Here is a 144,179-nt window from a genome sequence, read left to right on the forward strand (position 1 = left end):
TAACGGCGAAAGACTGAACTAGCCGGAGGAGACTGGTCTCTCTCATGCCGGCATATCGTGTGGCTACCTTGCGGATGAGTTGCATGGCCGTGGTGATTTTGGCGTTGAGGCGCTGTAACGTGTGTCCGTTGTGGCGGAGTGCGTCAATGTACATGCCGAGTCCGTATGGACTTGACTTCCGGGATGGGGGTGCCGTCCTTCGTCTTCAGCTTGATGTTAGGGGGTGCTTCACGATTGTTGCGCGTACCAGGGGGTGGTAGGTTGAGCAGTTCGGACTTTGCCGGGGAGCACCGGAGTCCCGTACCTTGGAGTTGCTCTTCCACGGTGTCAATAGCTTGCTGCAGCGTGATTTCGATTTGTCTGTCGCTGCCACCGGCCTTCCATATGGTGATATCATCCGCGGAAATGGTGTGTTTGACGTCTGGGAGGCTGCCCAGTCTGCGGGCAACTCCTATCATGACTAGGTTAAACAATAGGGGGGATATCACTGATCCTTGGGGTGTGCCGGTGCTACCCAGGGTCTTCTCTGGGAGCTCGATGTCGTCGGCCACGATTTGTGTCGTGCGGTTAGCGAGGAAGTCTTTGACATATGCAAAAGTGCGATGTCCCATGTTGAGGTGCGAGACCTGCGCGAGGATTGCTGAGTGGTGCACCTTATCAAAGGCGCTATGAAGATCCAGGCCCAGTAGAGCGTAGTTGTCGAGGGATCCGGCGGGGGGGTTCAGGATCTCGTGTTGAATGAGGAGCATTGCGTCTTGTGTGCTGAGCTTAGTCCGAAAGCCCAGCAGTGTCGGGGTACAGGTCGGCTTCTTCGAGGTACGTCTGCCAGCGATTGAGGAGAACGTGCTCCAGCAGCTTACCGAGGCAGGATGTAAGGGAAATCGGTCGGAGGTGATCGATGTATGGAGGCTTGCCCAGTTTGGGGATGAGCGTTGTGCGCGCTTTCTTCCATTGTGGGGGTAGCTTGCCCGATTGCCAGCACTTGTTGTAGTAGGCTGTGAGCGCCGAGATTGCGCCGTCGGTCTTTTTCGCAGGGCTTTGTTGGTGACCTTGTCCGGTCCAGCTGCCGATCTGCAGTTGAGCTTCTGGAGTGCCGCCCGCACCTCCCATTCCTCGATGTCCGCGTCGACGCCCTGGTTAGGTGCCCCCACGTAGTCCGGAAGGGGGTCTGGGGGCGTGGCTGGGAGATATTTGTCGTCGAGGCGTTTACGGACCACTGAGTCGCCGAGCTCACGCAGCGCTTTGTGGAGGGTGCGGGCGAGGACATGCCGTTGCGTGCTCTTGGTCTTGCTCTCATCGAGGAGATGTCGAAGTAATTGCCATGTGCGGCTTTTGTGCATCTGGCCATCGGCCTCTTCGCAAATGGCGTGCCAATGTTGGCGGCAGAGGGTTGCACTGTGAGCCTCTATCTCGCGGTTGAGCTGCGCCAGACGTTTGCGGAGACTTCGGTTGTGTCTTTGGCGTTTCCAGCGGGCTCGTATAGATGCTCTGGCTTCTGTGAGATGAGCGAGGCGGCTGTCGGCGAGCGGGGCGTCTGCGTCGATGGGGATCAGTGCAGTGGCCTCGTGGGTGGCAGAATGCAGAGCGCGTGTCCAGTCGTCAATGTCCTCTATGGTAGGCGGAAGGCTGGCATCGAGGTGGCGGCGATATTGCTGCCAGTCCGTGAGTTGTTGCGCTCTCGGGGTTGGTAGGCGATCCTTCAGCGGGACAAGAACTTCGAGGATGCAGTGATCGCTGCCGAGCGTTTCCCCGGTATTCCGCCATGTGGCTCTCGTGCGGTCCTTGGGGGCTTTGTAGAACGTAAGGTCGGGGTTAGTGTCGCGTTGGACGGACATCCCATGCCGGATGTGGATGGCCGGGTCGTTGAGGAGTGTATCCCGCCTCCGTCGTTTCGTCAAAGAGGCTGTGGCCCTTTGCTGTGGTCTTGGGATAGCCCCAGGCGGTGTGGGGGGCGTTCAAGTCGCCGCACAGCCGGATTGCTTCCTCTTGAGCCAGATGGTCGGCCCGGTGTAGGAGAGTGCGGAATCGCTGTTGATATTGCTTCGGGTTGCTATAGATGTTGATTATGTAGAGACTGGCCTTAGCTTTCTTGCGACCGGTGACGATTTCTACGGCCGTATGTTCTATAGCACTGTTCAGGCTGAGTTCATGCTCGATGTAAGTCAGGCCTTTGCGCACTAAGGTACACACGCCTTGGGCAGCGCCTTTGCCGGCGGTTAGGGCGCTGGGCAGGCTGGTATGTGTGCGGTAGCCGGGGAGTGTGAAGGGGGTTTCACTGTGTGTTTCCTGGACGAGAATGACGTCTGGGCTTTTTTGGGGGTCTTGGTTTAAGTACTGCTGTAGTGTAGCTCTCTTGCTATGGACTCCGTTAGCGTTCCACTGCCACACCGTAAGATGGCGCGGTGGACCACTGTCGCCGGGCGTTCTTAGACGTGGGCGTGATGAGCTGGGGCTGCGGGCCATGGGCGGGTGCGTATGGTGGCTGTTGGTCCGGTTGTATCATCGGCGGTGGCGGAGGTGGCGGTGCATTTTCGGGTTGCAGTTGGGCGCGAATTGGAAGCACCATAGATTGGATGTTCTGCATGGTGTGCATCATTTGTTGACACGTGTTCTCCAGCGCCGTGAGGCGGTCGGCATGTGACTTTACGGCATCTTCGAGTCTGTCCTGTCGATCTTGTTGGTGGTCGAGACGCGCGAGAAGTCTTCTTTCTTTGGTGTTCTCTCGCGCGCGGCGCTTGGGTTGTGGTTCGATGGCCTTGTTCGCGGTGTTGTTGCGGTCGGACTGGGGCCTTTCGGTTTCGCTGTCCTCGTGGATGGGTTCCGAGGTGTCTTCGGGTTTGGGCAGGGGTAGAAATTGGCCACCGTCGCCAAGGGCTCGGTGTATAAAATCACTGACCGCGGCGTGAGCCGCTTCATTACTGGGGGTAGCGGCATGTCCAGAAGCCCACATGATGCGGATGTTAGGGGTCGTCGAGAAGGTTTTGAGGATAAGTGGGGCTGATAGAGAGATGCGGCCAATCTGGTAGTTTCGGCGGGCTGTCTGCCAATCGTTGCAATAGTGACTGTTTAAGGGCGGGAAGTGGCGGCCAGGGCAATAGCTATTCCTTGAGCTTAGTGATTGTTTCTTGCAGTTCTTCCCACTTGTTGTGAACTCCAAAAGCGAATAGTTTTTGGGTCGCAGTGGCAATGGGGAGGCCAAGCGCAGTTCTGTACGCTAGGCGAATCATACTGTTGACCCGAGCCTTGTCTGTTGTTTTGAGAGTGAGGTATGGGATTCCATAGGTAATGCGGTTAATAAGCAAAGCTTGCACTATTCCGAGGGTATCTTGTTCTTTTAGACATCGACGGCGGTGCGATATGCGCTGCATAAATTGATTGATTGTACGCAACGCAGGCGATGAGGCACGCCGTAGTGGAGGGCTCCGGATTAATTTTGTCCACCTGGGGATCTTTAACGTGTGCTGAAATCTCGACAACACGGGCGTTTTTGCTGAGATGCTCTGCAGAAGGTGCATCAGTTGCGATAGGGTTTTATGTACTGGGGAAACTGTGTGCAGTCCAGAGCCGTTTTGGGTATCGTGACTGGCATCCCTGCATTGGGGACTGGCTGCCCTGCAATGGTCAACTGAGGTTCAGGTAGGTCTTGCGCAGGTTTGTGAGGAGACTTGGAGTGGAGCATCAGCAAAGCCGATTTTAACGGGTCCGCACTGCAGAGGCCTTGTGTCTGGCGGTAGTGAACGGTAATGGTAACCCCTTGCTGCAAGACGCCTTGCTGCTCTCCAATAAAACCAGTAGGCGTCCAGACGGGGAGGTCATCCGCGTATAACGCGGGTTTAATACGTGGAATCGACTGCAACTTCGGTGGGAAGTCCTTCATGGCGAGGTTAAATAGCAGTGGTGAGATGACAGAGCTTTGCGGGGTACCTTCCGCTTGAATTGTGAAAGTGGACAAAGATGCGGTCTCAGAGAAGCGGTTTCTAGTCCTGTGGCGGCGGCTGAAACGAATGTCATATTTTGGAGCACTGATAGACAATGCGCTGAGGGCTTAACATGTCAGTTAACTCCCGTTAAATGCAATTCCCCAGTTTTTCAAGTCATGTTATTAACGCTTTTCTTGCAGTCTTTCAACACTTGTTAAATTTAAACTATTTGCTGTGAATGACTTAAGCTTAAGTAATAAATGACAATGGTTTCAGGTTTTGAAGGTCTACAACATCTCTTTTACCCTTCCATTGTGTGAATGACAATGAAAGACATTGTGGTTTAAACTTGCTGCAGCAAGTTGAGACCGTAATGGAAGAACCCCTCACATCCCAGCAGAACATCCCAGCAGAGCGCATAGAGCGCACTAAACTTGTGCTTATATTTCAATTAAGAAATGTCATTCACATTTTTGGTTCTTCCATGACGTCTCGGATCAGAAGTATGTGTCATTTTCGCAACTTTTAGAACATGGCAACTGGGAAAGTAATTTCTGGGATCCAGTGAAAAGCGAAAGAAAAAACCTGGACAGCAGATGGCTTCCAAATCTTATAAAAAAATAATAAGAAAAAGAACGGACACAGAAATACGGCATCCCAGATATATATAAAGATCCAAAAGGAAATGTCGAAACGGAAGCGCAATCGGAAATAGGGGCAGGACGCGACAAGATTTTCTTTTCCGGTGTTCCACATAAGTTTCAAAAATATCTGAAAAATAAAGGAATGCGCGGAAACTGCCAGCAGAACGCACGGCAGCAGGGTCTCTCAAAACGGAGGGCCAGCGCAAGAAGTCGCGAAGAAGCAAGCTGGGACGGAGGCGGCCGCAAATCAGCGCGCGTCGCTCGTTGCCCTGTACGTACGTCCCGCCCCCCTCAGTCGTCGCCCGTAGCGGCCGCGGCAGAGAAGCTCCCCCGCGCGGTGGAGGAGGCCTTCGGAGCGCATCGCTCCTCTCGGGCTTCGTCGTCGTTCGCCGCCGAGAGATGCGGACTCGTGCCCTCCTCCGGCACGGGCTGGGCCCGTTGCTCTGCTTGTTGTTGGTGCCGCGGACGTGCCCGCCGGCATGGGCGTTCAACGTGGACCTGCCTTCGGCGCTCGTGCACCGGGGACCGGACGGCTCCATGTTCGGATTTGCCGTCACCGTGCACAGGGACCGTGGATTCAACTGGTGAGTCGCTCCCGCCAAGCCGCTGTCACCCGCTCGGGAAGCGAGGTCTGGCTTGGAAGGCCGCCCGGAACGAATGCGAGCTCCTATGCGACAGGACAAATTGTGCGGAGACATCGCCTCGGTTTGTCTGGAGTTGATCGCATCGGCAGGGGATCTTCGGTGTGTGACGAGCAATGAACGTAGTTTGGAGGAAGAGTTTTATTTTCACCATGCGCACCATTTTTGTTAAGAAACATAATTGCCAGGATCGTTTGTTGTATAGGATTTTGTGGTGTCGAAGAAATGTGGGTTAAATAAGTTAGAATTTTTCAAGCATTTCGCGCACTACTTCGACATAAAAAATAGCTGCTCTGTGGGAAGAAAGATCGTGTCGCGTACTCAGACCTAGCATGATTAATGCAGTCCTAACGGACACATTGTTTTTTGAGTTATAATTAAAAACGAGTCTTGTTAGGTAACCCCCTACTCGTAAAATGTTTGGTATATTGGCAAACGAATTGCTTTTCTTTACGAATGAATCTGTGTTAATAAATGAGAAATTTACTAAGGGATTTCCAACGCCCGATAGCATAGACGGTTGACGGCACCCCACTATGCTGTACGCCAACAAACTAAGGGGAGGAACTCACTATGAACTCCCAGCTTCCGGTAGCTACTGTCCTGTCACTCTGTCAAAAAGGTTTATCGCGAAGAAGAGTATACGAAGCCATCATCCAGATGAAACTTTAAATTAAACTTGCGCGAGCAAAAAAAGAAAAGAAAAGGCCGTTTCTCAACTCGTGTGTACTCGCACAGAACAAAATACAAAACGCGCGCCAATGCATTGTCTCCTGCGGAACAAGCAGGCCTCTTTCGTCATGGTCCCAAGGGGTACAGGCACTTCCTTGAGTGATGCCATGAGTGGCTGTGCTTCGACGAAGTCTTGAATGGGCTCTGCGGTGCGCCCCGTGTGTACAGCGTGAGTGGGGGAGAGGAGTGCATCGTCGACGAGCGATATGAAGCGTCTGGCGGGAGAAACCCGACCCGTTCGGGGCCCCGCTCTTGCCGCAACTACTCCGCAACCCCGAGGCGGCAGCGTCTTCGTCCCTCAAGCAGCCGCCGTCGTTGCCTTGTAAAGCATCGCAGGGTCTGGATCGAGAGGGGAGAGCCCGCGTCGCAACCTTCCTTTCATACATCGTTTCAGTCGAGACATGTGTGTGTATATACGCGGCGTGTACACGCAGTGTCGAATGTGCGGCGATATTTTACGGTGGAAGCGGCAGATAACAACAAACAACTCGACAGGGCCCACAACTTGAGCCCTTCATTGAGCGCGACGCGGCTGATACAGCGGCTTTGATGTAAGTTCGTGTATGGGCGTCCGAGGAAGAGCATGGGATAGGAAGATCGTTACCGAAAGAGGGAGCGCTCGGAAGGGGGGGGGGGGGGGGCAGGTTCCAACTTAGTAAGGAGCTTTTCAACTCGGTTTCTCAACTTGTTTTTCAACTTGTTCGCTCGTCGTCATATGGTACGTTGTGAGGCGCCTTTGTCTGCTCTCAGATCGTCACTTCAATATTCAAAGATAAACAGACGCGGCGTTATTTGTGTACTGTTCTATCGGAAAACACATGGTCTCTTCATATGCCTTCAAGTCTTGTTTCTGCAGCCCTCTATTTTCAGAAAATTGTGGGGTCCACAGATGCAATGGAACACAGGCACCCCGTTGCGCCACGAACCGGTAAACGAGGAAGTAAAGCTCGTAAAAGTTCGCATCGGACCCTTCTTTAAACTTTGCCCACTAATTTGTGACCTTTGTGACTTTATACGGTCCGTTATTATTTATGTCTAGCTATAACTGGGCCGTAGTTTACAAATTCTGGATTTATATTTTAACGCTCGAAGTATTACAAGAGTGGTTTCCAGCGACATATGGGCTCAAAGCTCTAATCCAGGCACTGGCTTAAAATTTTCCACCGGCAGAATTTTTTCCTAAACTGCAGGCATTGCAAGCACACCACTATTTGACAGCAGCCATCGATAACGCAGATTTCCGACCGGCAGAGAACGCTTGTTTGGATTCCACAACGAAGGCTGTCTCAATAGGACTTTCTTTCGCATAATTTCTCGCATCAAGAAAGTAAATGCTTGGCAGTAAAACCAACTTTATAGCGAAATAAACTTGCGTACAAGGCCGATTGCATGCCCCAGCCGCGTGTCTGGAACACACATGTCCTTGTCCTTGCGTCCGTAACAAATTTACGTGTCGCTTATTCTTTGCTGCCTTCTCTTTTATCCCCGGAACCCCACTCCCCTAGTGCAGGGTAGCAAACCGAGCTCTATATACACCTGGTTAACCTCCCGGCCTTTCCGTTCTTTTTACTCCTCCTTCTCCTGCACCTGTAAGAAAGCTATTCGTAATGGTGATTCAGAAATAAAACGAAAGATTTAAGGATTGGCAAGTTTTGAAGCCTGTTTTCGTACATTATTCTAATTGCAAAAACGTAGGTCAATTACCGTTAAAACGTACAGGGCATACCAATAAAACATTCGAAAGCAGGAACGTAGCTAGCGGAAGAGGAGGATGGGATAATTCTAACCTTTCCACCCAAATTTGTTTTTCCAGGCTGTCCGTAAGCTCATCCCTCCCCAAAGCCTATCCCCAATCGCTGTTCACAATGTGGCATCTTGTCACTGCCGCTGCATGTACTGAATCCCCTTACAAAAGAAAGAGCACAGGTAAATAAAGGAGGGGGGAGGCACTACAAGCTATGACCTGAGGCCTAACCAAATTGAAGGTTTTTCGGTTCCTCTGCGCTGAGATTTTTCGATCTTTGTCATTTATATTTAAGCATTTGCATGCGACTGACCCCCCCCCCCACCAACTAACGATTTAATTTTATCTTACGGTTCTACGTCAAGGTTGATAGTTGTTATAGACAGACACATACATACATACATACATACATACATACATACATACATACATACATACATACATACATACATACATACATACATGGATACATGCATACATGCATGCAGGCTTGCATACATACATACATACATACATACATACATACATACATACATACATACATACATACATACATACATACATACATACATACGAGGTGAAGACAGAGATGACATTGTGAAAGAAAGAACGTTGGAACCATGCGCTGTCTTGAGAATGTTGGGTCACGAAATGTTTGAGGAAGATGATGCGGGGTGGAGATGCTGATGAAAGGGGCCAAAGGGAAGGAGATAGGGATAAGAGTTAACCGACAACTTTTGTGAACCTATAACGTTTCTTAACTGTTATGGGCCTAGAATTACATGACGGGCAATCTTGACTGAACCGGCTGTTCATTGGCGGATCCAGAGGGGGGGTCCAGACGTCCCGAACCCCGCTCCCCTCGATTTTGGAATTTATACCCCCAAGAAGATGACCTCTCAGGTCTAGTTGATGGTTTTGTTTCTATTTATTGTATTAATGGTTTTCGAAAAATTCAGTGAATAAAACACGCTACTATTTCCTCCTCCTTATCAATATCGTCATCATCATCATAACCGATAGAAGCTTTGAAAAAAAAAACCTGGATCCGCCCCTGCGGCTGTTTCTAAATATGGGGAGGTGCAGGTGTAGTCTATCATGGAGTGCAGAAAGTTGAGAGGCCGACCTGAACGCTCTCTGCAGAAGCGCTGAGCGTATCGTCCAAATGTGATTTCGGCAAACATTGCGAACAGCCTCGCACCAGAGGCAGGCTGCAGCCGCCTGAGAGCCGGCTCCGATCAAACAACGCGGCGGTACGGTGGCCTGTTGGGCGTAACTCACGCGGTGAATTGTTTGCATAACCGCGATGTTCGCGGGAGGTCTGCCAAATGACGCGCCTGTTGGGCCAAAAAAGTAAACGCCCCGCCCTCCTCTGAACTACTTCCGGTATTCCGCTAAGCTACTCGCAAGGCCGTGTTTTCTTTCGCGCGAGTTACGGCCTCGGAATTCGCTTATTTCTCCATCAAATGCGACGTCTTCATTGGGCGTGCGGTGAGAGGGCCCACTCGCATAACATCCACCCCCACCCATTTGCGCAATCGGCCGCTATAGTGTAAGCGGTAATAAAAAAAAAAAACAAAAAAAAAACGCGCGCGCGCGCGCGAGAGAGAGAGAGAGAGAGAGAGAGAGAGAGAGAGAGAGAGAGAGAGAGAGAGAGAGAGAGAGAGAGAGAGAGAGAGAGAGAGAGAAAATGCGAGGGTATCCATCCAAATCTACATGAAGGGAATATTGGGCTTCCAGAAGCCCTAGGCTTTAAGGGTATCAGAGAGGAAGTTAACTTCAAGGCTGTCGAGGGGACGAAAAGAAGATTAGAATGCTGGTGGACGAAAAGCAGGGAGGGTAATATTGCCTAGGACAGTTACCACCTGTAACAGGGGAAAAAAAGTATTTCGGGCCTAATAAGCTGTAGTGCCTGCCCTAAGCAGCGCTAGTATTAAACCAAGAGTGTAAAACATGGTTATATTAGTTCTTTTTGGTAAGATGACATGTCATCACCCCGCTTCAAAGGGGAAACCAATAGCAATCATCATCATCAATCATCATAATCAGATCAGACTTTTGCGTAGTTTAGACTCCTTTTGTGTCATGCTTTGATACTGAATCTGCCATTGTAATTATTGCCTATACTTGCTGCGAGCTCCAATATGTCACTATTTCAGCTGAGAGACAAAGGAAGAGGCTATGCTTTTTAGCAAAGGCCAAACGAGTTGTGATCGCAACTTATGGAAACCCAATTTCTCGACAGTCTATCATGTACTTTCGTAGATTAAGGAATGCCCAAGGAGTCGTTGTGGGTCCGTGACTTGGTTGCTTAAAATCCCAAGATAACCGATAGTGCTGAGGAGATTCACGGGCGACATCGTCTTGCAAGGCCGGGAAGTCCTGCAAAGTAAAGTGCGCGAACTGCATTCGGAAAGCTGAACGGTACGTTTAAATACAAGTTTGATGCAGTGAAAGGTAATGCCAGACATCCAAGTGGGGAGGAATACTAGAAGTGGACGAATATAATTACCTTGGCCAAATTATTCAAACCAAGCAAAAAAAAAAAAAAAAAAATCTGGCTCTAAACTAGTAAGCGATGGGTGCATTCAGTAACCATACTCAAGTAATGAACATTACTTGAACTCGTCTCATAAAAAGGAAGGTCAATGCATACTTCCGATGATGACTTACGAGACACAAACTTGGAGCCTTCCTAACCAGAAAACTGAGGTCAGCTCAAGAGGTCATGGAAACGGTGATGACAGGCGTCACGGCTATGGCTACAGAACACACTGGCGTACGAGACAACTATATTCAAAGTAGGATAAAAGCGTGGCCAGGAAATGCAGCACACAAGACAAACAAGTCGACCGCGTGAGTAACGGCGCGTACAGAGGCACCCTAAACTGAATGCCTGCCAGAGGATGAGATCGAAAGTGGGGAGAGTATACTGAATCTGCCATTGTAACTATTGCCTATACTTGCTGCGAGCTCCAATATGTCACTATTTCAGCTGAGAGACAAGGGAAGAGGCTATGCTTTTTAGCAAAGGCCAAACGAGTTGTGATCGCAACTTATGGAAACCCAATTTCTCGACAATCTATCATGTACTTTCGTAGATTAAGTCATCATCGGATGATGTGAAGAGGTCGAAATTCCTGAACGCAAATTGAGGATTTGGATGGCGGATAATAGGAGCGGTTCGACGTGTAGTGTGCAACTGCAGGCGGATGACGACGATGATGGTGGTGGCAGTGGTGGGATGATTATGATGATGATGATGATGATGAGTACGACAACGATTATCATGATTACTGGAGAGGCGGATGTGTGTGGGTGTTGCGCAGACGCAGCCGACCCTAGTTCTTGGTAACGTCGGGTTGAATGGCACTGCACAAAGCGTGCTCCTTGAAAGCGCGCCCGCGCCTTCGGCCGGCGCATGCATGCGGCACGCGCGCACGGGGGCGAGGGCGGCACGTGCGGCCCAGCTGGTTCCCTCGCTCGTCGCCCGACCAGGAGGGGTTCACGAGGCGCCGGTCCGACGAGGTCCGCTTTACGACCCCGAGGGAGCCCCCTCGGCTAACCGCGGCCCTCTGAGGACGGGCTCGACCGATCGGACCATCGGACCAACAGCCGATCAGGCCAACAATGCCCCCCCCCCCCCCCCCTCCCTCTTTTTTTTTTTCTTTTTTTCGCTCGGAAATAGAGGAAACACCACAGGCGGTCCTCTTTGAAGAGTTCGAGACGAAGAGCGTGAAAGTTTCCGCTGCTGTTCGCCCTACGCGTTTACTGCGCGCCACATATTCGGCGCACGTGCGAGATGCGGCTGGAACTCATCAAAAGCCCCAAGGACACGTTTCTTCCGTCTCGGGACTCGGACCGGAAAAAAGCTGGACGGCGGAAATGGCCCTGAGAACGGCCGCCAGCGATGGAACTGCCCTCGGCTCCGCCCGTACGCTTCGGGAAGGATACACCTGCTGTCCCTGACGTTTATAGTCACGGCTCATTAGCTTTCCCACAATAGGTGAAGGTGCACCGACAATCGCGGAGGTGCCCTTTCGGTCACTCTTCGGCCGTGGTGGGTGCCCACGCGCAAGAATAGGGTTGAAAGAAAACACCTTGGTTTGACCCAGTAAACGTCTTAAAGTGGGATAGGACTCTTTTGGTCGCCACACGCCGCTATGGTCGCATCTGTGTACTCCGCCGCATGCAGGGCGAAGCGTTGGTGCGTGGAGGATTTGTGAAAATATCCTGCTCCACGTTCACATGTTTGATGCACGAGGGGCATCTCACCGTCATACGAAAACATTGCACATGACACTATGTGTTGCACTCTTGTGGTGTTTTAACAGATTAAATGAGTGATTTCTCAAGAGAAACAGAGAAAATGACACTGAAGGTGGTTATTATTAGTTTGACCTCAAATGAAGATCGAGGGAGGGTGTAATATACTCATGAAGCACATATTTTTTTTTTAGCGGCGCTGGTGTGCTTGCTTACGGTTGCTTGTCTATTTTATATCGATGTCGGAATACAAACTGGGAGCGGCTCAGACAGCACAATATATGTTTCGCCGTAATATTGTCTTTGCCTGGCTTCTCAAAGAAGGTAGTATACGTCACGCCAGCGTCGTCGTATAGGCTATTCGAAACTGACCAACTTTATTTAGTTTTCAGCGTCATCTTGCTGCGTTATATTATCAAAAAATATTCGTCAGTCTTCTCGATGATGCATGGCTGCATGTAGACTTCTCCCACAATATTTGATAAAATGTCCATGTTATCAAGATGCTGTCATGTAGCGAAAAGCAGTAGGTTGCAAGGCTTGCAAATAATTCGTTTTGGCAGGCCAATTCAGCATGAAAAGATCGAACAGAATTTATATTTACAGGCAACAAAACAACAAGTACGTCAGGCACATTATGTTTTGAGCCGGTGCTGAATATTTACACCCCCAAAATAGTTATATAATTTTACTGAAAAAAAAAATGACAACACACTTTGTTGAAATGCGATCCAGCGATGTCCCACAAACTACGGTTGTATTAATTGGTAACCTTTTTTGGCAGACCTTTATAAATATTGTTGCGTCTTAGTAGACGGAGGTGCAGACAGCTGCAGGATGGCGATGTACCTATTTATTAGGCGTAGCGCTACACCGAAGAGTACAGGCAGCAGGGCGAGTCTCAGCGAAGATGGCTGAATCGTTCTGGCCCGCGAGCGGTGGACCCACACACTTGCGTCGTCGTCTTCGAACACCTGGCTGGCAAGGAGAGGGAACGTAACACTCGCTGGGGATTAAACACTGCACGGCGATCACGCCACTCTTACACCATGGATCACGCACACCGCAAGAAGGGGATCGCTGCTTGATAAATATCCACGTGACAATATGACTACATCATTTCCGACAAACGTCTGATCGAAAAGTACAACACTAATATGGACTGGGGACAACGCAAATACGCAGGCGAGTGGCACTGGCAACTATACAGCTCGCCGCTTTGCCCCGCTGCCTAGCCCGAATTAGCTCCATCCTCCCGGCATGCTTGGGGGAGGATGCTCTCCCAGCTGAAGATTTTTTCGTCTACCCTTCTCTCTCTGTTCACGCGTATCTCCTTCAAGTCTGCAACGTGAGCCGGTGGACGTTTCGAGATTTCGCGCTCTCTCTATTTCAAGTTCAAGGCGCCCTGTCTCTCTACTGACGAAGCGAGCAGAAGCCAAAACGTGAAACGGTACGTAACAGGAAAGGAGGGGAACGGGGAGGTCAGTAAATAGACAGACATGCAGAGAAGAATGTGGAAGAAGCGAACGAGGAAGAGGAGGCAGGCGGCGTGGACGGACGAAGCGCGGGCGCCATCTCCTCCTCCGGACAATGACCGCAGTCGAGTTCGATGCGCTCAGCACATCGGGTACGTCGTATAGAAGGGAGACCGCCTCCCCCCCCCCTCCCCTTTTGAAATTTTTATTGATAGATGTTTCCTTCTCTTCCTTTGAAGGAAACGTATAAAATATACTGTTGACTTCCTAGAACTCTCTCTCTCTCTCTCTCTCTCTCTCTCTCTCTCTCTATATATATATATATATATATATATATATATATATATATATATATATATATATATATATATATATATATATATACAGTATATATATATGTGTGTGTGTGTGTATAGCTGTTTCATGAAGTCTAAAATGACCTACCATACTTTCCCCTTTGCTTTCCTTGGCTTTCTTGATTGCCAACGAGCCCCTCATTTACCATTCTGATTCGCTACCTCCTGGGACCCGAAACATGGAACAGTAAAAAACAGTTAATTTTTCTAAATAATAGAATTTATTAGAGTACAGAGATAATACTGATGTCATTCTTTATTTGCTATGGCGTCTCGCTGAAAAGTTATCAGATGTGCAATATATTGCACACAGGGGCTAAGTTGTGAAAAAACCATGAAACATGATGTCATAGACAGTGTGTGTGCGTGTTGTGTGTGTTGTGTGTGTTGGGTTGTGTGTACGTGTTGTGTGTGTAGGTTATGTAGTGTGTTTTGTATGGGTGTGTGCTGTGTTTGTTGTGTTGTGTGTGTGTGTTATGTGTGTTCGTGTGTTTGTTGTATGTGTGTTGTGTCGTGTGCGTTGTGTGTGTGTGTGTGTGTGTGTGTTGTATTGTGTGTGTGCGTGTGTGTGTGTGTGTGTGCCTCGCTGTTTACGATGAAGGTAAAGAGGACGATCGACAATGGAAAGTCCGCTCTCTCCTTGAGATCACTAGAAACGCTTGCTTCACTCTGCCGTGCTCACCAAACAACTGCGTTCACGAGCAAATTATTCCCTTCACCGGTAAGTGCCCAATTAAGCAGTTCGTTCCTGGGAAGTCGCACTGGACAGGCCTGAAGAACTTTACCTTGGCAAGCCCTTAAGGCATTGATTTAGATTTTGAAATCTTTCAGGGGAAAGGAAGCCTTGCACAAAAGAAACAACAACGTGCTATCGGTGCTGCTTGTCCCCATTTGCCGCAATCCACTAAATAATTTCGAGGGCAGAGGCGTCAGGGGCATCTCAAGAGATTGTTTATTATTTATTAGCAATAAAAAAATCCCGGGCCGTCTCCCCTAACGTGAAACCTGGGGAGGGGTGAAGCATGCAGTGTGGCGGCTTGGCGTTCTTGCGAACAAAGATAAAACCGTTGGAGGTAGAGGTATACAGCTTCGCTGTAAACGTCTCTTGTCTTCGAAGCACGAAGCTCACTAGCGCGAGGAGTAAACGAGTGTTCCCGTGTTTTTTTAGTTCGCGTTACGAAGCGCTTCAGCGCGAGGCGTAAACAAGTGTACCGATTTTGTTGTAGTACGCGTTACGTTCCAGCGCGAGGCGTAAACGAGTTTCCCGGTGTTTTAGTACCGTGACTACACGAGACGACGATTGCAATGACGACAGCAGGAGACGCCAACAGCCCCAGCCCCTAAAGGCTTCGCCCGTATAGACCCCTAATTTCAATAGAAAGAAAGAGGAAGTTGAAATAATGTGTTCTGCCAAAATACAGTGTACTAGAATAGCCAAATGTAGTCACAAAGGTTCAACATTGTCCTGACGTGCAATGCGTGCAACCTGTTGCACATCGAATGTACGAGTTAAATAAAGAAGAAAACAGAAAAGTCAAGGCAGAAATAACGGTGGCGAATGATAACTTAGTCTTTCATAAACTCGTAAAGCGAAAATCAAAGTGTCACAGCTCTTTTTAAACACATGAAAATGATTTGCTTTGGTGGCGTCGATCGACCAAAAAGCGCCATTTTCGTTATTAGTTTTTTTTCTTCCTCCATGTATGAGCGCAATCTAGCACCTGCAGTTGCATGAAACACCGGCAGATTGCACCACCAGTCTCTACTCTAGCTTTGAGAGACTGTTTTGGTTTCGCTTTCAGCCAATTTTGCATACGGAGAGCTCAAATCTGAATGTGCAATATGTAGCGAGGGTCTCTGTTCTGGCATTCCTGGTGCCATAGGTAGCTTAAGAGGGTTCAATGCTGGTCGACCGCTCCCGACATGTCGTAAACACTCGAGTCACGGCCCGGGGTTTGAAAAGAAGGTCCTCTTCACCCCGAGTAGTCCGAGTGTCGCTGGCTACCACCCCCAAGTGCAGGAAACAAAAATACCTTAATATAAATGCCCCAGAAAGTGGAGGGGAAAATAGCCCCGCCGGTAGCGTAGTGGTCATCGCACCAGACGCGTATTCTGGAGGTCGTGGGTTCGGAACCCACCCGGCGGGCATTTTTTCTCCACTTTATTTCTGTTTTTTTTTCAAATTCCTTGTCTGTTTCGATGACCTATTCCATCCTTCCCCTTGCTTTCCGAGGTATATTTCTTGACTGCCAATCCTTGTTAGATGCGGATCATCTCATGCTCGGGGCTGTGTCCCTCCCTCCCTTGTCCGCCGTCAGCACTCTACTGCGCATGAGCGTCTCTTCAGCCCCGTCAGCGTTTGGACTGACGTCAGCGCAGTCCACTATAAAAATAAATAGTTAGGCGGCGCCCGGTTTCGATCCCACGACTGTCTGGCCGCGAAACGGGAGGTACGTGGCGCTCTTCCCACTGCGCTACAAACCGAGACGGAAGCATGTGCTACGAACGCGCCTTATGTCCTTCACTCATTCAAACTACGTCAAGAAGCTACTGATACAACGAAGGCACGCGATGCTGAACGTCAACGGAACCGACGAACTGAAAACTAATGGGAACTTCAGTCGACCCCATGGCTGCTTCGCAAACCACCCAGGGTTCCCCTACGGGAAGACGGTGTAATTGTTTTCTGTCTTCATTCAACGAGCCCCTCATTTCTCATTCTGATTCGCTACATGCATAGCGAGGGCCTCTGTTCTGGTAGTCTTGGTGCCATAGGGAGCTTATGAGGGTTCAATGCTGGTCGACCACTCTCGACATGTCGTAGACACTCGAGTCACGGCCCGGGGGTTAAAAAGAAGGTCCCCTTTACCCCGAGTAGTCCGAGTGGCACTGGCTACCACCCCCAAGCGCAGGAAACAAAAATACCTTAACATAAATACCCCAGAAAGTGGAGGGGAAATAAACCCCGCTGGTAGCGTAGTGGTCATCGCAATAGAAGCGTATTCTGGAGGTCGTGGGTTCGGATCCTACCTGGCGGGCATTTTTTCTCCACTTTCTTTCTTTCTTTCCAAATTCTTTATCTGTTTCAATTACCTATTACATCCTGCCCTTTGCTTTCCGAAGTTTTTTTGACTGCCAACCCTTATTTCTGTCTTATTTCAACGAGCCCCTCATTTTCTATTCTGATTCGCTATATATATAATCACATTAGGGTGGAGGCACAACCTCCCATCCCCATTTTCTGATGGAGGCGAAAAGCAAAAACGCCCGTGTTTACGAGATTTCAGCGCTCGTTAAAGATCCCCAGGCGGTCAAAATTAATCCGGAGCCCTGCACTACGGCGCGCCTCATCGCCTGCGTTGCGTCGGCGCGTTAAACCCTACAATCAATCAATCATCAATCAACAACCCCACCCCGAAGAATTACCTTTCAGGCTACGCCACCGGAAGGGACCCGGGCACTGGCGTCCGGCTGGGCTGCTCAGGCAAAAAAGACGAAATTCACGCCGTTCGCCGTACCTCAATTTGGTATTGGAAGCTGGAGGTGGTTTTGCGGCTATCGAAAAAGCCGCGCTAATGTCGCGGCCGCTGGATGACAGCGCACGCATCCAGCGGCCGTGGTACTTTCCTGTAGCCTTAGAATTCTCGAGCTGTTGAAGTGCGATTCTCGGCTTACGCATGTAGCCGATAACGTAGCGAGAAAATTTTCGCTCGCACCGTTAGGTACTTTCAAGGGTAATGGGAATGTACTTGTAAATAGTTCATAATTTATGTAGACACGTTCTTACGGCTTGCTTTTCTTTTCTTTTCGCCACGGCTGGCGGATCTAACCACACTCATCCACAGATCACACAGCACATCATCGTGTGCGCGCCTTTGTTTTCATTGGGAAAACATTGGAGGACTCTGTTCGGCGGTATTTGCGCTGTGGAAGGCCCGGCAGAACAGCACGTGGGAAAGGACGTGGTGCGGCCGGTGGCGGATGTTTTTGTTTGATCGACAAACCGATCTCGTCGACGGAGGGCGCAACGAAGTGCTTGCCGTCGGAATGACGAAACACTTTCCCAACGGGTTGCTTTACCGGAAGCATTTCTTTCCCTTTCCCAAACCGGTTGTAAGCCCTAACCATTAGACGAACGCTTCATGTGTCGCGGAATATTTGCGTACGTGCGTGACCTACTGCAGGCGGCACAGGCATGTCACGTCCCTTCCGTAAACCGCGAGACTCGCATGTCGCAAGTGTAACGCGTACGGCAAATCTTACGAGTTTACCAAGTGTCGTGTCGCTGGTGCACCAGCTTCGGGGTGACTTATGAATGGACATTTATCCGTCCTCTAGCCTACATCGTACACACGCTGAGTCTGCACGTCCCAGAAGGAGCGATGCACGCTGTGGTGTGCGCATCTGGATGGTCAATGGGGTTCTAGTGAGCGGTGTGGATGGTGAAACGAGGTCTGTATAGACCCAACCCAGTTGCATGCACCCTGCAACACTTTTTTCAACTTTTTTTTTTTAAATCTAAATGCTTGGAGAACGTAGTCACCCAACACACCAAGTACTTAGATTAGGGGGTCGCAAAGTACCTCAGCCGAAAATTACTGCTCTATGCCCACCAGATAAATTGGAAACTCGCTCGAAAGATTTTTGTCTCTTTCCCGATCTCGACGTTCTTCGACGGCTCCAATTGCGTCACTGAGGCCATGTAGCGGCTGTTGGCCGGTTTTCCTTCAGTTGCAGCAATGAACGCTTTTCGATAGCGACTTAAAAAAAAAAAAGCCACAAAAACGAAGCCGAAATGGAAGGCGTATCTGGTGCGACGAGCAAATCACGCAGTGCCGCTTCGTGCTGGCAATAACTACAGCTTTCGCAGTGGTTCCAGACGCGAAGGAAAAAGTGAAATCGCTTATCGAAAGTGTTTCAGGGTCCCTTTAAGTGGGAGGGCCGAGCGCGCACGCCCTGAAATAGCGACCTCGATTTTTCACCGTGATAGCGCACCAAGTAACTCGCTCACGGCTGCAAGTGAGGGAATCGAATAAAAACAAAAGGTACTCTCTTCCCCGCGCACAGCACGCCGTCTGTGTGTGGCGCACACTGCGATGGACTACTCACGAGTCCATCGCCCTGTGCGCGCGTCGCCAGTATCATGGCGCATGCGCTGCTGAGCATATCTAAAAAAAAAAAAAAAAAAACTTTGGGGCATCAAACCGAGACGCGTCTACTTCTGATGTGGGGCTCTTGTAACCCCTCGGCCTGGAGTTGGCGCAGTTTCGAACATACATAAATCGTGTGCTGCATAATTAATTAAGAACAAGGTTTACTGCAAAAAACAAAAAAGAAACAACAATCACACTGATGCGCACAATTGCAATTATTCTATTCAAAGTGTTCATCGCTTATAGATACGTTCGGTGTGGAGCATGACATAAAATCAAGAGGGACAGCGACACTTCGCGCCCGGCCCTTTCCTGAACTGTGCGATTCTTTGAGCATCGCGATTTTCTCGTCCGTTGGTGCGATTGTCGGAACGCTGACGTATTCGCCACGGGTCAATTAAGAGAGCATGTTAAAAGCCTCACTGACCTCACACCGTCTGGCTATTTGATCACGCCAGCACAACTGCTTGCTGTGCCAGCAACAGTTTTTTAATCAGTCTTATTTTCTATTATTTCTCTTTGATAGAGTCTAAAGTCCAAACAATGGAATGTTCAAAGATCCTTGCTTTCGTTGCTGCAACCTCTTTTCAAAACCGAGTAGTGAGGAATCTTCAATGGCGAATTTTTTTTTTCTTTTCCTCCGTAACCATAAGTCACTTCACGAAAACGTTCGCAAAGGCCCTCGAAAAAAAGAAAGGGAGGAGGGGGTCAAACCTTTTGCGACTACAGTCCCTCGTTGATGGTGTAAACATTTGTATTCTTTCCAAAGGGTGCACTCAGATAACAAGTCAAGATTGCGGTTTCGTGTTCAGGCTCTGTGGCCTGTTTCCTGGCCTAGGAGGCAAAATTGAAATATCTATGTCTTGTAGATTTTGGTTTAATTGGAAATAGGAACTCTAGAAATGCACGCCATTGCTACCTTGCCCCGCTCCCGTGACAGATGTTCACACGAAGAATAGACCAAAAATGGCAACGAAAACTTTCATGCTCTACACCAATCGGAAAGGGGGGAATAGGAGGAGGTTCCGCGTCAAAGCTATGCGACTACTCAACTTATCGCCCGTAATATTGTCCTTGGAGTAATCTTATAGCTGTAATATCAAAGCTTTACGTGGCATCACCTTGAGGTAATCGTCTGCATTTTTTTTCGGTACCACCGCGGGAAGTCTCTTTGTATGCGATGTCGCGAAGATAAGCCCCGGCGCACGCAACGAATAAATAAAAAAAATATATCAACTCAGTGTAAAAGCTGTCGGAAGTGCAGAACAGTTTCGCCATAACGGGCTGTAGCGCCGTTATCCGCTCACTGCTACCACCCAATGCAATTCAAATTTCCCACCTTCGCAGTGCTTCCGCGTCCCCTGCCTGAAACTGCGCCAGCGGGAGTTCTGTTGCCTTTGTGCTTGCTTTTCCTTCCGCACGTGCCGGCGCTGTACTGCCACTTTTTTCGCTTACTATGGTAAAAACCAACCCAACGAGCGTTCCTAACTAAATGAACGCGGGCGCTTCCGGTTAATTACGTATATTTTGCCTCAAATGTACCTGCAGTTTTTTTTTTTTTGCGCTAAACAACGGGGAGATGTATGCCAAGCGCCAGTGATTCACGAGTTTAGAACACTCATGACTATCTAAACCGCTTGGCTTTCGAAGCCTCTGGGTTACGCCGCGACGACAGCCGCTACGACAGAACGCCGTGTTGGGCCCAGCGAGCGAGCTACGACGACAAGGCGAGCCCCTACAGTGCTCTGCACTTAAAAGCACAAAAATTTGCGGTTAGCTCCTCACTTTAGGAAATTCAGAACATAATGTGATGGCAGGGAAGGGGTGTAGTCTCCCACACGCACGCACAAACGCACGCATGCACGCACACTGCCTTTCAATTCCTTTTTCATTGACGCAAGAAGTGCGTCGTGGCTCGTCGTCGTTCTTATTACGGCAAGGGGCCAGGGTCCCGCTTCTCAATTTGGGGCGTGACACATCACCGCATAGAAACGAAATTCTGTTTCACGGAGGAACTGCAACTCTCCCTCACTCAAAGCTGGACGCGGTCCGCGGACGCGTTCCACTCATCACTCCACTCATCCGTTCAACTCCCCTTCTCAGCTCCTCTCGTTTACTTGCAAGCGCCTCAGCGATGATATCGCCGTGTCAGGAAGCAGCGAAATGCAACCGCAATTCTAGCAGTGGTCGACAGGTGAGCGCTGGCTCTCGAGATGCTGCGTGCATGCTTCCGAAGCTTGTCGCTTGTTTGTCACGGTGTGGGAGACTGATAACGTCCGTAGCGCAGTACGCGTCTTCCTCGCGATTTTCTGTTTGCACGCATTCTTTCGTTCTGAGATGTAACTGCCGTCTTGTGCACGTGGTTGGTGATCCTCAGCTGCGATTGTACGCTCGCGCTGTTCCGCTTTCCCGATAAAGGCCCGTTCATACTTGCGACTGGAGTGGCCAAAAGCTCAGAAGCGACGCGATTTCTGTCGCTCTTGTGGCGTGCAAATGTGAACACCGTGTGTAGCGGTCGCTCCAGTCGCATCGCTCGCTTTTGTCGCTCCCGTCGCATGTGTGAGCTGCGACGTCGCTTAGCTGCCTTGAGTATGCGGCGAAAAACGTCAAAAAACGTCCTTTTTTCGTTTCTGGGATTGGCACAGGAAATATTCGTCTATTAGGCAGACGTTCCTATAGGGTAAATTCGTGCTGTCCTTGTACGCCTGCAATCTTGTCTGAGAAATAATTGCAGTTTCTAAGCGGGAGATAACTGTACCGGAATATCAGCTACGTCGATGACATGCCAACGCATTCTCATAGTTATAACCCCGCAGTTATCTCAGCAACGAACTTTTGACGAAATCACCGGTACATAGTCTTGTGCCCTGATTATGAAGCTTGGCTTTCAATATAGACGCCCAATAGAACTTCTCAGTGAGCAGACACTGTGTACAGGAAGGTCTTGACATTTCCAGATGGATGTGATATGATGTCACCCAAACTGTTTCAGGGGTTACACTCTATAGCTAACGTGTAGGGTTGTCCTGAATATCAGTTGAAACATTCCGTCGAATGTTTTCTCTTATTTGATTGGAGGATATGGAGGTGCACAATTCTGTTTATTTTATCACGGCTCGACCATCCGCCGTACAGTAATTATCCGGCATGGCGCAAAGAAGTAAAAGTGTCAAGTTCGAAGTAAACTTGTTTTTTAGCACGCCCATATTGTTGATTTATTGACAGTAAGCTATTGTCACCAGAGTAAGCTATCGTCCGTTTCTATTCAAGACTCAATTATCTTTCATGTAGGACCCAAAATACACATCGAATTTTGTGGCCTTTGAATAAAATAGGCAAGTGTAAAAAAGTAATTCTTCTCATCTCCCAATACATTGCTGCCGACGATATTCTCAGACTGTTCGCCCTTAATCTGGGAATAAGGTGTAGCGAAAATTGTGCCAAGCGTGCTGTCGTAGTGATGGTGAGAAAACCGGCGTTAGAGGATAAATAAATATTGTTTTCGTACCGTTTTATTTTGGGAGAGTTGATGTAGCAAGGTTGAGTAGGGTTATCGTTTAATTTCTGAAAATAAATCTGCTCTAAATTGCTTTCAAAACTTCTCTTTAAAGCTCGTTTAAAATCGGTTTTCCGAACGCCGTACGGCCGCACTTACGGCTGCGAAAGCAGCGGCGTAGGACATTCGTTTTAAAACGGCGATTGGCGAATTATATATAGTAGTGCATGAGGTGAGCGTCGGTTTGGCTATAAAATTTTTGAGTGGTCAGATGTGCTGTAATTTACTGCAAACTTAGCATGTAATAACACGGGTGACAGCCGTTCTTTGGGACCATACACCTTCCTTTAGAGAGAGAGAGAGAGAGAGAGAGAGAGAGAGAGAGAGAGAGAGAGAGAGAGAGAGAGAGAGAGAGAGACCATTTTATCGAACTTTTGCCTTCGAAAGTGCGGAGAGGAGCGAACACATGATTTTTTGTAACTATAGCGTGCACTAATTACTTGTAATAAAGATGTGATACCTGGCGTGGTTAGGCCTTTTAAACGAACAAAAAAAGTTCTTTTTTTTTCGTTTTAGGACAGAAGTAACAGCCGTTCTTCGGGACCTTATAATCCTACAATATGTTCAAGCAACGTTACATTTCTCTCGCTTATATGCTTTACACCTCTGTAATTCCTTCAAAGTGTACGTCACGCAACTTTCGCTCTGAAAATACGAATTCACTAGATGAAAGGAAGTGCAGGAAGACAAAGAACAGGGCTGATACTCTTGCGCGGCGCCACTTTAGCGCACATTCGGGCAGCCAGTCGGTTTTGCGAGACCTCGGTAATAAATTAAAAAAAAATGCCGCAAAAGCTTTTGTAACGAGCAAGGTTAAAAACTGAGTGACCTTAAATTCTGTTGTTCCCTCTTTGTTTTAAGTTCTTCCTCCTTTTTTTAAAGCAGATGAACATGGGATATCGAACTGTACAATAGAACCCAATTATATAAATATGTTTGCCTCTGTTCTAAATTTGCTATATCTGAGCACTCCTGTAACCCCATTGTTATATACGGCCAAGGCCGCGAATTGCGTGCTAGGAGGGACCCCCTACCGCAACGAGAAGCAGCTTCCCGCTGGGAGCCAGCCTCCGCTCTCGTCTGTGTAAACATCGGTTCCAGACGCGTCTGTAGCGCTCGTTTCGAGCTCAGTTATCGTAGCGGGAAACTGACAGCCACCGCTAAAACGATCAGGACGTCGCAACGCGCGACGCACTGCGTGACGCAATTCCGGAAATTATCGGGAGCTCCCCTAGCTCACTTTATTTTTGGTGCCAGACAGGCGCTTCTTGTACCAAACCGCTTCCTTCCTGCCTTAACTTCTTTCCTTACAAGATCATTAGAAATTTACGCGCATTTTTCCAGTAAAACGGAGGAAGCGCGCGCGCGCGGGTGCCCTAGTTCGACCTGGTGGGGCTATTTTCGCTTTAATAAGGCGCGCCCATCAATCAAATCCCGCGCGCGGGGCGACGAGAGCTGGAACAAGCGAAAGAAAGAGCGGCTTGTTTCGGGCGTGACACTGAGAAATAAGAGGGAGAGGAGGAGGAGGGCGCTCCAGGGAGCAGGAACGCGGGCGCGGAGGGGAAGGGCAGCGAGAGGTCCGCATTGCTGGCCCATAGGCCGCGCGCTTCGATGACGGCCAAAACCCACGCATCTCGCCTTTGCTCAGGCACCCCGGGAATGTGACAGAGTCCGTAACAAAGTAACAAGTTCCTAAGCTGTAACGTCGCTTGAATTTTCGTTGATTGATTGATTGATTGTAGGGTTTAACGCACCCACGCAACGCAGGCGGTGAGGCGCGCAGTAGTGGAGGGCTCCGGATTAATTTCGACCACCTGGGGATCTTTAACGTGCACCGAAATCTCGTACACACGGGCGTTTTTGCGTTTCGCCTCCATCAGAAAAGCGGCCGGGAAACGAACCCGCGACCTCGTGCTCAGCAGCGCAACGTTTGAATTTTCGTTGCATGCAGCTACATAAGGGTGCAGCAAAACGCCAGATCTCTTGTTCGCTGAAAACACGTTTTTGGAAAATAAATGGCTGAGAACGCTATATTGCAAGATAAATTGACTTATCAGTGGGTGCGGCACTCGAACACACCTACCCCCAATGAGGAACAAAGAACAGTCTACAGCAATGACGTTAGGGAGACATGGCAGAGCGGGAAACCGGGGCCGGTGCCGTTCACGCTGCTCTACCGGTGCGGTTGCACGTGCACATGCAGGATCGAAACCAGCTGTGCGCATCCCGGGTGCCGCACCGGGACTCGTTCTACGCGCTGCTATTACTCTCCATTAACGGCCCCCGGAGAATACGGCGTGCGTGCATTCAGTGCGGGGAAACACGGTACACCGGCGCAGGCCGGCAGGATGCACGGCTGTGCGCGCACTGCCAACGGGGCCGCCGGTTCCTGAGCCGGCTGCGGGGGTCTCGGAGAGCCGGCGGCAGGTCTGAGCCCCGCGGCAGGACTTGGCAGGCGGGGCCAGCCTGGAAACCCGAGCCGTCGGTCGGCGGCGAGCCGCTATTTGGGGCCGGTGGCAGAAGGCCAGGCTGTTTTTAGGCCGGAAGTGACTTGCTGCGGCCGCCGACTGCGACGCCCCCGCGGTGCCGCCGCCGCGGGCTGTCTTCCACTCGGACCTCTTCTTCTTGGGGTCCCACACGTGTCGCACGTGCAGCCCATGCGGCACAGGCAGGCCCTCTCGCCCGCCCTCTGTACTCCTTACCTCGTAGCCTGACCGGCGAGTCCAAGAAGAAGAAACCGCGACCCGAGTGCAGACAGGAGAGAAATCAAAACGGCAGGGGCGTTCGGAGAAGAAGGGAGTAGCGCCAAGGTCAGCCAGGCGTCTTGGCCTACGAGTATCGGTCGTTTTTACTACAGGGCGGAAGACACCTTGTTGCAGGACTGCAGACTTTCTTTTCTTTCTTTGCATGCTGTCTCATTCCCGAAATTCTTGCTCCTAAAAACAACTCGACGAAGCTTGTTTCCAAGTTACACGTCAATGACCGCGCCCATAAGAAATATTCCTACACGCGGGGTTATCTCACACGGAGCAGTGCTCTCTGCGGTCCCCCACAGATCTTGTCAATCAATAATGAAAATTGGACATACAGAGAAAGGAAGACAAACAATGCGCAACTCACAACTATGTCCAGTTAGCGCATATTTCGTTATTCATAATGCACCAATTAGCCCAACGACACATTTTACTTGTCAATCAATTTGTTACGATAAGCGGACATTATTTTTGCGCCGGCGTGAACCTGCAGCCTTGACGTTCGTTTTATTGTAGCCCGACGTTTTGTTGATAAACGCTGCCACCTCTGACGAAATTAAAGACGGATGGATTAAAAGAAAAAAAAACAAAGGTCAAAATATAGCAGAAATCATCCAATACGAAGGTACCCTGTGATAAACTGAAATGAATAATCGCCATGCGGTGTGGCAGACAAACATGAAAATGCTATTGCATTTTATTCAGCCCATTATGGGGGAGAAGAAAACGGACTGAAACAATGGAACATCATTTGCTCGTTTCTGCACTTGTAGTATGCTGTGGGCTCGACAGGCCTCACTGGAATATTTTGGCAAAGGGACCTACAAATTAACAATACGGCCAAGCGACCTTTGCCCAGGCCTAAGCTTCGAACTTCATTTGTCAATCTCACTTCATCTTGGTTGCCGCACCTCGGCGACTATAGACTCATCCGCACTCAAACTCAACACCGTATCAGAAGCTGTTTGTTTGGTCTTCAGGGTAAGAATAATTTTGGCGAAGTCGCCTCTTTTTTCCAGCACCTATATGCGACAATTATATGCGATGCCTGCACAAACACTATCGTGAGCGATTAATGTCAGTGGTGTTGCGCTCTTTTCCTAAATAGATTTTTACCCCCGATAGGCTGCTTGATGCGCTCAGCAGTGAGTCACCCTCAAATGAGATACTTTTGCGTTGATATATATATATATATTTTTTCATTGTTGGGAAGAGTGAGAGGAAGCCTGTCTGGTTCTCTTGGACAGCATTAAAAATTGTGTGTTCGTATAACGGAGCTAAGGGCGTCAGCGCTTGGCACCCTCAACTTGGAACCCTTAGTAGTTAACAATAACAGGAAACCACCAGAGTTTCGTGACGTCCGCCATGCGGACTGAAAACATTCACATTTTAAACTTGTCTGTAAATGATGCTTCACTGTAAGCGTATTCTTAACGTGGAATAGACAACTTCATGACACGTCTTCCGTTGTTCACGTTGCATCGCGAATAAGGAGGACAAGGTGGAAAAAACACACAACACGCCGCACCCGTGTGTGTGTGTGTTTTACTGTGTCCACATTATCCCCACTGTTTTCTTCTAAGAAGTCATGAACCAACATGTTCAAGATCGTACCTTGCTTCATGACACGTCAGTGCTTGTGAAGGATGCTTCACTGCAAGCAAACATTTAGTGAAGGAAAGCCAACTTTATGACACGTCTTCCGTTGTTCGCGTTGCATCGCTAATGAGGACGAGATGGAAGAAACATGCAACCAGCCGTGCTCATGTTGGGTGTTTTTTTTTTTACTTTTTCTCCGTTATTCGCGATGTTTTATTCCGAGAAGTCATGAGCCGACGGGCCCAAACTTGTACCTTGCTTCATGACACTTCAATGTTTGTGAAGGATGCTTCACTGCAAGCGTACATATACTGAAGGAAAGCTAACTTCATAACTTTGTGTTACTTGAGCGCAGACTAAGGACCAATGACTGCAACAAACAGATCAACTTCGTCGGATTTACTGATTTATTAATTTATTTACTCAGTGGTTGCACCACCATCACAGGGCAATATTGTAGGAAGGAGTGGGTGCAGAAATGTAAAGTTGAAGATAACAAAAAGTTATCATTGCATTATGGCGTCGCACTGCGATGTATGTCGAATATATGCTCGGTTAGTAAAAGTATGGTCTATAGGCGGAATCTATAAACTAATTTCCCCGAATTCTTATGGGTTGTGCCTGTAGGCTGGTCTTTCAAACAAATTGTCGCTAAGCAGGCCTGCAATGCCTTATTGGAGGAACGATTCTGAAATCGCGCGTGCTCGTTCTGCATCCAAGCCTTTCCAGACTTCGCGAAGCAGCGCCTCCACAGGCTCGACATCCTGCATGACGCAACGTGGTGACGTGCGGTTGGTGCGCGTCTATTTACACTGGCGTGAATCAGGCGACGTCGACACAAACTGACTTCCTGCCCATGATGAGAGTGCCCCGCGCGGACACGTCTCTTCCCCTGTTCACCGTGTTTCTAAAAGCGTCAACAAAAAGTTGCCTGCTGGGATGCTCGTGTCTTGCTGACGCCAAGGGGACCCGCCTAAATCGATATTCTGTTCTTAGGGTTTCTTGGTTTTGGGTCAGCGTTGTATTTATTTTCCAGGCGTCAATGATGTCACTGCTGGGAAAACAAGACAATATATTTCTGTGCCCAGAAGCGAGACTGATTGGTCTTATTCATATGAAATAAAAAGAAAAAAAAACAGCAAGAATGTTGGTTAAAGGGTAATATGCGCATTGCAAACTTATTATTTTGCAAACAGCGTAACAGCCTACGTGAGAATGTACCACCAACACGGGTACGTTAATTTAGCGCTTTTTCAAAATGTGCCACCTGCAGAAGATATGGGAGAAAAAGACTCAGTTTCTGTTTATTTTGAGCACAAGCGCTGTTTCAGTTCTAAAAAGAATCGATGCTGTTACACAACATTTTACATTTTTGTTATTAATACGCCCCCACAAGGGTCACGGCGAAAGCAAAACGAGAAAAATCTACACCTGAGGCGTTCTCGGGACTTGCCTTGGGAGATAAAACGATGCGTTAAATCCGATGCATTGTTCTTAGCTCGTGAGTAAATAAAATTATTCTACTATAAAACTTGTTTTTAATGCTCAATAAAAAATAAAGGTCTCGCCTCCTTTTATTTTCGCAAGTTTTCAATACCGTATATGCATGCCACAACTACAGATGTGGAAAACCATTTTTTTGTACATTCCGAAGGCGTGAACTACTATGTCTAACAATTGCTCTCTGTGAAGTTTGTACTAATTTCCATTACTTACTGTAAAATATTTTGTTGGTAGCACGTTTTAATTGTTTTAATTCATTTATACCATGTTAGGGGTGCGTGCATCTTGCACTGATTTCCCGAAACTACGTATTGCGCACAGCGAATAGCGGAACCGACATGTGCAGAAATATCTTCCAACATAAATTCAGATAAGCCCTATTTCACCCGCACCCCTTTTTTGTGCGTGTGTGGCTGTCGTTTTAACATCGAAGCTGTTTAGCAAATCGTAATTTTTCGTTTCAAATCAAATCAAATCAAATCAAATCATCTTTATTTTTCCAAAGAACATTTGGAAGCAGGTCCGAACAATAAGTGGAGGCTGGTCCGCTTGACAAGGGTTCGGGCCCCCCTTTACAAGGCACAGCGAGAATAAAATCGAGTAAAAATAACAAGTAAAAAAAAAAGTACAGCGAGTAAAAAATCAACAAGCAAACATACGGCAAAGTCAAGTGCACAGAGCAAGATAGCAGGCACAACAGCGGAATCAATTACACAGAGCAAAATGATAACTTATTCACGATAACACTGCCATACAAATAGGAAGAAAACATTGCATCAACATATGAATAAATTCAAAATTACTCTCAAGATATCATTCAGCGTGTACAAAAATGTGCGCAGTTTTGCTTTACTAGTATTTTCTATCGTTATTGTCTGTTTGTGCAGGTAATTTATGAGCGTAGGTAGAGAACAGCTAAGCATTTCTTCCCCATAGGAAGTTCTCGAAAAAGGTATTAGGCAAGGTTCTGTGTTACGGGTTTTGTATATGGGCATCCGGTTTGTCAGATCTGCAAGGGACGCTAATAAATTTTCAGGGTTATTAATGCTTTGTTTGTATCTCACCGCTAGATGATATAAGTAAAGATTGCGAGTAGAAACTAAATTAAAACGGTGGGAAAGCGGTTTAGTGTGCGCGTGATATGCCGAAGAGCTTTCTTTTGGAGTGCGAGTAGGCGATTTAAGTTCGTTATCGTGGTTTTCCCCCAAACAAGGACATAGTAATTAATATGAGAGAGGAAAAGGGCATTGTAAATTTTTAGTTTGACCTGACGCTGTAAAAAGAAACGAAACTTTGCTAAAATGCCAACATACCTTGCAATACGGGAAATAACATGATTGATATGTAGATCCCATGACATGTTTTTATGAAAATGGACACCAAGAGCTTTAACGGAGTCAACTACTTCTACAATGTTGTTACCGAGGAGAAGACTTCCTTCTAACAGCTCATAATTATTTGGGTGAAAATAGAATTGTCTTCGTTTTGTTAACATTTATCTACAATGAATTTAACTTGCTCCATGAGTGCAATTTGTCAAGACAATCGTGTATTTCGAGGTGAAGTGTCGTTATGCTAGAACTTCGGAACAGTATTGTCGTGTCATCCGCATATATACAAATGTTGGTTTCGCACTAATCTTGATTATGCCATTGATGTAAAAGTTAAACAGGAGGGGGCCAAGCATGCTACCTTGGGGAACACCAGCATTCACACTTTTAAATGAAGAGAGGGAATCACCTATCACCACGGCTTGTTTACGAAAGTTTAGGTAGGTGCTGAGAAGCTGAAGGGGTATACCCCGTATTCCATACAGCTCTAGTTTTTTTATCAACGTTATGTGATTCAGGCGATCGAATGCCTTTGAAAAATCCACGTATACACCACCTATAAATTATTTTTCTTCAAAAGCTTTTAAAATTATTATTTTTTGGTTTAATAAGGCAAGTTCAGCTGATCTACCTTTACGGAAGCCGTACTGAGCACTAGTTATTAGAGTGAATTTAGAGGCGAAGTTTTCAATTCTACCATGTGTAATTTTTTCTAAGGCTTTTGAGAACACAGGAAGAATGGAAATGGGGCGATAGTTAGAAAAATTGTTTTGATCACCACCTTTGTGAAGGACAATTACCTTAGAGAGCTGCATCCGGTGCTGCAATTATATCGAGTGTGTACTTAACGGGTTCTAATTGTATGTCGTCCACGTCACAGATGTTACCATTCTTAAGTAGGTTAAACGTCGTTATAACTTCATTTTCACTCGTAGGGTTCGAGTAAATACTATTTTTAAAACTCTGGATTAGATGAACAGCCTCGAGATGAAGCGAAGTGTTCGCAAGGTTAACAAACAAATCATTGAAAGCTTCTGCTAATTAACTGCCCTTCAGGAGAATATCATTTACAGTTGTCTCAACTACATTGTGAGCAATACCAAGAAATTGCCAAGCGTACGCAGTTGCCGACCGCTCAGCAGTTGCCGACCGCCCGCGCGGCAGTTAACAAAACCACCAAAATGCCGAGCGTTCTTGTGTGTGTGCCGAACGGAACCGCCCAGCGTCCCCGGTGGACGCTCGTCAAGCCAAGCATACCCACTTAGGGATTTTGGCCAAGATTGGCCAAAAAAACTCCAGCGTTCGTCGTAATTGTGGCAACACTTCTCGGAACGAGAAAGTCACGTCATAGCGTACGCCGCTCCAAGGTGATCTTCCAAAAAAATTAGAGAAGCTCACACTTATAGCAGCAATAATAGAGCAAAGGTCGTTGCGGCAGCGAAGAAGAAGCAAATATGCTGCAATCGGGGACTTATAAACCTTTGTGATGGTCGTGAAGGTTGTGTGCAGCTTCGCTACCTTCAAGTCTTACACGTTAGTGTGAGCTTCCTTCGTTTTTTTAGATCTGGAGCAGTTCCCCGGATGGGCGTGTAAGCCGTCGTGGATTCCGCGCGCCTAGAGCTCCTTGAGCTCCTCTCGAGCTCCTCGATTCGTTAAAATGATGACTTGATACTTGCTCTCTTCCTGTCATCGGTTTTCTTATATACAACTTGCACTATATAGGTACTGTGGGCGCGCATTTGCAGCTTGCACTCGCTATGCACATTGGCTCGTCCACTTTCAGCGATTCGCAAGCGAAGGCGCTGACAATAAAGCAAATGCCTTGAAGCCCCTGAACTCGTCCTCCATTGATTGACTTCGGCACGTTCTTGCCTGCAGCCACGCCTACTGATAGATCGGAAAGGAGAGATCTTGGCAACCCTGCCCGTGGGGCTGATTCATCCAACACGTCCTGCGCTTTGTATGCGGATGAAGTATTGGCGGCCGCCAGACACTTATTTCCTTTTCTGTCCCGGTTATTTCAAAAGGAATCACATTGCTGTAGTCACTCTAGCGCACAGAGAACAAAATCAAAACTGCTAGTTTTGGGGGGAATTGCCCTTCAAGGGTGAATTTTTTGATATACATCACCATTGTAGCGTTTTAGAGGAGCCGGACGCTACAAAGAATAAAAAGCTCTATCTAGTGAACACGAAATTATGACGTTGAGGCTAAAAGAACCCGAGGCCCTAGTTGTATCACCAGGCTTGTAAATCTGTAAACATTTGCACTGCGGAGTTTATCTTTTGCTTGTAGGCACATGTGGTCATAGAATTTCGGAAAACAGGGAATTTTTTTCCGCTCAAAATAACATTTTTAATTGCCAGATGTCTTCAATCATTGGCCTCATAATTACTTGCACTACCAGCTCTATTTTTCGTTCATGGGCTTAGGGGAGCCATAGAATTTAGTAGAACACAGAGAAAACATTTTTGTGCCTGAAAAAAAAAAAAAAAAAGTCGGGACCAGGGTGTCAGAACGAAATGTTTTCAAAGATAGTCTTTGTTGGGCTACTTGAGCGGGGAACTTTTTGTCTGTCTGTCTGTATGTCTGTCTGTCAATCGATTTAGCCAGCTGGCCAAAGTAAAATAGATGCTGTGCAATAGTCGTTTATACCCACAGCCAAATCTAAACGCCTAAGTCCGGTGGCAATGTTCATACTTGTCAACGTTGTTGAACAAGACATTACGCAAATATGAGGCATCAAATCAGTGCAGAAGAGATTTTTGCAGTGTTCATTTATGAATGCTTGATTTTTGCGATAGCGAATGAAACACTATGTCCACTGCAGAAAAAAAAAACTCACTCCGACGACTGCTGTCGACCGCATCACTATAACTTTTGGCGGCATTTTAAGAAATCAAACGGAAACAGTTACGAAAGGTTTCACTAGATAGGTTCCACGTTCCGCTTGGAACGCACGTGAAGTAAGAAAATGTGGTTCTATACTTGTTGAATTACAAAGCGGCTCTATCCACGCGCGACTCCGCCGTATACGGCACGCTGGCATAGAGGCACCCGGCCTGGAGCACTAGAACGCGGTAAATTTAAATTGACTTGAGCCAGCCTCTAGCGTGTTTATCTCGGGAGGAGTGCGACGGGAGAGGAACAGCATAAGAGGTGAGCGAAAAAGCGAAGGGACGCATCTACTTGGCAATTGTCGACGAAATACTATCGTCTTTTGTCGACATTTGCAACGAAAGGAGCACATACGCGGCCAATTTTTTGTTCCGGTTTCTGTTTCGTTCCGTAAATAATCGTTCCGTTACGGTTCAGTTCCGGAAAGAACGGTTCGTAACGGCACATAGCGGTTCGTACTAGCCTGCAAGAAAAATTGAGAATTGAGTTAATTGCTGCGCTCTGGCGGCGCTTGCGTACAAGCGTAGCGTGTCTTGTAGCTGATTTTATTGAGTGCGCCGCATTAATCTGCTATTTTCGCTGTAATACGTGTATGATGCTCTTCTAAAGCCAAGCATTGCATTTTTTATAGTGCAGATCACTTTAGGGGCTCGCAGCTCGCTAGCTGGACCCAAGTAGAGCCACATGTGCACGGCGTTCCGTCGTATACCGGCTGTCGTCGCGGCGTAATCTAGAGGCTTCGAAAGCCAAGTGGTTCATAGAGCCACAAGCGTTCGAAACTCGTGAACCACTGACGCTTGTCATACATCTACCCATTGTTTAGCGCAAAGAAATATGTATGTACATTTGAGGCAAAATATACGTTATTAACCGGCAGCGCCCGCGTTCATTTAGTTGGGAACGCTCGTTGGTTTGGTTTTTGCGATAGTAAGCGAAAAAAAGTCACAGTGCAATGCCGGCGTGCGGAAGGAAAAGCAAGCAAGAAAAATTCCCCGCATTTCCCCGAGGGGAAGAATGTGAAAGTGCGAATGCACGAGTTGATTTTGCGCGGTTCGGTAATGTTCGTGAAAGAGAGATCACACACACACACACAACTGCAAAGAAAGAAAGATGCATTTATTCACAGACACCTAGTTGTGTTGTCGTTGTACTTGATTGCTAGAGCGGATCTCAGCTTTGAAATTTCGTGTCAGTACTCCTTTAAGCGGGTGCATTAGCCCTTCTCACGCCCGATTCTTGGCCAATCCCCCACGTGGGTATGTGCTATGTCAGCGGCCAGGCAGCGCGCGCCCATCTCCCCCCTTTGCCAAGGAAGACGAGGAGATTCCTGGCCAATCCCCCACGTGGGTATGTGCCATGTCAGCGGCGCATTCGCACAAGCGCGGACATCGCCGGTGGACGCAGGTTCAGGGTCGCTTAAGAAGTGCATTCGCACTTAAAAAAACAGAACTCCCGCTGGAGCAGTTTCAGCAGGGGTGCGCGAGCATTGCGAAGGCGGGAAATTCATTGGGTGGCATCAGTGAGCGGATAACGATGCTACAGCCCATTATGGTGAATACTTCCGACAGCTTTCACATTGAGTGGAAAGGCTATAATTTTTCGTTATTATTATGCCGGGTTTCGGAATGTTTGTGCTTATTCATGTACAGCACCCCCTTACAACAATGACTTAGGATAATGTAGGCATGTAAACAAACACACAAACAAACAAAATAAATAAATAAATAAATAAATAAATAAATAAATAAATAAATAAATAAATAAATAAATAAATAAATAAATAAATAAACCAGAAACGTATTTTTTGGTTTAGTTCGGGAACGAAATAATAAATAACGTTTCGGTTACGTATCAACCCTGCAAGTTCTCCTTTCCTGCCACCTTTCTATGGCGTCGTAATCTTCGGTTCTCTTAATAGGTTACACGCCGTCTACTTGTAGATTGAGCTGACCCTTCGGCGCCCATCTCATCCTGTTGTCGCAATCAGGCCGGAGAAGCCCGTATCTATATTCGTGCTGCCAGGAGGCGGAGGAGGAATAAACGTATATACGGAGCAGTTAGCCTCGGTGAAGAGTACTTATCCCAAGATCTTTTTGAGACCGTCCGGTTTTTAGGCTCTCTTCACAAGCCAATGCTGGTTGTCAGGATCCGCGCTGGACAGTGCTCTCTCCCAGTGCTCATATGGTAGGTATGGGTTCTGATTACAACCCCATGCGTGAACGCTTCGCAACCGCAGTTATGGTCTGCCATATTCTTCTGACGGAACCGAAGCCGTGGTCGCGTGATCTCGTAGTGACGTCATGCGAACATTACCTTTAGATAACAAGAAAGCCTCATAGCCGAGTCGCCACCATTGCGCTGATGTAAATGGTAAGTATAGAGTAAATGGCAGGCCTTTGTATCTCTCTAAGAAATACCGAACTTGAACCTGGCAAAGTTTAACCCTATAGGATATCTGTCAAATGAAGGTATTCGCTGGACTTTCAGGTAGATGATTTTCTAGGCATTTCATGGGACATCGTAGGGCTCCGCGAGGCTGGGATCTGAGAGTTTTGAGGTGTTGAATACCTGGCATAGTTTTACTTACCGAGAGGATCCGAAAAGTAGGGCACTGGGAGCAGGATTCTTGATCCACAAAGCGATAGCAGGGAATATGGGAGAATTTTACAATACTAGCGGCCGATGGGACCAAGCTAAACAGGGGACACAAGTTAAAGGTACTCGTTGTACTATTACGCGCCAACGTCTTATTGCTAGGATGGTGCTGTTGACAATTTTTACGAGTACGTAAAATCAACAGGGAATAAGTACAAGCGCAGCACTCGATCCCCACAGAAGCCTTTGGCTGGCACAAACGTACGAGAGAAGCTAGAAGGCGAACCTGTAGTGGGAAACGTTAGAATAATTAATTGCAATTGTCAAGGAGACACAATCATTGAATTTACGGAGAGAAATAACTTGATAATGATTAGTACCTTTTTCCTGAAATAGAAGAACAAGAAATTTACATGCAAATGCGCCCGACAGGGTACGATGATGATAAAAAAACTTTTATTCAGTATCAATCAATGGTTAAAAAAAAAAAAAAAAACCTTGCTATAGGAGCCGGCCAGGCCGACCTCATTCTGATAGCTAGTTCAGGTGTTGCGCAGTATCTTGAGGCGCTACGGATTGTCGCGGACAGGATGGCGAGAAGAATTAGTGCAGCCAGTGTACCATCAAATTTATTGACCCGGCCACACTGTGCATGTAGTCAATCCGCGTAGCCATAGTGCAAGCTAAAAGAAATAGCCCAGTTAGTTATAGATATATACTCTTAATTGTGAGGAACGTAAACTTAATCGTGTTCATCATTCGGAACACAAACGTAAGTATCGGTAAGCAGCGGGCAAATGAGCCACTGCTAGCACGGCAGCAAGAATAAGACGGCAGGCGTAGGGTGTGGAGCTTTTTTATCTAGGCGGTGTTTACCTGACTCTGGTTTCTTCATTGATAAAACGTGGGAAGAGATTTTCACACCATGCCTGCGCCTCGGTAGGCAGGCGTTCCCGGTGCCCGCCAAGGGCCTGGATAGAACTGAGGAGCGCCATCTTCGCCGGCTGCCGACGGGCTCATTCTACAGCCCCGCAAGGCTCAAACACATCAACCCGTTCTTCTGGGGTTCGTGCAATTTCTGCGGTCAGTGGGCAGATACATATCATATGGTATAATCCAGGGATATAATCCAGGGATAATAGGCAAAGGGAAGCCAACGAGGGAGGGCTGGGAGGCGGCCCTGTCCCGCTGCTCGGACCTGGAGTCTCAGCAGGCTCTCGTCCAGCGGGCACGGGCGGCGGCCTCGACCATTGGGATCCCGGACTGAGGAACACCACCCACGCTATAGAGGCTTAACCGACTGTCCCTCCCTTTGACTCTGTCCTGTACATTAATAAAGTTTTTCCTCCTCCTCCTCCTCCTCGCGTTGCCTGTACAGGACCCTGGGCTCTGTACGAGGCAAGATAGTCCTGGATTACACTGTTTCAACGCGCTGGAGGTATTCGCAGCTGGGCAGCGAGGAGCTTGGTCGTTGATGGGTACGGAATAATTTAGGCTGCCTGCGGTTCCTGTACCTGGGTTGCAATCTGTACACACATAGTTACTTTGTTTGTTGCCTCCGTCGAAGAGCTGCACCCGCGGCCGGGAATCGAACCCGCAAGCTTATGCTCAGCTCCACGCTAAGCGCTCCAGTATCCAAGCTATCTATTCCAGATGCTGTTCGCATTTCTTCGCTGCTCTCTTCATACATTTTTTTCCGGACGATTTTATATGACAAGGGTCTTTCTTTCCCTAGGTGGTGACGGCGTATACAACGTAGAGCCGCAGAAACGCAGCGGCCCTAACATTGTTCATTCATACATCCCGGACCGGAACTCGGCTCGGTGTGGCCCAGCCTGCGAAAACGGGGCTAACGAGACCCCGTGGCGCGCGTGCAGTAACTCACTGACAACATCGGCAGCGGCGGCTGGCAGCGGAGACCGATCCCCCAAAAAGCTGAGGTCAGCCAGCATTGCGTTTCCGGCCAGGGTTCTTGGCAGGGCCCGTCGGTTGGCGGCGGCAGAGACCGTTATCGCACGCCGGGAGGTGGTGGCGTGGCTCCCAGGTTGCTGCCCCGCCACCGCCGACAACAGCGCAGGAGGACTTCCAGGCCCGTCTGGAGGCGCCGGAGGTGTCTAGAACGGCCGCGATATGCCGTCATCTCGCGCGCACGCTCTGAAGGCGCGCTCTCGGTGACGTTGCAACTGGCGAGGGATATACGACAGCAACCAGAGTGACGGCTGCGTGCGCAATTTGGAGGGCGTGGGATCTCTTTTTCCGGGCTTCTTGTCTATTTTACGCCCTTTCGAAGTGCGCAGCTGGTTTCTACGTTACAAAGACACGAAGTGAGACGGAAAATATCCTCCGTTATCACGCGCTTTTTTTTTTTTTTTGCAGATTGAGGATTGAGATGCACGCACAACACCGCCCTTACATGGGCCAGTGGATGTTTCACGCTTCGCGTCTTAATTTTCCAGAAGAGGTCGTGAATTCTGGCGCTTTGCGCTGAAACGACAAGAATGGTTTCATATCTTCCCCAGACACGTACTCGTCTTACATATCAAGATCATGATTTCCTTGAAGCACTAAGCTATGGTAAAAGCAGTGTCCTCGTGAAATTAGTTTAGTCCGTCATTGACTACCCATCCGGGAAAGAGCTTCAGCACTATGGACATTAAATTGTCTGACAAATATCTTTAATTTGACTTTGGCTGCCTTCCTATCCCTTCGCTTCCCATGCACGACCTCCGGGTTTGCAATAAATGCTTGCGTCAGTCAATCAATCGGGCTTTCAACGCACCATTGTACTGTTGTGAACGTGCTGTTAGAACAAATTGAGAAATAACAAAAATAACACACACAAAAAAAAACGGCAGTTGATCGCAGTGCACTAATTTCTTTCTTTCTTTCTATTCTGACAGTTTCTCCGTCCGCCCGATTGATTATGTCGTATGATCATTCTTTTCTAGCGGAAAAGCGCAAGAAACGCATTTATCTGAGGATTACAAATTATGCCGTATACGCCGAAATGCTTAGCCCATGGGGAAGATTTTCGATGCCTGTACCGCTATGACATTGTGCATGCACATGCGTACGAATATTTACGCGCGAGTGCGCATGTTACGACACGTGTTTGTACAACTTCGCGCGTGTGTGTGTGTGTGCGTGCGTGCGTGCGCGCGCGCGCACGTGTGTGAGTGTGTTTTCAGCCCTGTGCGCGTATGTTGTCCGGCAAGTGCATGCGGATGTTGCCTACCCTGCATGAGCATGTCACGGGAATGAGAAATGAAATTTTAACGCGGTTGGCATGTAGAGTTAGTCGTTTTTAAAAACCTGGTGTTTTAGGGTTTGTAGTTTGTAAATGGTTATTTTAATTAGAGGTTTGCGGCCACATTTAGCGAATGACAGTTTTGACAAGCTGGTTCTGGCTACGAAAATCTGGGGCACGGCTTTTCCCACCAGCTGAGCAAGTGGGTGATTCCCACGAATTGAACATCAGCTGGATATTATATATAGCTGTTCACTGGCAGGAGGACGTCTAGCATTTTCTCCGTGCTCTCTCGGCCATTCTGTTTGAACATGCGCTGTCGAAACTTACTCCAAAGTTAGCGTCTTTTCAGACCGCCATTGCAGCAAAAATAAATTCTAATGACGAAATTAATCACATCGACGACATGTGTGGCCTTGCCAGGAATCGACACTCAGTGTTACGGAACATAATTACATACGGTTACCTTCAGGAAAAAATGCCAACCATTTTATATTAAGGTTTTACTCGAGCTAAAGGGCACAAATGTTGTGCAGTAACTGGGCTTAAAATCACACGCGGTGGCTCATAGGCTAGGCCTTGTGCTAGTGGGTTGCGGATACGGTCACGGCCGCAGCGGCCATTTTTCTAGTGGAGGTGAAAAATGAGAATGTCCGCGCGTCGAAATTTTCGGCACGCGTTAAATGTCCTCAGGTAGTCAAAATTAATTCGTAGCCCGGCCTCATAGCCGAGGTGTAGCTTCGGTGAGTGAAATCGCCAAATTAAATTTTTCTGGAAAACGAGTGCAAATTTAGGGTAGTGTGGCTTGCGTAAAACCACTGCAGCATCAACAGGTTTACTTTTTTATTCTTTTTTTAACCGCTCTTACAGCCATGCGATGGAAAATGCTGGTTGTTAAATAATACTGACATGAGACAAATTTGAGCAGCAGAGAAGCTACGGATAACAAAAAAAGGGGTACAAATTACATTTCCCCTTACCCGTTCTCCCCCTCCCTATGCACGCCCACACACTTAGGAGACTATAATGCGAACAGCTATAGTGATCGCGCTCTTTTAAACGACTGGAATGCGGAAGCCCGGGGCCCTGATCCTGGCACTAATGTGCAGTGCCGAACGTCGTCAATTAAAGCATCTCTCCGGCCCCTTTAGGGAGGCCTCCTCTCCTGCCCCGAGAATCGCGCAATTACCCTCAACGAATCAAACAATTGGCAAACGTCCTTGATAAAAACAGAGTGCCCCTCTTCTCCGCGGAACAAACATACGTCCGCGACCCGTCGGAGCCGGTAGCACAATGGGCCCGTCCTTTTGATCGCGGTGGCAGCGCCGTTGTCAGCGCTCGTTCATTACGAGCGCTGGCGTCATTGGGCATTCATTAGCGCTACAGCGGCATTCATTACTCCTGACGGCTCGCTGGCGCCGCGACACATGCATTTGTTATCGTCAATGGGTGGATGTCGCCTTTAGAGTTCTCTGCGTACGAGCGTCCCCTGACCGCCAGCTCGGGTTGTGTACAAAGCTCTTTCGCAATCTTAAGTCGCCTACACGTTTGAATTTTAGTTCTTAGCATTTTTTTGCGAAGTACACCCATAACCAGGACCGTGTAATTAACGACCTGCATTTCCACAAACATGCAGGTTTCGCAAAAGTTTAATCTTTAATCGCTTTAACAGCGTAAATGCAGATAATTGGTCGGACAGAATTAAAAAAAAACAATAAATTGGCTGTAAAGAACTCACACTAGACAAGCGGCATTAGACTGTTAGTGGACAATTCTCTGAATTTCTGCAAATTTTTAGATGCTCACCCGCACGCGGTATAACTTTGCACTCGATTGTTTTTGATCAACGTTGGCTTTTTCTCACAGTTGACTCGGCCAACCAAACCAACTTTACTGCTACTCCACACACATCGCTTTGCGGGAAAACCGATCCGCGGGGTTTTTCTCATGGACGAGTGTGCCGGGAACCCCTTGCGATGGCGAACCTCACAACGAACTTTTCTAATCCGTGTCATAATGTAGAACACTTTGCGCTCGCAGTAAAATCGCCCACGTGTTTATTAGATGATTGTCGTTTGTGTCTGACTTTTTGATGTTCCGTGCGAAATTTTCACACAATCTGCTCTTGCAGATAAAAGTCCCCGAACACATATATATGCTGCCTTTTTGTGTGTCTGGCTTTTTCGCATACCTCGCGTGCTGTGCAAAAAGCCAACATTAAAGCCTGCGCTACGCACAAGTCATGCAGCAAAACCACCTTTTTGCATGGTTAACAAGGTTTGATAAAACGGAGAAAAGAATGGACGGGAGGAAGAGCTTTGTGGCGTGCTTCGCGGATTTCCTGGAGTTTGAAAACCACTGCTGTAGCGATTTTTATTTTAAATGCAAAGCATTCAAAATACGCGTTCTTCGTCAAGTTTCTTCGTCATTGAGTTCGGCCTTCATGGCTGTTGAAAACAAATTTCAAGGGGTACGAGCCTGCCGCTGACAGAAGCGAACTCGTGCCCAACGCGCGGCTGGCAGTAGCTGGGCTACCAGAGGAACGATCTCGCACGTCATGCGGAAGACACTAAAGAAACGTCAAACAGTATACTCCAACCCTTAGTAATAAATTAAGTACTATACGGCAAACAGTTCGAATCGCTTGCGCAAACGTTGACTCGAAACTGCGACGCTCTGGTTAAGTTAGGCTTAACGTCATGCACGTCAACCTGTACGTGCTAACAAAGAGTGTGCTTTGCTTGCCATGTCGCTAACACACTACCGCGGTGATGTATTCAACGGCGCTTTGTAAGCAGGACGATAGACTGTGGTTGGCGATGCAAACTGTACGGTGTTTTTTTTGGCTAGAACCAAATTCTGCAAACTCGATTCGGCAGACATTTACCGTTTTTTAGTTTAAACCGGAGACACTGAACCCTACTTTACAGTAACCACGGTTTTATTTTGTGGTTCTCAGGGAATTTTTTCGTAATGTCCCTGGCAAGTAATGACCTGCGTAAGTAATTTTTTGTAATGACCTTCACCTATCCCTCCGTGCCTGTACGTGTTCTCCTGTAAGCGCGTGTGCGGCCGTGCATGTGCGCAGGCTCCTGGTGGGCGCTCCCGATGCCCAGACGCAGCAGCCCAACGTGGACAGAGGCGGTGCCGTGTTTCGTTGTAGCACCGAGGTGGCCGGAAGCTGTCAGGCGCTGCCCTTCGACCAGCTCGGTACGTGTATGTATACCTATATGCGAGTGCCTACATCAACGGCCGCCCAATCTGTCATCCCGTGCCTGAGAAGTCATCATGGAGGCTCAAATGGCAGCCACCCTTGTCGTGGTAAACTGAAATTAATCTGTTCATATCGAAAAATGACCAAAAGCGTCGAAACGCTGGTGCTCAGGTATTTATTTGCATCTCGCTGGTCGTCCCTGCCGAATTCTCGTGTGTTCGGTGGTTTTGATGGCTTGAAAACTTCTTACAGAGCGTACCCAAGGCGCATGCCCCAGTTGCATTTTATTGGTTCGCCAGTTCACGAGAAGACATTAACCTATTGCTTGTTTTATGCCTCTCTCGTACCACCTCTACCTCTCTTTCTTCTGGCAATTTTCGCTCACGTACGTTCTATTTTACTTACGCATGTCTCCCACCTGTTCTCCCGTCAGGCACAGGTCAAGCACTCACCACCCGGGCAGGTACAGTTCCCTCGCGGTTGATTACGCTTCACACTTCGCCTGCTTTGAATAGCTCGTTACCCTTTTATGGGAGCCGCCATAAACTTGCGTTAACCTACAGCACGAATTGTGCATAGAACAGGCTCTCATATTTGTTGTATGTACTCTTAAGGAACTGATCTTCCTGAAGTCGCCCGAAAAAAAAAATGAGATGAAATGAGTAGTGAGGGGAGGAGATCGACTATGGGGGCCCCAAGGGGGGGGGGGGGGGGGGGGGGCGTTTCAGGTCACTGGGGATTTTTTTTATTTTATAGATCCACATCAAAGTATGGCAATAAAAAACAGCAAAATTCGAGACCTGGTCGTAATCGATTAATGTGTGTAATACGTCCGCAACCGGGTAGATGATAGAGCTGAGCTGCAAGAATTACACACTAAACTTTTTTTACGCTTTCATCGAACAGTAAGAGTGTAAATATGTTGTCCAATTGGAGAACCTTTTGAAGGTGTTTGGACAGGAAAGAGTGTTGCAGGGCACTCAAGGCAAAATTTTAGAGTGCCGTATACACATCCTAATTATGAATGTGTGGTAGCACAGATAAGGGCACAGATGCACGCATACATTAAACATGCACAAACACTAACCACGTGACAGGTGAGCAAGCATGTCGACATAATAGGGGGGTATGACAGAGTAGATACCCACCTTTGATATGTGTCCTTACGGAATCCCTCGTCGCGTACGTCTCTGTTCTACAATCTGACTCTATGCATGTACAGGTCAGCATGCAGCGTGACGGATACATTAAATAGTAATGCGCAGTTTGAAAAGCACGGCAATTTTTATGATTAATACGTCGTGACCCTAATCTTAACTATTAAATAGTACCAATTCCACACTTTTCAAACGCACAAAAAAAATGTGTGCAGTGCATCGCCACCCTTCCTCTACCCAGAGGTCGGTAAAAGGGTGTTAACACTACCCCAAAAATAGGTGTAATCACCTTGAGACACTTTAATGACGCCCGTTTCACACCTTTATAGGAGGGCTAGGATGTCAAGAAATTTACATGGTTGTAAGGGAGCAGGAGTCTGTGAGGGAGCGGGTGGAAGAAGTGGCGCTCATTGTTTATTTTAAAATTTTTCGCACTCTATCTTCCTGCTGTTTCGATCGACTGCCAGCACGTAACGGCGAACGTGAACTGAGGCCGAATGGCCTCATCCCCCGGGTGCAGGGCCAACCGAGGTGCCGGTACGTGGGGGCCTGGAGAGGACGGACGACAAGTCCGGGCAGTGGTTTGGTGCCACACTGCACAGCTCCGGTGAAAATGGACACATTGTGGTTGGTGATCACGCTCTTTGCCACATTGCTAATTGGTGTAGTTGAACCGTGGGAGTTACTTATGCTGAAAGGCATTACCGCTTGGCATGAATAAATCTGCAAACAGGAATAAATGAAGTTAATTATATTGTGGCGCGTCATGCACAACATCAATCGGAATATTTCGCATCATTCGTACGTATGATGCTCGTGAAATAAGCAGCAGGACTTTTAGGTCATGGTGTAGGCTTTACACAGCTTGTACAAAAATTAAGGGCCCCATAAAGATCGCTCGGCGCTTTACGAGGGACAGCTCCAGAAATAAATGAGTCTACTCCTCCTAAGTTGCGTAAGTAAATCCCAGTTCCTGCATCCTGAAAGCATCTTTTTTCATTAACCCTCAGATAGCTCTGTCAACTATGCAACGAAAGCTACAGTGTGGTGAAGCGCGCAACATTTTCTCCCTGCTTGGCGGCAAATACGAAGAGTCTCAATCACACGAATGCTTTGCCTGCCGCTCATACTATCGTAAAAAGACAAAGAAAACGTTTTTAGGCACCGGGAGCAACGTTCCTTGGGGTCTGACTGCCGAAAGAACTGAGTGCATTGTACCACTTGTTCATAGAGGAGATGAAATTTCGGACACGCGTGGTTCTTCTTCCCTCCGCGCGTATAGGCATGCGCCCCCCGCTACGTGTACTTCTCGGTGAACCACCGGCGACGCGAGCCCGTGGGCACGTGCTTCGTGTCGCAGAGCTCCTTCACGGGCTTTCAAGAGTACTCGCCCTGCAAGACCTGTGAGTCGAGGCGGCCCCCACCCACCGGACTTTCCCTTTAACGCTAAACCCTCTTACCTCTGCTGCAGCCGCCTGGGGTTATCACAGGCAGGGCTCCTGCCAAGCCGGCTTCTCCGCAGCCATTTCAAAGGTAATGATTGCGTCAGACGCAGCGAAGACTGCATTCTTGCTTTCTTGTTGTTTTCTTGCACAACTTTCTGCGTATTCATAGGAACCAAGGGTGTTCATCCTTTCCACTTCACCTTGCACCTTTTACTTTGTGCATTTGAGTGTTAATTAAAAATAAATTAATATTGAGCAAAATAAACTAGTTTAAGCATGAACTTTGCTACGCAAAGTTTAGCGCGCGGCAGTAAAAATAATGGTTCAGGCACATAAATCAAATGCTACAGGACCGGGGCCGTGGCCTTGTGCTTGTGACGTCACCGCTCGGTATTCATCACGTCCCCAGTGTTATGCAAAAGAGCGCACGTTCACCCCTAATCCTCAAAGTTTAACATTCGTTTGATCAGGGATCAATGTGAACATTTTTTTTCTTGTTCCGTTGACCAGAAGACCTCTCGCGTAACTGATCGAACCATAAACTTGTCTTGCAACGCATACGTATTTGCTTCAACCTTCGGCCTACGAATAAATCTTCAGATTAGTTTGACAAGAGATCAACGGGCACAATTTTTGTTCGTTTTGTTTATCAGAAGGTAACGCTAGTTATGTATGTTTCATAAGCTTGTCTTGCAAGCGCAAACTGGCTATATTGGCTTCACCGCCGACCGCCAAAGAAATCCCTTCGATTAAGTGAAGTTGGAGTCAGGCTTCTCCTGATCCGTTGCGCCAAAACACGCGCGTGTTTGCGGCCAAACCGATACGCACGTTCGCCGCGGATACGTCCTTTCCGGCAGCAACGGAAGCTTCGGAGGATATAGATAACTAAATCAAGACGTTGGCGGAGAGCACCGGGTGTGGAGGCCGCAACTTGTGTATGTATACGACAAAGCTGGGAGAAACATTATCGAGGACTTTTACGTAAAGTAAGCTACAAATAAATGCGCGATCGGGCCGTCGTGCGAAATTTTCAATAAGAAATTTGAGTTGTTTTCTGTAACCTGCGTCTAAAACAACACGTGTTCATTCTTTAAAGCCTCGCTATTCGTTTTTTAGAGTTATTTTTGCCTTTGTAAGCGAGTTTTGGAGCTACAAGCAGTGGGAATGTCTACTTCCCCCTCCGGGGTCAATGAATTCTAGCCCTGATTCTTTAGTTACCTCGAAAAGTGGTGCGCCCATCCGGAACCGAAGGCGCGTGCTAATTACATCAGTAAAGGACCGTGGGCCATCATATTTTGATACAAAACTGATTAAAGTGCTTCTGAAAACACCTGTTCTCAGCAATGCTTTTGCGCATAAACGGAAGCCGGCTTTAAAAGGCTTTTGTGTGTAGCTATCTGTATTGTGCTGGATGATACGACGACAAAAAGACGAAACGTGGACGCGAGGAGTCGTCTCATCCCCAGTAATCTCATCCTTTTGTCAAAAAATTCTGACCAAATATTAGTTAGTTATTTTTGAACCCAGGGCGATGAGAGCCACAGAGCCACAGCGCAAGAATTTTTTTCCATTCAAATTGTATACGCTTGCTAGGCCTTGTCGTTCATCTTTCCAAGTTGTCTTGATTGCGGACTGAGTGATATCTGCGAATAGCGTTCGTGATGATAACGATCCACCTGCGAAAATTTGCAGGACAATCACCGCCTCTTTATTGGAGCCCCTGGAAGCTGGTACTGGCAAGGTGCGTTCCGCCATGATTCTGCCCATCGTTTGGCTCTAGTACTTTTAACAGCGGAGCTGTTCTAGGGCTGGTCCTAATGACAGTATCGGCTGGTATCGTGTCACGCTATCTATGGAGCAGGTTTCTCCGCCACGCAAAAACCGATTATCAGCACAGAAAAAAATCATTAAAAATAAACAGATGGCGCTAGGGAGACGGCTTGTAGTGCCACTGAACAAGTCTCCTCCCAGCGATGCATTTGTGTTTTGAGGTGAAGCCGACTTTTAAAAATCATTGTAAGCTTAGTTTTTTAAGTTGGCTTTTTCACATTGCATGTTGTGCAGCGAAGCATTCCCATCCACGGAGTGGGAACGATTACAGAAAACAGTTCCAACTCTTGTGTTATCGAATGTATCTCGAAACAAATTACATGACAATTATATAGCCGCCAAGGCGACTGTAACCTTACGCCGGCCTTAGAGAAAATGGTAGCTGGTCCCAGCTGGTTTATGGCCAAATTCCCAGCTGGGCGCTGCTGGTCCCAGCAGCGCCCAGCTGGGAATTTGGCCATAAATCAGCTGGGACCAGCTACCAGAAGGATGACTGGTCATTCTTCAGATAACGCATGGGCACTGAAGTTTTTTGCTATTATATTAAAAGTTAATTTATTTATTTAAAGGTTGTACTCAACTGCGAGATAGGCACATAAATAATTCGCAGTGCAGTGAATGCGCAAATGGTAACATTCCGCGGCCCGGTTCTGCTGTCGTCCGCGGTGGCAGGCCAGGTATTCTCGCAGGACCTGGTGGACGTGAACAACCAGTACAACACTTCCGAGTCGCCGTCATCAGATGACGACAGCTTCTTGGGTGAGCGCCTCTTGAGTTTTTATTATCCCGCGCAGAAAGGTGTTCCCAAGCCCCATAAGCACTTTCTACGCAAGCGAAATTTGTACAGCACGGACATCTGTAAAGGTATCATAAAGAGGAAATGCAACCGTGTTTTTTTTAAAGAACTAGCCTTTCCTAACTCACTGAATTTTATTTTGGAAATAAAAAAAGTAGCTATCAAAAACTTTAAAATTCCGTGGCACAGAATGCCAATAGCCACTAATAAAGGATACATAAAAACAGAATTATCAACCAATTAACTCCATTTTATGATCAGAAGAAAAACGACAGGGTGCCCAGTACAATTGCCGCCAACCAACTAATCGTGCGAACACGATGTGGCAGGAGGGCTGGATGAAGCGGCTGATAAAGTGCCGCTACTCGATCTGTTTTCCTTATTATCTAAGTTAATTGTTTGAAGTTTGTATTAACGTTGGCATCATTGTTATTGGACCATTTGAATAAACCACACTTGTATTTGGTCTTTGTGTTTGCCTTAAGAGTGTTTTGCAGTTACGTTCATGCATGGTTAGAGAAGCAGTCAACAAGGCACACAGTAAGTTTAGTGTGAAGTGACAAACATAGATCTTGCCATACAGGACAAAATATGAGGATTTAATTGTGTTAGACGAATTATTTTGGACATGCATTGTGTTGTTTCTCTTTTTTTTGTTGCAGAATATTTTTTTCTTGTTCTCAAAATAGAAAGTTTCCACTTTCTATTCATTGTTTTCAAATGCCATCGTTTGACGCGATGCAGGTTACTCTGTTGCTGTGGGCAAGTTTTCAGGAGGCAATGAATTCGACGTGGCCGTCGGCATGCCACGTGGCGAGAGCCTTTTTGGCAAGGCAAGTGGTGCCATCTTTATGATGAAAGAACTATTAAATAATAAAAATGGTACAACGTGAATATTAAATGTCAATATTAAATGAAACCTAATTAAGCAACCATTAGTCAGTGACAACAAAGCCCTAAAACAACTAATAAACATTTAGCTCTTAATCAGATACTCAGCAAACCATGACACAGGAATATTGAATGATTTTTGCATGATTATTAGACAGATAACTATTGAAATAGCAGTAAAATATTTAACAAAGTTACAGTGAAAATAGCAGGGCATTTTGTCTCACCCTACCAATTCATTTCCACTTGGAGTCAAATGTGCATTTGTTGTATAGTCGCATTTACGTTTAAGTTGATTAAACTGAAGCCTGAACAGAAACTTTTCCAGTGACAGCTCTGAACTATGCCAAGCAGTATTGTTGTCTGTATAATGTACTTTTTGTGTACACAAGTTGCCGCACGACATATTAAAGGGGGGATAAGGAACTTCATGGTCGACTAAAAATCTGCTGCACAAAGAATACACAGCAGAAGGTCATAAAAGGCCATACCGTAAACCTCAAAGGAAATAAGTCTCAGTTTCTGTCGTTCTTGCTTTCGCACCGTGGTGATGATGCTTTATTAGCGACAATGGTACATTACTGCATAATACGAGGATCTGGGTCCTAGTTTTGAAAGATCAAGGAAGTACACCACGCACCTTCTTTTGATGGGCAATGCGTAACAGCTAGATAATGGAAAAAAAATAAATAATCTTAATAAAAGTTTTTTTTTGTCTACATATACTTCGTCCGCAGGCTCGTTATAATAGAAGATGCATAGGTGGTACTAGTTATTTTCACAGTGTGAAAAAGCATGGGTCGAAATTTGGTTTCAAATACCCCAGCTTACAGAATGCTATGCATTGCCATAAAACTGTGTGGTGTTTTCTTTTTTTCCTCCTTCTGCTATTATTGTCGAACAGGTGGCCCTGTACAACACTCGCCTGCAGTCGCTGTCTAACATCACTGGAGACCAGATGGGTGCCTACTTTGGTTACTCTCTCGCAACAGTGGACCTCAACGGAGACGGGTATGACACATGGCTTCTCAGAGAGCGCCTTGATGTGCACACACTTGGCTCAAGATTATAACAATTGAGTGTTGCGCAGCAACAGAAACAAACTTGCACAAACTGCACACAAAGTTCTTTGGCATGCTTGAACACACATGTGGAAGTTTTGGAGCCAGAAAAAGCTAGCAGATGATGGCGCCAACATTGCCCACTCCCTGGTGCACAAGACCATTCCCTTTGCCATTCCCTTTGCGACTGTTTATTATGGTCTGCAAATCATATCAAAGTGGCATACTCATCCGGCAAGAAGGAAGCTGACAGTTTGGGTGGTACCTATTGTAGCTGTATCATGTCTAACCATGCCTTTTCCTGCTCACAGGCTGGATGACCTGGTGATTGGCGCCCCTCTGTACACGGAGGAGGGGCTCAAGGATGGCAGCTACGAGAGGGGCCGCGTACACATCTACCTGCAGAGGGCACCTTCGGTGAGTGGCACTTGCTCTGCACGAGGGAAAGCCAATCAGCGCAGAACAATGTCACCCTTTTTAGTGACATTTTTAAAACACCTAACGCTCGTGCTGATCGTCCCAGGACCGTGTCATGAAGGAAAAAATAAATTAATTAGCTCTTCTTGGTACATTAAAATTGATTCAGAGCTGCTCATTAATTAAGAAGACTGCATTTTGGCAAAGCCTGGCTGATGTCAAGCCCATGCAGAAAAGATAAGGCATTTCCCACATGCCTATGCCAGCCTAATAAGACCCTAACCTATCTGTACTCACAAGAAAAAATCAGTTCAAGTTTAGGTTCTATGGGTGCAGAAGATAAGACACGTTTACTATTAAGTAGCCTTTCGTTAAGTACCGAGCTGCTCTTTAGACGATTAAGTAGTATTGATGATTAAATAGCTGCTACATTGCAGGAGCGTGGCACTCGTATTAAAAGATCAATGCCATAAGCATGCCGTGGTTCTTTCCTTTACCGCTGCAGAGGAAACTCGAACGTGCGACAGCCCTTGATGGAGACCAGACGAAGGGACGCTTTGGCATGTCACTTTGCTCCCTTGGAGATCTGGACCGTGATGGCTACCAAGGTGAGTGACTTCTAGTTGCTCCAGCTCCACAGATATTTTGAGGTCACTGATGACTGGAACAACATCAGGCGGTTGAAACAAAGGGGAGCTTGGTTACAAGGCCGGAAATATTGCAGCCTGCAGTAAGTTTCTGGAGAAAGTTCTGGAGAAATACTTCTGGAGAAGTACCAGACAGATAAGTGGGATTAGTATCACATGAGGACAAGAATCTGTGTGCGAACAAGTTAACTCATTGACACCCAGCGCACGATAACGTGTAACCCTTGTTACAGACTTCGCAGTGGGCTCGCCGTATGCTGGACCAGACTCCAGAGGCACGGTGTCTATTTTCCTGGGCAACCCCCACGGAAAACCGTCTGCCCCTGCACAAGTCATTGAGGCTGAGCAGGTCGGCCGAGGTCTCAGCACTTTCGGGTTCTCGCTGGCCGGTGGACTGGACCTGGATGGCAACGAATATCCAGGTACTGTGGTTCCTCCTCAGAAAAGTGTAAACTAGACATAGCAGATCACGTTGGTGGTGCTTTTAGCTCTGAAGCATTTCTTGGCTAGGTTGGCGAAAAGGCGCACCTGGCTGGTGTCTACAAAATGTGTTTTCAAAGGCCATATGCATTACGTAGCACGTACGTCAGAAAAAATAAATAAAACGCAAAGAAAAGGAATGATGAGTGCAATAGCGTCTGCATCAGGAAGGCCTTGGGCATCTGGTGGAGGCAGTGTCACAGCAGCACAATCAGTGATTCACAACAAGTGACTGCAGTGAATCGGCATTGGTTAGGTTGGAGGCTTACCATCTACATAAGGAGAAGTTTTGTCAACAAATTTAGCTAAAAGAAATGCTTTAGCATTGCCATCTAATAAAAAATATGCTTAAGGGTCCTCTACAACTTTTTTAGTTTCACTTGGCAATGGCAACTGCTTGTATACTGACAATGCAAGACTCCGGTTAGTTTTTTGTATAGTTGTCTTCCTAATACTGCTACTATCATGTCATTTTTATTGGCCGTACATACCATCAGCCAAATGGCATTAACTGCGTCCGCATATTGCAGTAATTGTTTTGTTCATTGTCTTTCTCTCCTATTTGCCGGACTGTTACAGATCTGCTGGTTGGAGCATACGATTCAGACAATGCTGTTTACCTTCGGTAAGTTAATTGCTTGTGAGCTAAACTCTGTATAAAACTATTACAAGAAAATCAGATGATAACTTTTTTAACACAAAAGTGTTTTATTCCCGGATACACCAAGATTTCCCCGACGTCATACCTGTCACGGAATTGACGCCAGTACAACAAAGCAAGCGGCCTGTAAAGGGTGCACCCCTGCAAACAGGGTCTTCTTGCGGGGAAGCAATCTTTGATACTAAAAGTTGTTCGTTTTCGGGTTTTATATTTTAAAAACGAGGCTAGAACGCGCTACAATAGGATTTGCCTACACAGCTGTTCCGTCGGAAGATGACAATGAAAGGGATGACAGCAATTGTTTCTGAATTAAACACTGTACATACTTTAATGGTTTGTGCTTTACAGTGCCATTCAAAACAACTTTGCACTGCTGGGGTCTGGCTGCTCCCTCTCTCCTGGGATCCACTGTCAGTGTGGGGAGTGGCTAGGTCGACCCCCAGCTCTGCCTTGCACCACAAGTGCAACCTGTGCTATTTTTTTGTGGTGTACTAGCTTTTCCACTTGTGCAAGCTCTTGATGATGATGGAAGAGAGGCCATTTACTTGGTGCAAAAAAGCGTTGTGCTCTCTTGCTCACTGGCAAGAAGTTTTTTAACAGCTTAGTAGGAGCTGCAAGGGCGGCAAAGTCAAACTCTGATGTGAATTTTTTTTTGTTTTTTGGTCATTTTTGGTTATTTTGATATGAATTGAAGTTTGCATCTATAATTTAAAAAAAGGGCATCAAGTGAATGAATTTCTTCTTACCACCATGGAAAGGAAACACCACCAGCAGGTGTAGTTTGTCTCACCTAAGGGAGGACACCGGAAAGGTCACTCTGTATACAGGACTCTATGTACTAGCTTTTTGTTCCAGTGTATATCTCTTAGTCAAGAAATTCGAAACGTCAGTCTGGGTGTTAGGGTAGCAATCTTTTCCACAGCAAATGATAACGCGTACTGCAGATGGGTACAGCATCAATCTTGACCACTTCCTTTCAAGGTATAACCATAAACATAAATTCAAAGCACATTCCAAATATAAAGGTGAAACGTAATTTTCTTTCAAAACCTGCTCTGAACAGCAGAAACCACGAGAAACAGCTTTCATACAGGAATGTTCTCATGGTACCTGAAGTCACGCAACACCTGAAAGCAGTGGAGCATTTTTTGCAACAGCCCGTGCACACCATACTTTATGCTTGGGCTACACCCACTCTGTGGTTGTCTCTCGCAGGAGCCGTCCCGTGGTGGACTTGGATGCCACGCTGAACATCGATGGCGACAACGTCGACCTCGAGGCCACTACGTGCACTCTCAGGGATGGCACCAAGGTTCCCTGGTGGGTGTGCTTTTTCTTTACACGTGTGCACATTGTATCTTCTAAGTCATTGTTCCAATCCGATTCTCGGCCATGACAGCCGTTTTTCTGATGGTGGCAAAAAACAAAACCGCTTCTATGGATGAAAGTACAAACCTCGTGTTACTTCTGACTGCATGACATTTGCAATGTTATTCCCGGGTTTAACAGGTTTCATTTCTTCATTTTCACAGCTTCGTCATGACTGTGTGCCTGACGTATTCTGGCTTAGGTGTGGCACCTTCGATAGGTGAGTATATTTTATATATTTTACCTGCACTGATTGTAGGTACTGAGGAATGCCAAGTTCATATTGCCTTTTATTTTGCATCGGTGCTTTTCCTCTACGAGATTAATAAAAAAAATGCGATGTTTTTTAGCTTAGTTCCGGACTTCCAATCATACTGCGCTGAAGATAAAATTAAAGAGAATGTATTTTTGTGCACCATATTATGAATCAGCAGCCGTCACAAGTGCCAGTCTTTTTGGGAGTTCCTCCACTTAACCACAGGGATAGGATTATTCATATTGTGCCAAAAAATATAATCGTTTCATTTTATGAGCCTCATATGAGGGTCATAAAATGCAATGTAACAGTTGCAATGTAACATTAATGTAACATTTCAGCTGTTGTATATGCAAATAATGGGATCGTTATAATAAAAATGGGTGGAGGGCAGATGAATTAAGAGACACTTTTGTCCATTTGGGCACCTAGCTCCTTTACATTTTATAGCATGGCACCAACAACGTAATGCGGGTGACTGTCTGCACGTGAATGAATAGACGGGATTGCAAAACAAATATTTTTGAGTAGGAATAGTAGGATGCAAATTAATTAAATAAATTATTTTTGGATATGAATATCTGTGCTTTAGTGTATACAGAGCTTCTAAAACATAGCTACAAAAAAAAGGTAACTTAGGCAGTCAGGACTCGACACATATGAGGGCTCATGTAATGTGTATAGCAATGCTTGACAAGAAAATTAAAAAAAAAGGTTTGACAAAAAGGTTAAGACAAGATGGCACAGAAATGATACAAAAATGGGGCATGCATTGCCATAAAAATGCAGGAAGCTCTAACACGTAAGACTTGAAAGTAGCGAAGCTGTACGCAACCTTCATGACCACCAATGGTTTAGGTACACAATTGCAGCCGATTTGCTGCTTCTTCGCTGCCGCGACGACTCTTACTCTGTCTTTGTTGCTATAATGGCGAAAGAAGAAGAGCAAATTGGCTGCAATCGTGGACGACACAAGGGGGTGTTTTCTTCCTTCTTCCTCAACACTCAAGATATTTGACTGGTATGACGAGCACCTTAGTGCAAGCCAACAAGTAATAACTTTATTCCTCACTCATGCCACTATTTTTATAAGAAACTTGTTTTCGGCTCCTGAATAACCTTCCACTTCAGCTTCAACACTTGTTTCACGCAAGGCTTACAGGTGTTAGGCTTTTTTGCACAGCTTTGGAGCCATGCAAAAAGCAAAACCCAAAAGGCGTGCCATGTGGTGAAGCTTAGAAGTTTGCATGTTGCGCGGAACTTTTAATGTTCTATAATAATAAATTTTGAATATTCTAAATCCTCTATTACTTAGATGGTAAAACTGTAATAAGAATCGAATCGAATAGCAAAAATTACTCCCAAGGTATTTAAAGCTTCGAATACTTGCACACTTCATTACATTAAATTTATTAAATGAGGTGCGATGCTGTTCGAAGTTGTGTCTCACTTTTGTTGCACTTTTATGAGCTTGCGTACATAAAAATCCCCATCCACCATATGTGTGTACGCTCTGGTTGGACGTCTCACAGCTGTCTCGTACGAGCTGGCGCTGGACACGGAGCGCAAGGGACCCGCCCGGGCATTTCTCTTGGAACAGCAGAACAGCCTGGTGCGCAACCGGACTGTGCGGCTCTCCAAGAACAGCCAGTACTGCAGCTCTGAGACAGCCTACGTCCTCGCAAGTGCCTCCAAACCCTTTTTAATGCAAAACATTCTTTGTGAACGCCATCCAGCGCTTGACCATGACTGTCGGGTCAAATACGCCACCCAGCTTCCAGCAGAGGATCCGGCTCATGCGTGTCAGCCTTTCTTCCCTGAAACGTTCTTACGCTGGCCGTCAGAGATTTTGAGAAGCCCAAAGAGTGAAGTCTGTTATGGAGGTTAGCAGGTACTCATTGCTGATTGGCTGACAGATCAGAGAGGAGCTAGGTTAACACGCAGGGACAGTGACAGGTTGAAGGGATGAGGTTTATGGATGGTTCCAAGCAGCAATGAGGAACACAATGTTGATTGCCAAGCTCGGGTTATAGAAGGTCCGGGAAGAACGTGGTTTAGAAGGGTTGAAGATTCAGAAAATACAAAATGCTGATTAGAATGTTTCACATCCGCAGGACAATAACATAGCAATTTGCCGCATTGTTTTGCGCAAAGAAAACCTTGAGTGCATTTGTTACACAAGTCACCGAGTGCTAAAGGAATAGAAAGGGAGTGCTGGATACGGAATCACATATATAGTAGACTCTCGCTAAGATGAACTCGGTTAAGTCAAATGTCATGGCTAAGAGGAACAACACTCTTGCACTCTTGTAACATGCACAACGCAAAAAACATCTGCTTGAAATTAGGAGGAATTTCTGATAATACGAACAAATTTTCACAGTCCCTTCGAGTTTGTGTGTACCATAGTTCAAAAATAATTAAAATCTAACAGTTTCTTCGCACCTATGTCTTGCAGAAAACCATCAGGGACAAGCTGACACCAATCACAGTGCGCCTGCGGACAGAGCTCATCCAGTCCCTGTCCTCTCAGTCGCTTCTCCTGCCTGTGCTGAATGGCAGCAGACCGGCTAACGTCACCAAGGATGTACGTACAGCTGCTTGCACCCATTGTAGTAAAGTGCGTGACAGGTGTGTCATTCTTGCTTATGATAGTTCTTTTACAATTGCACTTATTTAAGCTGATAAGAGAAAGGCAGAGAGGGCTTTATCTGAGATATAACTCGTAAGAGGTGGTTTTACCCTGTTTAAGAGGAATGGAAGCATACAAGTGTGACTCCTTTAGGCGGCAACCTTTGGCAACGAATTTATAAAAAGTCTTGAGTGTTCTTCCAAGCATCCTAGCAGTGTCTGCAGTCAAGATGAAACTGTGCGCATGAGAAGTATCAGCTTTCTGAAGTGGCTCTACATGTGAGCTTTTCAGCAAGCACCCATAAAAATCAATAAAAAGATACGAGGACAAGGGACAAATGTAAGCATTCTTAGCCGAGGCGCTTTGTGGTCGCTCAAAATGAAATTTGTGCCAAGAAAGTGTTTGTATAATAATTTTTGAGCTCCTACAAAAAATTTGTTACTTTGAATAAGGGTTTGTATGATACTTCTCGAGCCGTTTTAAAATGTTGGGTGTTTGTAGAGTGTGGAAAATTTTTTTAGAAAAGTTGCATTCATTGAGCTCGTGAAAGGAACGTTCGTGGTTCTTAATACTGATGCATGTTATGTCACAACCGTTCGCAATAACCTCTGGCAATTTCACCTCAATCTCGCAGTCAGCAACCAAAAACATCGTTTATGCCACGTTTGTTTGGAGCATTTTAAACAATATGTGCACTGCCCCCTCTGAAGAGCGGCCGCACTTTTGGCACTCTCTCAGCTGGTTTCTCTGCCTTAATACAACGCCACGAAGGTGCAGCTCTGCGCTTTTCTACAGTAGGGGCATTTTTTTTACCTGAACTGGTGCAGATTGTGCAGTGTCGTGCAGATCAGTGCAAAGTGCTACTGGGGATATCAATTAGCAAAAAAAATGAACATATGCTGCACTGCTTGCACCAGTGCAGCCAGTTAAGGTAAAAAAATGCCTCTAGTGACAGAGGTCAGTGGGTGACTACCTGGGCCGAGTTTTAGCTGGCCCCAGCTCACATTACTCTAGTGGGTCACACGAGGTGCAGTTTAAGTGGCGATGAGAAACAATTACAATCAAACCTCGATGTAACGAAACCCCCGATGTAACAAACCACGAAATTTTTTTAAACCTCAAGTGTATGCACGCCATGTATTTTCACCCTCTGCGTAACGAAGTCCCGTTTTCCGAAATTTCAATGTAACGAAGTTTCATGGAAAACTAGGCACGAAATTTTGGTTGTAGAAGTCGATTTTGGGAGATGCAAGCGCCGGAAGGTGCTCTTGATAAAACGCGAATGGCGACACGGGCCGCCCAACGCAGCGGATGCAGCGAGCCACAAAGTCTGTGAGCGAGCTCCTTGAATACAAGCTCCTTGCCTACAAACTGCGCATGGCGTCACCACAGCCTCATGCTGTCGCTTTGCCCTTCTTTTGAGTTCGCTCATGCTTCTTGGGTTCCAGCGTTCTATCAAGTGCACGGAAAAGCATTTTTGAGTCTTTATGAGCCTTGCGCGCAATTTTTTTTCACGCCTGCGTTTGCTACTGCGTGCCGCCGGCGGCTTCTGCACTGGGCAGAAAGCGACTCGCGCCGCGCGCGGCAGATAGAGGAGCCTGACGACTTGCACCATTGGCGAGGCGCGCACCATATGGCGGGAGCTTCAGAGCACTCGTGGATGCAGGCTGGCCCCGCCACAGACAATTAGGCTTACCACCCCGGAGGACATTTTCTAAGCGGCGGGATGATGTTTTACAGTGCAACTTTTGCCCTCATTATCAGCTTTTTTCCCCCATGGACAATTCCGTTTGCCCCTCGTGTTGCGTTTCAGCGACCGCGCGAATGGTCTCCGCGGGTGCGACAGCGTGCCTGTGGCTTGCGAGGAGTGTTTTAGCATGCAGAAAATGCTCCATGTGGTTCACGCTGATGCCCGCGTAGGCGATTAAGCCCCAGCAGAAACAGTGCGTCAGACATGTATGCGCGCCACGTTTTTGCGTGCAGGAACCGCTTCACGTGGTTAACACTTCGTTTTAACTGCGAATTTCAATGTAACGAAGTAAATTACGAATTTTTCCCGACTTCGTTAAATTGAGGTTTGTCTGTATTGCAGATACTAACATACACCTAAGATAATACCCACTTTCTTCTTGCATGTTTACAGGTGCAAATTCAAAAGAACTGCGGTGGTGATAGCGTCTGCGTTCCAGACCTTAGGCTCAGAGTCACGCCGTAAGTGCTCTTCAGTTATCCCAGCTTCAAGGGCACAGCCTGGCTCCATGACCACAGTTTAGTGGTATGCGAATAACTTTGGCTCTGAAAATGGTTGTACCTGAGCTAGTAAGACGTTCATATTCATAGCATTACAAAGGTGTAATAGCTTGCCCCATAAATTTCATGTACTTTTTTTCATATTGAGACAATGGGGAGAAAAACTGCATTTATTTGATTTTGCAAACAGGAGTGTAATGCCCATAGCACATTGCCGAAGTTGTATACAGTCAAGGCCACCACCAATGGTTGCCACATTTAATGAAAGCTTTCACATTGCAGGCGAAAGGTGGCACAATACGTACCTACGTGTTCAGTCAGTTGAATTCTGCTGATTACAAATTATGGTTGCAACAGACAGGTACTGACAGGTACCTACCAATACAGGCAGATGTGACCACAAAATACCTGAATGAAATGCCATTGCAGAAGGATCAACGTTTGGGCAAGTTGGTATTGGTTGAACATCTTTGAAGAACAGCATAAAAACACAGACACTTGGGAAGTAAAATGACAGGACGACGCTGTAATGCCATTGCATTAATCAGACAGTGTGACAGAGGCAAAATGCAATGCCATTGCATCAAATTTGATCTTGTGACAGAGACGAAATGCTAACACAGGCGTTGTCATTCTGCCTTCTATATTTTGTCCTTGTCTTGTATTTATTGCCTCCTAGGCCTCAGCGTGAACACGCTGAAAATATCCATAGCATGACTGTTGGCATAGCTACGCATAGTTTTTGTCCTACCTAGAATTACAAAGGAGACAGTCAATACCCAACCCATTACTAGGAGCCGACATATTCTGTGACTGGCTAATCATAACAGCTGGACACACAGATGAATATATGTGGGTTAGGCAATAGCAAGCAATCTTTAATATGGGCATCGGTATTTCAGGCCCTCAGATGAGGCCTTAGTGTGGATTTAAGCTTACACTAACCCCATTGTTTAGATATAGTGAACTGATTTTTTACGGTTGCAAGTGAAAGCGGTTTTCTGGCCATGCGTATGCAAAGTCCTTCGACGCCAAAGCCATACCTCGCATGTTGGCGTGCAGCAACATGGAGGAGTTCCTGATCGGCAGCACAGGCAACGTGGAGATGTCGGTGACCGTGGACAACCGGGGCGAAGACGCCTTCGAGGCCATGATGTTTGTCACCATCCCTTCTGACCTCAACTACGTCAAAGTCGACAAGGGAAAGCTGGTGCGCTGATTTCATGGCTCGCCACTCCTGTCAAGATATGACCTCACATAAGGCGTTCTCTTTTTGACACTGCTTTACTTGGGCTGACTGCAGCTGTATGCGCTTTTCTACAGGCTAGTTGGGAACCCAGCCTATAAGCACCTCCTGAGTTCTATTGTTATCTTTATCTTGCCTACACAATGCAAATTATCTTGCCTACACCATGCACAGTTATCTCAAAGCAAGCACCATATCTTGCTAATCAAGGTGCTCCACGTAAACTGGATCAAGAAATAAAATTACGAGCATTAAATTAAGTTGCATTGAGACGGTTAGGATTTATTCTACCTCACACTGTTTTTGCTTGAATAATTTATGAACTAAAAATAAAATAGTTAACTTTTTTAATATCAACAGAACTGAAAGGCTGTAATATAGAAGGTACCAGTGTGCCTTTATATTAGTGAGCCTAAAGACAAATTACATAAAGGCAAAACCACAAGCTACCATCATTGGGGGCAGGGTTCATACATGCCAACATTACTTTGTGCACAGGTCTATCGATCAACCAGATTTAGGGGAAGTCCCCAAGGTGGACTCCATTTTTTTCCATCGCAGTACACAGGTTTCTGTAGGTAAGTTGAAGGTACAACACAAGCACATAAACAAGAATTACCTGTCACTTTTGTCAAAAACTCATGCAGAATTAGTTTTTGTGTAAACAAATGCAAAATATGCACAAATGGCAAGAAAAGTGAGATGAAAGCAAAAGAGAAGGTAAAAAAAAGGATTACTTTCTACACTGTCATAATAGAAGTCAGACACAACAAGATCACAACATACAACAGTATTTGGCTGGTTTAAACTGCAGAAATCTCGTAAACTCCAGCTAGTGACCACCCGAAAAAAGAAAAAAAGTGTACAAAGACAATTCACCTATGAATACTATGCACTCTATAATTATTCTGAAATAGGGAGTTTTTCTTCAAAATATATTGTTTCTGCTAATATATCATGGCAAATATAGTTTGCGTAATGGCTTGAATTCTCGAATACAGTAATCAAAAGGTTTGTGCTTCTATTTGAATTGAAACAATTCATAAAAACTGAACTTGTGAACCTTCACTCTTTATGACGAAAGTATTTGAACAAGGACACACTTAGCCATCATGAGCAAGGAAGCCTGCCTTGCCTGGTCGAGTCACCCAGTTTTTCATTTGAAATGAATTCAACTGTACATCCAAGGCTTCCTGTTCCAAAATACTACTGGCTAAAAATATTTGCAGCCGTCCCCACTATAACAAAGTTGTCATCGCCATGTGTACTCGTGCACAAGTACACCTCATACTTCTTGCTTCGCAACGAGTGTTCAAATCATAACATTGGTACGCAATATTTGCCAATGAAATTCTGTGCTCATATATAAAAAAGCAGGGCGAGTGTGACAGCGCACAGGCCAAAATTAACATACACGTGCAACAATGTATTCCGTGGGTTGTCACATTCGCACCGGCTACTGTTTCAAGATGAGCGCGTTCCAACTCGCCCAACCAATCTGACACTGTGGCCGGTTGACTTGCACGCAGGACACGGTGACGTGTGGTGCTCCGCACAAGCAGGCATCTGGCGACAGCTACCTGGCATGCGACATCCAGAACCCGCTGCCCGCTGGCAAGAAGGTGCGCTTCAAGGTGATCCTGGCTCCTGCCCGGCTAGTGCCCACTGCCTCTGAGCTGAACCTCACCGTCCTAGTCAACAGGTGCGCATGAAGTGGATTTCCCAGTCCTGTGGACCACTAAGTGCATTGGAGGGAACGGGCAGGGCGCTGAGGTTCGTCAAATGTTAAGTGGTTAGCAGGTATCTGAAATTTCTCTCATGTAATCTTTTATGTAATAGCAGGTTCACTTCTAGTTTGCGGTTAAATACAGTATACTCAGATAAGCCACAAGTAATTGGATTGATTTAACTATCAAACAAAGCACTATGTTAACATGCATTCTTTCACTGAGAAGTTTATGCGGAGGAAAGTTTGACATCCACCTAAATGCAGCCATACGGCTACAAAGGAAAGTTATACAGCTTTCGCAGAAACTTCACAGTTGAGTTGTTGATCGATTCGCTCTCGCACTACAAACGACTAGCCTCCTGGTTAGCTCAGTTGGTAGAGCGACTGCTCTGGTTAAGCGGTGGTCCCGGGTTCAAATCCTAGACCAGGACGAATTTTTCTTCAACTGCGAAGTTTCTGAGGAAGCTGTATAGCTTTCCTTTGTAGCCGTATGGCTGCACTCAGGTGGATGTCAAACTTTCCACCGCAGAAACTTACTCCACCTTGGGGAGTTCCCCTAAATCTGTTCGATTAACTGAGAAGTTTATATCTTCATGGCTTGCATGTCGAAGTTCAGCCAGCAGGGCAGTGGCGGTGACAGTTACAACAGCATCTTAGAGAAAAAGAGAAAAGCAAGAATGTGTCTCTAACTTCAACTCGCATCATAGGATGCTACTCCTGGGTGGGTTTCAGGGTCACCTAAGTGCTCCAAAAATAGCCACTGGTCAGGAATTTTAAAGTAGTCAAGTTAAGTTTCATGGTAATCGTTTTAACATCACCAATATTTTAGAACGGTGGTTAAAAGATATACATTGGAAGCTTCTAAATCCAGAAGCTGAAAATTTCGAAGTGACCTTTCAACTCGAATTGGTGGGAGCTGAGATCGGCATTAAACACAGGCAATTTTTTTCGCCATAAGATATGCAAAACCATAGCAGGTGTTGTTGTTTAAAGCCACAATAAAGATGCTTTAGAAATGCCATTCTTGCCTTATAAGGAACCAAAATTAAATTGTAATAAAGGTAACCTCCACACCAAGCTTTACATTGAGCTGTTTTAAATTGGCTTCACTACCTTACACATATACACTGCTGGGAAGTACGTTTTCTTTTTAAGACCAAAAGTTTGCTGACATTTTCCAGCTATAACTGTTCTTTTCTCCAGCTATAGCTGGAGAATGTCAACGCTGCATTTTTTGCCAACTGAAACATTAATATGCCAACTGATGCATTAATAACAACACTTATTGTAAACAAACGATTATAAAAAAATTAATTATTTTGCTTTTCCCAATAATGCCACTATATTCAAGGATACAAGTTAAAGCCTCAGTGTTGGTTCTGGTGTTTTATACTAAAAGTAACCTAAAACTAAGTTTTCTTAGCTGCGAATTTAGGTGGTTGTTCCACTACCTTGGCAAGAGCAGCTGGTTTTGGATGATGTTTGCGCGAATGTTGTTGCACACCAGTTCGTCCAACATAAATAAAAAATATATCAATAGAGAGGCCTAGTTTAGAAGAAATGCCTAGAAGGGCCCAGTTTTAAATTATACCAAAAAATGTTTTTAACATCTATTAGGGGAAAAAATGGAAAAAAAGCAATATGTTTCTTAATTTGCATAGAACTACAGGAGACCATTCAACGCAAATTTTCGTGAATTTATATGTATTTATTCACTTTCTTCACTGTTACTCAGTGGTTGTATGTTCACCATATGGTCTCAAGCATTCTTTTTAATTTTTGTTTCCCCCCGGTTCTTCCTCTCCCGTTATTCACAGCACCAACCCTGAAAAGGAGCCGGCCACCGGTGACAACAGTGTCACTGTCCGGCTTCCGGTCACTGTAAAGGTCAACATGACTGCTAGGGGGTGAGTACAGCTCCTACGGGAGAGCTGCGGTGTAGTTATTGCTTATCTCATAACCAGGGAGGCTTGGATAGTGTGCATTCACAGTTGCAGATACACCATGGGAGTACACCATGGGAGTACACCATGGGTTAGCTTCTATTAGCGGTGGTGGTGATGATGATGATGAGGAGGGGGAGGGAGATAGTAGCCTTTATATTCACTGAAATTTCGGAAAACCAAATATACAAGTACTGATAGAAAAAATAATCAACTGGACTTTTTCTGTCACCTCAGTGGGCAGCTTCGTGGGGTTATATATAAATTCCAAAATTAAGGGGGGTCAGGACATCCAGACCCCCCCTCCGGATCCGCCAGTGGTTAAACTCCCTGTTCTGTGGGGTAAACGCATGTGCTGTGCAGTGCCAGCGCCATACACTATGCCACCACAGCAAGTGGAGAGTGAAGTGTAGGGTTATCATGGCAAAACATCGGCTGAATTATTGTGTGACTATTTTCCACAGTGCCTACAAAATTTAGCACCTTGTTAATCGTTTTAGTGCTGACACAGTTTTCAGGTCCAGCCAGGTGGCTAATTCACATGCGTGCTGGTAGCATACAGAGCAGCATGAAAATACTGTAGATTAAAACCAGAAGAAAGAATAGAGCGCAGTGAGTGCTGAACATTGTGTCCCGGGTTTGGCTCCTGTCCATAGTGGCAGTGCATTGTGTGGATGCTAAGTGAGGAAACAGACTTCAAGTGGTGGTCCAGGGAACTCCGCTATGACTTGTCCAGTAGCCCGAATGGAACTTCAGTGCGTAGTATAGCCATGTGGAATTTATTTGATTTAAAGCGCATAAAATGTCCCAAGTTTAATAAGCACTCTGCACTGTGTGTGCAGGACTTCGTTTCCGCCCGAGGTGTACCTGAATGTGTCCCTCATAGAGGACAAGGAGGTTCAGACACCCGCAGACATCGGGCAGCCAGTGAAGCACGTGTACGAGGTGAGTTAATGCTAGTTGAGTGACTCTGCTAGCTGAAGCATGATTTGGCGCCATGATGTGTAGCAATACAACCACAGGTACCTGAGTTGTAGACATGTCCATTGGGAGCTTTCCAGAACAGTAACGAGCACCAGCACAATCCTGCGTTAGGTAATATTTGACACCTAATTCCACGAAAGCCTTTCAGTGGGGTACAATGTAGTGCACATTGATTTACCTTGAAGACCAATTTAGTGGTATGGTAATATTGAGGTATGATGTGATAAGGTATGGTGATATGGAGTGGTTTTGTCACAATTTAGGGGGTGTCAGGCTCAGTTTCAGAGGGTGCACATATATTGGCACACACAAATTTTAAATGTGCAAGCCACTAGTGGATTCTATAAAAGTGGGAAAGGGTGAGAACCATTACCCCCTTAACCTCAAGGTTAGGTGGGTGCCCCTTCCAAATCATACAAACATATTCACAGCCATCTGTCAGATCTGTCACCAAGCTGCAATTATGGACTTGCTTGCACTCTTGAGATGATGCTCCCAGGGACCTGCTATATGCTGTGCCATTCACTCCCTGCCTCGTCTACTTGCATCTCCCCTAACTTATCCCATTGATTCGCGTGACTTCTTTCCTTTCAACTGCTGCCCTCCACCTCGCATGGAAAAACATTCGTGTCTGCCGCCCTGCACAGTTGATCAACCGGGGACCCAGCGTGGTGCAAGAGGCGGACGTGTTTGTGGTGTGGCCGACACACAACATTCACGGTCAACCTCTGCTCTACCTGCTCGAGCCACCAGTTGTCCAGGGTCCAGGATCCACGGCCAAGCGAAGGCCCTGTGACGTCGTCTCTCCAGAGGTGCCGGGTGAAGCAGTTGACCCCAAGCGCCTTGCGGTACGTAAACAGGCACAGTCCCCTTTTCCCCATCCCCACCAATACATTTATAGTTAGTTGCCAATAACTGCAGGAGCAACTACAGTTATGCTGATTATGAACGAGCAGAAAGTTGATAGGTGAAGTTTTTGTTTGCAATAAAGGCAGGATTTGTTATGTGAACTAAATTTTTCAGCCATGCTGAATATAATCCTGGAAATATTAGGCTACTGATTTATAGCTGAGAAGAACTTCTTGCTGGGCTAGTTGGTGAATAGTTTTCATGATTTGAAGCGCAACAAATAAACATGGACGAAGAATACAGAGTAGACAAGACAGGCACTGCGTCTTGTCCACACAACGTCCGCACAAGAGTAGACAAATAGCACGTACCTGTCTTGTCTACTCTGTATTCTTCGTCCGTGTTTATTTGTTGCGCTTCAAATCATGGCAACTACTGATTTAACTACCGCTATATCAGTCAGTTTTTGCTGGGACAATTTCATGTGACCAGCAGGCTGGAATAACCCCTGACTGCTTCAGCCTGTCAATAACAGCAGTAGGAATGGGGATACGAACATTGGTTCGATAGTTTCGTACAGAAATTAACTTTACATTAAACCTCGAACAACAGACTGAACATCAAATTTTGTCTGTCCATGCGCTCGTTCATCCTTGCATCCATCTGCTGCATATGCCAGATCACAACTTCCTTATATCTCTAATAATGTCATACTTTTGTGACCATTATGCAATAAGCCGATATTTTGAAGCACTTCAGGGGTCCAACAAACAATGCTGTTAAAGTAAAATTTCACTGAAGTGAAGTTGTATAAAAACATATCGGGCAAATGATTTCAGAAATGTTTATTTTCCTTCAGGGACTTCTACTTGTACAAACCTTCTTAATAAACAAACAAAAGCCTACCAACACACAATCAATCCTTCTGAATTTAGTCACATATTTGGGCAGTATATTTATGAATTTTATTTTTACTTATAGGATTTGTCAGTGCTTGGGTGGAACAGGCTAACCATGTAAGAGGACCGAACTTGCATTATTTGTTTCATGGTTGCATCTTAGTCAAAACAAGCTACTTTGAACAGCGCTCATTCCTTTTTGCCCAGACCACATAAAATACACACGATTGGATTCTAGATGCGATCTCTTTCGGCATTGAATGCTACTTATTAGACTAGGTTCCCTTTTTTGTTTGTTATGTGTCATTGAACATAACTGGTCTGGCTTGTTCATACACACTCAGGGATCCTCAAGAAGACCACGTGTTGCCCCATCGCCTCCGATCAGAGTGAAGCGAAGCATTGCAGACTACGAACTGGAGGCCGAACTGGTAAGTTCTTGCAGCCAGTAAAGAACTTTTGGGTGGTATAGCTGTAGTTTATTTTTGTTTTTTCAATTTTTGTGTATTATTTTAATTTGCTGCTGCACTGGTTAAGGTTATTAGAGAGAGTACTGTTAAAATTCCATAATTTCTCCTTTCTACTTACACAGCTTGCCAAAGCTGAATCTGTTGAGCGTTATTGCAGCTTTGGCCAGAATTCCAAAAAGCAGGAATAAAAGAATGAATTGCAGGGTAATCACACCTTTCCTACTGAGCACATGGTCATGCTACCCCACTGTCGGAGCCAGAATGAAAAATGATTTGCCCATTCAAGTCCATATTGTATGTTAAAAAAATGGGACATGAACTTGGTCCATTTTCTATTGTGCCTGCTTTTCCAACAAATTCTCACTTAGCACAGTGCACATCCAAGCAGTACCTTCTCAGTTGAACCCGCACACTTCAGTCAAGCAACGGGTCTGTCTGGTGGCAGGGCTGCGGTGAGCTCCCCAAGTGTGCGGTGTTCCGGTGTCCGCTCGGCGCTTCGCTGTCGGCCGGTGACCGCGCAGTGGTCACGGTGGAATCGCGGCTGTGGGAGCGCACGGCAGTTGCCATGGGGCAGGAGCGGCTGCGCGTCTCCTCAAAGTTGGTGGCCCGCGTCGCCTCCCTGCAGTACGGCCTGACGCCGGAGGACCTGCCGCTCACGTTGCACTACGTAGGTCGCATTACTTTTCATTCCTTTTCACTACTCTTCATTTTTTTAGCCCAGAGGGTGTTTGCTCTCGCTCTTTGAGGGACTCTTCCGTGTCACACCTTGACCTTGCGAGAAATTTGTGCCAGCCTTTTGTGCTGTCTCACGAGACCTCTAAAGGAGATTGCAGTATCACGAGCTATGAGAAGTTTCTTGGTGCAGTGCAACTGCAATGCGTGAGACAGGAGTGTCCATTAGACTGGAAGTTCTTGGAGAGCCGGACAGACAATTTGGCTGTGTAGCTGAAAGTGCCTGTGAAAAACAAAGTGTGTCTTGCTCTGCCCTCCTCTTCCTGCAGTCCTTCTATTCAACCAGATTTACTGAAGCCTATTGGTGACATTCCTGGTTCCGCTCCTGCCCAGACTAACAAATTTATGTAGCATACACTGGTAGCCTAAGTTCTCATCACGGAAAGGGATGTATGCCTGGCACCATTAAAGCAGGGAAATAATGCTCACTGGTAACGTTGTCTCGGCAGTATTTGGTCGAACAAGTAGTGGAAAGCAGCGTGAATACAGGCTGCTAATAAAATTAGCTGCAACAGAGACTTGGCATCAATGCACTTGTTGACGCATTCGCATAGTTGTTCCGTCTCCATGCTGGTGTTAATTTTCGCAGGAGCAGAACCCCAAGCCTTCGTTTTAAAGAAGAAATAAAAGTGACGCACCGCTCATCGAGCACGTTCGGTCCCTTTCCACGCGTGCAGGTGTCCACCGAGGTGCTGGTGGAAGGCATGGACTCGCAGAGCCGGGGGCCACCGTGGTGGGTCATCCTGCTGGCCGTGCTGGGAGGCCTCCTGCTGCTCGGCCTGCTCGCGCTGCTGCTCTGGAAGGTTCGTGCCTGGTTGCGTACGCTGCTGGCTCATGAACGTAGGAAGCGTTGCATTGTCAGCAGAACCCGATGACAAGGGTTTGGAAATGGATGACGCGAGAGACCTAGAAACAAATGCGGTGATGCTTCTTTCTCACCTCATTTGTCCAATTGGTCATCCCATTCGAGCCAACGAGCCCAATTGGGATCGCTCCAATTCGTCTAATTGGACCCATTGCACTTCCAGTTTTACCCATTGGGTTTCCAATTGGACCAATCGTTTGGCCAATGGTTTTTTTCGACTAGGTCGTCTATCAAAGCACTGCTTTTTGCAGCAGCCCTGTTTGCTGCAACACCAATTGGCAAAAACCGCTCATGCATGCAGCAGGCTCTGCAGTTGCACAAGGTTTTAGCACAAGTATGAGGGTCCCTTTGATGTTACTCATAAAAATACCCTTGAGCATCCTTTACTTCAACGCACTGGAATGATAAATTGTTGCAGTCAATGTGGCCAAGTAGACAAATTATTAGACCAATGTACGATGTGGCACGCAAATTACAGTCTACGCTGCGACATTACGCAATGCAAGCATTACATTTCGTGCTGCGTGATGTAATAACTGTAAATGAAACTTTTTAGTCGTAGTGCATATCGGGCCAAGTTATTCATCAAAATTGCTCCCCTGCACACAGTAATTGGGGGATCAGGAGAATAATGGTAAAGAAGACCCATAAAAAATTTTGATGGTGCAGTCAGTGAAAGAAAAAATGCACAAAGAATGGCAATATTTTATTTAGAGATTATGGGACTTACAGTGATCCGTGTATATTTACTCAACCTCGGGATGATAATCAGTGGGAAAAGGCAAATGCAAAAAGTTTCTGATTAGCCTTATATCATGTCATGGCATCACCGTGATAGTGAAATAAAATTTAGTGTACTGTGCACACACACTTGGTAACACCATTGCTGATGCAAAACTTTAATAACCTTAGCTCATCCGAATGCTTGGCTATGGAGGGGTATATTTGCGGCTCCACTGGTTACTGTTGCACCACTCTGTACAGCCAGCACAGCGCTTGCTTTACAACGTGTCTCTGCCACTGGACCATCACCACACTTTCCGCTTTCCACTTAGCTCTGCACATGCCCAGGCGTTACCGCTCAGTGCAGTACTTTTTTTGTATTTTATTAATGCAAATCATTTTCCATAGAGAACTTCACAGTGACAAGGGTTAGGAGACATTTCACTTCTTCTGACGCCAACAACAGCTTTTTCGCTCAATGAAGCATTGAATGGTTTCACATCAAATATAAATAAATAGCGGTGCTTGAGTCTCTGTTCCAGTGCGCACGAACTAGAAGGGTTGATTACAAGAGATCTGCGCTTGTACTTTAAAGCCTCCACAAGAGTGAACGAATGCAGGGGAATGAAGTTGAGTTTCAGTGAAGGAGAATGAACAATATTATGGTACAGCAATGGAGAAAGAGGACGCATGATGTCAGCATGCACTGCACCTGCGCAGTCAGAATGCAGCACAGGTTTGGTGCATGGGTCGGCAACTCGGCATGCAGTTGTCTGTGCACATAGCCTCCGCGATCACCAATGGCTCAATAGATGGGAGAGGCACAGTGCTGGTACTGTGAACGGGTGAGAGGTGCTGAAAGAAAAGGGTATGGCGTACACTCACTTCAAAGAGAACATGCAAAATCCATTTGGTTCCTTCATGTGACACAGATGACCCCAACGAGGCGAGCTTTCACACCCAGAAGAAATGTCCATCAGATTGCCCCATCATTTTCCTTCGGTCACCCACACCTTGGGCATATTTAAATTGATACTGGGACCAGATTTTATATTGATGCAGACTTACATTTTCAATTGCAGTGATTTAATTTCATTTGTAACTGGCACCTTATGTACTATAGCTTGCTCCCGAGGCTTGCATAGTGTAAATGTATCCTGGAAGCCTTACTTATTCAGTCTTCACAGTCTTCATATATGCACCGTCCATGAGCCAAGGCTTTCTCTCATTGCAGCTGGGCTTCTTCAAGAGGAAAAGGCCCCAGGACCAGGAGCCCCTGAACCCTCCCGAGAAGAATGGCTACAGATTGGCTCAGGGCGACGAGGCCCTGTAGAAAAACCACTGCACAGATACCTGAAGCGTAAACTACAAGAACTCTGCCGGTTGAAGCGAATGACGGTTACAAGCGGCGGGAACTCAACGACCGCACGCCCTATCGTGTCACAATCTGCTTTACCTCATATGCAGCTTTATGGCCGTCTTAGTCATGGTCACGGCGAGAGAAAGAAGGGAGGAGTGGTAAAAAGATGGCGACAGATTACTGTCCTTTTTTTTGTAAATTATGCAAGGTAACACAAAATTGTTGCAGTGGACATGAACACAGCTAGGACATAGCCTTTTCTGTGGACACATAGTGGTACAGTAGTAGCTGCAGAATAATTTATAGAGCGAGTTGGCATGTTTTGAAAGGGAGGTAGGAAAAGGCGATGTGTGGCTTGGTTCTCGTAAAGCCCCATTCCATTGCGACCGACCTGCGCCAAACTTGCATCAGCTGTGGACAGAATGGCGCGTTTCCTTTTTTCCGTGTCTGTGGAAGGCTGGTGTTACAATCTGAGTCAATGGAGGCTACACTTTTAAGGCCACAACTGCGGACAAGGACATATATATATTATTCACAAAGTCTCACCTAAAAGGCTTTTTCAGAGGAAAACGCTGCCAGTGTTCAGAAGACTCTCTCTCTCTCTCTCTCTCTCTCTCTCTCTCTCTCTCTCTCTCTCTCTCTCTCTCTCTCTCTCTCTCTCTCTCTCTCTCTCTCTCTCTCTCTCTCTCTCTCTCTCTCTCTCTCTCTCACCTGTTGCCTGCGAAAACTGCCTATGTCAACACTTGCGGGGTAAGCTCTGTCAAGCCATTCACAAGAGTGCCAGAAGTATTTAGAATGTGGGTTGCAAAGAACAGAAGGAATTGCAGAATGTGTGGGCACTCTAGAGTGGCAGATGCTAGTAATTGGGTGGCAACATTTGAAGCAAAACGTTGAGGTGTGGAAGGGGGTAGTAGAAAGGTTGATATGTGCTTTCCTGTTTTGACACTGGGTGAGGATGAAGCATAATGGCAACATAAGCATTAGTTCAATGATATCATTCATATCAACTACGCCTAATCAAGCATGAATTAACATCGGCAGTACTGTGACACAAACACAACCGCGGAGAATTGAGAAATTATTTCGAACAGACAGTGGCAACTTTCCCACCGAGAATATCAGCAAAAGGCCGTCCTTCATGCATTTTGTGTGCCTCCATTGTTAAAATATCCTCATCAATCATATCAGGCCGGGCAGATATGAAATAGCTAAGCTCATATCATCCCCAACTTTTTATGAAAGTTTGATGCTTTTGCACGTAAGGTTTGTGATGGTGTTTGGGCAGGTTTGGCCAGGCTACGATTCAGTGACAAGGCGACCTGCAACATGCATTTGTTTTCTGGCCGAGCAAATGGCCTTTGGGGTGCTGTACAAGCACCGGTAGAAGTGCAGCTCGCTCGAGCCTGTGCGATGGCCTGGGAGCAGATCTCATTATTCATGTTGTGTACGCTTTCTATTTATTGGGCTGTTATCTACCGGAGGTGAGTTTTTTGGAAGAAACAGTCTGGCTGTCACTGCCGGTATGGCTCCAAATAAAGAACAAAGTTTTGTTCGTTAGCGGCGGCTTGTTCTGAGTGCTTATTTTGCATTTTTCACTGTCAAAACATATGCTGTAAGTAACTGATTGCCCTTTAGTGACAAATCAAAAGCACTACAGTTGAACCTCATTATAAGAGGCATGGATGTAAGAGACAATCAGGTATAAGAGACTCTATTTACCCACTTGGATGGCCGCCCTACCTTTCCCCTTAAATTGACCTCTTTTATAACAGGCATCGGATGTAGAAGATAGTTGGTTATAAAGGACAAGTTATCCTTGAACTTTGGTCAAGAATCTCACTTGTAAGAGACATTTCGACTTTAGATGTGGTGCTACCAGTCACTAACTGCAGTTGCGTCCATTGTGGAATCAATAGCGACAGATGCCCATAGTCGCTATTATAACTTCAGCAAACTCACAGTGGTTCAGTCAGCTATGAAACAATGATGAGAAGCACTGCCAACGAAAATGCAATGTACAAATGGGGTTTAAGCTTACTGGCAAGCATACGAGCGCGACCACGCATGCGGGCTTCTGCGCAAGCCAAGAATACCTAGACTGTGCAGTGGGCTCTCCCAATTGTGTAGCTCCAATTAAGAAGCACAGCAGATGTTGAGTCCTGCAAGTAAGATGAATAGCCAAAGCACACAGTGGAAGGTGCGTGCTCTGACTAATTATCAGGCTTGTGAACTCGACATATACGATTCCTCTTCTGCAAACAGTGAAAGAAGAGAGAAACCTTGTACAAGCTGTTGTAAAAAACAGTGTAAATACAGTTGAACCTCGATGTAACGAAGTCAGTAAAATTCGTAATTTACTTCGTTACATTGAAATTTCGCTACATTGAAATTCGCGGTTAAAATGAAGTGTTAACCGCGTGAAGCAGTTCTCGCAAACGAAAACGTGGCGCGCATACACGGCTGCCGCACTGTTTCTGTTTGTCGGGGCTTATTCGTTTATGTGGGCATCAGCTAAACCGCATGGGGCATTTTCTGCACACAAAAACTCGCCTCGCGAGCCACAGGTGCGCTGATGCAGCCACAGAGATTACCCGCATGGTGCGGGTAGCTCCAGCGAGCACTTTTAACCACTCACTGAAACGCAACATGAGGGGCAAATGTGATATTATGGGTGATAAAGCTGATATTATGGGTGAAATGAGTGCACTGTAAAATGTCATACGCGTCGCTTAGGAAAGCGCCCATAAAAAAATTGGGCTGCGGGAGCTACAAAATGTACGCTCGAGAAGAAGCACCACGAAGTTACTAAGTGTAGTTCCTCTTTCACAAGGGACAAAAATCTGCCCCATTCAAAAATGGATAGCCTAGATGACCTTATAATTGCTTAGTTGTGCAAGGGTAAGGAGTAAAGCATCAACACATGTATTACCTTACCACTTATGCATCACTCTAAATTTACTTCTTTAAAGAAGTGAGATAACAATGCACGTGTACCACACTGCCTGAGTGTGTTGCGGCATTGCCGGCCTCGCGACGACCCGCATTTCGTTGTGTGAGGCATTACATTTTGGTCACTATCATGCAATTTTAATGTAGCTTTTGCAACAACTTTGATGTATAACTTTTACTCAAAAATAAATACGTTATTTGCATCACGTGACTTCCGGAATGCAAGTTATTTCAGACCGGAAGTAGGGACCAAAATGTAATGCCTCACACAACGAAATGCGGGTCGTCGCGAGGCCGGCAATGCCGCAACACACTCAGGCAGTGTGGTACACGTGCATTGTTATCTCACTTCTTTAAAGAAGTAAATTTAGAGTGATGCATAAGTGGTAAGGTAATACATGTGTTGATGCTTTACTCCTTACCCTTGCACAACTAAGCAATTATAAGGTCATCTAGGCTATCCATTGTTGAATGGGGCAGATTTTTGTCCCTTGTGAAAGAGGAGCTACAAGCCTATTTCGTGAGCCAGCTAGATATCATGTGACTGTGGTGATCATCCATTGCCCAACGCGATGTCACCTGTTCAACTGGGCTTCCCGAGATACATAGCTCGCTCGTGAACAACGTTAATCAACGCGCGTAAGTTGCGTTACCCATGGATGCTCTGGCGTATATTTCCACGTCGTAAGTGGTGAGTACGAGTCATCACCTTACCCTTTTTGCACTTCTACTCTGCCCAGACGATAAAAATTTTTGAGTGCACAATTGAAAATACCGCCTTTTATCTCCACAAAGATGCGTAATTGGCAAAGCTAACCCAATTAATAGTTTTAATTGTGTGACTGTAGACGATCGGTACCTTTCGAATTCGTAAGGAACGATTGAAGCAAAAAACAAAAACAAAATCCTCGAGACGCTTAATTCAGCCTGTTTACGTCCTTTGATGAAGGCTAAATCCAGGCATTGCTTATTAGCTACTCCTTTGCTGCTAAATCGTATTTGCATATTGCCACGGCGCAAACTAGCAGACGACGAACGATGTAATTCTGACGGATTGGTCCACAAGCAAGAACAATGCGTCCAGCGACGGTTGTTGGTAGAGGAAGATGACGAGCTCTCTTGTGGGTCGTTCTGAATGTTAGCGGCAGCCCAGCCTTTCTTCCTGTAAATAGTGTAAATACTTTAAATACATTCTTCTCTTCCGTATCCTCGCCTCGTAACATCTTGTGGTAAGGTGCTGGCCTTCTGCGAAGACGGAGCTGCGTAGCGGACGCCACGTCCGGCACACTTCCTTTCGCAAAGAGCACTCGGGGACAACCCTCACCATGACTGCGCCTAGCCAGGCCGCTACAGGCCAGGCCATCATCCTTACCCACCCTCGCGAACCCAGTAAATTCAGCGGCACGGATGACGTCGACGTAGAAGACTGGATCCTTATGTACGAGCGTGTCAGTAGCCACAACCGCTGGGACCCTACATTCATGCTCGCCGACCTGGACCTCTACCTTAAAGGTACGGCCAAGGATTGGTTTGACACAAACGAGGCCCGCCTCACCAGTTGGGACACTTGTAAAGAAGAGCTGAAGGCTCTGTTCGGACGGTCCGAGAGTCGACAGCTGGAAGCCAAAAATGACCTTGCCTCCCGCGTGCAAAGCCCCACTGAATCGTACGTTACTTACATTCAGAGCGTGCTATCCCTTTGCTACAAAGTCGACCGTCAGATGTCGGAGGAAGAAAAAGTGGGCCACGTGTTAAAAGGCATAGCCGACGATGCTTTTAACCTTCTAGTTTTCAAGAACTGCGACAAAGTTGACACCCTTATCGCCGAATGTCGTCGCTTTGAGCTGGCGAAAAGCCGCCGAATCGCTCAAAAATTCACCCGGCTCCCTAACACGGCTGCGACCTCTTCCTGCGAAGATAACCTCCAGCCGCCAGCAGGACAGCGCACTTCCACAGGGATGGCACCAACTCCAGATAATATCACAAGAATTGTACGCCGCGAGATTGAGGCCATTGCCCCAACTTGCTTCCCGCATGACGCCCTGAACTCCTCCGCTGTCCCTGTACCTCTCATACAGGCAGTTGTGCGCGAAGATCTGCTGAACCTAGGAGTGCAGCCAATTTGCTCCGTGAGTCACCCATGCGCTCGTTATGGTTCACCCATTAGCCCTTCTCGTTGCGACCATATGCCGCCACGTTTCCAGAGCCGCCTCGCTGATGAATGGCGGACTCCTGACGACCGGCCGATCTGTTTCAACGGCAGACGGGTAGGCCACGTGGCTCGATACTGCCGGAGCCGTTCATTTCCGCCCCGCCAGAACAACTTCTACCACTACCCTGACGACCCTCCTCGACGCTTCTACTCCCGCCGTCAGCCGCAGCCCAACACCGCTGATTCCGCCGACAACCGCTGGTCTGGTCGTTCCCCATCGCCGCAGCGTCGCCAGTCCCGTTCTCCTCGTCGCTTTTCCTCGCCGACCCCGCCAACCAGCTACTCGAGACCCTCCCAGGAAAACTAGAGGATGCAGCCCCCGGAGGTGACGCTGCATTTTCCGACCGACCTGAAAATCCTCTGATAACACTGCGAGCCCAAAAGAACTTGTTGGACGTGAAAGTTGATGGTGTCGATGTGAGTGCGCTCATTGACACCGGGGCGCAAGTATCGGTCATGAGTGCGAAGCTTCGGTGTCGTCTGCGAAAAGTTTTGACCCCAGCCACTTCGTGTCTCCGGGTCGCTGACGGAGGTACCCCAGCGGTCGCCGGTATGTGCACCGCGCGCGTCACCATCGCTGGCCATGACACAACAGTCCTGTTCGCCGTTTTAGACCACTGCACCCATGACCGTATTCTAGGCCAAGATTTTTTGTCGGATCATTCAGCGCTCATAGATTGTTCTCTCGGCCTCGTCCATCTCGACCTTCCACTGCCACCAGTCACCATCGAAGAACCCTTGCCGCGTATGGGCTGTCTCGAAGATGTTCGTTTACCGCCTCAAGCATTCACTTATGTACCGCTATTCATCTCTTCCCCTGTACCGGACGGGGATTACGTCGTATCGCCAACCACACCCGTTGCACTGGAGCGCAGAGTGAAGCTACCACACACGGTTGTCAGAATCAAGCTAAGCAGAGCATCTCTTCCGTTTCTCAATTTCGGCTTTTCTGTGCAATCGCTGCCCAAAGGAATCACTCTTGGTCATCTGTCCCCTTTAGGAGAGTACAACCTTTCTGTTTTAACGGCCGATCCCCAAAAAAATCCCGCCGATGACTTTTCTTGTGCCCCTTCCCCGACCGAACCATACTCAACGATGTTGGCTCCCGATCTCCTCCCTGCACAGTCCGTTGAGCTCCGCCGACTGCTAGCATCCTATTGGGACATTTTCGATCTCAAAGACCGCCCTTTAGGTAAAACTTCGTCGGTCAAGCATCGAATTATTACAGGAAGAGCAAGCCCAATTCACAAACGCCCGTACAGAGTTTCCCGCGCTGAGAGGCGTGAGTCCATCATCCAACAAGAACTGGATAAGATGCTGGCGAAGGATATCATTGAGCCTTCCTGCAGCCCATGGGCGTCATAATTGGTGCTAGTTAAAAATACAAATTAAAAATCACTTCCTGGTTATGATAGTCACGTGAGTCATAGATTGGATTAAAAGTCAAATTGATAGGAGTGGGGCTTGTGAGATATCAAATTAAAGGTCTCGATGAGGGGAATCATGGGGGACAAATTAAAAATTGGTTATTGGTTATAGTCATGAAATAGTCACGTGAGTCATGGATTCGGATAAATGTGAAAGTGATGCTACTAGGGCTCGTGAGGTATAAAATTAAAGGTCTGGGTGAGGAGAATCATGGGGGACAAATTAAAAATTGCTTACGGATTATAGTCATGAGATAGCCACGTGAGTCATGGATTCGGTTAAAAGTGAAATTGGTGCCACTAGGGCTTGTGAGGTATCAAATTGAAGGTCTCGATGAGGGGAATCATGGGGGAGGTAAAACTTGATTACTGGTTATAATCATGAGATAGTCACGTGAGTCATGGATTCGGTTAAAAGTGAAATTGGTGCCACTAGGGCTTGTGAGGTATCAAATTAAAGGTCTCGATGAGGGGAATCATGGGGAACAAATTAAAAATTGCTTACTGGTTATATTCCTGAGATAGTCACGTGAGTCATGGATTCGGTTAAAAGTGAAATTGGTGCCACTAGGGCTTCTGAGGTATCAAATTAAAGGTCTCGATTAGGGGAATCATGGGGGACTAATTAAAAATTGCTTACTGGTTATTGTCATGAGATAGTCACGTGAGTCATGGATTCGGTTAAAAGTGAAAGTGATGCTACTAGGGCTTGTGAGGTATCAAATTAAAGGTCTCGGTGAGGGGAATCATGGGGGACAATTTAAAAATTGCTTACTGGTTATAGTCATGAAAGAGTCACGTGAGTCTTGGATTCGGTTAAAAGTGAAAGAGATGCTACTAGGGCTTGTGAGGTATCAAATTAAAGGTCTCGATTAGGGGAATCATGGGGGACAAATTAAAAATTGCTTACTGGTTATTGTCATGAGATAGTCACGTGAGTCATGGATTCGGTTAAAAGTGAAAGTGATGCTACTAGGGCTTGTGAGGTATCAAATTAAAGGTCTCGATGAGGGAAATCATGGGGTACAAATTAAAAATTGCTTACTGGTTATAGTCATGAAAGAGTCACGTGAGTCATGGATTCGGTTAAAAGTGAAATTGGTGCCACGAGGGCTTGTGAGGTATCAAATTGAAGGTCTCGATGAGGGGAATCATGGGGGAGAAATTAAAAATTACTTCCTGCTAACAGTCATGAGATAGTCATGCGAATCATGGATTCGTTTAAAAGTGAAAGTGATGCCACTAGGGCTTGTGGGGTATCAAATTAAAGGTCTCGATGAGGGGAACCATGGGGTACAAATTAAAAATTGTTTCCTGCTAATAGTCATGAGATTGTTACGTGAGTCACAAATTGGGGTAAAAGTCAAATTGATGCCACTAGGGCTCGTGAGGTATTAAAGGTCTTCACGGGGGAAATCACACAGGACAAATGAATTGTATCCTGGTTGTAGTCACGAGCTAGTCACGTGAGTCACGGATTCGGTTAAAATAAAAGTGATGCCGCTAGGGCTTGTGTGGTGTCAGATAAATGACTAGATGAGGGCAATTACGTGGGACAAATTAAATATTGATTCCAGCTTATAGTCATGAGCTAGTGACGTGTGTCAAATATTGAGTTCACCTCCTGAATGTAAAAAGAAAGTTGAACAAGCGAGAAAGGGGCTGATGGGGTGTTGAAAATTGTGCTAGGAATGTGTGTTCGCACTGGTATTGAAAGCGACAATCCTATATCTGCACAAGATCCCTGAATCCCAAAATCCAAAGCCGGCCATGAGTCGTTCTGGGAAAACTCCTTTTTTAAGCTCGCCGCGAGCAGACTTGTTCAGCTTATGCTTCCCTCAAGCTCCCCTATTCTAAGTAAAGATTTTGTGAATCTTCAATATCCCTAGGGACTTTCTGACCCGTTCCTGAACTGGAACAGGATGAGCTCTGCAGCCTGAGTGGTCGACGCAGCTCCGGGGCTTCCGAATAGGACGTTATCTACCGGGGCCCGATCGCGAAAGGCAGCCAGTGTTCTGGCCGCACAATGGGCAGAGGTCGTTTGCTTTCGAAAAAAAGGCTGTTTGGGTGTATTTTCACAAGAAATAAATACCTTTTCCTTATTCACCCAGGTGAAAAAAACAATTGGAGGACCATTTGGGCCTGCCGAAAACACAATTGGTTCAAATGGAACCATTTGAAAATGCAAATGGTTCCATTTGGCCCAATCGTGTTTTCGGCAGGTCCAAATGGTCCTCCAATTGTTTTTTTCACCTGGGCAGCGTCAAGAAAACTATAAAGGAATTTTAGATATTAAAAAAACATGAAAAGATTTTTTTTCACGCCCTTCACTATTTGATGGAAACTTACAACTCTACTGAGGTGGCATTTCCTTGCAATTCGGAATAACGTTTTTGTCTTATATATAAAAATAAATATACATCTTTGTTTTGCTTCTTCATTGCTACTTTGTTACTTGTTGCTAATATGCCATGGGGAGCAACGTACGTAGCACGATCACAATAATGTACCAGGATGGTAAATATATCTCTGGTGCTTTACGTTTTTATAGTAGTAAACAAATATACACATGACGAACCAATGCGCTTCGGAAGCCGTTTTACATCCCCGGTCAGTCTTACAGTAGTAACTTAAATTCCACCCGCTGCAGAGGCTAAGTTATGCTGCTGAGCTCAAGGACGCGGGTTTGATCCCGTTCGTGATCTCTGCTTTTCATGTGGAGGAGAAAAAAGGCGCTCGTATGTAGGGATTTTGTCGCGCGTTAAAGATGCCCAGGTGCTCAAAAGTAACCCAGAGCCCTCGTGGCCCAGCTGCGCAGCCGCGACGCGGTAAACTCCATAATTTGAATTTTAAACTGAAATAATAAAAAGGCCCTATATCTCCGTCCTTTGCTGCAAATGTCATCGAAAGAGAGTAGTCTTCCGCCATCCGTGCCTGTAAAACCCCCTTGTCTCCCCCCACCCTGATCTCTTCCGCTCCCCCTCCAACATCATAGATGCAGTCAAAGTTCTCCTACGTTCGCTCCATCTGTTCAGAGCTCTTTTTTTTCTATAGCTCTTTGCCGCGAATTAACAGCCCGTAAAAAAGCAACACACAGCGCTTCAAGAAAGCAAACAGTGCTTGCTCCAAAGTATTAAATAGGGTGCGTCGTGCTGCTAGGGGAAAAAGAAACTCGAGCCGCCGTCAGGAAAGGAGTTGTCAGTCACGAAGCACAGTAATTTCAAAGGCAGGTAAAGTAAAAATGTAACCTTTTCCAGCAGTCCCATAAGGGCACCTGATTGCAGTTCCAGACTTTCCTGTAGTGAAATTTGTTATAAACAACTCCATGCTCCAGAGAGTATGTTGCAAGCCACCGACGGAACGACTAACGCCACAATCACATGATGCGCCGTCCAGGATGACTGTCACCAAGAATACTTGTGGCGATGTCACCCTTTCTTAGTGAATGCGCGGCGCAACTTCGCCATGATGCGCCCTGCAAGACGTTTCGCAGGGTTACTCTTTTAACGTGACAGCACTATACTTTTTCTGCTCCTTAAGAGTGCAATGAATAAATCGACATGCAGGTCTAGAGATACCCGTTAGTGTCGTCTCGGTACAACTATCCACAACTATCTGAATACTGGCGCCACCGTTTGTAAAGTATTCCACCATGAAAATAAGGAAAGTTTTGGAGAGGCTGTGACCACCTCTTTCGTGCAACCGGTAACGCCACCTTAGGAGTGTTCACTTGATCTTGTATTTCGAGCCCATTCTCCCTTTGGTTCTCCTTAAGGCGCTTCTCGCTTCGTCTAGCCCAACTGTGCCTCTGAACCTGTGGAAGCAATTTTGTAGCTTCGGCAGCAGCGAAAATCGATCGCTGGATCGTATTAGCTTGTGTATCAAAACAACATATGGCCGCACTAGCGACGCCGCAGCTTCCAATTCGCTTGCAAATTCGCACCATATAGAGCGGGCTTATGGTACCCTACTTGCATTTATGCTTAAGGTAATAGATCCATTTTCGCCACGGGTGGTTTCAGAACATGAATACTCATCCGCCCACTTTCATTCCAATACCGAATGAATTCGAGGCGTAGACACAGAAGTGACTATGCCTATCATTGTAACGATCGTTCTTCTGCAGCTCCGCTAGACATTTGTACCTCATCAGATAGCTTAGCTTTGAGGCTCAGTTCATTCGACTGTTACAGTATATATGTACAAATCCGAGTAACGTTTTTTGCAGTGGCTCAGAAAATGAGCCCGTGTTTAGAAAGAACCCCGTACAAAACTTTTCAGGGGAGGACTGAGAGCAACACATGTGAACTTCTCACTGTCTCACTGTGTTCCTTCCTCTCCCTTGTGTTACTTCACCATCGCGCCTCGCTTGGGCCAACTACAATATGCAAGCGGCCAGCGCGAACGTTGTGCAAGCCATGTATTGGCACGAAGTGTTCTGCGAAGGCCGCATTACCTTGAGTACAAAAGTGGCTGCCATAGAAATGCTTCACCTTATCATTATTTTATTTTATGAGCAATAATATGGATAATGATTGAAGCTGCGTAGCCTATGTTATACAACTCTCAGACTGCTGATAAAATTATCTTTCGCGCGAATTACATTTGCTATAAATGTCAGTATTCCAGCGCTACACGACAACACCGAAGGTCATTTGAGGTGAATGATATTTAGTGGCGAACCGAGGTTCGGGAGCTCATTCAGCGACGAATTGAGTGGCTACGACAGCAGTGGCGCATCAACAGTGAAGAAAGTTCACTAATATACCAAAAAATACGGTTTCTAAAAACTGTCAGCAAACATATTTCCCTTTCATGTTGTTTTTAAGACAAAGGCAAACAAGTACTAAGTAAAGAGAAAATCGCGTCCACAATGTGCGCTCTACCCTCATACCGATTTTTCACGGACTTGTGTCGGCTTGTGATGTCTACTCATGTCACCTAAACTGGTGATTTTTCTAATTTTGTTTAATAATATTCCTTTGTTATCTTTTCAAGAAATAGTTTCTATGAAAACATTCTAGATCGCGACCTTCAGTTTCATCTCTCCCAAGCCCCAGTGGCGTCACACTCACATTTCACCCAACCAATGACTCACGCGACTATCTCATGAGTATAACTAGGAAGCAATTTTTACTTTGTCCCACGTGATTCCCCTCAATAAGACCTTTAATTTGACACCCCACAAGCACCAATGGCACCACTTTCACTTTTACCGAATCCATGACTCACGTGACTATCTCATGAGTATAACCAGGAAGCGATCTTTAATTCATCCCACGTGATTGCCCTCATCGAGACCTTTAATTTGATACCTCACAAGCCCTAGTGACACCACTATGACTTTTAGCCCCATTTGTGACTCACGTGACTCGTGACTCATGACTGATTGACTCGGGACTCGTGGCTGACTATAACCAGGAAGCAATTTTTAATTTGTCCCACGTGATTCCCCTCATCGAGACAATTTGATACCTCACAAGCCCTAGTGGCACCACTTTGACTTTTAGCCTAATTTGGAACACACGTGACTATCTCGTGACTAACTATAACCAGTAAGCATTTTTAATTTGTCCGACGTTATTCTTCTCATCGAGACCTTTAATTTGATACCTCACAATCCCTAGTGGCACCATTTTGACTTTTAGCCCAATTTGGGACTCACGTGACTATCTCGTGACTAACTATAACAAGTAAGCAATTTTTAATTTGTCCGGCGTTATTCCCCTCATCGAGACCTTTATTTGATGCCTCACAAGCCCTAGTGGCACCATTTTGACTTTTAGCCCAATTTGGGACTCACGTGACTATCTCGTGACTAACTATAAGCCGTAAGCAATTTTAAATTGTCCGACGTTGTTCCCCTCATCGATACCTTTAATTTGATACCTCACAATCCCTAGTGGCACCATTTTGACTTTTAGCCCAATTTGGGACTCACGTGACTATCTCGTGACTAGCTATAACCAGTAAGCAATTTTTAATTTGTCCGACGTTGTTCCCCTCATCGAGACCTTTAATTTGATACCTCCCAATCCCTAGTGGCACCACCTTGACTTTTAGCCCAATTTGGGACTCACGTGACTATCTCGTGACTAACTATAACCCGTAAGCAATTTTTAAATTGTCCGACGTTATTCCCCTTATTGAGACCTTTTATTTGATGCCTCAGAAGCCCTAGTTGCACCATTTTGACTTTTAGCCCAATTTGGGACTTACGTGACTATCTCGTGACTAACTATAACCAGTAAGCAATTTTTAATTTGTCCGACGTTGTTCCCCTCATCGAGACCTTTAATTTGATACCTCACAATCCCTAGTGGCACCACTTTGACTTTTAGCCCAATGTGGGACTCACGTGACTATCTCGTGACTAGCTATAACCAGTAAGCAATTTTTAATTTGTCCGACGTTGTTCCCCTCATCGAGACCTTTAATTTGATACCTCACAATCCCTAGTGGCACCATTTTGACTTTTAGCCCAATTTGGGACTCACGTGACTATCTCGTGACTAGCTATTCGCCGCGAGCTCGACATGTAGGTGGCGATAGCGTCGCGCTGCTAGTGTGGATGCTCCGCTGAGCGGCCCGTAAGAATGCACACTGTGGCCGCGCTTCGTGCTTTTTTCTCGCCGTATGTGCGCACGAAAGGCGCAAACAAGAGAGGTATGCTGTAGTTCGGTGCCTCAACGTTCAATGTAAAGCATGGAAGCGGCAGTAAGTTTTCATTACTACGCTAAAAAAGCGACGACCCATCGGTAATCTCAGAATGGCCGTAATATAGTGACAATGAACTTGTACGCCGTGGCTCTTAGCAAGATCGATCTTTCCAGACGATGACTTTAAGCCGTCAATAAAAGCATAAGCATGCCCGCAGGGGCGCCTTTCTATTCAAGGTGACGGTAGTGGCGATACCGCGGACCCAGAGCCCATGTGGGTTGGACCCACCCACGCCCTTGGCTGTGCGTGGCTTTGCCGTGTCCGGGGAAAAGGGCATCCTGGTGGTTGAGCCAAAGCCAGGGTTGTTTTGGACCTTTAAGGCCCCCTGGCAGAGGCAACACACCACTTCGGCCTCCGCTTCCCGTAGACGGTGCCCCCAGTCTGACCCGACCTGGGGGGAATCAGCCAGTCGCCTTTTCCTGTCCTCCTCTTCATTCTTTTGCTTTCCTATTGTCCTTCCTAACCCTGTCCTGTCATCTTCTCTTTTCTTCATTTCTCCGTTTTCCCCAGGCGGCGAGGGTTAACCCTGTGCGAAGGCTTCAACCTAGATCCCGAGCATAGGGTTATAGTGGCAACGTACAGTTAGCGTGCGCTGCAAAGCCACGTTCCCTTGTTGGGCTCCGTGGTGGGTGACCGGCCTTGCCACCGAATTCATTCCATATTTTATGGCTTCCTTCTCCATTCCACCCAAACGAACTGATCAGCCTCCGAAACGAGGCCGCACCGAATAACTTTTCAAACCGATTTCTAACCTCGCCTTCAACAACCCTGAAAACTTCCCACGCTTCCTAATGATGCAGTCAGCTGATAAAGCAACTCCCGTTACCAGCAAGTCTGTATTTTTGGTTGCAAAGTTCATTGAAGGTTTGATAGGAAAAAACTATGAAGCGAAAAAGCTCAGTTCTGGAGACCTGCTGATCGAAGTCAAGAGTAGAGAGCAGTCCAACATTCTTTTGAAGCAAACCAAGCTAGCCGACCTTGAGATCACAGTAACTCCCCACCGTACCCTTAACAGCTGCCAGGGTGTCATCTCCGAATCAGAACTGATCAACGAAACAGACTTTGACCTGCTCGAAGGTTTGCGCGAGCAGGGAGTAACCGCTGTGCGACGCATCACCATTAGACGGGACGGAAACGAAATTAAGACGAAGCACATAATACTGACCTTTGATCGATGCACTTTGCCAGAGTACGTAAACGCAGGGTTTCTGCGCTGTAAGACCAGAGTATACATACCAAACCCGCGACGTTGTTTCATCTGCCAGAGGTATGGGCACGGCAGCAATTCGTGCCGAGCAAAACAAACGTGTGCAAAGTGCTCTGAGCAGGACCATTATGCTGACGACTGCAAAAGCACACAACTCAAGTGCAGCAACTGTGGAGGACCCCATGGAGCATACTCTCGCTCTTGCCAGGAGTTTAAGAAAGAAAAAGAAATCATCAACCTAAAAGTGACGCAAAATCTCTCATTTCCAGAAGCCCGTAAGCGTTATGCTCTGCTTCCTTCAGGCGCTGCCCGCCGGGGCGCTGCCCGCCGGGGGGTGGGGCGGCGTCTGGTTTCTGCGGCCACTCAGTATAGTGAAACTGACTTGGTGGCGCACCCACCCCTCGAGGCGCTGCCCCTGGCAGGCCAAACAACTCGTGCATCGCCAGCAGTGCCTGCAGGCGTTGCACCTGACCAGAATTGCTCCGGGAATGGCGTTGCTGTCGCTCCTCGACAGACTCCGACCGCCGAAACTGCGGTGGCAATGGATGTGGGTACAGGAGGCCCCTCTTCTGCAGCCATGTCCAACACATCAAAAAAGGTGGTGGCTGAATCTTCTGCCATCCCCTCAAACGCGTTGCGGGATGGGCGCCGTAAAACCTCCCTCCCGTCAATGCCCCAAAACCCGGACGAGGACATGGATGTCACGCCATCCCGGCCTGCATCGCAGTCATCTAAAGACCAGCGCGGTAGTTTTGGCCGCGGCAAAAAATCACAAGCTCCCAGAGGCACTGGCCCTGATTCGGGCTCAGTGACATAGGGATCTCCATCTAAACAAAACCTATGCTCAGCACCTTTCTTCTAATCTTTTATGGCAGTTCAAAGCATTATCCAATGGAACTGTAGAAGATTAATTAGAAACCTCGATGATGTCTACGAAATCCTTAATAAGCACCATCCAAATATCCTATGCCTACAAGAAACACACTTAAAACCTACACAAACCAACTTTCTCAAACAATACTCGGTATTCAGGAGAGACAGGGACTGCTACACTCAATCCTCTGGTGGTGTAGCGATTGTCTTGCAAAAGTCTATCCCCTGCTCACCTCTTCAGTTGCTCACTGCCCTCGAAGCTGTGGCAGTCCGAGCTATCCTCTTTAATAGGTTAATAACTGTTTGCTCTTTATACATTACCCCGGATTACCGTCTAACGAGCTCAGAATTCGAGTCCCTCATAGATGAGCTCCCGGAACCCTTCTTATTGGTAGGCGACTTTAATGCTCACAGTGAACTCTGGGGGTCTCAACGGACAGATGCCCGGGGCCGCTTGCTAGAAAAGTTTTTATTTTCTTCCGGAGCTTGTCTACTCAATAAAAAACAGCCGACATACTACAACACTACACACAACACATACTCACACATAGACCTGGCAATCGGCTCTTCTGTCCTCTTTCCATCTGTTGAATGGGGTCCTTATGGGAGCGACCACTTCCCAGTCATCCTGAAAAGCATTGACAAAATCCCTAACAGCTTCAACTCCTATAAAAGGTTTAAGGAATCTGCTGCAGATTGGCTGAAATTTAAACAACTATCTCAGCTTTCATACACATCTTTAAGCCATTTGGGCATTGATGAAGCCTGTGAACTGATTACGGCCCATATACTTCATGCCGCTGAGTGCTCAATTCCGCAAACATCTGGTGCCACACCTAACGCTAGGAGGCCGTGGTGGAATGAGGAGTGTCGGCATGCACGGAAGGCGGAAAATAAGGCATGGGGTGTCCTCCGCAGGTATCCCACTTCTGAAAACCTAATTTCCTTCAAACGCGCGAAAGCACAAGGAAGGCGCATTCGCCAGCAAGCCAAAAGGGAGAGCTGGCGCTCTTTTGTGACTTCTATCAATTCATACACAGATACAGGCAAAGTATGGAATAGAATTAAAAAGCTTAATGGACGTAAAACACACAGCCTACCCTTGGTTAGCAGTGCGGGCGACACCCTGGAGGACCAGGCCAACGCACTTGCAAAACACTTTCAATATATTTCAAGTTCTACTCACTACACGAATACTTTTTTACGACACAAATCATCCATGGAGAAAAAACCGATTAGAGATAACAGAACATCCGATGAACAATACAACTCGTATTTTTCTCCAACAGAGCTTTTCGTTGCCCTAGGAACATGTAAGGCTTCAGCACCAGGGGCAGATAGGATATCATATGCAATGATACAACATCTGCACACAGAAACTCTCCAAACACTTTTGCACTTTTTCAATAAAATTTGGGCAGCAGGATACTTTCCGAGAGCTTGGAGAGAAGCTGTTGTAGTTGCCGTACTGAAGGAGGGGAAAGATGCCTCACTACCTGCCAGTTACCGACCAATAGCTTTGACAAGTTGCTTGGGAAAGCTTTTTGAAAAAATGGTAAATAAGAGGCTAATGTATTTTCTTGAATATAACGGCATCCTGGACAGTTGTCAGGCAGGTTTTCGATCAGGTCGAAGCACAACTGACCAGCTGGTAGCCTTCGAGTCATATGTCATGTCAAAGATGCTTTCATCCACAAACAGCACTGTCTTTCTGTTTTCTTTGACATAGAAAAAGCATATGACACAACTTGGCGCCACGGCATACTGCTTGATCTCAAGGCTTTCGGTGTGTTTGGGCGCATGTTAAACACTATTGAAAGTTATTTGTCACAGCGAATGTTTAGGGTAAGAATAGGGACAGTTGTATCCAGAACGTACATACAAGAAAATGGTGTTCCCCAAGGTGGAGTATTAAGCTGTACTCTATTTGTAGTTAAAATGAATTCGCTTGGGAAATCCTTGCCACCCACAATCTCCTACTCAGTGTATGTTGATGATGTTCATATTAGCTTTAGGTCTTCCAACCTGTCCATCTGTGAAAGGCAAATACAGTTAGGTGTAAACAGGCTCCGGAAATGGACAGAGGAAAATGGTTTTAAACTGAATCCTCAGAAAAGTACATGTGTTTTATTCACAAGACAGCGTGGAATCCATCCAGAACCTGACATTACGCTGAACGAAGAACGGATTCCCGTCAAGAAAGAACATAAGTTTTTAGGTGTTATACTTGACGAAAAGCTAACATTCATACGGCACATAAAAGCACTCAAACAGAAATGCCTAAACACCATAAACATTTTAAAAGTTTTGTCGCATCAGTCTTACGGTGCTGATAAAGATTGCCTTTTACGCCTCTTTATCAGTTTAGTTAGGTCCCGTATAGACTACGGAAGCGTAGCATACGGGTCTGCATCTAAAACTGCCCTAAAAATGTTGGACCCAGTGCTACATTTGGGCCTTCGCCTTGCCTTGGGAGCCTTCAGGACAAGTCCAATTCAAAGTCTCTGTGTAGAATGTGACCACTGGTGCCTAGAGCACCAGCGTGCTTATACAGCACTGCTCTATGCGACTAGGACAATGTCTGTGAAGAATCACCCGTGCAGTTCATTTCTGAATGACGTCTCATCTGCCCATTTGTATTTAGCGCGCCCTTCGATCCCTGCCCCTTTATCCTTACGTGTCAAAGGCCTTGCAGAGGAAATAGGGGTGCCGTTCGATGAGTGCATGAAGACTTCCATCGCCGACGAAGTCCCGCCTTGGGAAATGTCAACGATTCGTTGCGACACATCCTTTAAACGCATTGATAAGCGCCGTGCACCTCGTGAGCTGATCTTCCAGCATTTTTTAAAACTACAACACAAATATCCATACACATCATTTTACACAGATGCCTCGAAGTGTGCTTCCGCTGTGTCGTGTGCTGCACATGGCCCGTATTTCGCCAGCACGAGGACCTTGAACAAAAATACCAGTATCTTTACAGCAGAAGCTTATGGTATTTTAATCACAGTGGAGCACATTACACAGAACAAAATACAAGAATCAGTTATCTACACAGACTCCTTAAGTGTCGTTACGGCACTAGGTTCCTTTAAACCTACAAAAAATGTTGTCCTCAATCACCTTTTTAAAGCTCTCATGACTGCTCATAAATTACAACTAAAAATACTTGTTTGTTGGATCCCTGGACACAGTGGCATTCTAGGCAATGAAATTGCCGACCAGAACGCCACTTTGGCGGCCCTCCATAGTGGTGTTGACGTCGCGGAAATCGCTTACCTCGATCTGAAGCCAGTGATCCGAAGGGGAATCCGTAAACGCTGGCAGGACACGTGGGACACACACACAGAAAACAAGCTCCACTCAATAAAACCCCACCTAGGAAGATACACAACAGAAAAACAAAACAGATTCATTGAAGTATCGATTTGCAGACTACGCATCGGCCACACTTACGCTACGCACGCATATCTTTTAAATGGCACACCCCCACCGGTTTGTGATAAGTGTGGGGACCGGCTCTCCGCCCTCCATGTGTTAATTGAGTGCGCATCCTGCTATGAGGCCAGAAAGCGGCATTTCCCTAAAATTTATACCTTCAACATTCCGCTACACCCGTCACTGTTCTTAGGAGATGAACCTATGTTCACAAACTAGTCCCTTTTAAGTTATCTTGTAGATGTCAAGTTTTTAAAGCTCATTTCATACAGTGCGTGACCTCAGAGCCTACAAGCATTAAGCAAAGCCTTGATGTTTTCATTGTTCGCACGAGGGGCCCGCTGACGTAGCGTGCTCTTCGGCTCGAGCTACAGTGATGTTCCATCCACAATCCCTTTCATCCGCCATTATGAACATCTCCATTTTTTAGTCTACGGGCCCTCTACACCCATATATAGAGTATTTTAGGATATGTCATACCCATTTCATACATATTTTAAGCTCAAACCTGACTATTGACGGACCACTTAACATAGTTTTGGCGCTCTTTGGTCCTAGTTACCCTTGCGCCAATAAACACAAACATACATACAAAAGCATAAGCATAAACAAATCATGAAGCCTCGATGTCTGAAATCCAGTTTACAAAGGCAATCTCAATCGCTTTCACTGGTAGCATGACGCATTCTTGCATTTGTGGGATGTCCTACCACCTACCTGCCACGACATTCTTTCTAAGAGCTTACGATATTTTTTGTGTGTTCGAAAGGCAACATAAAATTACTGAATATTGATCAGCGCAGAGATATAAATGTAAGCGCTCTAAGGGGTATTTTAAATAAAATTTTAGCGACCCTGAAGGAAGGTTTGATGAATAACGGTGTCGGATCACTTATTTATGGCTTTCGTCGCAAGTGAACTTGCGAATTGAATTGTCAACGCACGCAGTACAAGCAACATCTCATCTTTAGCTAAGTTTTCGCAAAGTGCCAAACAGGTTTACAGTGTGGAAACGAAGCTTCTGGGATCTCACAGTTTAGCACAAAGTTTCTGTTACTGCTGCTCTGACCATTTGCGTTCCTTTTAAAATCTAGCAGGTGCCTGCAACAGCGAGATATGTTTGCATGCTTGCGTATAAGGTCGCTTACGAACCCTAAAGATGGCAATAAATGAAGTTGCGCTGTTGCAGATGTAGTAAAATATTTCCTTTTAATTCTCGTTGGGAATCAGCGCAACGGTTTCCCGGTAACTACTTTGTTTTGTAAACTTAATATAGCTTTTGAATTGGCATTTAATTCTTGAGGATTGGTTAAAAAAAATAAAATTCTGTGCATTTCTTTTTTTTTCGGGATGAGGGGGGGGGGGGGGGGTTTATCAACGTTGCAAGAGCAGCGAGAAGCCAAACTATGGTTTCAGCATTACTTACAATCGAAACTACACTAGGCGTCGTGTTCGGTAGCGGTGAAAAAGCAGTTCTTTAACACGTATTTTCAAAACTGATTAACCCCACTTTGGTCCGAGTTTGTCCAGGAATTCGCCTTTTTCAAAATTGTATTGAAAGCAAACATTGTGGGAAAAAATTAAAAAAAAACCCAGCGAGTCATGGCACACACCCCTCACACATGTGGGCAACAACATGCATTATATTACGCGTTTTCTTCTCTTTCTTTAAACTTAGGTGCACCTTAAGAGGTTAAGACGATACCATATTAGGCATTTGGTTATGCTGAGTGAGACACGTTTCTGGACAAGGTGATCCATGCCGGATTTGAAAATGATATATATGATAATGACACACTAAATGCCACATGACAGACGCAAACTCACAACTGCTTACTTTTACCGAAAAATCCCCCCTTAATACTCTTGCGCATCCATAGAAACGTATTTTAAATAATACGTAAAATTAGCAACTCGATACAGTTGAATAAATGTTTATTCCTCCTCCTCAGTATAAACAACGACTGTCCAAAAATGGTATTTATTTTAGAAAAGGTACGGGAAGGACACGATCACACAGGCGCTTGCGGGTGTAAAATGCGTGTCCGGTAATGTAATGGCGATAGCGCACGGGTCGTGTGCAGTGTAAATGTTTTTGTTTGTTTCTTTTTTCTATAATGACACAGCACGATTTTACAAGGGTGTGGAGTTTGCACGCGTACGCACAGGTCTTGTCGCTTCTTACCCGTTTCGCGTACTAAACTTTTATCCTTTAAATAATCACCACGCCACCTTCAAAAAGCACCCTTCGACGTTCCCGAAACGGCAGACGACTGCACTCATCAATAAGAAAAGTGCAATGTGTGGATGCAATGTTTATAACACGTTTCACACTCAAGCGGTGACCACGGCGAAGATGTTTCGTGGAATTAAACCAGCGCATTAACCCTCAACGGCCGCTGATTATTGCGTTTCTAGAGAAAATGCGCAAGCAGAGGTAACTATGTCATCGCTTACTGCCAAACGAGCACACATATTGGTTGTTTTGTCGTGTGCAGCACGCGTCTTGCGCCGCCCGCAACGTGAAAAAGCAGACGACGCGAGAGCGCCATCCACACTAGGAGCGGTTCGTCCCGCCGCCGCCAGGGGCCGACTGTGTTCGCGCTCGGGGCGAATAACCAGTAAGCAATTTTTAATTTGTCCGACGTTGTTCCCCTCATCGAGACCTTTAATTTGATACCTCACAATCCCTAGTGGCACCATTTTGACTTTTAGCCCAATTTGGGACTCACGTGACTATCTCGTGACTAGCTATAACCAGTAAGCAATTTTTAATTTGTCCGACGTTGTTCCCCTCATCGAGACCTTTAATTTGATACCTCACAATCCCTAGTGGCACCATTTTGACTTTTAGCCCAATTTGGGACTCACATGACTATCTCGTGACTAGCTATAACCAGTAAGCAATTTTTAATTTGTCCGACGTTGTTCCCCTCATCGAGACCTTTAATTTGATACCTCACAATCCCTAGTGGCACCATTTTGACTTTTAGCCCAATTTGGGACTCACGTGACTATCTCGTGACTAACTATAACCAGTAAGCATTTTTAATTTGTCCGACGTTATTCCCCTCATCGAGACCTTTAATTTGATGCCTCACAAGCCCTAGTTGCACTATTTTGACTTTTAGCCCAATTTGGGACTCACGTGACTATCTCGTGACTAACTATAACCAGTAAGCAATTTTTAATTTCTCCCACGTGATTTCCCTCACCGAGACCTTTAATTTGATACCCCACATGCCCTAATGACATCAATTTGACTTTACACAATCAATGACCACTAATTAATTAATGAGATTCGTAAGAGGGAAGATCGTCACTGGGGCTCTTCGATTTACAGTCTCGGACTCACCACGGACTCCCCGAGAAGCAGTCCGGCATTCGATTTTCCCATGTATCCCTATGGCTTCGGGGGATCCTCGGTCTACCCGCGGGCTATCCGCGGTGAGTCCGAGACGGTAAATCGAAGAACCCCACTGTGTTTTCAGGCAGCAAGTAACATTGTTACATTAAGCCAGCGTACTTTCTTTTGTGTTTAGCAACAATTTTGCCTTTCATTTTTTTGCACGTGCGTGTGCGTGTAGTATGTGTATATAGGGGCCCGAACGTGGGACAGGTGGCGCTGCTGGCGCCGTTCAACAGCGCCACCCACGGAAGAAAAGTGTAAAAATAGTACGGACTTGCCCAGTCGTGAGTTTAAAAGTGCAACCGCTGGTTACCGTGCTGATGTTGGTCACGTGACACGCACTTTTTTTCAGAAATTAGGTCCGGGCGACGCGCGTTCATTTTAGTTACCTAAAATTTAGGTTAATTAATTAACTAGTGGTCATTGATTGTGTAAAGTCAAATTGATGTCATTAGGGCATGTGGGGTATCAAATTAAAGGTCTCGGTGAGGGGAATCACGTGGGTGGTGGTGGTAAAAAACATTTTTATTGAGAAGCCAAGGGAGCTGGAAAGGGACGTGGTCAGCCTCCTACGTCCAGGAGGCCGCGAGCCTGCGCCGAATCCAGGGCTCGTTGCACCAGGGCGATTTGATGCTCCGGCGCCGAGCTGGTCAGCGCAGACTCCCACTGCTCAAGGGAGGGGGAGTGAATGGGGTGGGGGTGGTGGGGACATGAATACACAAGGTGGTAGGTTGTGAGAGGGATGTCACATTGTGGGCAGTTGTGGGGGAAAATGGACGGAGATATGTGGGAGAGGATAGTGTGGTTGTAGAAGGTTTCTGTTTGTAGACGCCGATATATGTGAGCTTGGTGGTTGGAGAGACTGTGGTGTGGAGGAGGGTATGTTCTTCTGATGTGTGTGTAGTGCGCGAGGAGGGAGCTGTAGGTAGAGTCCAGCGGAGTTAGGATTTCATGGTCAGAGATGAGGCTCCCGGCGGTGTCGGTCCTTGCGGTTGGGAGTGCCCGGGTAAGGAGGTCGCGGGCTGCGGCATGAGCCGCCTCATTCCCGGCAAGGCCAGCATGGCCTGGGGTCCAGACGATAGAAATTTCAATGTCCTCGGGGAGGTTTTGGAGCACAGGGAGGGCCTGGGGTGGTGCAAGGCCAGCTTGATACAGCCGACAGGCTTGTTGGGAGTCCGTAATGATGGTCAAGTATGGTTGATGCTGGTGTGTGGTAGTTGCATGGGCGATGGCAAGCGCTTCGGCTGAGGTGACCGGCAGATTTCGATAGGTGGCGGCTGTGGCCAGATGTCCGTTCGAGTCCACAGTAACTAGGGTGGTGCGCGTGCGGTCGGGAGTTGTAGCAATATCCGTATATCGGGTTTGAGAGTCGGCGCCGTACCGTTTATCAAGCATCTTCACCCTGGCTTCGCGACGTCCTCGATTGAAAGATGAGTGCATGTGTTTGGGTACCGGGCTAACCTTCAGGCGTTGACGAATGGACAGGGGGATGCGTTGGAGTTCGTGTTGAGGGGAAGGGGAGGGCCGGCCAATGTTTTGGAGAACGCGTCTACCTGAGGGAGTGAGGGTGAGGCGATGGAGGTGGTACGTCCGCTGTGCTTCTAGTAGTTCGCTGAGCGTGTTGTGGAGAAATTAAAAATTGCTTACTGGTTATAGTTAGTCACGGGATAGTCACGTGAGTCCCAAATTGGGCTAAAAGTCAAAATGGTGCAACTAGGGCTTGTGAGGCATCAAATTAAAGGTCTCAATAAGGGGAATAACGTCGGACAATTTAAAAACTGCTTATGGGTTATAGTTAGTCACGAGATAGTCACGTGAGTCCCAAATTGGGCTAAAAGTCAAAATGGTGACACTAGGGCTTGTGAGGTATCAAATTAAAGGTCTCGATGAGGGGAATAACGTCGGACAAAATAAAAATGCTTACTGGTTATAGTTAGTCACGAGATAGTCACGTGAGTCCCAAATTGGGCTAAAAGTCAAAATGGTGCCACTAGGGATTGTGAGGTATCAAATTAAAGGTCTCGATGAGGGGAACAACGTCGGACAAATTAAAAATTGCTTACTGGTTATAGCTAGTCACGAGAAAGTCACGTGAGTCCCAAATTGGGCTAAAAGTCAAAGTGGTGCCATTAGGGCTTGTGAGGCATCAAATTAAAGGTCTCGATGAGGGGAATAACGTCGGACAAATTAAAAATTGCTTAGTGGTTATAGTTAGTCACGAGATAGTCACGTGAGCCCCAAATTGGGCTAAAAGTCAAAATGGTGCCACTAGGGATTGTGAGGTATCAAATTAAAGGTCTCGATGAGGGGAACAACGTCGGACAAATTAAAAATTGCTTACGGGTTATAGTTAGTCACGAGATAGTCACGTGAGTCCCAAATTGGGCTAAAAGTCAAGGTGGTGCCACTAGGGATTGTGAGGTATCAAATTAAAGGTCTCGATGAGGGGAACAACGTCGGACAAATTAAAAATTGCTTACTGGTTATAGCTAGTCACGAGATAGTCACGTGAGTCCCAAATTGGGCTAAAAGTCAAAATGGTGCCGCTAAGGATTGTGAGGTATCAAATTAAAGGTCTCGAGGAGGGGAACACCGTCGGACAAATTAAAAATTGCTTACTGGTTATAGCTAGTCACGAGATAGTCACGTGAGTCCCCAATTGGGCTAAAAGTGAAAATGGTGCCGCTAAGGATTGTGAGGTATCAAATTAAAGGTCTCGATGAGGGGAACAACGTCGGACAAATTAAAAATTGCTTCTGGTTATAGCTAGTCACGAGATAGTCACGTGAGTCCCAAATTGGGCTAAAAGTCAAAATGGTGCCACTAGGGATTGTGAGGTATCAAATTAAAGGTCTCGATGAGGGGAACACCGTCGGACAAATTAAAAATTGCTTACTGGTTATAGCTAGTCACGAGATAGTCACGTGAGTCCCCAATTGGGCTAAAAGTGAAAATGGTGCCGCTAAGGATTGTGAGGTATCAAATTAAAGGTCTCGATGAGGGGAACAACGTCGGACAAATTAAAAATTGCTTACTGGTTATAGCTAGTCACGAGATAGTCACGTGAATCCCAAATTGGGCTAAAAGTCAAAATGGTGCCACTAGGGATTGTGAGGTATCAAATTAAAGGTCTCGATGAGGGGAACAACGTCGGACAAATTAAAAATTGCTTACTGGTTATAGTTAGTCACGAGATAGTCACGTGAGCCCCAAATTGGGCTAAAAGTCAAAATGGTGCCACTAGGGATTGTGAGGTATCAAATTAAAGGTCTCGATGAGGGGAACAACGTCGGACAAATTAAAAATTGCTTACTGGTTATAGCTAGTCACGAGACAGTCACGTGAGTTCCAAATTGGGCTAAAAGTCAAAATGGTGCCACTAGGGATTGTGAGGTATCAAATTAAAGGTCTCGATGAGGGCAACAACGTCGGACAAATTAAAAATTGCTTACTGGTTATAGCTAGTCACGAGATAGTCACGTGAGTCCCAAATTGGGCTAAAAGTCAAAATGGTGCCACTAGGGATTGTGAGGTATCAAATTAAAGGTCTCGATGAAGGGAACAACGTCGGACAAATTAAAAATTGCTTACTGGTTATAGCTAGTCACGAGATAGTCACGTGAGTCCCTTATTGGGCTAAAAGTCAAAATGGTGCCACTAGGGATTGTGAGGTATCAAATTAAATGTCTCGATGAGGGGAACAACGTCGGACAAATTAAAAATTGCTTACTGGTTATAGCTAGTCACAAGATAGTCACGTGAGTCCCAAATTAGGCTAAAAGTCAAAATGGTGCCACTAGGGATGGTGAGGTATCAAATTAAAGGTCTCGATGAGGGGAACAACGTCGGACAAATTAAAAATTGCTTACTGGTTATTCGCCCCGAGCGCGAACACAGTCGGCCCCTGGCGGCGGCGGGACGAACCGCTCCTAGTGTGGATGGCGCTCTCGCGTCGTCTGCTTTTTCACGTTACGGGCGGCGCAAGACGCGTGCTGCACACGACACAACAACCAATATGTGTGCTCGTTTGGCAGTAAGCGATGACATAGTTACCTCTGCTTGCGCATTTTCTCTAGAAACGCAATAATCAGCGGCCGTTGAGGGTTAATGCGCTGGTTTAATTCCACGAAACATCTTCGCCGTGGTCACCGCTTGAGTGTGAAACGTGTTATAAACATTGCTTCCACACATTGCACTTTTCTTATTGATGAGTGCAGTCGTCTGCCGTTTCGGGAACGTCGAAGGGTGCTTTTTGAAGGTGGCGTGGTGATTATTTAAAGGATAAAAGTTTAGTACGCGAAATGGGTAAGAAGCGACAAGACCTGTGCGTACGCGTGCAAATTCCACACCCTTGTAAAATCGTGCTGTGTCATTATAGAAAAAAGAAACAAACAAAAACATTTACACTGCACACGACCCGTGCGCTATCGCCCTTACATTACCGGACACGCATTTTACACCCGCAAGCGCCTGTGTGATCGTTTCCTTCCCGTACCTTTTCTAAAATAAATACCATTTTTGGACAGTCGTTGTTTATACTAGGGAGGAGGAATAAACATTTATTCAACTGTATCGAGTTGCTAATTTTACGTATTATTTAAAATACGTTTCTATGGATGCGCAAGAGTATTAAGGGGGGATTTTTCGGTAAAAGTAAGCAGTTGTGAGTTTGCGTCTGTCATGTGGCATTTCGTGTGTCATTTTCATATATATCATTTTCAAATCCGGCATGGATCACCTTGTCCAGAAACGTGTCTCACTCAGCATAACCAAATGCCTAATATGGTATCGTCTTAACCTCTTAAGGTGCACCTAAGTTCAAAGAAAGAGAATGCATGTTGTTGCCCACATGTGTGAGGGGTGTGTGCCATGACTCGCTGGGTTTTTTTTTAATTTTTTCCCACAATGTTTGCTTTCAATACAATTTTGAAAAAGGCGAATTCCTGGACAAACTCGGACCAAAGTGGGGTTAATCAGTTTTGAAAATACGTGTTAAAGAACTGCTTTTTCACCGCTACCGAACACGACGCCTAGTGTAGTTTCGATTGTAAGTAATGCTGAAACCATAGTTTGGCTTCTCGCTGCTCTTGCAACGTTGATAAACCCCCCCCCCTCATCCCGAAAAAAAAAGAAATGCACAGAATTTTATTTTTTTTAACCAATCCTCAAGAATTAAATGCCAATTCAAAAGCTATATTAAGTTTACAAAACAAAGTAGTTACCGGGAAACCGTTGCGCTGATTCCCAACGAGAATTAAAAGGAAATATTTTACTACATCTGCAACAGCGCAACTTCATTTATTGCCATCTTTAGGGTTCGTAAGCGACCTTATACGCAAGCATGCAAACATATCTCGCTGTTGCAGGCACCTGCTAGATTTTAAAAGGAACGCAAATGGTCAGAGCAGCAGTAACAGAAACTTTGTGCTAAACTGTGAGATCCCAGAAGCTTCGTTTCCACACTGTAAACCTGTTTGGCACTTTGCGAAAACTTAGCTAAAGATGAGATGTTGCTTGTACTGCGTGCGTTGACAATTCAATTCGCAAGTTCACTTGCGACGAAAGCCATAAATAAGTGATCCGACACCGTTATTCATCAAACCTTCCTTCAGGGTCGCTAAAATTTTATTTAAAATACCCCTTAGAGCGCTTACATTTATATCTCTGCGCTGATCAATATTCAGTAATTTTATGTTGCCTTTCGAACACACAAAAAATATCGTAAGCTCTTAGAAAGAATGTCGTGGCAGGTAGGTGGTAGGACATCCCACAAATGCAAGAATGCGTCATGCTACCAGTGAAAGCGATTGAGATTGCCTTTGTAAACTGGATTTCAGACATCGAGGCTTCATGATTTGTTTATGCTTATGCTTTTGTATGTATGTTTGTGTTTATTGGCGCAAGGGTAACTAGGACCAAAGAGCGCCAAAACTATGTTAAGTGGTCCGTCAATAGTCAGGTTTGAGCTTAAAATATGTATGAAATGGATATGACATATCCTAAAATACTGTATATATGGGTGTAGAGGGCCCGTAGACTAAAAAATGGAGATGTTCATAATGGCGGATGAAAGGGATTGTGGATGGAACATCACTGTAGCTCGAGCCGAAGAGCACGCTACGTCAGCGGGCCCCTCGTGCGAACAATGAAAACATCAAGGCTTTGCTTAATGCTTGTAGGCTCTGAGGTCACGCACTGTATGAAATGAGCTTTAAAAACTTGACATCTGCAAGATAACTTAAAAGGGACTTGTTTGTGAACATAGGTTCATCTCCTAAGAACAGTGACGGGTGTAGCGGGATGTTGAAGGTATAGATTTTAGGGAAATGCCGCTTTCTGGCCTCATTGCAGGATGCGCACTCAATTAACACATGGAGGACGGAGAGCCGGTCCCCACACTTATCACAAACCGGTGGGGGTGTGCCATTTAAAAGATATGCGTGCGTAGCGTAAGTGTGGCCGATGCGTAGTCTGCAAATCGATACTTCAATGAATCTGTTTTGTTTTTCTGTTGTGTATCTTCCTAGGTGGGGTTTTATTGAGTGGAGCTTGTTTTCTGTGTGTGTGTCCCACGTGTCCTGCCAGCGTTTACGGATTCCCCTTCGGATCACTGGCTTCAGATCGAGGTAAGCGATTTCCGCGACGTCAACACCACTATGGAGGGCCGCCAAAGTGGCGTTCTGGTCGGCAATTTCATTGCCTAGAATGCCACTGTGTCCAGGGATCCAACAAACAAGTATTTTTAGTTGTAATTTATGAGCAGTCATGAGAGCTTTAAAAAGGTGATTGAGGACAACATTTTTTGTAGGTTTAAAGGAACCTAGTGCCGTAACGACACTTAAGGAGTCTGTGTAGATAACTGATTCTTGTATTTTGTTCTGTGTAATGTGCTCCACTGTGATTAAAATACCATAAGCTTCTGCTGTAAAGATACTGGTATTTTTGTTCAAGGTCCTCGTGCTGGCGAAATACGGGCCATGTGCAGCACACGACACAGCGGAAGCACACTTCGAGGCATCCGTGTAAAATGAGGTGTATGGATATGTGTGTTGTAGTTGTAAAAAATGCTGGAAGATCAGCTCACCAGGTGCACGACGCTTATCAATGCGTTTAAAGGATGTGTCGCAACGAATCGTTGACATTTCCCAAGGCGGGACTTCGTCGGCGATGGAAGTCTTCATGCACTCATCGAAAGACACCCCTATTTCCTCTGCAAGGCCTTTGACACGTAAGCATAAAGGGGCAGGGATCGAAGGGCGCGCTAAATACAAATGGGCAGATGAGACGTCATTCAGAAATGAACTGCACGGGTGATTCTTCACAGACATTGTCCTAGTCGCATAGAGCAGTGCTGTATAAGCACGCTGGTGCTCTAGGCACCAGTGGTCACATTCTACATAGAGACTTTGAATTGGACTTGTCCTGAAGGCTCCCAAGGCAAGGCGAAGGCCCAAATGTAGCACTGGGTCCAACATTTTTAGGGCAGTTTTAGATGCAGACCCGTATGCTACGCTTCCGTAGTCTATACGGGACCTAACTAAACTGATAAAGAGGCGTAAAAGGCAATCTTTATCAGCACCGTAAGACTGATGCGACAAAACTTTTAAAATGTTTATGGTGTTTAGGCATTTCTGTTTGAGTGCTTTTATGTGCCGTATGAATGTTAGCTTTTCGTCAAGTATAACACCTAAAAACTTATGTTCTTTCTTGACGGGAATCCGTTCTTCGTTCAGCGTAATGTCAGGTTCTGGATGGATTCCACGCTGTCTTGTGAATAAAACACGTGTACTTTTCTGAGGATTCAGTTTAAAACCATTTTGCTCTGTCCATTTCCGGAGCCTGTTTACACCTAACTGTATTTGCCTTTCACAGATGGACAGGTTGGAAGACCTAAAGCTAATATGAACATCATCAACATACACTGAGTAGGAGATTGTGGGTGGCAAGGATTTCCCAAGCGAATTCATTTTAACTACAAATAGAGTACAGCTTAATACTCCACCTTGGGGAACACCATTTTCTTGTATGTACGTTCTGGATACAACTGTCCCTATTCTTACCCTAAACATTCGCTGTGACAAATAACTTTCAATAGTGTTTAACATGCGCCCAAACACACCGAAAGCCTTGAGATCAAGCAGTATGCCGTGGCGCCAAGTTGTGTCATATGCTTTTTCTATGTCAAAGAAAACAGAAAGACAGTGCTGTTTGTGGATGAAAGCATCTTTGACATGACATATGACTCGAAGGCTACCAGCTGGTCAGTTGTGCTTCGACCTGATCGAAAACCTGCCTGACAACTGTCCAGGATGCCGTTATATTCAAGAAAATACATTAGCCTCTTATTTACCATTTTTTCAAAAAGCTTTCCCAAGCAACTTGTCAAAGCTATTGGTCGGTAACTGGCAGGTAGTGAGGCATCTTTCCCCTCCTTCAGTACGGCAACTACAACAGCTTCTCTCCAAGCTCTCGGAAAGTATCCTGCTGCCCAAATTTTATTGAAAAAGTGCAAAAGTGTTTGGAGAGTTTCTGTGTGCAGATGTTGTATCATTGCATATGACATCCTATCTGCCCCTGGTGCTGAAGCCTTACATGTTCCGAGGGCAACCAAAAGCTCTGTTGGAGAAAAATCCGAGTTGTATGGTTCATCGGATGTTCTGTTATCTCTAATCGGTTTTTTCTCCATGGATGATTTGTGTCGTAAAAAAGTATTCGTGTAGTGAGTAGAACTTGAAATATATTGAAAGTGTTTTGCAAGTGCGTTGGCCTGGTCCTCCAGGGTGTCGCCCGCACTGCTAACCAAGGGTAGGCTGTGTGTTTTACGTCCATTAAGCTTTTTAATTCTATTCCATACTTTGCCTGTATCTGTGTATGAATTGATAGAAGTCACAAAAGAGCGCCAGCTCTCCCTTTTGGCTTGCTGGCGAATGCGCCTTCCTTGTGCTTTCGCGCGTTTGAAGGAAATTAGGTTTTCAGAAGTGGGATACCTGCGGAGGACACCCCATGCCTTATTTTCCGCCTTCCGTGCATGCCGACACTCCTCATTCCACCACGGCCTCCTAGCGTTAGGTGTGGCACCAGATGTTTGCGGAATTGAGCACTCAGCGGCATGAAGTATATGGGCCGTAATCAGTTCACAGGCTTCATCAATGCCCAAATGGCTTAAAGATGTGTATGAAAGCTGAGATAGTTGTTTAAATTTCAGCCAATCTGCAGCAGATTCCTTAAACCTTTTATAGGAGTTGAAGCTGTTAGGGATTTTGTCAATGCTTTTCAGGATGACTGGGAAGTGGTCGCTCCCATAAGGATTATTGTCAACTCCCCATTCAACAGATGGAAAGAGGACAGAAGAGCCGATTGCCAGGTCTATGTGTGAGTATGTGTTGTGTGTAGTGTTGTAGTATGTCGGCTGTTTTTTATTGAGTAGACAAGCTCCGGAAGAAAATAAAAACTTTTCTAGCAAGCGGCCCCGGGCATCTGTCCGTTGAGACCCCCAGAGTTCACTGTGAGCATTAAAGTCGCCTACCAATAAGAAGGGTTCCGGGAGCTCATCTATGAGGGACTCGAATTCTGAGCTCGTTAGACGGTAATCCGGGGTAATGTATAAAGAGCAAACAGTTATTAACCTATTAAAGAGGATAGCTCGGACTGCCACAGCTTCGAGGGCAGTGAGCAACTGAAGAGGTGAGCAGGGGATAGACTTTTGCAAGACAATCGCTACACCACCAGAGGATTGAGTGTAGCAGTCCCTGTCTCTCCTGAATACCGAGTATTGTTTGAGAAAGTTGGTTTGTGTAGGTTTTAAGTGTGTTTCTTGTAGGCATAGGATATTTGGATGGTGCTTATTAAGGATTTCGTAGACATCATCGAGGTTTCTAATTAATCCCCTACAGTTCCATTGGATAATGCTTTGAACTGCCATAAAAGATTAGAAGAAAGGTGCTGAGCATAGGTTTTGTTTAGATGGAGATCCCTATGTCACTGAGCCCGAATCAGGGCCAGTGCCTCTGGGAGCTTGTGATTTTTTGCCGCGGCCAAACCTACCGCGCTGGTCTTTAGATGACTGCGTTGCAGGCCGGGATGGCGTGACATCCATGTCCTCGTCCGGGTTTTGGGGCATTGACGGGAGGGAGGTTTTACGGCGCCCATCCCGCAACGCGTTTGATGGGATGGCAGAAGATTCAGCCACCACCTTTTTTGATGTGTTGGACATGGCTGCAGAAGAGGGGCCTCCTGTACCCACATCCATTGCCACCGCAGTTTCGGCGGTCGGAGTCTGTCGAGGAGCGACAGCAACGCCACTCCCGGAGCAATTCTGGTCAGGTGCAACGCCTGCAGGCACTGCTGGCGATGCACGATTTGTTTGGCCTGCCAGGGGCAGCGCCTCGAGGGGTGGGTGCGCGACCAAGTCAGTTTCACTATACGGAGTGGCCGCAGAAACCAGACGCCGCCCCACCCCCCGGCGGGCAGCGCTGGCGTAGCTCCCTGAAGGAAGCATAGCATAACGCTTACGGGCTTCTGGAAATGAGAGATTTTGCGTCACTTTAGGTTGATGATTTCTTTTTCTTTCTTAAACTCCTGGCAAGAGCGAGAGTATGCTCCATGGGGTCCTCCACAGTTGCTGCACTTGAGTTGTGTGCTTTTGCAGTCGTCAGCATAATGGTCCTGCTCAGAGCACTTTGCACACGTTTGTTTTCCTCGGCACGAATTGCTGCCGTGCCCATACCTCTGGCAGATGAAACAACGTCGCGGGTTTGGTATGTATACTCTGGTCTTACAGCGCAGAAACCCTGCGTTTACGTACTCTGGCAAAGTGCATCGATCAAAGGTCAGTATTATGTGCTTCGTCTTAATTTCGTTTCCGTCCCGTCTAATGGTGATGCGTCGCACAGCGGTTACCCCCTGCTCGCGCAAACCTTCGAGCAGGTCAAAGTCTGTTTCGTTGATCAGTTCTGATTCGGAGGTGACACCCTGGCAGCTGTTAAGGGTACGGTGGGGAGTTACTGTGATCTCAAGGTCGGCTAGCTTGGTTTGCTTCAAAAGAATGTTGGACTGCTCTCTACTCTTGACTTCGATCAGCAGGTCTCCAGAACTGAGCTTTTTCGCTTCATAGTTTTTTCCTATCAAACCTTCAATGAACTTTGCAACCAAAAATAGACTTGCTGGTAACGGGAGTTGCTTTATCAGCTGACTGCATCATTAGGAAGCGTGGGAAGTTTTCAGGGTTGTTGAAGGCGAGGTTAGAAATCGGTTTGAAAAGTTATTCGGTGCGGCCTCGTTTCGGAGGCCGATCAGTTCGTTTGGGTGGAATGGAGAAGGAAGCCATAAAATATGGAATGAATTCGGTGGCAAGGCCAGTCACCCACCACGGAGCCCAACAAGGGAACGTGGCTTTGCAGCGCACGCTAACTGTACGTTGCCACTATAACCCTATGCTCGGGATCTAGGTTGAAGCCTTCGCACAGGGTTAACCCTCGCCGCCTGGGGAAAACGGAGAAATGAAGAAAAGAGAAGATGACAGGACAGGGTTAGGAAGGACAATAGGAAAGCAAAAGAATGAAGAGGAGGACAGGAAAAGGCGACTGGCTGATTCCCCCCAGGTCGGGTCAGACTGGGGGCACCGTCTACGGGAAGCGGAGGCCGAAGTGGTGTGTTGCCTCTGCCAGGGGACCATAAAGGTCCAAAACAACCCTGGCTTTGGCTCAACCACCAGGATGCCCTTTTCCCCGGACACGGCAAAGCCACGCACAGCCAAGGGCGTGGGTGGGTCCAACCCACATGGGCTCTGGGTCCGCGGTATCGCCACTACCGTCACCTTGAATAGACAAGGCGCCCCTGCGGGCATGCTTATGCTTTTATTGAAGGCTCAAAGTCATCGTCTGGAAAGATCGATCTTGCTAAGAGCCACGGCGTACAAGTTCATTGTCACTATATTACGGCCATTCTGAGATTACCGATGGGTCGTCGCTTTTTTAGCGTAGTAATGAAAACTTACTGCCGCTTCCATGCTATACATTGAACGTTGAGGCACCGAACTACAGCATACCACTCTTGTTTGCGCCTTTCGTGCGCACATACGGCGAGAAAAAAGCACGAAGCGCGGCCACAGTGTGCATTCTTACGGGCCGCTCAGCGGAGCATCCACACTAGCAGCGCGACGCTGTCGCCACCTACATGTCGAGCTCGCGGCGAATAGCTAGTCTCGAGATAGTCACGTGAGTCCCAAATTGGGCTAAAAGTCAAAATGGTGCCACTAGGGATTGTGAGGTATCAAATTAAAGGTCTCGATGAGGGGAACAACGTCGGACAAATTAAAAATTGCTTACTGGTTATAGCTAGTCACGAGATAGTCACGTGAGTCCCACATTGGGCTAAAAGTCAAAATGGTGCCACTAGGGATTGTGAGGCATCAAATTAAAGGTCTCAATAAGGGGAATAACGTTGGACAATTTAAAAATTGCTTACGGGTTATAGTTAGTCACGAGATAGTCACGTGAGTCCCAAATTGGGCTAAAAGTCAAGGTGGTGCCACTAGGGATTGTGAGGTATCAAATTAAAGGTCTCGATGAGGGGAACAACGTCGGACAAATTAAAAATTGCTTACTGGTTATAGCTAGTCACGAGATAGTCACGTGAGTCCCAAATTGGGCTAAAAGTCAAAATGGTGCCACTAGGGATTGTGAGGTATCAAATTAAAGGTCTCGATGAGGGGAACAACGTCGGACAATTTAAAAATTTCTTACGGCTTATAGTTAGTCACGAGATAGTCACGTGAGTCCCAAATTGGGCTAAAAGTCAAAATGGTGCCACTAGGGCTTGTGAGGCATCAAATTAAAGGTCTCGATAAGGGAAATAACGCCGGACAAATTAAAAATGCTTACTGGTTATAGTTAGTCACGAGATAGTCACGTGTGTTCCAAATTAGGCTAAAAGTCAAAGTGGTGCCACTAGGGCTTGTGAGGTATCAAATTGTCTCGATGAAGGGAATCACGTGGGACAAATTAAAAATTGCTTCCTGGTTATAGTCAGCCACGAGTCCCGAGTCAATCAGTCATGAGTCACGAGTCACGTGAGTCACAAATGGGGCTAAAAGTCAAAGTGGTGTCACTAGGGCTTGTGAGGTATCAAATTAAAGGTCTCGATGAGGGCAATCACGTGGGATGAATTAAAGATCGCTTCCTGGTTATACTCATGAGATAGTCCCGTGAGTCATGGATTCGGTTAAAAGTGAAAGTGGTGCCATTGGTGCTTGTGGGGTGTCAAATTAAAGGTCTTATTGAGGGGAATCACGTGGGACAAAGTAAAAATTGCTTCCTAGTTATACTCATGAGATAGTCGCGTGAGTCATTGGTTGGGTGAAATGTGAGTGTGACGCCACTGGGGCTTGGGAGAGATGAAACTGAAGGTCTCGATCTAAAATGTTTTCATAGAAACTATATCTTGAAAAGATAACAAAGGAATATTATTAAACAAAATTAGAAAAATCACCAGTTTAGGTGACATGAGTAGACATCACAAGCCGACACAAGACCGTGAAAAATCGGTATGAGGGTAGAGCGCACATTGTGGACGCGATTTTCTCTTTACTTAGTACTTGTTTGCCTTTGTCTTAAAAACAACATGAAAGGGAAATATGTTTGCTGACAGTTTTTAGAAACCGTATTTTTTGGTATATTAGTGAACTTTCTTCACTGTTGATGCGCCACTGCTGTCGTAGCCACTCAATTCGTCGCTGAATGAGCTCCCGAACCTCGGTTCGCCACTAAATATCATTCACCTCAAATGACCTTCGGTGTTGTCGTGTAGCGCTGGAATACTGACATTTATAGCAAATGTAATTCGCGCGAAAGATAATTTTATCAGCAGTCTGAGAGTTGTATAACATAGGCTACGCAGCTTCAATCATTATCCATATTATTGCTCATAAAATAAAATAATGATAAGGTGAAGCATTTCTATGGCAGCCACTTTTGTACTCAAGGTAATGCGGCCTTCGCAGAACACTTCGTGCCAATACATGGCTTGCACAACGTTCGCGCTGGCCGCTTGCATATTGTAGTTGGCCCAAGCGAGGCGCGATGGTGAAGTAACACAAGGGAGAGGAAGGAACACAGTGAGACAGTGAGAAGTTCACATGTGTTGCTCTCAGTCCTCCCCTGAAAAGTTTTGTACGGGGTTCTTTCTAAACACGGGCTCATTTTCTGAGCCACTGCAAAAAACGTTACTCGGATTTGTACATATATACTGTAACAGTCGAATGAACTGAGCCTCAAAGCTAAGCTATCTGATGAGGTACAAATGTCCAGCGGAGCTGCAGAAGAACGATCGTTACAATGATAGGCATAGTCACTTCTGTGTCTACGCCTCGAATTCATTCGGTATTGGAATGAAAGTGGGCGGATGAGTATTCATGTTCTGGAACCACCCGTGGCGAAAATGGATCTATTACCTTAAGCATAAATGCAAGTAGGGTACCATAAGCCCGCTCTATATGGTGCGAATTTGCAAGCGAATTGGAAGCTGCGGCGTCGCTAGTGCGGCCATATGTTGTTTTGATACACCAGCTAATACGGTCCAGCGATCGATTTTCGCTGCTGCCGAAGCTACAAAATTGCTTCCACAGGTTCAGAGGCACAGTTGGGCTAGACGAAGCGAGAAGCGCCTTAAGGAGAACCAAAGGGAGGATGGGCTCGAAATACAAGATCAAGTGAACACTCCTAAGGTGGCGTTACCGGTTGCACGAAAGAGGTGGTCACAGCCTCTCCAAAACTTTCCTTATTTTCATGGTGGAATACTTTACAAACGGTGGCGCCAGTATTCAGATAGTTGTGGATAGTTGTACCGAGACGACACTAACGGGTATCTCTATATTGGGATACCTGCATGTCGATTTATTCATTGCACTCTTAAGGAGCAGAAAAAGTATAGTGCTGTCACGTTAAAAGAGTAACCCTGCGAAACGTCTTGCAGAGCGCATCATGGCGAAGTTGCGCCGCGCATTCACTAAGAAAGGGTGACATCGCCACAAGTATTCTTGGTGACAGTCATCCTGGACGGCGCATCATGTGATTGTGGCGTTAGTCGTTCCGTCGGTGGCTTGCAACATACTCTCTGGAGCATGGAGTTGTTTATAACAAATTTCACTACAGGAAAGTCTGGAACTGCAACCAGGTGCCCTTATGGGACTGCTGGAAAAGGTTACATTTTTACTTTACCTGCCTTTGAAATTACTGTGCTTCGTGACTGACAACTCCTTTCCTGACGGCGGCTCGAGTTTCTTTTTCCCCTAGCAGCACGACGCACCCTATTTAATACTTTGGAGCAAGCGCTGTTTGCTTTCTTGAAGCGCTGTGTGTTGCTTTTTTACGGGCTGTTAATTCGCGGCAAAGAGCTATAGAAAAAAAGAGCTCTGAACAGATGGAGCGAACGTAGGAGAACTTTGACTGCATATATGATGTTGGAGGGGGAGCGGAAGAGATCAGGGTGGGGGGAGACAAGGGGGTTTTACAGGCACGGATGGCGGAAGACTACTCTCTTTCGATGACATTTGCAGCAAAGGACGGAGGGCCTTTTTATTATTTCAGTTCAAAATTCAAATTACGGAGTTTACCTCGTCGCGGCTGCGCAGCTGGGCCACGAGGGCTCTGGGTTACTTTTGAGCACCTGGGCATCTTTAACGCGCGACAAAATCCCTACATACGAGCGCCTTTTTTCTCCTCCACATGAAAAGCAGAGATCGCGAACGGGATCAAACCCGCGTCCTTGAGCTCAGCAGCATAACTTAGCCTCTGCAGCGGGTGGAATTTAAGTTACTACTGTAAGACTGACCGGGGATGTAAAACGGCTTCCGAAGCGCACTGGTTCGTCATGTGTATATTTGTTTACTACTATAAAAACGTAAAGCACCATAGATATATTTACCATCCTGGTACATTATTGTGATCGTGCTACGTACGTTGCTCCACATGGCATATTAGCAACAAGTAACAAAGTAGCAATAAAGAAGCAAAACAAAGATGTATATTTTTTTTTTATATATAAGACAAAAACGTTATTCCGAATTGCAAGGAAATGCCACCTCAGTAGAGTTCCCATCAAATAGTGAAGGGCGTGAAAAAAAATATTTTCATGTTTTTTTTAATATCGAAAATATAAAAAACACGAATCCAAACATATCAAAAGCTCGACATGCTTCTAAAGGACTGCTGAAGAGCTTTTCAAAACATTTGAACATTTGTTGGTGGCATTCCTTTATAGTTTTCTTGACGCTGAATAAGGAAAAGGTGTTTATTTCTTGTGAAAATACACCCAAACAGCCTTTTTTTCGAAAGCAAACGACCCCTGCCCATTGTGCGGCCAGAACACTGGCTGCCTTTCGCGATCGGGCCCCGGTAGATAACGTCCTATTCGGAAGCCCCGGAGCTGCGTCGACCACTCAGGCTGCAGAGCTCATCCTGTTCCAGTTCAGGAACGGGTCAGAAAGTCCCTAGGGATATTGAAGATTCACAAAATCTTTCCTTAGAATAGGGGAGCTTGAAGGAAGCATAAACTGAACAAGTCTGCTCGCGGCGAGCTTAAAAAAGGAGTTTTCCCAGAACGACTCATGGCCGGCTTTGGATTTTGGGATTCAGGGATCTTGTGCAGATATAGGATTGTCGCTTTCAATACCAGTGCGAACACACATTCCTAGCACAATTTTCAACACCCCATCAGCCCCTTTCTCGCTTGTTCAACTTTCTTTTTACATTCAGGAGGCGAACTCAATATTTGACACACGTCACTAGCTCATGAATAAAAGCTGGAATCAATATTTAATTTGTCCCACGTAATTGCCCTCATCTAGTCATTTATCTGACACCACACAAGCCCTAGCGGCATCACTTTTATTTTAACCGAATCCGTGACTCACGTGACTAGCTCGTGACTACAACCAGGATACAATTCTTTATTTGTCCTGTGTGATTTCCCCCGTGAAGACCCTAATACCTCACGAGCCGTAGTGGCATCAATTTGACTTTTACCCCAATTTGTGACTCACGTAACAATCTCATGACTATTAGCAGGAAACAATTTTTAATTTGTACCCCATGATTCCCCTCATCGAGACCTTTAATTTGATACCCCACAAGCCCTAGTGGCATCACTTTCACTTTTAACTGAATCCATGATTCGCATGACTATCTCATGACTGTTAGCAGGAAGTAATTTTTAATTTCTCCCCCATGATTCCCCTCATCGAGACCTTCAATTTGATACCTCACAAGCCCTAGTGGCACCAATTTCACTTTTAACCGAATCCATGACTCACGTGACTCTTTCATGACTATAACCAGTAAGCAATTTTTAGTTTGTACCCCATGATTCCCCTCATCGAGACCTTTAATTTGATACCTCACAAGCCCTAGTAGCATCACTTTCACTTTTAACCGAATCCATGACTCACGTGACTATCTCATGACAATAACCAGTAAGCAATTTTTAATTTGTCCCCCATGATTCCCCTAATCGAGACCTTTAATTTGATACCTCACAAGCCCTAGTAGCATCACTTTCACTTTTAACCGAATCCATGACTCACGTGACTATCTCAGGAATATAACCAGTAAGCAATTTTTAATTTGTTCCCCATGATTCCCCTCATCGAGACCTTTAATTTGATACCTCACAAGCCCTAGTGGCACCAATTTCACTTTTAACCGAATCCATGACTCACGTGACTATCTCATGATTATAACCAGTAATCAAGTTTTACCTCCCCCATGATTCCCCTCATCGAGACCTTCAATTTGATACCTCACAAGCCCTAGTGGCACCAATTTCACTTTTAACCGAATCCATGACTCACGTGGCTATCTCATGACTATAATCAGTAAGAAATTTTTAATTTGTCCCCCATGATTCTCCTCACCCAGACCTTTAATTTGATACCTCACGAGCCCTAGTAGCATCACTTTCACATTTATCCGAATCCATGACTCACGTGACTATTTCACGACTATAACCAATAACCAATTTTTAATTTGTCCCCCATGATTCCCCTCATCGAGACCTTTAATTTGATACCTCACAAGCCCTAGTGACATCACTTTGACTTGGAACCCAATCTGACTAATCAATAATTAATTAATTAACATAAATTACGTAATTAACGTTCGGGCCCTATTGCCTCGGGATAAACTCGCGGCAAGCAAAGACAGCGCTCGCGCGCAAAAAAAAAAAAAAAAAAGCAACGTGCCGCCGCTGCGGCACGTTTTTGTTTTTTTTATAGTCCACAACTTTCGTTTTCCGCCACTACGGCAAAAAAATGGCGCCAGTGTCGCGCGGCAAACTCCAGGTTCCGGTCCCTATAGGATCCAGCCACGGTTCTGCTGAGAACGCTCTTTTATGGCCTCTTCTCCATAATATACGATGGTGATTTCTCTATTAGTTCGTTCGTTTTGTTCTTTTCCGTGAAATGTGTTTGGTGCACCAAAAGATTGGACTGCTGGGAATCCCACGCAGTGCACTTATATGGGCGCTTTATTCGTACTGTTTGTTTGTAATAAACATAAAAAAATAATTTTTACCATGAATACTATGAAACTACGGAAACGCATGTAACAAGTGCAATGTGTTGGTCACAGTTAGGTAAACTTTACCAAAACGCTGAAGTCATATGCTATGCATTGAGCAGTAGTAGTAACTTTATATGCTTAAAGCTAACTGTGACAAACATGTATGTATGTATGTTTGTGTTTATTGGCGCAAGGGTAACTAGGACCAAAGAGCGCCAAAACTATGTTAAGTGGTCCGTCAATAGTCAGGTTTGAGCTTAAAATATGTATGAAATGAGTATGATATATCCTAAAATACTGTATATATGGGTGTAGAGGGCCCGTAGACTAAAAAATGGAGATATTCATAATGGCGGATGAAAGGGATTGTGGATGGAACATCACTGTAGCTCGAGCCGAAGAGCACGCTACGTCAGCGGGCCCCTCGTGGAACAATGAAAACATCAAGGCTTTGCTTAATGCTTGTAGGCTGTGAGGTCACGCACTGTATGAAATGAGCTTTAAAAACTTGACATCTGCAAGATAACTTAAAAGGGACTTGTTTGTGAACATAGGTTCATCTCCTAAGAACAGTGACGGGTGTAGCGGGATGTTGAAGGTATAGATTTTAGGGAAATGCCGCTTTCTGGCCTCATTGCAGGATGCGCACTCAATTAACACATGGAGGACGGAGAGCCGGTCCCCACACTTATCACAAACCGGTGGGGGTGTGCCATTTAAAAGATATGCGTGCGTAGCGTAAGTGTGGCCGATGCGTAGTCTGCAAATCGATACTTCAATGAATCTGTTTTGTTTTTCTGTTGTGTATCTTCCTAGGTGGGCTTTTATTGAGTGGAGCTTGTTTTCTGTGTGTGTGTCCCACGTGTCCTACCAGCGTTTACCGATTCCCCTTCGGATCACTGGCTTCAGATCGAGGTAAGCGATTTCCGCGACGTCAACACCACTATGGAGGGCCGCCAAAGTGGAGTTCTGGTCGGCAATTTCATTGCCTAGAATGCCACTGTGTCCAGGGATCCAACAAACAAGTATTTTTAGTTGTAATTTATGAGCAGTCATGAGAGCTTTAAAAAGGTGATTGAGGACAACATTTTTTGTAGGTTTAAAGGAACCTAGTGCCATAACGACACTTAAGGAGTCTGTGTAGATAACTGATTCTTGTATTTTGTTCTGTGTAATGTGCTCCACTGTGATTAAAATACCATAAGCTTCTGCTGTAAAGATACTGGTATTTTTGTTCAAGGTCCTCGTGCTGGCGAAATCCGGGCCATGTGCAGCACACGACACAGCGGAAGCACACTTCGAGGCATCCGTGTAAAATGAGGTGTATGGATATGTGTGTTGTAGTTGTAAAAAATGCTGGAAGATCAGCTCACCAGGTGCACGACGCTTATCAATGCGTTTAAAGGATGTGTCGCAACGAATCGTTGACATTTCCCAAGGCGGGACTTCGTTGGCGATGGAAGTCTTCATGCACTCATCGAAAGACACCCCTATTTCCTCTGCAAGGCCTTTGACACGTAAGCATAAAGGGGCAGGGATCGAAGGGCGCGCTAAATACAAATGGGCAGATGAGACGTCATTCAGAAATGAACTGCACGGGTGATTCTTCACAAACATTGTCCTAGTAGCATAGAGCAGTGCTGTATAAGCACGCTGGTGCTCTAGGCACCAGTGGTCACATTCTACATAGAGACTTTGAATTGGACTTGTCCTGAAGGCTCCCAAGGCAAGGCGAAGGCCCAAATGTAGCACTGGGTCCAAAATTTTTAGAGCAGTTTTAGATGCAGACCCGTATGCTACGCTTCCGTAGTCTATACGGGACCTAACTAAACTGATAAAGAGGCGTAAAAGGCAATCTTTATCAGCACCGTAAGACTGATGCGAGAAAACTTTTAAAATGTTTATGGTGTTTAGGCATTTCTGTTTGAGTGTTTTTATGTGTCGTATGAATGTTAGCTTTTCGTCAAGTATAACACCTAAAAACTTATGTTCTTTCTTGACGGGAATCCGTTCTTCGTTCAGCGTAATGTCAGGTTCTGGATGGATTCCACGCTGTCTTGTGAATAAAACACATGTACTTTTCTGAGGATTCAGTTTAAAACCATTTTCCTCTGTCCATTTCCGGAGCCTGTTTACACCTAACTGTATTTGCCTTTCACAGATGGACAGGTTGGAAGACCTAAAGCTAATATGAACATCATCAACATACATTGAGTAGGAGATTGTGGGTGGCAAGGATTTCCCAAGCGAATTCATTTTGAGACTACAAATAGAGTACAGCTTAATACTCCACCTTGGGGAACACCATTTTCTTGTATGTACGTTCTGGATACAACTGTCCCAATTCTTACCCTAAACATTCGCTGTGACAAATAACTTTCAATAGTGTTTAACATGCGCCCAAACACACCGAAAGCCTTGAGATCAAGCAGTATGCCGTGGCGCCAAGTTGTGTCATATGCTTTTTCTATGTCAAAGAAAATAGAAAGACAGTGCTGTTTGTGGATGAAAGCATCTTTGACATGACATATGACTCGAAGGCTACCAGCTGGTCAGTTGTGCTTCGACCTGATCGAAAACCTGCCTGACAACTGTCCAGGATGCCGTTATATTCAAGAAAATACATTAGCCTCTTATTTACAAACAAACAGGTGAAGTATGTTTGCTCCGTTTACGCGGAAGCCAGTACCGCTGCACACTGACTTCGTGCTCTGCTGCCGGCCTGCCACTTGCAATTCGCTGCACTCTGTTTACCCTGTCCGTCTGCAACCGGTGCTTCCGTTCTCTCGGACAGCAGTAACTTATCGCTTGTTTCCCCAGGGTGGCGGTTTCAGCGGCTCGGGTCGGATATATGCTTTGGTGGGGAAGAGATACTGTCGCCCACGCCTGGTGTTTGTGGCTCAACCGTTTCCTTCCCTCAGTCGAACTCATAGCGCGTTTTTCACTAGTTTTCGTGGAAATGCTGCTTTTGCGTTTGTCGGCAAGAAGGGTAAGAAGTGTGCTTGCCGCAGAGAAACCCGCTGTAGGGTTTCTCTATGCAATGCCTTCCAACGTCCGGCTCGAGCACATGTGCAGCGTCGCCGAACAAGCCAAGGCGACACAAGGGCTTGGAACCGGATGGCGACGAGCGGAGTGGGCCGAGGGGATGCCTGACCCCATCGCCCGGCGCCTCTAACATTACGCCCGCTTAAGCGGGATTCACACGACGGAGAAACCCTCTCGTTTTGGCCCGCGGGACCCGCTCACGTGACCGGTTTTAGGCTCCGCCCCTCGGTGGGGATAGCCCGCGGTGGCTCCGCGAAAGAAAATGGAGAGTTTTAGCAGTACGTTCGTTACGTTCGTTACGTTCGTTCCGTTGCTACCGGGTTTACCGGGACCCGACTGCGCATGCGCGCGTACGTACCGGGTTCTTTCCGTAGAGTGAGACGGAAAACGTGTTTTAGCACTCCGTAGCGTCGTACCGTTCGTTCCGTGTGACGGCTGATTAGCCGAGTAGTTGCAAAAATCCGCACGCTAAAAATACGTAAATAAACAACGCAGTTTCCCCTAAAGCATTGCAAATCTAAAATAAATCGCGCTCGGCCGGACGCATTGTGAGGCAGGGGCTGCGGTGGCGGCGACGGCACCAGAGCGAGCGCAGGTGACGACATGGTCGCGCGCCGTTCACGTGGAGGAATGGCCTTGGCCTTGCCCGATTGAAGCGCTAGACACATGTACATACAATTGGTACACGCGATTCGTATGCGACTGATCGTTACGACTGTCACCACGACTAGTCGTACGCGTGAATTTGAGACACATGGCCCGATGCGGGTGTGCGATGCCTCGTCGGCGCCGCTCCGCCCACTGTTTTTGCACCATGGTCAACTACGACGATCGCTGAGCTGAATTTGTAGATTCCGCGGGTTTGTACGCAAGAAATGGATAAAGCAGGCAATCGTGAAGCGTTTTCTGCATCGGAAACAGTCCGCGCACACGCCGGTCGCGCCTGCCAGCTCGGCACACTCAGCGGCTCGAACCGGCGCAGACCACGGTAGCAACCGCTTGTCGCTGTTCTTCCAAATCAATCTGATCACTAAAACGAAGTTCCACCTGCGAGAAAGTAGGTGTTAGTGTGGTGAAAAATTGTGCTAGGGATTGTTCTCGGGGCTTATTTTAAAAGCGGCGATCAGATATATCTGCCGCGATGCAAGCATATGCTGACCGGCCATGGATGCCGCGGCGCGCGGTGCGGCGAGTGGCCGAGAGATGGCGATACCTGCCTCGGAAGCATCGAAACAGGCTACGCAGATGTCTCGGTCACCGGTCGCTCACGGCAGTTGTAGCTCAAATAAAGTTTCACATGCGAGAAAGGGGATGATAGTGAGGTGAAACGTTGTGTTACGGAGTGTCATTCGCAGTTGCACAGATAGCGGCGATCAAATATTCTCCAGGACGCTAAACTTAAAGTTTCTAACACCCGAGCAAGCCGGTTGCGGGCTCCGGATACGGTAACACGGAAGCAGAGCGCCGGGAGAGACGCCGGCCGCGTACGGAACAAATGGCGCATGCGCAGTCGGGTCCCGGTAAACCCGGTAGCAACGTAACGAACGTAACGAACGGAGCATACGTACTGCTAAAACTCTCTAATGCCTCCGCATGTTTCCGCTCGACGGCAGTGGCCCTCGGCCGGGAATGGAACCTGTTCCTCGGCGCTGTCGTCTGCTAGTCACTCCGCGTAGCTCCGCACGTGTGGATGCGCCACCAGGCCGGATAATCCGGTCACGTGCTGTTGACGTCACATATCCGTCCGCCTCCGTGAGAGGGTTTCTCCGTCGTGTGAATCCCGCTTTAGGGATAGCTACCGTGGGAGTACAAAAGCCCTGTTCCACAGCCGGCGCGTCCGTCTGGACAAGAAGGATCGCTCAAGGAAGCGTATAAGAACGTTACCAAGCCCGACGACGGCAGGGGGACAAAGTGAAGGCGCGCATCGCAGTTGTACGGCGGCAAGAGACACCGGCGGTATTCGTTTGGACAACTAAAGGCAGTGACAGCGGCACTGTTGATTGACAGCCATTGTGGTTAATATGCACAATGGCGGTGTAGTGATGCCAGAGCCGGTGGACCCCGTCGGGGCGATGACTTCCTTCTCGTCGCTTTGACGTGTCCCCCAAGCCGTCAGCGGAGAGGCAGCCCTTTGGGACTAAAGCCCCTCTATTTTTTTTGGGACGGCCTTGACGGCGACCTTCTACGGGGCTTTTAGGAAGACTCGCTTCCTCCAGACCTTCGGGGGCGGCGGACAGGGGGGAGCAGGGGGTCAAAATCCTAATTGGTACGTGTGTTGCTGTGCGGGGGCGGCTTCGCTTGCGAATGCATGCGCAATTTTGCCGAGTTTGTCCGGAGCTGCGGCCAAGAGCGGTCGCATCAAGACTTCCTCCCGTGGCAGTTTCTGGGCGCCAGAGCCCCACGAATTTCTCGCCAACCGCGCGGCGGTTCGGCACCCTTTTTGGCCCCCGGGCCCCCATCACGAATTATGCCGCAATACCTTTTTTGTGCGCTGCGGCACCTTTTAATTGTAACCAAGTTTTCATTGTCTTGTGTTATCTTATGTTCATGCTTCGTCGTCTCCTGTAAATAAGTGCAAATAGACTTTTTATTCATCATATTTACTCGCCTCGTCTCGTCTAAGGGTCCTTCACCATCTTCCACGACGACGCCACCCATCTCAACAACGAACCAAACTTTACTGGCGGGTTTACGGATCCCGAGCTGCATTCCTATGAAGAGACCTCGAGAACACCGGGCTTGAGCGGGGAAGGGCACGGAGTCAAGGTGGCCAATGGTCAACATGAGAGAAACGGGTGTGCAGCGGGTGATCGGTGAAAATGAACCCCAGACGGACATCTCGACGAACACCAACCAGACTTCAGCCGAGAGAAATTTCGGCTTCAAAATTGGACTGCGAACTGTGTCTTTGTATTAGAGAGGTTATAAAACCCCGGGTACATACGATGAAAATACAAGGCGAATTAAGCATAGCGTAGTCTCGCGATGTTGGAGTATCGTCAAGGTGTCGGCATAGAGCAACGAGTTTACTTCACCAACGGGCCGAACGAGACGACAGAGGAGAAGCTCATTCCCGCCTTGCAGGACAAGCCACGCTGCGACGCCGAGCAAGTGACAAGGTGCATCATTGGAAATAACAAGGTTCTTCACAAAACTTCTATAGGTAAGCTCTGACACGCTGGCGCTTGCCAACGTTTTTTATCTACATTTACTGCAGTCCAGTGCGTCTCGATACTGAATCATTGGTGCTTTGAATGGCAGACCGTTAAACGTCGAACTCTGAGGGTGACACACGGAATTAGGCGTATGACATCTCTGATTTACCTAGCATTTTGTTTCCTTCCTTCATAGCTTGTAGCTACAGGTTTTGTTTGGAGAAAAATATGGAAGCACAAGAGGTTTGCCACGGAGATCTGAACTCTCGAGTGCCTACATGCACTTCTGTTTCTGCTGGCTTCGATTGCGCATAACATGTGGGATGCTCCGGAAATATGCCTTAAAGGGGTACTGACACAAAATTTTGAAGGCGAAATAACTTCGGAAATAGATTGGTGTGGACACATATACATCATCTGCAAAATATCAGCGGCGAATACAGCCTACAACATAATTAAAATCAATTTTAAAGTGGGAGCAACGCAACCGAGCAGCCAGCAGAGTACCACTCACAATCGATATCCCGTGGGTATTTTGTAAATAAACAACATCCACACACGTCACGAGTTTGTGTTTGCCGCTTCCGCACTGCCGGCGCTTTTCGCCGGCTCGCCCGGCTCGCCGCTCCAATCGGAGGGCCGGAGGGCGGAGCTTCTGCTCTCGAGAACGAACGACCCGATCGTTGGCGGCGGAGGCGCCGCGAATTCGTCAGCTCATCGGGCAGCTTGCCGCGACCAAAGTTCTGCAGCGGTTCGAGGCACTCTGTTTCTATTACTTTTGATTTACATTGGACGCGAAAATGCGCCGGAGACACGAAAAGCCCACTGAGCGAGCCGCACGGTTGCTGTGCAGGCGGCGGCCACGGCCGCGAAGTGGCCCAGGCCGGCGCCGGTAGCTCGAGTGATAGCTTGTTACAGCTGCACGAAATTGCAGTGCTAAGCCGAACACATCTTGTAGGCGGACCTGTAGGCAGACCGCCCGGCTGCTCCCAGCGCGCGTCGTTCTATAGCCGCGGCAGCATTTGCACTCGCAGCGCCTGCGTCACGTCCACGGTCGCTTTTTAATTAAGCGGCTCACGAGATCAGTACGTGGGGGCATTGGCAGAAACTGCCGGCGACACGGGTTCGACAGGGCTACGGCAACTTTGCTCTGTGATATCCCTCCGACGGTCACGTGGTCAGCTTTGTTCACACAAAATCCATCATTTCGCGGCACCCGCTGAAACCGAAACTGCGACTGGCCGCATTGAAAATGCCTCTAATTAAACAACGGTTGCACGCTGAAGCAAATGAGATTTCTACAGGTGATAAGTAGGTCACTAGCTACTTATCGCAACAACAAAAAAAAACAAGATGCAAAATTTTTGTGTCTGTGCCCTTAACATTGGTAGAGGGAATGTATATTTACTGTGCAGTACGCGTATTTATTCCTGTAAATATTTAATTACTGCCGTGCTTTTTCTTAATTTTGCAAACTTCGCGTAGGGACCTTTAAAGTGCACAGGAATCTCGAACATACGAGCGTTTTCGCTTTTCGCCTCCATCACAAAGGCGGATATACTTAATTTCATTTCTCTATGCAGGTTTACGCGCCTTTATGGTAAACGCTTGGCGTTCATCGTGTTTGTACTTGTAACGGGGGGTGCCCTCGCCCTCTCCCCTAATTTGCATAGGAAAGTTACCTTGGATTGGGCCACCCCGAAAAAAAAAACCTTGGGTACGTGTCTGGTGTGCATACACTTAAAGTTAAAAAAAAAATGCGTGGCTCTTTGCATTGGGGGTTTTGTTACATTGAAGTTCGTTACATCAAGGTTTGACTGTATAACCATGAAGCAAAAACAAAAATTCAGAACCATATAAATTCTGGGGGCAAAACATGAGGTAAATTAACCCTTTTGCAACATGCTGTAGCTTTCTTTTGAGCTTATTTTAGTCGTATGGTGCCTGCAATGAACTAGGGGTTGATAAGTTTGTGAAAACGTATGGCTCCCTGCTTATAAGAGACATCTCATATAAGAGATAGAAACTGCTCCCCGGTACGTGTCACTAAAGAGGGTTTCAACTGTACACCCATGTAAGTTACTGTAAAAGCTGTTCCACGTGTACGTTTGCGCGTCACGAGGCGTCATCACTTTCATCATCAGCATATGCATGCAATTACAATATCTGATGGACCGACAGGAGACAGTATTGTGAGTCTTTCAAAGCAAAACAAGGAGCAGGATCTTCACCTGCCTCTTGCAAACAACACTTAATTCTGCACAAGCACGCGTGCAAGGACCCAAAATAAAAATATCAGGCAACAGCTTACGGCAGGTTGCACAAACTGACAAACAAGCCTGTCAAGTTCGTAAACCTGAATGTGGCCATAGAGACAACATATCCTCATATGTTTGTAAAAAAAAAAAAGTACAAGTGCCATCCCATGCTGTGAAAGTGAATGACTAGCAGATCTCTTTGTGGGTATTTGGTTGGCCACGAACTCCGCTCAAACTGCGCTGTTGCGCCGAGGAAGCGTTCAGTGGGATTGTTGTCACGCAAACGTCTGCGCAAAACGGGGTCCAGACGGGCATCGCGCTTGCGCTTGGCGTCCGTAGCCCAATCGTCGTGAGTGACCGGTCTTCTTCTGCCGTTTATGTGGTTATGGTTAGGCTTCATGGTTAGGCTTTAGGCTTTATGGTCAGGCTTCTATGTGAAACACACTGTGTGGGAAAGGGACACATGAGCGGAGAGGGACGCGTATCCGCTCGCGTATTCTCACTCTGTAAATCGGTCCGACGGCAGCCAGGAGCACGCATGAAGGCTACAGGACCGGTTTGGGAGAGTGGAAACCGCGCCGCTCTCCGCACATGTGTCCCCCGCTTCCCATGCACCGATCTTCTGAAGTTGGCTTCGCTTCAAAACACACATGCATTGCTGGGAAGACAGTTTTTTAATAGCAGATCTGAATTGTTACTGGCCTAAATTCGGTGTTGCAGGGAAAATACCAAGAAAATTCCGAGTGCTCGTGAGTGCGTGCCTTGCGGCGACCCCGAGAGTACCTGGCACGCGCAGTGGCTCTTTAGCAGAAAAAAAAAAAGCAAAATGCTCGAGGAGCGAGAAAATATGGCGACGCTCGTGAGCGCGTGCCTCGCGGCGAGCGCCAAGTCCCCGGCTCGCGCAGTGGGTTTAGCAATATATATAAATGTAGCAAGGCTTGCAATAATCCATTACTTATCCTTGGCGACTTCAATGCCCCCCACCCAGCATAAGGTTATCATTTCGCATCAAAAAAGGGCACTGCCCTCCTCCATGCTGCTCAAAACAATCAACTGGTCCTCCAAAACGACCTTACTACCCCTACGAGAATCGGAAATAGCGTTGCCCGCGACACTATACCGGACCTCACCTTCTCAAAAAACTGCCCCAACACCACCTGGCTCTGCCTAAGCGAAACACTTGGCAGTGATCACCATATAATATCGACGAGCATACCCTTCGAAAGAAAACCGCGCAGAAAAGGCACTGCGGCCCATCTTACCAACTGGCCAGCCTTTCGCAAGGACGACTCAGACCTCCCACCCATCGGAGAAAACCTGGAAGATTGGACCCAAGCCCTTGAGCAACGGGTCGGGAAACACACCCAACTAATTGCCCTCACGGAAGACATACCTGCGGTAGACCCCCACCTTACGCATATTTGGGATGCTCAGCGGAGCCTCACAAAGCGGTGGAAACGCCAAAAACACAATCGAACCCTAAAAAAGCGCATTGCCATTTTGACCCAGAAAGCCCAGACATATGCAGCCCAACTCCAAACCCAGAACTGGCACGATTTTTGTAACCAACTGCAAGGAACCCTACACACTAAGAAAACATGGCACTTACTGCGATATCTCCTGGACAATAGCTCGACTCACAAACAAACTAATCACCGGATACAACAACTCATACGAAATAGTGCCCTCCCCCCAAGAGACCTCCTGCAATCCATAAAGCTACACCTCTTCGGAGATCCTGCAACTTACCCCTCCCCACCGGACATTCAATACACCGGACCAACTAACGAAGCCCTTGACACTCCCTTCACCCTGGCCGAACTCCGAGCCATCCTGGCCCGGCTAACCAGCAACACCACGCCGGGTAAGGACCGCATCACTTATCGCACCATCCGCAACCTAAGCGAAGATACCCTCCAAGTTCTCCTTGACTACTACAATCATCACTGGCAACAGGGCACCTATCCAGAACAGTGGCGGCATTCCGACATCACGCTAATTCCGAAACCTAACAAGCCTCTATCACCCACCACCCTCCGACCTATCTCCCTGACATCATGCCTCGGAAAAATCTACGAACATTTAGCACATCAACGCCTAACTACCCACCTAGAAGAAAAACACCTGTACCCCCTAACAATGTTCGGCTTTCGCCAGCACCTCTCTACGCAGGACATCCTTATACAAATCAAAGAGCAAATACTAGACCACCTCAGCCGTGACGCTTCAAAGGCCCTACTCACATTAGATGTTAAGGGCGCCTTTGATAACGTAACACACCAAGCCATTCTCGAAAACCTCAACCATACCGAATGCGGCCACCGAATCTTTTACTTCGTCAAGGCGTTCCTGGGAAACCGCACAGCCACGTTGCGACTCGGACCCATACAATCCCCAACTTTCGAAACACCGGCCAAAGGCACCCCGCAAGGGTCCGTAATTTCACCCCTGCTATTTAACATCGCACTCCTCCAATTACCAAGCAAACTAGACAATATCCCCGGCATTCGTAATGCCCTATACGCGGACGATTTAACCATTTGGACGACACATGGCTCGAGCGGAGAACAAGAAGACGCACTGCAGCAAGCCATCGACACCACCATTGCTTATCTCCAACCCAGGGGCCTCACAGCAGAACCTAACAAATCGGCCCTGTTGATTCTACGTTCTTCCCGCACAAGAGGCCGACCCCCTCCCACTACCCCAGATCCCCAAGTCGTCATTCAAGGATCCCCCATCCCACAAGTACCACGCTCCGCGTGCTCGGCGTACCTTTCCACTACGATGGCTCCGGAGCGGCCCTTCTACCACAACTCCAAAAAACAGTCACACAGCTAACACACCTCATCCGAAGAATACGAGGCTCTACATACGGACTTAAAGAACACGATACCTGCAAGCTAATCCAAGCGCTGATAGTCAGCCGCATCACCTATGGCACCCCATTGGTCAACCTGAAACCGCAGGAAATCAACAAACTGGACACCCTCATCAGAAAAGCCTACAAAGCAGCCCTCGGCCTCCCAACCTACACATCTAACGATCGTCTCCTCAAACTCGGCCTGCATAATACCTTAAGTGAACTGTTGGAAGCACAGCGCGCATCACACCTCCAGAGACTCATATTGACACCAGCACGAAGAAAAGTTCTCCAGGACATCGGACGCACTACCCCTTCTTCACAGCAAGCACCGCAACGTATTCCTCTCACCATCCGTCAACGCCTCAAGGTCCATCCTGTTCCAAAACGCATGCATCCTACCTACAACCGGGGACGCCTAGAGGCCAGGGTGAGGCTCCTTGAAAAACGACACAGCTCAGACCCTCACACACGGTACACAGACATTGCTCGATCTGCAGACCACAAGCACACAACCCTTGTAGTCCTCGACTCAACTGGTAAATTAGCAACTGCAGCCTCCCATCGGAACCTACCTGTAGCAACGGCCGAAGCGCTAGCCATCGCTCACGCCACCACTACCCACCAACAAAAACCCTACTTGACCATCATATAGGATTCCCAACAAGCCTGCCGCCTATACCAAGCCGGCCTCGCACCCCCCCCCCCCCCCCAAGCCATCCAGATCCTACAACACCTCCCCGAAGACATCGACATCTCTATCATCTGGACACCAGGCCACACCGGCCTTGCAGGGAATGAGGCGGCCCACACCGTAGCCCGCGACCTCCTCAACCGGGCACTCCCAACAGCAAGGCCATGAAGAACCGGACAAGCCCCACCTGTCCCACAGGCACTGACCCCACTCGACCTCACATACAGCTCCATTCTCTCTCATTACACAAACACAAGAAGGATATACCCACCTCCTCATCACACATCTTTCCAACCATCAAGCGTATATCTACCGGCGACTGCAAACCGAGACATACTACAACCACACCATCCTGTCCCACATCTCCCCATCTCTGTTCCCCTTCAATTGCCCACAGTGTGACATCCCACTCTCAACTTACCACCTAGCATACTCCTGTCCCCACCACCCTCACCCCATCCCATCCCCATCCCCTGAGCAGTGGGAGTCTGCGCTGACCAGCTCGGCGCCCGAGCGTCAACTCGCGCTGGTGCAACGAGCCACGGATGCAGCGCAGGCCCGCGGCCTCCTGGACGAAGGAGGCTGACCACACCCCTTTCTCTACCCCTTGAGCTCAGTAAAGAACGTTTTTCACCACCACCACCACCATTTCATTCACGCACAAGCTTGAATGGCGAAGCTAGCGTTGTAGGTGAACATTGCCGGACACGTAGTTAAGCTTCGGTATCATTGTTTTTTTGCATAGTTGCGATGCTAGTATAATCGTCATGTGCATCGAAGAGGTCGTCGTCTTCGCGGCGAGTGGTGCACTCTTAATAAAAAAGGTCGTAAAAAGGTAGTAACGGCCGTATTTACTAACTCCTTACGAACCTTACTACCCCGCGGTTTTGTACGTAGGCTCTGGCACTAACAACTGCATGGTTAGTAAATTAACTGAGTGTAGGAAGTGGTAGCACTAGATTAAGGTCGTGCTTATAACTAGGTTGTGCATGGCCAGTTAGTAAACGCGTGTAGCTCACAAAAGTGCTATCGCTGGGACTTTACTAGTGGGGGTAGTGGTGCTTACAGCCTGCTTCGGTTAGTAATTCTGACAAGTGCTACATTTACTACCTCCAGTTACTAAGTGCCTAGTGTATACTGGGACAAGTAACTTGTTAGTATTCCATTAGTGAATTCTCCGACCTTTTTTTTAAGAGTGATGGTTCGTGGTCTTCGCGGGCGAGTGGTCGCCCGCTTTGCAATGGGAGGGAGTGGTACGACTAATTAATTCGCCACATGTCGTAAGGTGGGCCCCGAGATTAACCGGGATCCTCGGCTGTGTCCCAGAGCGTAACTGAATTCGTGAGCGGCTTGTGCCTGGTTGTCAAGGCAAACGATGCTTGAGACCGTTGAAGTATCGGCGCTCTGGCCAGCAATTGGTGTTCTGGCCTCGGCGCCGCGGTCGAGCACATTTTTTTAAAGCAAAGCTTTACTACTACTTTGCTTTACTACTAGTAGTAAAGCAAAGCTTTACTACTTTCGTCCAGCGGTTTCACGGAGGATGCGCAAGTTAACCTTTTGACCGGAGACCAGTGGCGTAGCCAGGGGGGGCTAACCGGGCTCAAGCCCCCCCCCCCGAAATTTTTCTGGCCTGCGCCGTGCTGCCTGTATGCCTGGTACGTCGCCTGTGAACAAAGGGGCATAACCTTCGGACGTGCTACTATTCAAAACATTCACGACTGAATGCCTGTCCTGACGCATTGGTGCTTACACAAAACGAAGCGCCCAGGTCAGGATAATTGCGGAGGGGTGCAGCTCCAAAAGCGATGGCGCCTTCGGGTAAGCTCAGCCGCCGGGACGCCAAAGGCGTGTGTTGTGTCCCTTTGTGTGAGGCATGTCGCCACGCAGAGAATAATTGCCCGGCTAAGTCGTTCTCAGCAGAGTACATTGACTCATCACGGTATGGCCGGGGAAGCATGGAGTGCGCAAAAAAAGAGGGACCGCCGGTCACTGATGGGTGAAGACTGGCACCCGAAAGGGAAAAGACGATTTTTGTATGCGCAAGCAGAACCACGAGTAAGCGGTGGTGGTTCTGAAGAAGACGATGGTTCTGCGTATTGGGCGAAACGTCTGCTTTAGCTGGATGACTGTCGGGGAAGGGGGGGGGGGGGGGGCAGAGGGCCTTTGTGGGTGAAGCGCCCAGCAAAGTATGCCCCTCTTCTGCACGTCACCCCTTCATTCTTTTTCACGTTTCTGTTGAGCCCGGGAGGGTGTTGGCCTCTCAGCTTGCGCGCACTGCATGTCCTCTCCTGAAAGCGGTGTTCAAGACAGACATTTTCTCCTCCGCGATTTGGCAGATTCGTTCGGCGGTATTTTTCGCTAACCTAGGAAACTGGGGAACACCCACTTGACAAAAAGGGCGCGCTGCCCTCAAAGCGGGTTTACATGAATGCGACAGCAGCGTAAAAGCTAGGCCGGGCCTCCTTCTGTGAGCGTCGCACGGGCCGAACGACCTTGAGCCGTTGAGGCGAAACCAAGAATCAACCTTTTTTTTGCATATCCTAGGTTAGCTGAGCTAAGCCGCAACCATTTTTCACACGCACACACGCACTCACACGCACACACACACACGCACTCACACGCACACACGCACGCACGCACGCACACACACACGCGCACACACACACACACACACACACACAGTGCGCACGCATGCGCGCACACACACACACACACACACACACACACAGTGCGCACGCATGCGCACATACATACATGCGCGCACGCGCAAATAAATTGTAAATTTATGTTTTCTTATCCGAAGTAACAAGGGGTTCACTTCCATTTGCAACTATTTGAACAAACTAATTATTTGTTTTGCATTCAATTCGTACAAACAAAACAAAACCGAAACTTGACCTAGGGGCGATGTATTGTTATACACACTACATGATAGTTTGCCGAAAATAAATTCTAATGCCAATTATAAATTATAAACAAATTTATAGTAAATTTATTTGCAAATAATTTATGAATCACAAACCCTTTTTGGTGCTTTTTTTAGCAGCTACGCACGATACGCAATGTGCGCAACGCGGCTCCCGCTCCTCGTGCGATCCTGGTTCTTTTGTGGGCGCGATAAAAAGTAGTTCAACAAAACTGCTGTACTCGGGTAAGTAACTACAGCGCAAATGGTAAAAAATTTCAGCTTATAGTTTTATGAGAGGTTGCTTTAATGAACTGGGTGCACTATTTTGAGCATTATAAATGCGCAAAAAACCGGCGGATGAATATTTCAAGTCAACAACCTACGCACACACGCTTCGTGTTCCGTCGTTCTGTTTGTGATGCCGGCCAGTGCGTGTGCGTGATCGCTCCTGTCTTTCTGGAATTGTCGGTTCTGTGAGGATTTGGCGACTGGAGTTACTACTTCCGACCGGCGGTAGTCTCTTCAGCAGGTCTTAAACATCGCTGGCAGTGCTACAGATGCGGCCGGACACATCGTAAGGTAGAAGCCGTTCCCTGTCCATTTTTCACGTTCGGGGGCCTCCAATGGCGCATTCGAGCAGCGAAATGACAATAAAACCGAGCTGCTCACTTACGCCGCCGGTTCCTTACTGCGCGCATTGCGAGGTTGCTGCCAAGTGTTTTATGCACTTGCGCTCGCAATAAGTGAACGGCGAGTGGCGTAAGCGAGGTACGGGAGTGAAGTTTACGACTAGCGCTTCCCTAGACACCTGCGCATCGCTCGTGTTTTCGCCTAGATTATTCCCCTCGGGCTCATTTGTGAGATCGAGCTGCCGTTACGGTCGCTGTCACTCCTTACGCGGAGAGCGTAGCTGTGAGGGCCGACGAGAGGTGTTCTGTTAACATAGCGGGTGTTCTGTTGGCAGGCATGGGTGTTCCATTGCCCCGGTCAACTACCGCCGCCGCGCCTTGGGCCATCTCAGGGTTGCCGCTGTTATTTTTCCCAGGCCGCGCTGGTGCTGCGAAGTCGCATGCTTTTTGCGATCTGCTGTTGCTGCTGATTGCATCGCTTGGCGCTGCTGCGTGCTGTCACCGGCTCGATGGCCGACAATCAGGATTTGAGCTTCGCTGTGAGCGCCGTGACACCTTCGGGAACCCTCATGGCGGTGCCGGGAACGAACATCGTCGGCACAAACATCGTGGGTACGACCATGGCCGGCACCAACGGCGGACTGGACGCCCCGAACGTGTGCCGTGACTTCCTGCGCAAGGTGATCACCGAACCCGATCTGTTTTTAACGACAAATGCCAGTGACTTAACCTGCCGCAGCTTGATCCTGCTGCAAAATGCGATCGTATCGCAGGATGGGGGAGGATTTTGCCATGGTCTGGTACTTCTTGGCTACTGTGCGCTACTTGCGTTACGGCGGTGCGCTACTAGATTCGTCACTAAAAAACAAGAAGCCAGGTTAAGATCGATGTCAACGACATACTCGTAAGTTAAGATGCAGGGCTGCGCTTGTTAATTTGTGTAATGTGAACTGCAGAAAGAGGTCGAGTGTTCGGAGAATGGCGAAGCGCTGGTTTAAGCCAATGCTTTAGTAGGGCCAGGTCTAAGGTGATTGCATTCTCCAATTACAGGACACTGACTACATTGTGATCAATAATGGGAACAGTATATAGCGCATTTTGGTGCAGGCGACATTGTGGAATTGTGTGTTTACGGCGCTGTCTAATTTTCATGTTCTGTCGAGCCTTCAGGTGTGCCACAGAGGCAGCCGTTGCAAGTTCGTGCATCCCGAAGGCATAGACCAAGATGATGGCCGCGGAACAATGGAGCCAGTCTTCTGCCATGACTTCCAAAACTCGGAGTGTCTGCGGCCCAACTGCAAGTTCTTGCACTGCACGCGCCAGGTAAATAGTCCCACAAGGCTGGAGACGCGCCTCTGCTCTCTCAACTCTAGTAACTTCTTATATGCCCTGCAATGCTTAGCAGGCTTGCAGGGCAGGCATCTTATGGTGCACTGTACTTTGTCATCGTAAAAGCCCCTGTATTGTCACCAAGTGCTTTTGCTCAGCCCAGACTCCAAAGGTCAAATGTTTTATCCCGAAAAGTTAGTTAGGAATTAGTCCATTTGCTCGTGGGTATATTCGCACAGTCTTATTTCTGCATGTGTTGTTCACCAATGTTGCTATGCCAGTATTCACCAGCATGATGACCGTGCAGCTTGATTGTCATATTTTAAACGGGTAAGCAGGGACCGTAGTCTTGCCTCTCATCTCTTCTTTGTTGCTCACCAAAAACCCTGTGGGGCTACAAGTGTAACATGGAAGGGCCACTTGGTGACCAGTGGGGTGGGAGCCAAGTTTGGATTTTGCTCTTCAGGTGGCGAATGCTGTTCTGGGTTGCCCTTACACCCGGAAGAGGTCGCCACAGGTCAGCAAGTGTGCCAACACTGAAATCTACTGTCGCATGCTCCCAAAACACAGATGGCATTTAGAGCAGCGACTGTCGTTTGAAGGGAAGGAAAGGCCAGGAAGCTGGAACCACCCTTGGACTTTTCACCTGTGCATTGCACACTGAACAACTGACATGTAATTGGATCTTATCAGGAGTGTGCAAGGGCCTAAAGGTCATGTGTGCACCCATGTCTGGAGAGACAGAGAAAAAAAAACACTTTAATTGCTCGCTTATAGGTAAGGTTGTTCGTTTTCGGGTGTTCTGTCTTTTCCAAAATCGGGGGGTAAAAATCAGGTGCTACTGTTCAAACTGATATTCAGGGAGAAATCGGGTGTTCTTGTGAAACCATTCAGAAATTTGGGTTTTTTCGGGTTAAATCGATAGATGCACTAAATTTATTTTAATACACTCAGTTTATTTTCGGGGGTATCACGAGCTTTTTTAAAAAAGTCTAATGCGCAAAAAGTGGTGTTTATTTCACACTGGTAATGGGGGGGGGACTTCAGGGTTCTCTTGAAAATGCTTTCCGAAATTTGACATTTGTTCGGAAATGACTAAATAATGACAGTAAATAGCATCGATAACTTCTAAGACGAAACATTTTATTCACAAAAAGCTGGTCATCGATTGTTTCCTCATTCTTGTTTGTATTGCACAACTTGTCGGTCTTCATTTCTTCATTTTGAGGCCTGTCTGATCGCTGAACGTATCTCAACTGAGAGAAGGCTCTCTCGAAAACACAGCTAGGCACAACAATGTCAGTGCAGCATTTGCCAGCCTGACGTTGCGGGTGGCAGAGTCATTCCAATACTCAATGAGTTCGGAAGGTGCATTTGTGGGGCTTGCTTCCAGCAAGTACTGGTTCAAAACGGCGGAACGTCAAACCACAATTACGCAGATCACTCCTTTGAAAAGGCCCGTTCGGGATTCAAGGTGTTCAGGGTGTAAGAATTAGATAAAATCAGGTTTTACCTGAAAATGAACAACCCTACTTATAGGTAGGGAATTTTATGTTCTTCCTATTTCTTTACTTTTGCGTCAAGGTTTTGGCTTGTGTTACAGGGCTTGTGGTACTATAGAAGGAAAGGAAGGTCCACCAGCAGGCGTAAATTGTCTCGCCTAGGGGCGGACACCAGAACGCCTAAAATTGATTTTCGGCATGTTTTAGCTGGACCTGGCTGCATAAATTGTTAGAAGGCATCTACACCAGCGACTGAATCCAATTGTATCAGTTTTTATTGTGTGTTCTTGTCTTAAAGGCCAACTGCACTTGAATTTCACCTTGGCCAAATTTATTTTAAACAAACAATACGTACCACCAAACCAACTGCACGTCGCTGGCAGCCCCGTGAAATGCATTCATCAGTTAGAAACATTTGAAATGGCTGTCGCAGTTGATGCTGCGCCTGCTGGTGCGCAAACAGCCATAAAGCTTCCGGAGGTGACATGCCGGCCGGTCGATTGCTTGTTCCCGTGGCTAGCCACGACAGCCAGTAGAGCGCCACTGAGCGCGCTTCTCTGAGGACTGTTGCACTGCGGGCATGCTTGCTCCGGCTGGCTGGCCGCTTGCTGGCTGCAAGGTCACACTTCAGCCTGGCCATAATGGCCGCATTCTTCTCAATATCAGTTCGCAAATCGCCAATTTTTGCTGGTTGCGTACACTGTGCACGAACGTATTTCAGCTGTCATATTTTGTACCTGGCTATGTTTTTGGGCCAACAACATGGAAATAGGGTTTTCAAGAGGTCAAAATTCGATGTGCAGTTGGCCTTTAAGGCTACCAGGTTGATCCGTTTAGTTCTTAATATTCGACTCTGGCTGAGTGTCTGCAGGATGGCCCAGTTCTTGGTGGGCCGATGCATGACCACAGCTGCATGGTCCACCACGCAGCGCTAGAAAGCACATGCCACAACCCTGCGTGTACCTGCTGTGCACTGAGATTAAACCAGCACAGCATGGAGTTGTGGCTAGACAAGGGCAGCCTGTCTGTGTGGCAGCATATTCAAACCCTGCAGCTATTGTCGGGTGCCACTGGTTTCTTGCAAAGCATATCGCTCGTGGGCTGTGCACCGGGTGTGAAGCATGAACACTAACTCACAAGAAACGTTCACAGCTTAAACGTCACTCATTTGGTTGAGCTGTGATGCAGGGCTGAGGGTGAAGGGTTTGGGGGGATTCCTCACGTCTGTGAGGCTTGCTTGAACGGTGTCGAGCCCTCTGTGGGGGTTGTTGCGGCCTCCGTGCCTGCACTGGCGTGGCGGGGACGCGTTGAAAGGGGCGTGCTGTTGGCTGTGTGCCCGCAGGAGGAGGAGCTGTTCCGCACCACGGGGCGCCTTCCCCCGTCGGCCGGGGGCGTGTCGGAGCCCCCGCAGGTGGTGGGCATGATTCCGCCCGTGTGCAAGGACTTCCTCAAGGGGGACTGCCGCCGCGCGGGCCGCTGCAAGTTCCGCCACCTGGGCGAGGAGGAGCCCGAGGCCAAGCGCCGGGCCCTGGACGACGAGATGGGCTACCGGGTGCTGCAGCAGGAGAACGCCATCCTGCGCCGCAAGGTCAACCGCCCCACTCCCTACTCCCGATTTGTGCAGCATTAAAGGCCGGGCACTCACCCCAACCACCACCACCTTCAACTCTGCTGTGGCTCTCTCTCTCTCTCTCTCTCTCTCTCTCGGGGGGCAAGGGGCGGGGAGCGCGAGCGCGGCCAGCGCGGTGCGATGGCGCGATGCGAGCCGCAATGGCTGCGAAGCGAAGGCTGCGGCGGCAAGCGGGTGGGCAAAGAGCGCAGTGTGCATGGAGAGAGCTCAAGCCAAAGGTGCAGGCGTGGGGTGAGAGTGCTGCATGCCAGGCTGCAAGCAAGTGGCAGGTTCGGAATATGCGCAACTGCGTGGATCCGGGGAGGAGTGCACTGTGCAGTGAAAAGTGCGATCCAAGCACGCGGCAAAATTTGTGAAGCGCAATGCACGAGCGGGATGAGTGCGATGTAGAAGTGTGAGGCACAAGCCCAAAGAAATAGCGCCGCGCAAATGCAATGCAGTAAGAGGTGCGAGTGCAATGTGTGGGACTGACGATACGAGACCAGTGCGGTAGTGTGAAGGGAAAGCGCGAAGCCTGTGTATTTGCAACATGGCACAAGCGCAACTGTGCCATGTGCAGGCGTAATCCCCCCCAAAAGTGCGGGCAGCTGATGGAAGTGTAACAAGGCAAAAAGCAGTCCAAGCATGGGGCGAGAGAGCGTCAAGCTGAAATGCATTGCGAAAGCACTAGTGCACAGCGATCGATAGCGCTGCCCGCTTGCGCAAGGCCTGCGAAGCTGCGACAGGTCCGGTCACATGGGTGGACGCAAGGGCGGTGGTGGCACTACGTGCGTTTCTGGGCCGACGACACGGTGTGGACACATGGAAAACGAGCATTGACATGTACGTCTGTGGCGCGTTCGCTGCTAATTGCGCTTTATTGTGAAAAGTAACACTGCTACAAAGGCTGGTGCACAAATTCTCTAATGATGCACGCTCAACGTTTAGGTGCCTGACTATTGAGTATCAACGAGTACTTAAGAGATGGCTAAATAGAGGTGTTGCTTAGTCCTTTTTTTTTTGCTGCTTTTTATGTCACTGGGGACTGCTTTCGGGCTGCAGGAAGTGGAGTGGGGAGAGGCAGAGAGAGCACGGGCGTTGGCAGGTTTGCAGGCTGCCACAGGTGCTGCCTGCAAGCCTGACAGACAGCTCTTGTTAATGAGCTTGTGTGCCTTCAAAATAATATTTTTGTGTCTTGCTTTTGCAATGTTTAATTATGACGGCGTGTGTCCAGCGAAAGATTCCCGGGATGAAGCATAGTGACAAAACAGTGCGAAAAGCCTTGCTGCCGAAACCACTGTGAAGTATGCTACATGCTTTTAGAAATGCAGCCAAGCAGGCTTCAGTGGTAGCAAAGTAGGTATGGTAATGAGCAGTACTGCAGTAAAATGGATAACTGTGCTTATTGAAAAATGTAAAAGCAGGGGTCTCTGTTAAGAGCACTTAACTAAATGAGCAAATGTATGTGCACGTGCTCTTGGTGTTCATAAATTGCTTCCTTTTGCATGGGAATGTGGCATGGCTGTTAGTGTCAGGTATAGTAGGTTGAGCATTCTAAATAGAGGTGTGGGGGCCAGTGATGGGACTAGACTTGGGCAAGTGCTGGCATGACAAGGGGAGGCTGGAGAGGGTGATTCACCAGATAAAAAGGGCAGGCATTTGGCCATGTTTGCTAGAGGCATGGCTCATAGATTTGGTGAGAAAACAGCATAGGCACAACTAGTGCTTTGTTTTAGGAGTCCTTTTATAAAGCACCAGGGGCTAGCCTTTCCCAGCGACAAAGTTCATAGACTTCTGCACAGGCTTGTAAGCATTTGACAGGTGCTTTGGCGTTCTCGCACCTCCATGCCTGTGCCATGTAGGTGCGAGAATGATGGCTCTTTCATCGTGAAGAGGAGCACTTTAATGAATTGCAATTTTCTCTAACGGAATGAGTGCAAATACGGGCAGGGTCGTGACTCTTGCTCGTCACGTAGGGTGAAGAGACTGATATCAAACCTTACTTCCAATAGCTTACGAGCAAAGCTTCAGCATTAAAGGGTTTTATTTTGCATAGCACATTATTTCTGCCTCTCAACCACAATATTACCTGCTTGGAAACTGTTTCAGATACGCATGCTTATGTGTGTTTATCATTAAAGGGACCATAAAGGTAGCATCCAACTTCCCTCAAATCTAATGATTGTCTCACCCAGTGGCAGATCCAGGGGACGTGGGGAGAACACTGCCCCAGCTACTAAATAATCCCCTCGACACTGTTTTTTCGGCACTTGTAATTTTTTAGACCGTGGCAGGGGCCATTGCTGTTAACGGCGAGTAGAGCCGCCCCGCATCTAACTTTTTGTTAGGCGTGATGTTGGCTAACACAACCTCCGCATTAATGGGAGCATGCCAATCACCTTTTCCCCGCAGCCAATTTTTCCCCTCCAAAGAGTAGCAGCGTGGCAGCAAGGGGGAAGCCTTTTCTAAACTGGTGACACGGTTATCTGAAATATGTGGATGAAAAAAGCATTGGTGTGCAACTGAGAACAAATCATGACACTGGTTTGTTGCGCCTTCCCCCCCACCAAAGTAGGCACCTGGATCCACCACTGGCCTCCTCAGAATGACACTCAAGCCAGTTTTAATGCAAGCTTCAATCAAATATATATCAAGGGATACAGAATTTTGAAAAGATACTGTTTCGACCGCTACTTTTCTGCAGTTAACTCGTGCAAAATACGTCTAATTTGTGTGATAGGCTGAGTCCAGTGGAAATAAACGATTACTGAAATAGTTCTGTGGAATTGCAAATGGAGCGCTCACAGGGTTGCAAAGCAAAGATAGCATTATCTGCTTACAATAACAAATGGCTTTTGTGGAATTACGTAAGGGAAATCAAGATGAATTGGGCGCGGATGCTACGAGTAGCTGTACGAGCTATATGAAACGCTAGCTGCTGAGCGGCTCTCACAATAGCTTTTGAAGTTTGAAGAATGGGAACAAATTGGGCCAGTCATTTTCTCGTTATGCATCGAGGGTTCAGGTGAGCTCGGGTCGTCCAGTTCTAGTCGCCTTTTATTCTTGGAAACAAACCAAATAAGTGGTTGTGCCATTATGCGGCCCAGGGTTATGACGTAATGAAATGGCCCATTCTATTTTCTGGGTTTGGTTAGCAACTCCGATCCAGCCTTTCCGTCTCTTCACGGTGGCGCTGAATCAGTATACTGACTGCCCAATTTTGGCTGCTACCCCATGTACGCCATGTGGCTTTTTCCACGTCGTGCAGTGCCGTAGCAAGCAGAAAATTCGAAATCCACACGTTCAAGCGCTGATTACTGGGTTATGGGAGCAACATTTCCCATAGAACAAAATTGCAGCGAGGTATGAACGGCCCAATCTTTCAAATCAAGTGAAGTTGGGTGTTGTCTTCAAGGTCCCTTCTATGAATAGTTTGCCAGGCTTGGCTTATTTTCCTGCTGTGGTTCACTAGCTGCTCCATGAGAACTGCTTACGGAAATCATAAAAGATTGAAAGATTGTTTGAAAAGAAAAAAAAAAGAATGTCGAGGGGTTAATTAAAGTGGAGCACTTGTGCATACTTTTACGCTTTACCATTTTTGACACACACTAAAGCAAGTTCAAATGAAATTAGAATCGGTTTCACTGATGCGTGGTTTTGTCTAGCGTACGCAGCTGCGCAAAGTTTCCTTTTAGTGGAAGTTATTCTACTTTCATTTAAGGCTGCCTCACTGTGGTCTCGAAAATCAGCGCTTCTGTCGTTCGCACATTTGTAAGCAATTAGTTTACTCTGATGGGCAGGCAGCGGATGGGCCGACTCAGGTCTACTTTTTTCTGCATACCCTGTGCATGGAGCAGCTTTGCACGGTAATGATCAAGCAGTTGTTTTTCTTTTGTTATTATTACATTAATTGTAATCCTGCTCAGGGACTTGAGATCCTTCAAAATTTGAAATTGAGACATCTTTCGCAAGCTCAGAAGGGGTGGCCCATTGCAATTTATGGCTTCACATGGCTCGCTGGGTGCATTTGCAGGTGGACGACTTGAAGAAACAGGTGGCCGACCTGATGGCCACCAACGAGTTTCTGCTGGATCAGAACGCCGCTCTGCGACTGAGCAAGCAGGCGCCCGCAGGCACCCAGCCACTTGGTGTCATCCCCACGGCGGCCACCCTGGGGCCCGTGACGCCCCTGGGCAGCGCGGCCGACCTCACCTCCACCCAGCAGAGCATGCCACCCATGGTGCCAGTAGTGCCGGTCTCCATCTCATCCAGCCTACCAGCCTCGCTCTCCCAGAGCCTGGCCCAGACCATCATCACCATGAGCAGCCCGTCGGCACCCCTCGTCTCGTACCCCGTCATGACACAGAGCCTGCGCCCGGTCATTGCCCACCGCATGACCCACTAGGGTCGTGACACATGCTCCCCCCATCCTGGCGACCTCTTTCCAGGCTCTCGCCTGGGCCCCCCACACACGGTTCTCTAGCTCTCTCCCCTCTCTCGTAAGCAAGCCTTGTGCTGGTGCTGCTACCAAGTCTTTTCAAGGAGGACTCTCAAATACTCACTCTAGTTCCTGGTCAAATAGTCAGTCCATGGGCTCCATCTCCGTCGAGGAGATAGATGCTTGGTTCTGCCAGAGGTCGTTGTACTCTTCCGATGCTGTTCCTTTGCATTGGCAGTTTGTGCTCCATGAATGATCGAGACAAGCTGTGCATGTGTGAGGAGGTGACACATAGCATGCATACATGAAAACACCATCCCCCACCTCCACCCCTTTTCTTCTTTGACCTATGCTGCTGCTTGCCTGAATGCATTCTGGTTGAGCTTGCAGCAAAGCCTGCAAGCTCCCTGGGTATCATGGTTATATTTTTGCTCGGTTATGCTTGTCAACCGTTGCCCCTTGAGGCTGATTTGTGAGAGAGCCAAGATTTGCCACATGGGCTGCAAGAGTCTGGGAAAGCTGTTTGTTGCATGATTGGTTGCATGACTGTCAAAGGTAGGGCTCCTGTATTTCAGTCTGGGAAGTTGACACTTTGCTGAAACCTTTTTTATCATCTTTTTGTACGTTCATGAAGGATTTCACTTTTTTTGGACGAATTAAGTGTTGGACAGGCCATTGGGTTGTGTACATTTGTCGCTATCATGGTGGCTTCTACATCATGGCATTCTCTGTCGTATTATATGTCTTTGCATCTCTTGCATTTCACCGCTTGTAATTCTAGTGGATGCCTTTGAGGCTGGGATTTCACACCTCGAATTACAAGTGGCTTCTTGTCGCTCAGCCTCGCACTGTGCCGCCTTTACTAGACATTAGAGTTGGATGGTATAATGTGCGTGGCGTTGTGAGCAGCTTCTTATTGCTCATCTTTTCTTCTTTTTTTTTGTCGCGGAATAGTTGTGTTTCTTGCCATTCTTGCATAACATGGCCACCTAGTGATGCCAAGTGTCAGTACGAGTGGAAAGAGTGTGGAATGTCAACCAAGCCATTGAGGCCACTTTTCTCTCCCCCTGCCCTCTTTTCTTTTTCTTTTTTCTTTTGAGTGCGTGAGACTCTTGGGAAAGGGTGCTTTTCTGAGTGCGCTAACCTCGCTGGGTTGTGCAACATCCCCACATTCAGTTGGAGGTTGGCTGTTGTGGGTCAGGTGTGGTTGTGTCTTTACTTGCGTCGGCGAGTTTTTTGTGCCGGCATTGCTGAGTGGAATGTTTTGCTACTGTGCTGCAGCCTTTGCTTCCACTGAGAACGTTAGCAGCACGTGATTGTGTGGGTGCTTGCCAAGAGTGTGCCGCCCTGTGATCTGGTCGAAGTGCTTAGAGGATTTGCGGGCAACCTTGCTCTGCCCCTCTTCTTAGTTTAAAAAGCAGGTGCCAAACATCGACCAACCATGATCCCGTATAATGGTAGACTTCACTACGAAATAAGTTGTGCTTTATGGCAAACTTGCATCATACTCATGGGCACATTGCCACATGTCTCGCGGGTTGCATGTCCAGCTTTTTAAGCTTTCCTGTTGAAGCACAGCTGAGGATCACTGAAGAACCACTACTTTTTTGCACTAACGCTGCTGGTCGCAAGCACCCCAACACTGCAGTATTTCTCACTCCCCTGCCCCCCCCCCCCACACACTGTGTTCAAAACCACCAGTCATGTGTGCATTGTTCAGATTCCCCCACCCCATGGCTTCATTCTTTTTTCCATTGCATGCTTGTGGATGGAATAAACTCAGATGTCATTTTGTAGTTTTGAAATTTCTTCACTTTTAGAAGCAGCAGACGTCTGGGCATGTCAGAAAGGTGGCCATGTAGAGTACTTTCAGGGCCTCTTTTGTTACACCGGAAGGCACGCACGCATCTGTCTTGTGTTTGCGTCTTGAGGCTGTACACGGCAAGTCGTAGCTTCACTCGCACTTGGGCCCTGACATGGGCATGGCTTGGGATGAAGTTGAATGTTGAAAGCATTATTGGACATCTTGTCATGGGTTTCTAGTCTTCATTGGCATATTTTATGCTCATTAAAAGTTTGCTGTAAGGAGGGGGATTGTACAAACCTGGGGATAAATATATAGTAGAAATTTGCACTTTCGTTCCCATTTAACTGACACGGTGCAAGAAAGTAATTTGTTAAAGCAATTCACTTCAAATACATTATAGTACATGAGTCCATGTTGTTCACATGTGTGTTGCACACATGTAAGGCCTTTATTCTTGAGAGTTTTCATGGTAATGCTTTTCAGCAGCACAACTTTGCAACTTTTGTCATGGTCTGCAGATATCTTAATCATGGTTAGCAGAAATTTGAGATCACATGGCTTTTCAACCAGCCTGGAGTTGCAGCATGTCTGCAGTTGTGCACATGCTGCAGTAGAGATATGTGTTACAAGCTGTTAGGCCTATGCCACGCATTTCTGTGTTTCTGCTTACTGCGATGGTAATAGTCTGTGCTTGGCAGACGTAGTAACTGAGCAGCACCCGCAACACTCAACTTTGAAAAATTTCTGAGTCCGTACAGAGTACCCAACGAAGTAAGTTCTTGGCAGGATGCTTCCGCAGGAATGGGTGCATTGAAAAGAGGGTTTGTAAAGGCTTTATTCTGTCTTCTAACCTAACCCTTCAATGTAGGCGCGCGCACACACACACACTTCGTCAGAGCTTCATGCAAGAATGCTTATGTAGGATTTCTACTTTTACACTGTATTCCAGGAGAATGAATTCTTGCGGTGATTCGTGTTGCGGGTAAAACCGCTTTCATTTCACTCCAGCGTGGTTTTCAGTTTTTGGGTATAGTTATGAAATTCGCCGTAAATGCATAAACAGCACCTACATCGTGGCACTATTTTTGCAGATCACTTGTGTAATTGAGTACGGCACTCTTCTTAACAGTGAAATTGACTTTCACCTCTCCACCTCCCGCAGGAAATTAAAACAACACTTGTACACTTTTAATGACCTGTGTGGAAAAGAATCGGCACTTTGTTGTCTCCGCGGTGAAATTATTTCCACCCCCCTCACACTCCAGCTCACCAACGTGTTGCAGAAGTTCTTTGTAACAGTACTGAGTAGCCGCTCCTATCTATCGGGTCGAACTTAAAAGCTCATTCATCAGTAGCTCTTGGTTTTTTAGACCAAACTTGGAAATAGAGCAGTGCCAACGTACAGTGTCTGCTGTAGATGTATGTAGAGCCCTCGTATATATCATTTAGTGTCTCTCTGTCGTGCCTGTTGGCACTGCTTATTGCCACAAGCCATCGGGAACAGACTCGCTGAGCGGCAAGTACTTTTGAACCAAGCCTGAAGCTTGGAATTCAGTTGAACCTCGATTTTCCAAAACCTGAAATTGGAAATTCGTCCTGCAGTTTCCCACAGGCTGGATGTTTTCTTAATTTTACGAGGGGCCCAATTTAAAAAAATAATTGACGGTTCTCGGTGACTTCGTTAAATTGAGTTTCAGTAATTTGTTAATGGCTTTGAAGCACAAGAACAGCATGAAAACACCGACAGAGCTACAAAGCAGCAGAACTCGAGCACTGCCGACAAGCTCTGCAACCTAAAAAATCGCCATCCTCTGTTCATAAAAAATTTTGGGTGTGTTAGGCCACGAAGTTATACTGAAAATGGTAAAGGAGCAGAGAGAGAGAATTTGTTGCAAAACCACCAACTGTGCAAGGAATTCATTGTTTTATATTGTTTTGTTATATTTTATATTATATTTTATATTGCAAAATTATTTATACGGTAAGATTATTTTATAGCAACGCTGTTATAGAAATCATGAGTTTATCCAGAATTTCAATTTAGAGGGGCGTAGAAATCCTTCTGGGGGGGGGGGGGTGCGTATAAATCCCTGACAGAATCGATTTCAACCTGTTTTGTGACCACGCACCGTCGAATGCCATCAACAAAAACCGTCATTGTTGGTACCATAATTTTCATCAATGCTAAGCCGAGCAACACCTAACACAATTGTCGCTACCATCTGTGCGGTTGGTACGTATGTCGGTGTACAAACGGCGAGGTATATGCGAAAATAACTTTCGGTGACTACATATGTGTGAACGTAAGATTCGAATTCATTGCGTATAGCATGTACAGTTTGATTCAATTGAATTCGCAGCGAACTTTTGCCCTTCTGACTATCTATAGCTTTTGCCCTTCTGGGTATCTATGGCTTTTTTCTTTCTCTTTTTTTTTTTTTTCGAATTTGCAGGAAAGGCGCATAAGACCGAACAAGAGTCGGCTTTGCTGCAAGACGCTCAATCGCAGCTTTTTAGTTGGCTTTCCCCCACAGCGCCAAAGCTGTGCAAAAAAGCTAGGTTGCCCAGAAGTGCATCGTTAGCAACTTGAAGGCATAACTTGAAAAATCGTAATGATTTATTATTTATATCAAGTAGACAGCACTTTAGGGGCTCGGCTTGTCGTCGTATCTCGTAATTTGATGTCACAAGTTCGACGACAAGCGACTGCCGGAATCAGGCAACGCAGCGAGATAACGGACCCAAGTAGAGCCCGTGACAGAGGCTTCGAAAAAAAACAAGCTGTTTATATATCATAACCGTTCGAAACTCCTCCACCGCTGGCGCTTGTCATACATCTACCCGTTGTTTAGCGCAAAAAAAAAAAAAAAAAAAAAAACTGCCGGTACATTTCAGGCAAAATTTGCATATAACCGGCAGCCCCCACGTCCATTAATTATGAACGCCCGTTGGGTTGGTTTGTTACGGTGATGAGCGAAGAAAGTGGCCGCCAAAAACAACGCGTTCTAGACTGCACAGTAAGGCGCCGGCACGTGCGACATGAAAGCAAGCAAAAAAGGAACAGAAGTCCCGCTCGCGCTGTTCCAGGCATATGGTTCCAGGCAGGGGGCGCGCGAGCACTGCGAAGGCGGTAAATTTGAATTGCATTGGACAAGCCTCCGTTCACTCCATCAAGAGAGGAGCGAGACAGCGAGGCGAAGAGCGTGATGGGTGGTAGCAGTGAGTGGGATAACGGCGCCACAGCCCATTGTGGCGAATCACAGCTCTGCACTTCCGACAGCTTTCACGTTGAGTGGTGTCGAAATCCTCCCACATAAATTTTTCAATGGTGCTACCAGCGAGTAACCAAGCGTTACCGCCTTTTGGCCTTCATCGCAACGATATACATGGTCCTACCATCCATTGGTATGCCTAGTAGTGACCCATTTTCAGTCACTAGAGTTCTTCAATTCATAATAATGACGGCGATGTCTTCTTTTGGTGCCGTCTTTTTTATCGTACACTAGTACATCAACAAAAGTAAGAAAGTCCTGACCATTCAAGTTACATTTTCTTTGTTCTTGGCTGCGTTTAGAGGCCCCAAATGCATCAAAGCAAATATATATTTGCGTTGGAGAATAATTTATTAGACTCTGCAGTCAGTTTTGATATTTGCATTCCATTTGCAGCCAAAATTTTGGTATTGGCACAGTTCTATTGAAAACGTTTGCTTGAAAAATGGTACATGAGTTATTACAATTGTCTTGGCACGCATAAGCATTCTCACGGTGTTTCACCGTTTCGCCTACCTTACGTTTCCTTGGTAGCATTGCAGAAATACGTCTCGTCGCATCCTACCTCTTAAATGAGATTGTATCAACTTTACCAGAAAACCACCCGATCGCTGCTTCTACTTTTTTTGTCACACAGCTGCTTTCCAACCCAAGAGAAAATGGTAGCTGGTCCCAATTGGTTTATGGTTAAATTCCCAGCTCGGCCGAGCTAGTCCTAGCTGGTCCCAACTGGGACCAGCTACTTTTATAGCAAGTGCTGCTACTACTACTACTACTACTACCACCACCACTACTACTACTACTACTACTACTACTACTACTACTACTACGACTACTACTACGACTACTACTACTACTACTACAGTCAAACCCGCTTATAGTGAACTGAAATATGCACCGCGATTAGTTCGATATATCCAATAGTTTGGTATAGCCGAACCCGCCTATAACGAGCCTATTGTTACGAGTTTGCAATCCGCGGGAGCCCCCCCCTTTACCAACTCCGCCATCCGCGTATGCAGAAACGAACACTGTACAGTAGCCATTACCATAGCAAAATAATCCATTTATTGCAAGTAATAAAGCTACTTTCCGCCTTAACTGCCCACGTTGCAAAAAAAAAAAAAAAAAAAAAGCGGTGATTTTTGTTTTCACTTTCGTCTTGGCGGCTTCAACTAGCATAGCATTCTCTACACGAAAGATTGTTTGCACCAGTTCGAGTCCGCGTCCTCAAAAATCTAAGAAGCATTGGCGGAGCACAGCGACTGCCGAAAGCGCTTCATTATAAGCGTCAGACGGATTTCACTCGCGACATCATCGGGAACGTTGGCGAGCTCTTCCCACAGTTCACCGAAGCTGCTGTCTTGGTCCGGACTCGCTGACTGCTGGGCGCCCATTACTTTTCAATATAGTTAGGCTACTGCCAAGACTCGACAAACTAGAAAACGTCCAGCATACACTTCACGCAGACGACATTATAATTTGGTGCATGCAAGGGTATGACGGAGCCATTCAGGACGACCTGCAGCAGGCCATTGACATAGTGAACGAGTGCGTAAATGCCTGCGGCCTGGTCTGCTCACCAGAAAATTCGGAGCTTCTAATAATTAACCAGAACCGGCGTGGTACCGAGCAACCCGATATACAGCTCCACCTACCCACGGAGCCGAATCCCTGCGTCGACCACATTCGCATCCTTGGCCTTCACATAGACAAAGACTTCCGCCACAAAAGCGCAGTACATCGACTCCAACGAGCCTCAGCTCAGATTATGGGTATAACCGGCCGCATCACGGGAAGAAACCGCGGTCTGAAGGAAGCAGACTGCCTTAGATTAGTCCAGGCTTTCCTCATTAGCAGAATCGCCTATGTAGCCCCCTACTTGCGACTATGCAAGAAAGACCTGGAGTCAGTAGATGTAATCACAAGGAAGGCTCGCAAGCGAGCGTTGCGCCCCCCCCCCCCCCCCCCTACCCAATACTCCTACCGAGCTCCTACTTGACTGGCCTACACAACACGGCTACAGAGCTTATAGAAGCACATCTTGCCAGCAACGAGAACGGTTGTTGCTGACGCCCACGGGTAGGAAAACCCTTTTCCGGCTCGGCTACCCAATCCACAGCCCATATCATAAGACAACGGCTCACATCCCGGCCGACACAAAATAAAAAAAACGCAGTAGTTCCGATACCCTGGAATATGTACCCAGAACACCACGAACCACGACGGCAAGCACGAGCAAAACGCCTCGAAGAACAGTACGGGGACAAATGCAAAACAATTTACACGGACGCAGCCAGTGACACGGGCTTCCAGGCTATGGTGGTGAGCGCAATCAACAGTGACCTCACAGAGCTTCCATCTGCGACAATCAAAGCATCAATTTCATTCGAAGAAGAGGAAGCGGCCATCGCCTCGGCTATTGTTAACGCCCCTACGAATCAGCAAAGCATAACCGTATATAACAGACTCACAAGCTGCATGCCGTAACTTTGGAAGAGGGCGTACCTCACATCATGCAGCTTGCAGAATACTCACAAACCAGCCATGTTACCTCATACCACCCACGCGCCATGTATGGACGCCGGGACACAATAGTTTAGGCGGAAACCAGCAAGCGCATGCTGTTGCTCGAGCGTATGCCCACCGAGCGCCGCATCCTTCAGACCAACAAGTCCCGCAACTCATCCCCCACAGTACCGTGAAATCCTACAGCACTGCCGTCTCTCACGCCAGAAGCTTCCACCGCCGCACAAAACTCTCAGTGCAGAAGAAGCCACCATCTGGCGATGTCTACAGACTAACACGTACGCGCACGTAAGCCTACTACATGCCATCTACCCGGACCAGTTCCCCCAAACAAATGCCCTCACAGCCCCGACGATTACGGATCTCTAACACATCACATGGGCCTGCCAAAACACCCAGTCTGTCCCTGCAATTCCCAATTCGTCCCCTGAGTAATAGAACGTTGCGCTGACCAGCTCGGACCTGAACGACCAGCTTATACTGGTCCCCAGGGCTCGAGTAACGGCGCAAGACTCTAAGTGCCTTGAACTGAGGGCGCCACCACCTCAGGAAGCAAACAAACGTTTGCTGTATATAACCATAAAAGTTGTTCCTCCTCCTCCTTCTTAAGGCGATTGTCTTTCTTGGGCCAGTTAAACCCGAAAATTTTGGCCTGTCCGCCCGTCCGTCCGTCTGTCTGTATTTATGTCTGTTCAACCGCCCTGCCAAAAGTGAAGAGAATTGTTGACCAAGATGTTTACATAGAAAAAAAAATGCGAACTACAAAATATGGCACTATACCGCATATTTGTCAACACTGTTCAGCAAAACGAAAGCAGACATATTTAGAGCAAAGCATAAATGCGTAACGTACTCCTGGTAAAATTAAAAATAGACGCTGGAGTAATTTTTACGAAGCATAAAAAATTGGCGCAGCCTGCACTAGGGGTGCAGGCTGGAGAAACAGCAGAGCTGAGGGTCGACCTAGCTTCTCCCCGCACTGACAGCGTATCTCAGGAAAGGGATCGAGCAGCCGGACCGCAGCAGTAAAAAGCCGTTTTGGACGGCAATGTAAAGCAACGACCATTAGAATATGTGCAGTGTTTTATTCAGCCGCAATCGTCGTCGTCCCTTTCGTCGTCGTCATCCGACAGCACAGCCGCGTAGGGCAAATCATAGCTCGTCCTCGCCTCGGTAGACCTTCTCTTCTTCGATCGTCAGCTGGTCCGGTGGCCGTCTCCACGTGTGGATTGTGAAGGGATTCGTCGTCGCCGTCGTCTTCGGCGCGGCGGACCCGTGGCGCGCTGGTCGCTACACAACGGCGTAAATGAAGGCGACAGCTCCTCACGAGGTTATAAGCTTATTACAAGCTGATAATTACGTGAGCTTGATATTTTCTATGCTAAAGCCACTGCGCGAACGTCGTGCCGGGCGCCTCGCACGGGTTTTTTTTCTTTTTTTGTAAACGCCAATTGACCAAGCTTGGGCTTAACGAGCTCTGCTGTTAAAACGCGTTGAAACAATGTTTTAACGCGCTAGGCCTAAGAGCAAGCCTAGGCTTGCTCTTAGGCCTAGCGTGTGTGGCTTGAGCGCCAAGCATGGCATCCGCGATAAGCTGTCAAAACAGTAACAAGAAGCACCAAAAGATGGCGCACCAGCAGTTCGAATATGAAGTAGTGAGAGGAAACTGGAAGGATGCATAATGGCACCGGCACTCACCTTTTCAAACGCAGTAGTGTGTGTCAAATCAGATCTCGAGATTCAATCAGGGCTAGAAGTAAATCAAAGGGTGGTAGGTCGATTGGCATTAGGAGCACGCAGTAAAACAACAAATGAGGCAGTGCAGGGATACATGGGATGGTCCGCTGTTGAAGTGAGAAAAGCACAGAGCAAAATATGTAGTGAAAAACGACATAGAAATATTGATGAGCAGAGATGGACGGCCAGAGTGTACGGTACCGTTGCATGAAAATCGTGGACGCACAGTGGAGGAAAAGAACCAGAAGGCTCAGGACAAATTATATGAAACCTGTAAGCGCAGGGGAAACGACCAAG

General features: G+C 46.9%; 2 protein-coding genes and 1 non-coding gene across 5 annotated transcripts; all 3 read left to right on the plus strand.

Annotated features, from left to right (window-relative positions):
• Nucleotides 1–4,851: 4,851 nt before the first annotated feature.
• On the plus strand, nucleotides 4,852–70,875 carry LOC144170452 (integrin alpha-PS2-like). 2 transcript variants are annotated; one of them, XM_077700267.1, is made up of 28 exons: nucleotides 4,852–5,148; nucleotides 41,502–41,623; nucleotides 42,061–42,090; nucleotides 43,305–43,411; nucleotides 44,067–44,187; nucleotides 44,256–44,317; nucleotides 45,922–45,970; nucleotides 46,732–46,818; nucleotides 47,600–47,688; nucleotides 48,651–48,757; nucleotides 49,119–49,224; nucleotides 49,730–49,832; nucleotides 50,105–50,293; nucleotides 50,931–50,976; nucleotides 52,228–52,332; nucleotides 52,545–52,600; nucleotides 54,169–54,317; nucleotides 55,095–55,223; nucleotides 57,412–57,479; nucleotides 58,581–58,728; nucleotides 60,294–60,466; nucleotides 62,311–62,400; nucleotides 63,279–63,381; nucleotides 64,068–64,268; nucleotides 65,513–65,599; nucleotides 66,084–66,305; nucleotides 67,048–67,173; nucleotides 69,193–70,875. In XM_077700267.1, the coding sequence occupies exons 1-28, from the start codon at nucleotides 4,964–4,966 to the stop codon at nucleotides 69,289–69,291; spliced, it is 3,159 nt and encodes a 1,052-aa protein (XP_077556393.1). In that variant the 5' UTR covers nucleotides 4,852–4,963; the 3' UTR covers nucleotides 69,292–70,875. The 2 variants fall into 2 exon arrangements, with proteins under 2 accessions (XP_077556393.1, XP_077556394.1); XM_077700268.1 differs by lacking the exon at nucleotides 42,061–42,090.
• Trnat-cgu (transfer RNA threonine (anticodon CGU)) lies at nucleotides 15,852–15,924 on the plus strand. Its single transcript has one exon. It is a non-coding gene; the product is annotated as a tRNA-Thr (tRNA).
• A 54,540-nt stretch (nucleotides 70,876–125,415) lies between the features above and the next one.
• LOC144170453 (zinc finger CCCH domain-containing protein 10-like) lies at nucleotides 125,416–135,245 on the plus strand. 2 transcript variants are annotated; one of them, XM_077700269.1, is made up of 6 exons: nucleotides 125,416–125,609; nucleotides 126,076–126,339; nucleotides 126,830–126,982; nucleotides 127,455–127,505; nucleotides 129,833–130,078; nucleotides 134,133–135,245. In XM_077700269.1, exons 2-6 carry the CDS (start codon nucleotides 126,169–126,171, stop codon nucleotides 134,502–134,504), a joined length of 993 nt encoding a protein of 330 aa, XP_077556395.1. In that variant the 5' UTR covers nucleotides 125,416–125,609; nucleotides 126,076–126,168; the 3' UTR covers nucleotides 134,505–135,245. The 2 variants fall into 2 exon arrangements, with proteins under 2 accessions (XP_077556395.1, XP_077556396.1); XM_077700270.1 differs by lacking the exon at nucleotides 127,455–127,505 and having other exon boundaries at nucleotides 125,418–125,609.
• Nucleotides 135,246–144,179: the final 8,934 nt, after the last annotated feature.

The sequence above is a fragment of the Haemaphysalis longicornis genome, unplaced genomic scaffold (genome assembly GCF_048455015.1).
Source record: "Haemaphysalis longicornis isolate Haplotype H1 unplaced genomic scaffold, Haemaphysalis longicornis Haplotype H1 scaffold_2, whole genome shotgun sequence".
NCBI classification, from domain to species: domain Eukaryota; kingdom Metazoa; phylum Arthropoda; class Arachnida; order Ixodida; family Ixodidae; genus Haemaphysalis; species Haemaphysalis longicornis.

Excerpts from the sequence above, each read along its gene's own strand:
- LOC144170453 (XM_077700269.1), top strand. The coding sequence starts at position 126,169 with ATGGCCGACAATCAGGATTTGAGCTTCGCTGTGAGCGCCGTGACACCT. Across the intron at positions 126,340-126,829 it reads GCCGTGACTTCCTGCGCAAG|GTGTGCCACAGAGGCAGCCG; the intron begins GTGATCACCGAA and ends TCGAGCCTTCAG. Across the intron at positions 127,506-129,832 it reads CCCGGAAGAGGTCGCCACAG|GAGGAGGAGCTGTTCCGCAC; the intron begins GTCAGCAAGTGT and ends GTGTGCCCGCAG.
- LOC144170452 (XM_077700267.1), top strand. The coding sequence starts at position 4,964 with ATGCGGACTCGTGCCCTCCTCCGGCACGGGCTGGGCCCGTTGCTCTGC. Across the intron at positions 57,480-58,580 it reads CTTAGGCTCAGAGTCACGCC|CAACATGGAGGAGTTCCTGA; the intron begins GTAAGTGCTCTT and ends GTTGGCGTGCAG. Across the intron at positions 64,269-65,512 it reads TTGACCCCAAGCGCCTTGCG|GGATCCTCAAGAAGACCACG; the intron begins GTACGTAAACAG and ends ATACACACTCAG.